This window comes from Tachysurus vachellii, chromosome 19 (assembly GCF_030014155.1).
Source record: "Tachysurus vachellii isolate PV-2020 chromosome 19, HZAU_Pvac_v1, whole genome shotgun sequence".
In the NCBI taxonomy this organism is placed as follows: domain Eukaryota; kingdom Metazoa; phylum Chordata; class Actinopteri; order Siluriformes; family Bagridae; genus Tachysurus; species Tachysurus vachellii.
Window position 1 is genome coordinate 6620748 of NC_083478.1, and position 144179 is coordinate 6764926.

The following is a 144179-nucleotide window of genomic DNA, read 5'->3' on the forward strand; positions in this document are numbered from 1 at the left end:
TTAGATAGATAAATCCTCAGATGTCCCAATCTGAGTTGAGCAACTGACAAAATATTTTAAAATGAAATATGGATGGACGAACTATAACAAATGACAGATGTATGTAATAGAAAACTACAGCACCAGTAAGGCAAACTATTAGAAACTGGGGTGTGGTAGCCTAGTGGTTAAGGTGTTTGATTAATAACCAGAAGGTCATGAGTTTGAATCCGAGGTCCACCAAGCTGCCACTGCTGGGCCCCTGAGAAAGGCCCTTAACCCTCAATTGCTTAGTAGTATACATTGAAATAAAATGTAAGTCACTCTGCCTAAGTGTGTCTGCTGTAAATGTAACTCACTTATAATGTTATATCGCCTCCTAGTGGTGACATAGAGAACAGAAATAATGTGAATTGAACTACAAATTGCTTATTAGTCAATCTGGTGTGCTAAGGAACAGTAAACACTGTGCTTCTCCAGGACTGGGGGTTCTCTTTTGCCTTGACAGCATTGCCCTTAGTTACAAAAGCTTGCTGATCCTCTGAGTTCCAGCTCTCCTGATGAACAATGATCATGTCAGAGAGAACAAGCTCTTGGTCTATACAGTGTCACCTACACTTCTTCCTCATTGAGATGCAAAGTTATGCTTTAAGCCACTCTTTTGAAAACTTGTTTGCAGATTTGGTCCTCACAATAAAGCTCCTGCAAGTGACGAGAGAAGAAAATAGTAATGCATGGTCAATTTTTTTTAAACAACAATCGGTACTGATGGGAAAAATAACAACAAAATGATATTTATACCAGGTGTAGTTTATCATCCTCAATCCAGTGAGCCCAACCTCTGTTTTTCTTCTCACCCTTCTGTATGCACACCATCCTGTTTCCCTTCCATGTCACCAAAGACTGCCAGCAAATAAAGCATACAGTCATTTTTGTGAAAGATTTCTATTTCACTCAAATTCATTGCGATTTAGAATTAACACTCTATTGTCATTATGCATAACTGTAAAGAATAATGAAATACATTTCAGATAAACCAGGTTCAGATGCCAGGTTTAACATTCTTCATATAGACAGCACTGTTACACAATAATTAGTAATAATTTATACTGGAATAATTAAAACAACTACTGTTTGCAAGATACAAAGGTAAATAACATACTAAAATGTGATTATATTAGCATCTTTTTATTAACAGTAAAAGGCAAAAAAAAAATAAAAATGATTTTTTGAGAACACACGACCGAAATCAATTAAAAAAAAAGTGTATTCAAATGTATTATTTAAGAAGTGGATTCATTCTCATACACTAATTTGATTTAGATGTTAATACTGCCACAAACAGAGCAGCTAGACCATCGATATGAAGCTTTCTCAAAGGAGCTTTGGATGGATAATAGTTCTAGTTTTCTAAATGGGTTCTACTTCTAAACTTTTCTGAAGGACAAGTCATTTTTGCGGTACTCCACAGTTTTGTACTTTTTTCCCCCTAAAGATCCCTAAAATGAATACCATGACTTTATGTCCCAGTATCAGAAATTATGTAATTGTTATTCTTAGTCATTAATCCTATAAGTTTAGTCACAAGAGCAACACAAACGTTTTAAATAAATGGTTTACCTTGCAGTTTCTCTCATCCAATCCCTTAGTATACTCGTCAAACTCCTCACCCACTCTGAAGGAGAACACATAGTTCCTGAGGGAGCTGAGACTTTTGATCACATACTTGTCGCTGACCTTCTCGATCACCTTATGCTGCTTGAGCTTCAGAGCTATCTTACGAGTGTACAAGCCGATTCCTACAGGAGAAAAAGAGCAAGATTCATAGGTATAAATACAAACAAAACACCTTCATTGTCAAATTATGCATTTTAAACATTCTATATTGTAATACGCATCAATTTTCTTCAAAGTATTGTGCTGTTTAAGCACAACACATGTTCCATGGTAACATTAGAATTCACATTCATGAAAATAATGTGAAATGAAGTGAAATGAAATGTGTCTATATTGTCTCACATTGTCTTGTACAGTCTGTTTTGTCTTGTCTTGTCTGTTTTTGTCTTGTATAGTCCAAGCTACACGTATAGTGTTACTTATGTCCGTACTTTTGAGTGTCACCAACAGCTGGAACCAAATTCTTTGTGTGTGTCAACACACTTGGCTAATAAACCTGAATTTGATTCTGATTTATGTGTTATTAGTTCTAAGCCCTTTTTTTTAGTTAATTGCCAGTAAAATGAAATCATACCCAGAGCAATCATGTATCCCTCCAGATTGGTGCTGTTTAGAATTTCCCATGTTCCACAAAGGCTGGCAGGCATTTTCTTTTATGATGATCAAGAAGAATCACAGCAGGATAGAGAAACAAGAATGAGCCTAGAAACAGAGTGAGATCCCAGGATTTATAAAGAGAATCAGAGAATGACTGGTGTCAGGAGGTGGGACTTTTGCTGGAAACAGGTGACATTACCTCATTTACACACATCCCATTAACCCAACCCATCATACATACAACACACATATACACACAAAGGCTCCGTGGTTTAAAACGTCACATGAGAACACACCCCTTTACCCAAAAAGTAGTTCAATAAAAAGATTATTATGTTAAAAAAAATAAAAAGTGATGATAATACAGCAGAATATATTCTACTAAAATTGATATTTATAAAATATTAGTTTATATAGTTTTAGATTTCCACCAAAGTAATTATAAAGCTGTTCTTTAAGAGGTCTTGTTTTTTTGTTTTTTGTTTATTTAATTAAAAAAATTTTAATTAAATATATATATTATATATTATATAATATTTGGCACCTAAACCAAAAGTACTTGATTCATCTTTGATACAGTGATTTGTTTCAGAAGATGAATGAATAAAAGATGAATAGCATAAATCAGTGATTCATCATTAGGACGGTGTTGTTATTTGCAGTTGTATCTGATAATGTCAGGGGTTCAGGGTGGGAAGCTTATTGATACGTCACTCAAAACACGTAAGACAGAAATGACTGTGAAAGTAATTGTCTCTCGAGGTGTAAACAGATCTTCAGCGTATATGTAGACCTCTGTCTTTATCACCCAACATCATCATTCTTTTAAATGCCATGTGCTTTGTTGTAAAGTGCGTAAAAACTTCCCTGTTCTATTACAAGGTATTCAGAAACATGAAACTGAGCACATTATCATTCAAAGTGTTTAGAAAGATTATGCAATTGTTTCTTTTATATCTTTCTTGATTTTAAGTTATTAATCCCAATCACAAGTATATATTTTGGTAGTATATTAATCCTCATTCTACACACACACACACGCACACACACACACACACACACACATACACACACACAAGAAAAAGAAAAGAAATGTCAAATTAACATCAAAGATATCTAATAATCATTATAAGGTGTGTCAGATCAGAGACCTTGATTAACCAACATGTGCTTTACCGTCTATTTGCGTAAACATACTTTTAGCCTCAGAGCAAATTCTCTGACGTTGTCTGAAGCCATCATACTGACACCCTGACTCAAGAGTTATATTTTTTCTTTAAAAAAACACAAAACATATCAGTCAGGGCCCAGGTATTCATGTGCTTAAAATAGATTAACAAAGCGTCATTTTCCACCTTCGTGACACTGACATATATTAGTGTAACAGAATTAGCTCCCTGTGTTTTACTTATATTGCACATGAATCTAGTCCAGCATGGAATACAGGTGCTTATACCACAATGAAATCGAATTGATCAGAAGGTATTTTTTATAACTCTGACAGCTCAGCAACAACAGCAGTGACTATTTAAATTGGGTCCAGTTACATTATTTTGATCTTGATTATTTTCCTTTAACAGCATGATACGTTTTATTCCTTATGTTTAATCGCTGTCAGTGGATAAGTCAACCTTATAATATAAATAATAGACATTATTAAGGCTAGAATAGGGGGCACGGTGGCTTAGTGGTTAGCACGTTCGCTTCACACCTCCAGGGTTGGGGGTTTGATTCAAGCCTCCGCCTTGTGTGTGTGGAGTTTGCATGTTCTCCCCGTGCCTCGGGGGTTTCCTCCGGGTACTCCGGTTTCCTCCCCCGGTCCAAAGACATGCATGGTAGGTTGATTGGCATCTCTGGAAAATTGTCCCTAGTGTGTGATTGCGTGAGTGAATGAGAGTGTGTGTGTGTGCCCTGCGATGGGTTGGCACTCCGTCCAGGGTGTATCCTGCCTTGATGCCCGATGACGCCTGAGATAGGCACAGGCTCCCCGTGACCCGAGGTAGTTCGGATAAGCGGTAGAAAATGAATGAATGAAAAGGCTAGAAGGAGCAGTTAGATCCTCACCAGTAGAGACTACTGAATAGTGTGTAGATAAACAGCATTTGATTTTTTTACTTTTTATTTCTTTTGATGTAGATACAGACAGTGCTGTGTCTCTTGTGGTGTGATTTAATCTAAATGCCTTAGAGGAAACCTCCTTTCATCAGCTGTTCATTAGCATGAATGATCAGATTCGTATTTGAAGCTGTGTGAATGAAGCGAGAAGGAGAGGAAGGATCGGTCTTCAAATTCGATCCAAATCATTGCAATGTTATAGTGTATGATTTCAGGAAACTAGAGACAATCACAGTTCGGTTTAAAAAAGAACCAAAAGAGTTGGAACTTAATATTGAGAAGAGCCAAATGATTTGAGTAATTATTATTATGATTGGAATTGAAATGGGAGCGATGACTCCGTATTTAAAGAATGAAAATAATTATTGTACAGAGTTGGCATTCAGTACTCAGTGCACACCATAACCATGCAGTCCTGCTGGTAACACAACTACAAATGAGAAAGAGCTGCAAATGGAAGTATAATCAGCCCAACAGCCCCATTCTCTGATGCTCCTCTTTGTAAAATAGGAAAAGCACAACAGACTTGGTTCTATTACAACCCAGGAATAATAAGGGGAGTGAAATACATCTGAATGGAGGAGTAGATTCATTATTACAGATATTTATGAATGGCCCAATTTACCAACCTGTAAGTACAGATATGTATCTCACAGAGTATAAAATTAAAATTTATTACAGAATGGTATTTACTGCTGAACTAATTATAGAGCTGCTCTAATTATAAAAGTGCACCGAGCAGAGCAAGTTAGACCAGACAGACCAGAGAGCTTTATGCTGAGATTAGCCCCAGTCTTAAAAATCACAATGTCAGCACAGTTAGAAAAGGAAAACTGTGTTAAAATGTTCAAATACATATTTTTTTGTATGCATTAAATGTACGTTGGGGTTTTAGGACATAAGACAGCAGACGCACTTGTATAAAGTTGTAAGCGGTATCTCAGTGGTTAAGATGTTGGCCTATTGATCGTGAAGGTCATGAGTTTGAATACCAAGGCCATTAAACTGCCGCTTGTGGGCCCCTGAGAAAGGCCCTTAAACCTCAATTGATCTAGCCTATAATTGGGATAAATGTAAATTGCTCTGGATGAGGGTGTCTGCCAAATGCCATAAATCTAAAGATAAACAGTTAACAAGGTTAAATTCTTGAAGGAGTCAAAAAAGAGATAATATACTTTATACTTGTTAACTCCTTTGGCAAGGGTTATATTACATATCGGAAAAAAGAGAAGTAAAATAATGTTAAGGAAAAATGGACAGAGAGATGAGGTATTAAAAGTTTTGCTTTGACTTTGCTTTGACAGTATTATGAGATTTTTGATAAGGAAAAAGTGACTGACTTAAGAATTACTTTGGGGGCATTTATACTATAAACTGAAATTTTATAGTATAACTGAAATATTACTTAAATTTAATATTTGTACTCTTACATGGTTACATGTTCAAGAAAAAAGCATTAGACCTTACATTTAGACCTTCAGTGTCTGCTATACACATCAATAGAATTAGCCTCTGTGCATTTTATTCACACTTTAGTTTAAATCAAATTGAAATTTATTTAGTGTAGAAAATAAAATATGAACAATCGCCAATTTGTCATTTGCTCTAACCTTCAAAATTTAATCGCATTTCTTTTGTTACATCATTTTGATACTCAAATGAATTTAAAAAGCAAAATATTTAGTATTTATATAAATACTATTTAGTTGAGTGTAGAAAGTACAATATTGCACACAATATGCTAATTGAGTACACCAAGGGCAGATCACTTAAAGTAGAGGAAACTTTGGGATCAGCAGAAGGATAGTCATATAGGGATTGTTTAGTTTTTTTATTAGACATTTGATTTTGTATCAGCTTCAACAGTTCCCTGCTGTGTTAAAGTTAATGAGGTGATTATTAAACCATCCATGTTGGGAACAAGAAAAACATCCACAGTTTGTTCCACGTTGGTGGATGGGTAGAAATTTGTTCAACCCGTCTCACAATGATCGGATTCATTATCTTCTCAAAACAGTCATGTTCAGTAAGTGACAGCAAGAAGAATAACCATTTACAAATGCTGACAGCTAATCATGCAGCAACAATCATGCAGCAACAAGCATCATGCCGCATATTAGCTATCATAAGGCTATCTATTATATACCGTGTACATACTCCCTAACTGGTGCCTATTGTGTGCTATAGCGAGACCAAACTATAGGATGAAAACTAGCCTGTATCATAAACCAAAGTTTAGAAGAAGTAGAAGAAGAGGAAGGAAAAGAAGACAACACCATGTTTGTGCAAAGCCAATTTATTGAGAAACTAAACCCATGCAATTGTGCATCTATAACAGGAAAACCCTGATGGTGTCTTAGAGAGTCTTTAAGAAAATATTCTTTCGGAAATTTTAGAAGAAGTTGTCAAAAAATATTATAGTATACTGAATTATATTATCTCAAAATATGAAATAATATAACATTATATTAACTATTATATAACATTTGCCCTTAATTCAATATGTATCGATGAATTACCAAAGGCATGATATTGACAAAAACCTGTTTCAACCTCTAAGTATAAAGTGTAGAATGTAAAATTCACTTGTGTTTGTGTGTAATCCAGGAAATCGTGAATAAATTCAAACTATTTACACTCTAAAAAAATATATACTGTTTCAGGGGAGTCCAAAGTCTTATTGCAGCTGGTACACACACACACACACACACACACACACGAGTAACTTATTCAGTAGTGCTGCCGTATTTCTGAAGAGGAGCAAGGATGACATCTGCATTCTTCTGCTCACTCTCAGCACTGTACAGTTGCTGATCTTGGATATAGTTCACGACAGGATCAGGCAGCAGATAGCGCACGCTCTGACCCCTGCGCACAGCTCGCCTCACGTGCGTGGCTGAGATCTCGTTGGTCACCCATTCCCTCACGATGTGGATGTTCTTACGGTGTTTGTGCAGCACATCTGACTGGTAGACAAACTTCTCTGCATCAAAACCGCCCCTGGTGATGCACACAAGCCCGAAGCGGCCCACGATCTCTGTAACGTCTTCCTTCTTCCATAGCTTTGGGATGCTGAAGGACTCCAAAACGTCTGCGCCACACAACAGCTTGAGCTGAAGAGTTTCTGCAGAAATACAAGCAAAAATAATGATGGGTACTTATGTGATTTCAAAACTGCGGACTGCCAGGTCAAGTTACCAGGACCGGATGACAGTCCCAGCCCAATGGTTATTAAATACAGTCTCAAAAACCTGCCCAGTGGCTATTCACACCTGGTACAAACAAAAAATAACAAAACACCCCACTAACACATTCCGGTCCATTTCTTTATTTATTAAATGGCCCAAAAACCAATCCAGTGGTCATTCAAGTCCAAGCCAAAAACCTGCCCAATGGTCATTTAAACAAGCCCAACAGAACATTAAGTAAAGTAAATAAAATAAAGTCTGAGTAACGTGTTGGTCTAACAAAACCCAGCAGAGATTCTCAGCAACTATACTGGAGGAAGAAGCACCATCTTCAAAAATATATGTTGGAGAGTACCGACCTATCACTCCAAAAATCACCCGCAGGTGTTCAACTGGGTTGAGATCTGATGACTGAAGAGAAAAGAACGAATAAAGACTTTGTCTGTAGTTGTGTTAAGTTGGTTCCCAGCCGAAATATTTGAAGACTTCAGTCAGGGACCATGTTATGCAAAGTTTAGCATTCACCTAACATGTGATACAACTCATCAGCTAGTTATCATGGCTTTCATTTAACACTGAATTTGGAGAGTTATCAGAGGAAAAATAAAACAAAAAATACATATTCACATCATAGAGCTGTTTTCCATAACGTCAGTGCATCAGATTATATAAAAGACATGGTTGGTTACCTAACATTATTAGACAGCATGTCAACATGTTGCTCTGTTGATGATAAAATGAAAGTTGGACCTGGTTTTGAAAATATGCACTTACAGGGTGTGACCCCTTTCTAGACAGTAATAAACATACAGACAGTAAGACAGACATTTGTGACACTTATTCGTATGTGGCGGATGACAGGAATCCTGTCAGATCCTGTTTTGCAGTGTAAGCATTCTACTTCAAATAATCTGGAGTTGTTTTCACTTTGTTTTTGACTGCAAGACACATTTGCACAGTTGCACTTCACATTTGCATGTTATGAAAGTTGGCTGTAAATCGCTTTGTATTCATATTCATTTATATATTAAAGATATATCTGGAAAGTGTGTTGGTGCTTTGTAGACAGTACCTGATCTGTTGTGATCTGAGAAACTTTCTACATCCAGTCTTCTCTTCTTTGTGAACTTTACTGTGTCCACCATGTCATGGAGGTCGTCCTCTGATGACATCTCAGCATGATGGTGTCTTTTAAACATAAAACCAAAAAATATAAGTTCAACATAGTCTAAATTTACTGTTATATCTGCACATGCAAAGCCAAAAAAAAAAAAACAGGATGTAGAATTAGATTTGTGTATATGATTTACATAGGCCTCCTTTACAGACCAGTATGAACCTTTCCACTATGACATTATATTTCAGACTATTATATAAAAACAATTGGAGTATTGGTGCTCAGGAAAATCCCAAGAAAAAATAAATCACACCCATATGAATGCAACAAACCACCTCACAAATTTATAAAGGAAAATCTCTGGCTCTTTTAAACTGCTGATTCTTGCTGCACTTTTTCATCTCCACTTGGTCCCTTTGAGTGAGCAGTTACTTCAGATCAATAAGAAGTTCAGCTTCAGCTTCATCACCTTTATTCTGTTATACATTCCTGACTGTTGTGGTCTCTCTCCCATCCACAGGAAATCAAATACTATGGCCTTTATGAATCACTAGATCTCAACCAAAATCAACAACTATGGGAGATTTTGTTTTGAGAGAAGTGAAACACAGGGCTCTTTACCATCATCATCAAACCACCAACTGAGGGAATTTCCTTTCGAAGAATTGTGTTCCTCTTTCCGGTACAGTTCCCAAAGAAGTGTGTATACAATTTTACAAATTTGCTATACATGAATTATGAATAAATAGTGTAATGCTACCTTATAACTTTGACCGTTTCCACCCACTCAGCCTGCTGGCCCTCCCAGTCATCCACACTGATCCAGCTGGAGCTCTCTGTCGCCAATCTGGCCATTTCTATACGATGACATGCCTCAATCAGACCCTTCTTCTGATAACCATCACCAACAGGAGAGATGATACCCTTTACTACTCTGTACCTTCCTGAAAAAAACAAAAAACAAAGTGTTGTGGCCCAAAAGGATCACGAACATGCACAGAGTGGGTCATGGCTGCTTATTCTCTACTTTTATTATTTTAAAATGTTAACAAAAATGGATCTTTAATACGCTAACATGCTAACACTTAACAGTAACATGATATATGGTCCAAAGTGAACTAGCGTTAATAAATTTCATTTTGTCCCAAACATTGCTTTAAAAAAATATGACATTAACTGCATTAAAGGACTGGGTTTTTGTGTAGTTAGGGATTCACAAAATTAACATTGAGTTTACAGTCTTACAAAGTCAACAAGAACAAACATGCATGAGGATATTTTCCATTAGATGAAAACAGAGCACTATATTTTAAAACATTTTTGCAAGACCAGTTGGTGCGTCTTGCCACAAGTAACTAAAAAAAATGTTTGTTATAGAGAATAAGCAAACCCTATAAAACACATGCTGGCTAGACAGTAGACTTGTTAATGTAAAAACCTATTTAGTGTAAAATATTATAATGAAATTTTCAGACATTTCAGTATAAAGAAAAATATCAAATATGCCATTTTGCAATCCCTGAAAGTTATTTAATTAATTATGTCTGTCATTTCGATAGATAGATAACTTGATACATAAGTAAGAAATTATTATTAATTCAGTAGTATCAATCTCCTCATCAATACAACATTTAGACTGTACAGTATATTCATAATCACACCCTCCAGTGTCACCCATATGAGGATGAGGTTCCCCTTTGTGTCTGAGTCACCTCAGACTTCATTAGGGATACAGTGATGCCTCGAGATACGAGTTTAATTCGTTCCGTGAACTTGCTCGTATCTCAAATTGCTCGTATCTCAAAACAATTTTCCCCGTTTAAATGAATTGAAATCTCATTAATCCGTTCCAGCTCGCAAAATTCCACTCCAGTTGTTTTGTTTATGTGTTTTGAATATGAAAAATGTACAGTACCTGTATTTATAAATGACAAATATTGTATAAAAACATACAGTAATAAAAGAGAATGTTAAAAAATAAACTGGTTTTACTTTACGGAAGATGCACACGGAGGTTGAGGGAGGAGTAAACAGGAGGAATTTTGTCTCGTACGTACACTTTCGCTTTCGTTCACTTACTCGCTACTGTACACTCTTAATGCTACTTTATACTTAAATGGAACTTAACTAAACTTCACTAAAATTAACGAACTTATATCAAGCATCATATTATTTCTGGCAGGACACGACGTCAAGCGTGCATCAGCTGTTAATCAGCTGTCCACGACGCGCACCAATCCGGTTACGGCATCCATATTACCCGACCATTTAAATTCCCATTCACAGAGCCGCTCTAGCGCTTCTCTGCTGTCGCGATTTAAACTCCCTCCTCCAACCCCGACTCCACCATGCCGGAACCTGTGTTCGTTGTATCAGTTTACGTCATAAATCTCCACATATATTTTTCTCTCTCTCCCTCTCTCTAATTATTTAATTATTTATTTATCCATTCATTCATTTCTTTCCAAAAACGCGTAAGCGAGTATATCTAATACTATGCATGATTAGTGGTTCTGTTATACGGGGGGGTTTATTCTATTTTCTAGTCGCTGCTCTCGGCGCTCTGACCACGCATGCGCACGGACGGGCACGTGGATTTTTATCCAGAACAGAACCATACCGCCAACACTAACTGTATGCTATCATCTAATAAATTCTCTTTTGACATAGTGGTCCTGACAGAACTGAAATTCTCTTAACTTAACTGAACTTAATTGCTACAATTTCTGTTTTCTTTACATTCATTTTGCTTAATTTTCTTCATCGCTTTTCTCTTCACTTGTTTTTGCCTTTTTTTCCACCCTTTCCTCACTAACATCTGCCGGTCGTTTTAATAAAAACCTGTCCGGTCGGCATATCAGATGCGGTGTAGTCGCACAAGTTCAAATTTTTTAACGGATCCGAAAATTACGGATCCACAGATGGTCGGCACCTCACACAGCCCCTTTGCGACTCTCCATAGGAAATGAATGACTTCCGGTTTTTTCGGCTGTCGTTTGCCGTGTGCAGTGGAAAGGCGGCTTTAACCGAGTGAGGTGTAGGAGGCTGAGGCGGGGGGGAACAGAGCGCACGTGGTTGTTGGGGATCTTTGTTTCGGCGGCGGCGGCTCGGATGCTCGTATCTCAAAAATTTGCTCGTATATCAAGACAAAAATTTGGTCTTTTGAGCTTGTATCTCAAAAAATTCGTATGTCAAAGCACTCGTATCTCGAGGCATCACTGTAAATACAAACTAATTTAAATATCTAATATTAATCTTGAATTTTGTATTATATTAATCTTTATATTATTCTTTGTATTAACCTTTGGTTCTATGTGTATGCTCTGTAAAGCTGCTAGGAGACTTTGTCAACTGTTAAAAGCGAAAAAGAGTGTAAAAGATCCCTGATACTGAAGTAAGATCAGTTAAGAAACTATAATAAGGATCATTTAAAGTTCAAGTGACTGTTGTGACTCTGATGTACCGGTGTCTTCCAGGTGATCTCTTGCCAGCTCAAACATACGAAGGTGCATATTAGTGATGGGGTTGAAGGAGCCACATGCCAGCAGGACCACTCTGATTCTCTCCTGAAGTGCCATTGGGGATGACAAAGATGTTAGATTCCAGACCTGAGAAAGGGAAGACACTTTAATACACATATATAATAATATATACACATATATTATATGTATTATAGGGCAGGATCTGACAAAGTTTCTGTCATTGTTAAAAGAGCTACAGAAAAACTGTGCAAATTTCTCACTTGACAAAAAAGACTTTCACGTTTCACTTTAAACTTGGCTGACTAAATCATTTGATATAAGCCAAAAGTCTATCCTGGATCTCCTGGATAAATCTTTATAATTCCAAGTGAACTGGATTTTATTCTGTTTTTTTTTGTCTCCATATATCACAACAGTCCAGATGTACACATAAATGACTAAATTCTTTGTGTGCCTTTTAAAGGTCTTTGTGGATAACAATCTTCAGAAGGATTACTTATACACCCCAAGAATATCACCCCAAAATATAAATTTAGCATTCCTAAAGAAACTTGTTAAAGTATTCATTTCTTCTTCAAATTCCTCAAAAAGAATTCCCTTAAGGACATTAAACAGTCCCCCTAAAGACACGACATTAAACAGTCCCCGTAAAGACATGACATTAAACAGTCCCCGTAAAGACACGACATTAAACAGTCCCCGTAAAGACACGACATTAAACAGTCCCCGTAAAGACACGACATTAAACAGTCCCCGTAAAGACACGACATTAAACAGTCCCCGTAAAGACACGACATTAAACAGTCCCCATAAGGACACGACATTAAACAGTCCCCATAAAGACACGACATTTAACAGTCCCCATAAGGACACGACATTAAACAGTCCCCATAAAGACACGACATTTAACAGTCCCCATAAGGACACGACATTAAACAGTCCCCATAAAGACACGACATTTAACAGTCCCCATAAGGACACGACATTAAACAGTCCCCATAAAGACACGACATTAAACAGTCCCCATAAAGACACGACATTAAACAGTCCCCATAAAGACACGACATTAAACAGTCCCCATAAGGACACGACATTAAACAGTCCCCATAAAGACACGACATTAAACAGTCCCCATAAGGACACGACATTAAACAGTCCCCATAAAGACACGACATTAAACAGTCCCCATAAGGACACGACATTAAACAGTCCCCATAAGGACATTAAACAGTCCCCATAAGGCAGAGGTGGGAGTAAGTCACACATGTGCAAGTCACAAGTAAGTCTCAAGTCTTAACCTTCAAGTCTCAAGCAAGTCCGAGTCAATTTTTGTGAGAGTCAAGTCAAGTCAAGTCACCGCTTTATGTCAAGCAATTCAAGTCAAGTAAGTCACTGGCAAGTCATACACATGTTTGATGATTTAACAATGTATATATTAAACAAAGTTAAATCTACAGTATAACACACACACACACACATCCCCATAAACGGTCCATACGCTTTTCACTCAAAGCCTAACACTGAAGACCAATTATAAGTGCTATTGCAAAACAGCTGACATTTCCACATAAACAGTGACCAACCATTTACACTAAATTGCACTTGCAAAAAATTAAATTTGATAGAACTTTGTCACTCAATGGTGAGCGATGTGGTCGCATTATCACCCCACCATGGCTGAATACACGTTCAACAGGTGCCCCTGATGCAGGGATGGCTATAAGTCTTACCGCTACCTTGAACAAAGAGGGGAGGGTGTCTGTTCACATCCCAAAACTGCAGGGAGTCCTGTCCATCACAAAATCCCGGTACCCGAACTTAATTATTTTTGGTTAATTATTGCAGCGCCTTCCATGTTTCGTCACGACTGTTAAGGTTTATTAGTTAGTGCGCGCTCTCCCTCTGCTTCAGTGGCGGAACTAGAGTTTTATACATGGGGTGGCCAAGGCAACTTTAGGTATATTATGTATATTATGTATATTATGAGGGGGGCACGGTGGCTTAGTGGTTAGCACGTTCGCCTCACACCTCCAGGGTTGGGGGTTCGATTCCCGCCTCCGCCTTGTGTGTGTGGAGTTTGCATGTTCTCCCCGTGCCTCGGGGGTTTCCTCCGGGTACTCCGGTTTCCTCCCCCGGTCCAAAGACATGCATGGTAGGTTGATTGGCATCTCTGGAAAATTGTCCCTAGTGTGTGATTGCGTGAGTGAATGAGAGTGTGTGTGTGCCCTGCGATGGGTTGGCACTCCGTCCAGGGTGTATCCTGCCTTGATGCCCGATGACGCCTGAGATAGGCACAGGCTCCCCGTGACCCGAGGTAGTTCGGATAAGCGGTAGAAGATGAATGAATGAATGAATGTATATTATGTATATTATGTATATTATGGCTAAACTGGGGAACGAACCGATCTCTCTTGTCTGATTAATCTGTTAATCGCGTCTAACCTCAATTTATATAGCGACGTAACTTTCTAAATATTTTTCTGGAAAACTAAATCCTGATGTTTAATCTCAAAACTTACCGAAATTTGATGTTTTACTATTAGTCTGTTTTACTATTAGTCTGTTTTAGTATTAGTCTGTTTTACTATTAGTCTGTTTTACTATTAGTCTGTTTTAGTATTAGTCTGTTTTAGTATTAGTCTGTTTTAGTATTAGTCTGTTTTACTATTAGTCTGTTTTACTATTAGTCTGTTTTACTATTAGTCTGTTTTACTATTAGTCTGTTTTACTATTAGTCTGTTTTACTATTAGTCTGTTTTACTATTAGTCTGTTTTAGTATTAGTCTGTTTTAGTATTAGTCTGTTTTAGTATTAGTCTGTTTTACTATTAGTCTGTTTTACTATTAGTCTGTTTTACTATTAGTCTGTTTTACTATTAGTCTGTTTTAGTATTAGTCTGTTTTAGTATTAGTCTGTTTTAGTATTAGTCTGTTTTACTATTAGTCTGTTTTACTATTAGTCTGTTTTAGTATTAGTCTGTTTTACTATTAGTCTGTTTTACTATTAGTCTGTTTTACTATTAGTCTGTTTTAGTATTAGTCTGTTTTAGTATTAGTCTGTTTTACTATTAGTCTGTTTTACTATTAGTCTGTTTTACTATTAGTCTGTTTTAGTATTAGTCTGTTTTACTATTAGTCTGTTTTACTATTAGTCTGTTTTACTATTAGTCTGTTTTAGTATTAGTCTGTTTTACTATTAGTCTGTTTTACTATTAGTCTGTTTTACTATTAGTCTGTTTTACTATTAGTCTGTTTTAGTATTAGTCTGTTTTACTATTAGTCTGTTTTAGTATTAGTCTGTTTTACTATTCGTCTGTTTTAGTATTAGTCTGTTTTATTATACTTCTCTACCTCTCAACTCTTTATTGTCATTGATCGATGGATTTGAAATGTTAAGCGGCGCCGCGACCAAACGTCAAACGAAGACTTCTTTTGATAGGTGAAATGAGATGTCGATCAGCCTCAAACTTCCAATACTATCAAATAAAAATTCGGGGTGGCACCTGGTGTGGCCAATCAGATGTCAGGGACACCCCTCTAGCTCCGCCACTGCTCTGCTTGCCTGCTGCGTCACGTGGTTATATTACGCTCTCGCGTGCGTTCAAAAACAGATTAAAAAAAAACAAGAAGTTATTTCGAGTCTTTTAACTCAAGTCACAAGTAAGTCTCAAGTCGAGTCCCCCATCTCTGCCATAAGGACATTAAACAGTCCCCATAAGGACATTAAACAGTCCCCATAAGGACATTAAACAGTCCACATAAGGACATTAAACAGTCCACATAAGGACATTAAACAGTCCCCATAAGGACATTAAACAGTCCACATAAGGACATTAAACAGTCCCCAAAAGGACATTAAACAGTCCACATAAGGACATTAAACACTTCTGAAATGAGAACTATGAAGATTTTTAAATAAAAACAATATTAAAAATCATTAAAATAATTACATCCTAATTTCTTTACCTTCGATAACAGTTTTTTGTCTGTGTGTGTCCTCAATCTGTGTCCACACTTTAATTCGTGTCTCTTTGTCTTTTGTACTTAAATTTTCACCGAATCGAACCGAACTGTTACGGTGGTAGTAAATCGTCCATCTACGTCACTTCCGGTATCCTCTCACTTACTGTTTTCATCTCGTTGGAAGAATAAAAACAATCGGAAATGAAAATTTATTTCGAAACTTTAAAAGGACTCACAAGACGAAAAGCTATCAAAACTATAGACTTTTACAAGGATGTTAATTCCTCTTCTCTGGGTTAATTGTTTTGCTTGATACCCCTAATGTGTAATTTTTTTGTTTTTTATTTATGTTATGTTATTATTCTAAAATTTGAACAAATATGGCATTGCAAAAAAATAAATAAAAATTAAATAAATAATAGATAAATAAATAAGTAAATAAATAAACAAATAAAAACAATAGAACCGACTCCTTAGGTAGTTACACATGTGCCTGGATTTCCTTCCTTTATTAGTTTATTTATATTTAATTATGTAAGAACGTGCTTATAATTTTCGGTCATTTTATAGTATTTTTTTGTCTGAATAAATTCCATGTTTGAATTAAATAATCAATTCACTGTTTTTCAACACGTTGTAACCTAAACTGGCATTTATTTATTTATTTGTTTGTTTATTTATTTATCGATAAATAAACAAACAAACCCAGAGGATTCTACTATATATGTATTTAAGTATAAATATCAGCTCCACCTGACGTTCACTCTGATTTTCACTCAGGCAAATACATGACCTACTAACAGGTCCTTTGTTGTGTACATGTTTCTCATAAGGATGCACCATGAGTTAAAACACCTAGTGTTCACAGACCCACCCTTTCTTTTCTAGTCCATAGGACTTTTTATGTTATGCTGTTAGTCATTAAAGTAGTGAAGCCTCCTTTTATACTTACTATATAAAAGTTAAATATAGACTGATACATCTACATGTTTATATTTGGTTCTGGAGTTAAAAGACTGACCTGTTACTGATTGCTTAATGAACGCTATCTGAACATCTCACGCTGAGTTCAGAGACACATAATGGCTTCTCGGGGGAAATCAGAAACTGGGAAACTGAAGCAGAACATGGAGGAGCAGCTGGACAGATTAATGCAGCAGCTACAAGATCTGGAGGAATGCAGGTAAAAACACACAATGCCTTTAATGCCTCCAATAACTCTTCATATCTGCAACAAGATCCTACATCCTACAGCAGTTATCACGGTAAACACTTGTAAGAAGAGTTCTACACGTTTATAAAAACACGTGAAAATTAAATACGAGTGATAGAAGCGATGTATTTTCTTCATTCCTGGCGAAAGACGTGTTTGTGTTCAGTCGTGACGTCACATGATGACGTTTGTGCGCCGCGGTGACGTCACACACACACACGAGGTGACGTCACACGACGACATTGATGTACACTTTCACTAGCAAAAGCAACAAGTCACATTCACCTCCTCTAGTCTGTCAGTCCAGTATTTTCTTTTATTATTTTTTTTAATAGTCTTTCCATGAGGGGTGACGTAGACCGAACGGAATATGTATATAATGCATCAGAGTCACACAAAATACAGATAGTTAAAAAGTGATCTATTTAGATATAGTGTGATAAATGTACAGCAAAATGGATAAACGCACAACTTCAGGGAGGAACAAGACCAAAATCAATAACAGAAAATCGCTGGTGTTGGGCATTAACTGACCTACACACACTCACACACACACACACAGGCACACACATATACAGATAGTTAAAAAGTGATATATTTAGATATAGTGTGATAAATGTACAGCAAAATGGATAAACGCACAACTTCAGGGAGGACCAAGACCAAAATAAATTGCTGGTGTTCGGCACTAACTGACCTAACGCACATACATGCACACACACACACACACAAACCCACTCCCAACGTAATTGGCAGTCACACACCTTCTACTGCTCAATATATACACATTTACACATACACAAAGTGATTATTTACAAATCTAGACAGCCGAACAAAACCTAGGGCCAGATCAAGCTCATAGTACATTAGACCACTGATGGTTGAAGAAAATAACGTTGGTTATCTTATAACAGTGTACACTTGCTGTCTAATGTATCTCAACCTTTGACAGCTGCCAGTCATTTCTTTTATGTTGATGTGAGGGAAACAGGAAAAAATGGAAATGGTTAACCAAAGTAAAAATAGATTAACATGTTTCTATCAAGCTAAAATATTCACTAGACAATTTCACTACGAAATAAATCTCGATCGCTGTTGAAGATTGCAGGTTAATCATACAGATTGAATATGCAAATGATTACGGGTGGATTTAAATATTAATTTTAGAGAAATTCTCCTTAGTTCTTTCAAGAAATTTACCTCAGTACTTTTAAATGAATGGTCTCTTGGCAATTATTTCTTCATTCCAGAGAAGAACTTGATGACGAAGAGTATGAGGAAACAAAAAAAGAGACGCTGGAGCAGTTGAACGAGTTTAATGAATCTTTGAAGAAGCTCATGTCCGGAAACATGACCCTCGTGGATGAATTGGGAGGGATGCAGCTAGTAAGACTTTTTGATACAGACGTTAATACCGATGTCATGTTTTCTCTTGAATGACCAATAATTGTCAGGGGTCACGGTTAAGGTTGATCAGATCGATACTGTGACCCACACAAAAGATTGTTGTTAGCATTCACAGATAATTCTTTATTGTCCTAAGTAGCAACAATATATTTTTTTCACGCAGATAATTATTTTTTCTGTTCTCCTTCAGGCTATCCAAGCTGCTATCAGCCAAGCATTTAAGACCCCTGAAGTTATAAGACTGTTTGCAAAGAAGCAGCCTGGGCAATTACGTACAAGACTAGCAGAGGTAAGGTAGAAATATTAAAAACTTTAAACATTCAATTCCACCACATAACCTGTTAGAGCCTATTTACAACCTATAAATATTACAGGCACAATGTGTTTCGACATTGTGTTACATCTCTGTGTGAGATCTTGAAATCCAAAGTGCAAAGTGCTCTATAAATAATAATAATAATTATTATTATCATTAACATTCAATTCCATTTTACAGTAGACATTCATAGAGCAGCTTTACAGGAATATAAAAATGATAAAGTTTAACATTTTAAATGTATCCCTAACAAGCAAGCCAGAGGATATACAGTATAGATGAGGAAAAGAAAAACCCCCTCAGACTATATAATGAAGACTCAAAAGGGAACCCATCCTCATCAGATACTGCTTTGTTACACAAATTATTGTAATACGAGCGAGGGAACTAAAATAAAGTAACCCACCAAAATCTTTGGGTAACAGTGCATTAATGTATCATTGTACATAGATGTTTAAGTACTCTTTATGCACAAGAAAAGAAACGTGAAACTAATAAATTGTGTTGAGTAACAAATCAACTGGATGGCAGTCAATCACTAAACAGATTTTTACAGCTAGCTGAGAGTAAACATTAACACCACTGAGAAGGGTGTGAGTGTGAGCATGAGCAGAACACCACATAAATGTATACACACACACACAAACATGAAGATAAAACATTCCCAGGATTAGACTGTGTAAGACCAGGACATTAAGGTGATTATGCTGTTGCTAGGTAGTGTTTTGGTGGTGTTTAACATCGTTGTACTCCTCCTTCAGATGGACCGTGATGTGATGGTAGGGAAACTTCCCAGAGACGTGTACACTCAGCAAAAGCTGGAGATCCTCACAGCCCTGAGAAAACTGGGCGAGAAGGTGAGAGGTTTATTCCTGACCCGTCGATTCACACCGCCTCAGCTTCATGTCTTCGTGTCATTTATGCCACCGCGTTGTTTAAATCTCTGTTCGTCTTATTTAACAGCAGTTGTGAGATTAACTCTGCTCACAAGTTTAGATGAATTCTCTCGGCCTAATATCTCATTCGAATACTTCATCATTTATATTGGAACAACTTTTAACAGCACTCATTTATACAGTGTATATATATATATATATATATATATATATATATATATATATATATATATATATATATATATATATATATATATATATATATATATCTGTACATTTTCCCTACTGTATAGTAAAATCTATTTTTACTATACTTTTATTCTTATTGATTCTATAAACTAGAATTTGCATTCATAAAGCATTTCACTCATACTGTGTATGGATGAAATAAAATTTGAATTGAATTTGAGCTTGAATTTGAGTTGCTGGACACAGAAACGAATTAGTGTGTAATATGAGATGACATTTATTTAGCATTTCTCTTTAGAACAGTTTGCTTCACTGATCATCAGTAAAATACCTTTTTTCTTCTCAGAATCAAATCGAAACACATGGATATGTTCCACAATGATAAAAACAACTATAAGTGCATAAAAAGTACATTGTTCTTTACAGTGGTATAAGAGGAATAAAAAATATTATACTAAAGGAAGTGCTGTTATGGGAAAACAGTTAACTTCCTCATGTGGGTATTTCTTTCAAACATCACACACCAGAGTTTCTGTGGGTCCTTTAAAGCTTTAATCTATTATTAAAAATAATTTTTAATTCATACACTTTAAAGTATTAAATCATCTTATTTAAATGTCTTGGTTAATATTTAACATGGGGGGGCACGGTGGCTTAGTGGTTAGCACGTTCGCCTCACACCTCCAGGGTTGGGGGTTCGATTCCCGCCTCCGCCTTGTGTGTGTGGAGTTTGCATGTTCTCCCTGTGCCTCGGGGGTTTCCTCCGGGTACTCCGGTTTCCTCCCCCGGTCCAAAGACATGCATGGTAGGTTGATTGGCATCTCTGGAAAATTGTCCATAGTGTGTGATTGCGTGAGTGAATGAGAGTGTGTGTGTGCCCTGTGATGGGTTGGCACTCCGTCCAGGGTGTATCCTGCCTTGATGCCCGATGACGCCTGAGATAGGCACAGGCTCCCCGTGACCCGAGGTAGTTCGGATAAGCGGTAGAAGATGAATGAATGAATGAATATTTAACATTTAATTACGCTGTTCTTATTTTGGGTGAATTTGCTTTGAAAACATTTTTTAAACTATTCAACAATTCTGAATAAATATATTATGAATAAATATATTCATAATATTTATTATGTAGTGTAGATTGGGTATTAATTGTCATTAGCAGTAATTAAACACAATTAAAAATATATCGTATGGTATACTGGTGAATTTGGTGTAAAAGAAATTCAATAATGTCTGATAATCATTTTAGGTGTAGGAATGTTTGTGTGATTACATAATGTGTGAGTGAGCGAGAGAGTGTGTGTGAGTGAGCGAGAGAGTGTGAGTGAGCGAGAGAGTGTGAGTGAGCGAGAGAGTGTGAGTGAGCGAGAGAGTGTGAGTGAGCGAGAGAGTGTGAGTGAGCGAGAGTGTGTGAGTGAGCGCGAGAGAGTGTGAGTGAGCGCGAGAGAGTGTGAGTGAGCGCGAGAGAGTGTGAGTGAGCGCGAGAGAGTGTGAGTGAGCGCGAGTGAGCGCGAGAGTGCGAGTGAGCGCGAGTGAGCGCGAGTGCGAGTGAGCGCGAGAGTGCGAGTGAGTGCGAGTGAGCGCGAGAGAGTGCGAGAGAGTGCGAGTGCGAGAGAGTGCGAGTGCGAGAGAGTGCGAGTGCGAGAGAGAGCGAGTGTGAGCGAGAGAGAGAGAGAGAGCGCAAGTGAGTGGGCATGAGCGAGAGAGAGGAAGAGTGAGCGAGAGAGTCTGAGAGTGTGTGAGAGAGAGAGACTGCAGCCTTAACCTACCTTTATTATATATATAATTTTTTAAATTTTTTTTACAGCTTACGGCAGAGGATGAAGCTTTTCTAACAGAAAATGTCAGTGCCACTCTGAGCCAGTTTGAGAAAGTCACAGCGAATATGAGTGAGTATTTAGCAATGACTCAGTTCATCACACCACATGATGGAGTATCATTCAGATGCAGTCATAGGTGCTTTTCTGGAAAGTCTGCACAATTGTTGGAACAAACTGAACAGTGACCAGGGCATGGACATGTGTCATGGCTCCACCAATAGAATTACAGTGTTGTTGTGCCTGGTAGTCTGCAATGTACAAACAACCTATAAACATGTCTCTTTAAATCTGTCTGATTAATTGAGTTGATCTAATCAGAGTTAACTTGAACACAAACTCTAATGCTTAAACAAGGTCGTTAAAGAAGGTTGTGATTTCAAAGCCCATGACCAATGCTGTGCCCCAGCATTAAATCTACCAAATGCCATAAAAATAAATATATACATGTAATAGAAGATGTGATTTGTCATAATAATTGCCTGCATAATATTATAATCATGACAAAAACACATTAGAATAGAACTTCTTGACTAAAAAGTGAGCTAAATAAAATAAAGACTTGCTTGTGCAAGTTAGGAAGTAGTAAAAAATATTATGTAATGAGCCATGCTACACCGGAAAATCATCAGTACTGTACATTTACAGGCAATTGTAGCACGATCTTGCTACACAACAGGAAATAAAGCGCAATGACAACAAACAAGATCTTCAATAACACATTTATGATGTAGGGATTGTGTAACATGTTAAATGTGAAACATTTACATGCCGTTCTACAGAAAACACTGCTCTGTGTGTATGTGTGTGTGTGTGTGTGTGTTTGACTACACATACTGAGTTTTAACCTAATGCATTTTTTCTATTCCTACAGGATCTGAAGATAAGATCATGGCCTTAGCTAGCTCTGGAGTTGAAAAGACCAACACCTAGTTATCTCCTGTAGTGTCCTGTTATTAATCTGTGTGTGTGTGTGTGTGTGTGTGTGTGATTATATTTTTAAACAGTGTTTTAATGTTATATTTAGTCCGACAGATTTTGGCTCACGATTCTCGAGTGCCATTCAGCACAGTTTCATACAGTAATTATGTCATTATTTACATGTTTATCTTAAATCACATTACATTTCAAATACATTTGTGTGTGATTGTACAATTTCAGTACAGTAAAGTGAAATTTAGGAAGTTCATGAAATAAGCAGATCAGATTTCATGTATAATAGATACCTTTGGTACGGTGTGTTAGATGAGTTATATTTCGCAAAGTCCTTCCTGTGGCTTTAGGAAAAATAAATGTCTTGATGTTTGACTGTATTGAAAATTTCAGATAAAAAAATTTCTTACAGGTCATTTTTGAATGTCTTACTTTTATAATTCTTCATAAAATGATCTATTTATGATTCATTTACATCATTTAATTTGTATGTCTTTTGTATGTTTTAGTATTCAGATCCTCATGCATTTTATTCATGAAAATGAGACATTAATAATAATTGTACCTTTTCCTAAGATGATTTTGTCTTATGTTAATACACTCGAAAACCTAAGGAAACAATTCTCATGTATGTATTTTTCAGAAGAAATCATTATATTTATGTCAATTTGTAATCGTGAGGTAGAAGATGGGGAAGTAGCCGATATACAAGGTCCTTTCACATGAATGATACCTGTAACAAATTAAACATCTGAGTCACACAGAGTGTGCAAATACATTTCTAGGATAAATAAAATATTATACGATTGTAACAGAATCATTCATTCATCTTCTACCGCTTATCCGAGCTACCTCGGGTCACAGGGAGCCTGTGCCTATCTCAGGCGTCATCGGGCATCAAGGCAGGATACACCCTGGACGGAGTGCCAACCCATCACAGGGCGCACACACACACACACACTACAGACAATTTTCCAGAGATGCCAATCAACCTACCATGCATGTCTTTGGACCGGGGGAGGAAACCGGAGTACCCAGAGGAAACCCCCGAGGCACGGGGAGAACATGCAAACTCCACACACACAAGGTGGAGGCGGGAATCGAACCCCGACCCTGGAGGTGTGAGGCGAACGTGCTAACCACTAAGCCACCGTGCCCCCGTAACAGAATCAGTGTAGCGGAAATGTTGTTTTATTTATATGTATATATATCAGAGTAGCAGGAGTTTGTTTGTGGTACATGATAAGAGAATTGGACTAATCTCCCTCTGTATAGTCTGTAAATTATGGAAGCTGAAGATAAATGTATTATTATGCCTCATTGTGTCTCACACTGATAGGATTTCAGGTTTACAGAATCAAGCTGTTAACATAATCCTGTTAAATTGTTATCTGTCCATCAACACAAACATCACACTTAACCAATATGAGTTAAGTGATAAATTACACTATAGAGACATTATATATATCCACTGACACTTTACTTCACGTTATAAACACTAGGGGGCACAATTGGTATCAGAATGCAGCCTATCACTGGTATACAGACTTGATTGGAAAGTATAGTATGTTTTTATTTTACAGAGATTACACAAGAACAGACTGTCTGTCTGTCAGGACCTTCTTAAAACTACCGCAGTCTACATAAGTGAACATAATTGTGTGTAATAATCGTGTGTGTTTCTGTTTTTGTGTGTGTGTGTGTGAGAGAGAGAGATATTAAATAATAATAATCATCATCATAATAATGCATCTATTAAGGACCTTTTGACTTGATATTCAAATCAGCATACTAACTGATGTCAAATCACAAAAACATCCCTTGCATAAAATAATTACTTTTACTTTTCACTGACTTCATATAAGGTTTATATGAAAATATAAACGTCAATGACCTGAAATAACAATATGCTAAACCGACATTTAAAGATAAGAGAAAAACGTCCCTGACATACAACAGTGCTGATTTATGAAAACAAAGACTTTTCTATGTAATTCTAATATAGACAGTGATATTTTGACCTAATGATGTAATTGTGTACTCTCATTCAGTGGTGTCAAGTTGTTCAAGTGTATCACTTCTATGTATTTGCAATTGATGTACATTTACAACATTTGGCAGACACCCTTATCCAGAATGACATATTTTATCTAATTATATACAACTGAGCAATTAAGGGTTAAGGGCCTTGCACAGGGGACCAACCTTCTAATCAGTAGTCAAATCTCAAAGGATTCATATAGGGATGAAAGTGTTAAAGTGTTGGACTACTGATCAGAAGGTCATGGGTTTGTACCCCAGGACCAAGCTGCCACTGCTGGGCCCCTGAGCAAGGCCCTTAACCCTCAATTGCTCAGTTGTAAGTCACTCTGGATAAGGGTGTCTGCTGTAGATGTAATTCATCTTAATTCACTCATTTACAATTAAAGTAAATATATTTTTGGTTCAGGAGCAAAATATCAGAGAATTATCAAATCCAAAAGAAAACAGCTAAAGGTCAAAGGAGATGTACTTGCCAGTGTTTGTGTTATTGCACCATTCAAAGTAATCTCTTTGTGTGGAAAAATTCCAGGAGATCAGCAATTATAGAAATACTCAAACCAACAATCATTCCAAGGTCGAAATCATGCCATCACATTTTCCCCTCATTCATTCTGCTGGTTAAAGCGAAGGTTACCCGAAGCTGATGGCCAGTGTCTCTATGAACTGCTGCTACATGATTGACTGATCAGATAACTGCATGAATGTGTAGACGTACAACTTTTCTTAATAAAGTGTATAGCGTGTAAATAATCTACAACAATGCAGTAATCCATGAAGTCTACCAGCTTGTTTTGGAATATTTGTGACTAAGCCAGGGGTTTTTCCAGGTTTTATGAAAACATACTGTCTAATTAGATCTTAAAAACACAAACAAAACCCCTGGAGATTCGGGTGCCATAATAAACGTATAGCGCTAATGGGCTCTCAGAAAAAAAGTAATTAACCTCTCAGCAGAGAATTTGCAAATGTATAGGGTTGTGAATGAGGACTTTATGAAGATCAGCATTTACATGATAGTTTGACTCTCTACCTAAAGTCAGACATAAGGTCAGTACCTGAAGAAATAAATATAAACACAAACATATATATATATATATATATATATATATATATATATATATATATATATATATATAGAGAGAGAGAGAGAGAGAGAGAGAGAGAGATTTGTGCAATATCATCCAATTTATAACACACAAAAAATTGCCAATTCAATTGTGACTTGATATATTTGACTTTTTTTTTTTGCATAAGGAGAAAAAAACAAGGAGCCTGAAACTTAATTCCATCAAATCATCCTTTATTTTGTTCATGAGCAAGCACCAACTTCACCAAAATTTGCCACTGAATGTAGAAAAGTGAATGAGCATGAAGGCAGCATTCAGCAATTCTCAACTTTTGTCACCTTCTGTTTAAAAGAGGAAAAAAAAAGAAATCTAATAGTGGACAATACCATTTGAAAGGTGTGATTCAGTAGTAGGCCTATAGTTTTCATATTACTTTCTGACACTCCAAAAACCATGAGATCAACACTCCTACACTCAAGCTCCTATTTCTGTCTTATAGGCTTGACGTGGACGTAAATGTACATTTATTCATGGGCAGAAAATGACAAACCTGCTCAGAAAAATCAAATCGTCCTGTCCGACTTGTAGATTAAACGTTCTGCTGGAACGACTGCCCCTTACAGTCATTTCCCTTCATTCAAACATGGAATGGTCTGCTTTCATCCAGTGATTAAACAAATAAACAGAGATAAGAAGTTGTATTAAATATAAAATGGCATATGAAAGAAAAAAAAAAAACAATTCTGGCAGATCGTGACACAATTTGTGCAAGAAATCTGTTACAGAGGTTAAAAGGATATTGGACTGGTTCTTGTGATTTTCATGCTGCCCTTTGTCTTGGGTAGGAAATCAGGCAAAACTTCAAAATGAGCTTTCACTATTCATACGTTGTTAATTTCATACGCACATAAACTGCCTAAAGAATTTCAATTATATACATCTCTTTAGAGGTGGATTTCCTCAAACATGATTTAGTACAATATTTATTCATGATACAGTATGGACCTATGTTGGCTACACATCAACATGAACACAGGACATCTATATGCAGGACAATTAAAACAATCATAGCTGATAAAAACTAGCTGTTGACCCCAATTACAACAAAAATCACTTTGCTATAGCTGTACAATCCTAATATAATTACAAAAGATGAACATGGCCACCAGTTAGCATGGTGTGGACGAGGGTCGTGTTAGTGATGTTCATGTGCAGTGAAGGGCGAAAGGCACTCCCGACTCCACTAAATAAATCGTGGACTGCAGCTCAGGAACCAGTTACCAGATTGTGATGCGAAAGACAAAGATTTCCAATTAAATGGGAGATTATCAGACACTCCGAAGCACTCTGAGCGCTCTCTACCTGTCCATACCGGCCAGTCACAAAAACAGAAACTAAACTGGACTCATCTTGACGGCAGTAGTATCAACAGAAGCATAAGAAAACTTTTGGATTTTTGCAGTAAATAAAAAGAAAAAAAAAATCGTCCATGCAAGCAATCGAAAAAACTATAATCTAAAAAAAAAGTAACACTTCACCCAAATCCTTTCTCTCTACCCATTAACGTTCTCCTTAGCTCAAATATTTAACATTCCTTTGCAAAACTTTTTAGCTTTGAGATCCACTGACCTTTGCACAGATGCAGGAAGGCAACAGACCGACTGCCAAAAGAGAAATAAAAGGGACGAATGACCTGCAGACGAGCCTGTAGAGGTCTAAAAAGCATTGTTTGGAGTATAGAGTTTACCAGAACACACCTCCATGTACAAGAATTCTTAACGGTGTACTGTTTTTTTTTTTTAGTTAGTTTTTTTTTTTTTTTTTTTAAGCATCAATGATTACCTCAAAACGTAATTCCTCAAGCATTCGTGTAAACGGATATTTCAATAAAATATTTTCGGAGACTGGAATGACCGAGCAGCAAGTGAACCACGCTAAGCCGAGCAGAATCATATAGCAAAGCATAAATATCCCAAATAAAACATTTCAGCAATTATAGGAGCATCTGAGTATTTTCATCCTATCAGAGCACTGCACGGACGTCATTACGCTCAAACCATCACCTAACTCCAGAGCCTCCGTTTATCCGAGTTACATCAGACTGGCTTGATCAGAAGCGGTTATGACAGAGTAGACAATGTTACAGGAATAAAGTACCACTACTACTCCAAGATGGCTTAAATGTAGAGTGTCTAAACTGTACAACATACAGTACCATTGAAACAAACGTATAATTATCACCTGAAAATGATCATTCACAGGGGTCCGAAGTATAAACCTCTGTCCAATAGAGGACTTCACAGAAATGAAAAAAAAAACAAAAAACAATGCCTCAAGTTTGTTAGCATTTGCACCTGTGCAAGCCGAGATTAGCCAATTTCACACCCGTCCACACTATTAAATAAAAAAAAGACTAATAATAAAAAAAAAAAAAAGGAACACACTTCCCACCTCCAATATAAGAAATAAAGACAAAATAAGCAATACAGAAACCTCAGCCTCTGTCATGGGTTTCTCTCTCTACAGCGCACAAGCACGATGGAAGAGCTTTGCCAAAAGTTTCTGATACATGCCAGAGCCTCTGCAACACAAAATACGTACTCTACAGCAGGTACTGCGACGCTTTACATACTGGACACCATGGTTTTCGTCATATTTACAAAATATCAAAAAGCAAGATTCTTCTACACGCATGACTTAAATTTTCATGCACTATAAAGAAGAGAAACAAACATGGACCAAGAAGAGCAAGAAGCATTATCGAAAGCAAAGAGGCAAAACTTCTCTTTTACAATTCAGGAGCAAACTAATTCCAAAGTTTTTGTGCAATAACCATAAAGCCATTCTCGGTTTTAAATGACGTAACATGTAAAACAAGGGAAATGGTGCAAGGCTATATTGTTACAGAGCTAAGAGGAAAACTCAAATCTAGGCCAGGTATCCCAGAAATAAAAAAATAGAGAGAATTAAAGAAATAAATTAAAAACGTAACTAGCATTCAGCTATTATGTGATCATTTTACTACACTGAACATCACCACTAATCTGACACCAGGGAAGCCTTGGCCAGTGGAAATTAAGCTGATTCCGCAACATCCGTCACCACAGACACTAGATAAATATGTATTTATAGGTGTGTGTATATATACATATGTGGATTTTGCTTCAAGGACCTTTCTGTTTTTTTTTTTTATTCATGGCTCTGTAGGTGGGGAATCTGGCAAGGAAAATTATGACTCCCCACTGGTGGAGAGGTGAGACAGTGAGTGAGTGGGTTTGTAGGTGGAGTGTGTGTGTGTGTGTTTATGTATGTGTGTATGTTATCTGAGCGGTGTGTGTGCTCGGCAGCGTTAGTAGGTCAGGGTGGAGTCATCCCACTCCAGCTGCTGCTGTCGGCTGGTGCCCTGCTGGTCCTCTGGCTCCGCTCCTTCCTCGTCCTCGCTGCTCTCCGACTCTGCGCTGGTGATGTCGTCTTCCTCCTCGCCATCCTCGCTCTCTTCTTCCTCATCCTCCTCCTCTTCGCTGCTGTGCTGATCCTCGTAAGTCTTCTCGGGACAGGAAGAGAAGGAACAGAACAATAAGGAGGGATATTATTTCTTTTTTTTGCATGATGCATAATGCATGAGCGATTTTCAGTGGGTTCATTTACGAACCTTCGCTGCTGTGTGCACAAGAATCGTGCTGAATGCTGCAGTAGCAGTCGACAGTAACTAGTACAAAATCTGCTGGTTGTATTCAATACCATTTATCCAGCCTGTCATTTGAGTGATACTTTTGTTTTTGTAAGTGTTGCCACAAACTGTTGCTGCTGCAAGAATACTGAGTGTTTCCATAACAACAGCCTGGCATGAGAGAGAAACACGTTCAGGCTTCATGCTGTTCTGGCTAATTAGCTGGAAATGTAAAAGTAGTGACAGCCGATGCTTCAGCTCTCACAGCCAGAAACGTCCGTAAAAGGAGTTCATTAGTATTAATCAGTTTTGTTTTCTAAGTTTAAACATTTGCAGTATTCATTAAAGCATACGTTTTTGTATGGCTATTAGCTGGCAGTGATTGTCATCTATAAATAATAATCTACTGCAGGTACGCAGGATAAATCGGATGTATCTACTTTCCCGTATACCTCCATAGGATTGACTGTGATGGTGAGGGCAGAGTCATCCCAGTCCATCTCGTTCTCTTTGCCGTTCTCCTGGTCTCTCATGGTGCGCTGGTGAGCGGCACGGATCCTGAACACTCCCAGAATAATCATAAACACCAGGAAGCTTACACACACCACGATGACGATTGTGGCAGCACTGGGGACAACTGTGAGCCAAGAGAGAGCACAAAGGAAGACACGTTGTGACACACTGTACTTCACGGCTTTCAGAGATCTGTGCCTACTGACCATAAAGAATTTTCATTCTAGAGTCTATCTGATATGCATGATCTCTCGAACCGCAGCATGAAAAATAGGCAAAGACGATCCTTTCCACATCCTATCCAACTGCCTTTAATATGTATACAAGCTCACATAAAAAAAAATTAAACGATTAAAACAATAAAACAAGAATATTATTTGTTTGAGTTTTGGATTAGCTGTAAAAAGAAATGAGTAAAAACATATAAACAATGTGAGTAACAGAGAAGCCTGTTAGCATTCTGAATGCCTGCTTGAAAGAGAAATATTGAACAGATGGAGGATTGGAGGAGTGCAGGATGCAGGGATGATAAAGCCATACCTGAAGCTTGATGTGTGTTGGCCAGGTTGTGTCCAGACAGGTCCACTGAGGCGTGTTTGACTTGGTTGATGAACTGAGGCTGATACATGGCATTATTAGCATGCTCAACTGGGTTAGCTGTGTGAATCACATTGACCTGCGCACACAGAACACACAAAGATAATATTATAGAGAACATTTTAGTCCAATCCAGATGTTTCCAGACATTGTAGGACATTCTGTTAAAAACATAGCAAAATGTTTATTTTTTCATAATCCAAACAGCCTGAAAAAGCAATACTGTGAATAAGAGTGTGTTTGGTTAATCGTACCTCGACCTTGAATTCATTGCTGATGTACCGGCCATTGAGCTCTGAGCAGACCAGCTTGAACTTCCTATCAAACAGAGCCTCAGGGTGCCAGTTCCTGTAACGGATAAGGTGTAGGACCTGCTCGTAGTTGGCCATGGTGTTTACACCTGAACCCAGACAAGAACAAATCAGTAGCTAGAAAACTAGAAATTAAAACCAGGCAGAAAAAAAAAGCTAAAGAATAATTCATATTGTAACCATTATTACAATCAGATATGATCAATTCAACAGGTTTTTTTTTTTTGTTTGTTTTTTTTAAACACGGAATAAACATTTTTTCTTTGAGAGAAACACACCAGTGATGACCATGCCCATGTTGGAGGAGCTAATCTCCAGGCCTCGCTGCTGAACCTGCGCCAAATCCACCTCCAGACTCTCATGATTTCCATCCAGATCTTCTCCAACTACGCTCACTTCACACGTGTCCAGGTTGTGCATGATCTCCTCAGAAACCACTGACTCTTGTACTGCCAAAGACGATTACATGTTAATATGATGACACGAGTTCACAATGTTAAGTGTAAATGTTTTTAAAAAAAGCAACCTTTTCCTATTGGATATTAACTAAGATAATTAGAAATATTTTGCAAGAAATAATAGATCATTACCACTGAAAATAATTAAGAAAAAAAAAATCAGAAACTTTAAGTCTCACAGAGAGGCATCAGTTATTTCCAGAACGTTGCTGTCTTTTTAATTCAGTGGTTATTACTCTTAGAATTAATTAGAAATCTCTTGAAATTGTTGCTTTAATTTGGCGTGTCCTCTAACACATATTACTTAATGTACATTCACTTCCTCTCAGCACTGATCTGGCAGATGGCACGGCTTTAATTCTGCCATAACTCTCTCCTAAAAAAAGCCCTAAAGCCTTTCAACCACTCTGCCACATTCAATCTTTGTTTCACTCTCTCTCTCTTTATTTTGTAACGATGGTAACGTACCCGTAGGCTCATCTTCTCCCTCAACCTCAGCTTCCACCTCACGTGTGATGGTGCTGACAACACGAAGTTCGGGGAACAGCGTCACACCCTCTGTGCTCTCGAACTCAGCAGCTCCGCGTGCAAAGTGGTCGATTCCGCTCAGGCTGATCTTTGGTTCCTCTGGCTGAAGGACCATCACATAGCCCTCTGCGTCAGGCACGGAGATGCACGTCTCCTCGTTAAAGCACCTGAACAGAACAGAACAGAACACCGTCACAATGGAAAAGATTAACCTGACCTGGCACTTCATACTGACATGATGTCCTTTATACACAGAAAAGGTCAAAGCATGAAAAGCACAAGAAAAAAAAAAGACTAATGAAGGAAATCAAGCTGTAAAAAGGTGTTTTGGAAATAACCGTTTTGTTTGTGATTTATATAAAACAAAATAACCGAGTTAAAAGAGGAAAGGCTGCAGAATACTGACTTGACGGTGGTGGTGACACGCAGGTGGCGTATTCCTGGTGTGGGGAACTGCCTGGAGTTCAGGTAGGAGATGTGCTGCATGACCTTCTCAAAGCTTTCAATATCATCTCCCTCCAGAGTGAGAGAAGACTGATTGGGGTTAAAGTCCACCTGCAGATAAGTAATGAGTCAGACTCACTGAATCACCACAGCCAATTCTTTAAAATAAATCTAATTTCACAGACATTTATTCATTCATCTCATAACTATTCACCTGAGAGAAAAAAACATCTCTGGCATTTAAGCTTGTGATGTTAAACGAAACCAGAATCTTATTTTCGTCAGATCCTATTTTTAGCTCTGTACTACATGGATACAGTAACAGTCACGTATAAATGTTCGCACCTTCACCGCAGAAGCTACCTCCTCTGGGAGCTGCACATCCAGACCTTCTTTACACGTGTACAGGCAGTCGATCACCTTCTTATTCTCCAGCTTCCCAGAGCGGATCATGAGGCCGGCCAAATTACCCCGGAAGTACTGGCTCATGTGTGCACTGCCACCTGGATAAACCAAGGAGATGGAGTGAAGGAATAAATTAATGAGAGGTAAAAAAAAAAAATGCATGCGTTCTTTTCATTTTAATCTCCAGGGGCTCAAGCATGCTCTGCCTTTTCATATACACAACAAAAATGATTCATGCAGGTTAGTACGGCCACATTGCTCTGCTGGACCACAGAGAGAGACGAATACAGGCCTGTAGCCTCATGCAGCTCTGCCCTTACATGTTCAGCATAATTACTGTTAACCATGAAGATAAGGCTATGAAAAATGAATGAAAATGAGCATGAAAATGGGTGAAATAAAACATAAAAAAGCTTTGCTACGCTAAATCACGTTTGTCCGTTATCTTTCGCTCATGCTCTTGCATCCATTACAGGTGCGTTTAAAGGAGACTGTGAGCTGAGCGCTCTGTAACATTAGGATCACTCAGCAAGACAGCAGAGTTAAGACCTGCCCATGTGCTGTTGGCACAAACGACACTGCAACACACAGCAGGTGATGCTGCACAACACTGTGTCTAGGAGAAATACAAAACACTCTACATGCAAACTGTCTATAATTTCAACGCGTCTTCTGAGCTGCGGGAAAATGAAAATGCTTGGCTGGTAGATAAAAGGAAATAAAGAAAGAAAATGAATAGTAGATAAGAGCAGGCAGGATGTGTACCACAACATCTGGTCTGGATCGCTTCATGCTGGAAATGTTATGCAAATAGAAGCTGTGTGCATCCAATTCTCACACAGCTCAAGTCAAAGATTTTAAGCTGTGCAAGGATTGCATGTATGAGGTGTTAATTCATGAACAAACTCTGATATATGTGTGATTAGGGAAAGATTTAGGCAACCTGTCAAAGGCTCTGAGCCTGTCTCTGTGTCATTGTCATGTCCTGAGAGGTCTGTGGAGGTAAGACAAGAAGAGTGGGGAAAGACGATGCCTTGCTTTAGTCAGGAAAGGATCAATAGGGATTTTTTACAAGAGCATGCATTTTAACCACATTTAACTACATTAGTCCATGACTGCTAACATTTTATTTTGTTGTATTTTATTTTAGAAATTGCATCAATTTGGCAATAAGAAGCATATTAGTGAGATATGCTCTGAAGAACCTGTATGACATCTATGCTTTGTGGACATTTACTCCACTTTTATTTATACGCAGCAGCACAACAAAGGATATGAAAAGGTTTGACCTGTGAAAAACAGGATGAGTTATTTTGACAGTAGGAAAAAAAACGTCATAATGCCAGTGACTGTACCTTGCCAGCAGGCGCCAATAGTGAGCTGAGTTTCAATCTTGGAGGCGTGGAGAGGGTAATCCTCTGTGACCAGGAAGGGCTCGAAGGACGCTCCATCCACAAACAGAGTCACTGCAGGGAACTCGATGTTCAGCACATAGTGATGCCATTCTTTATCACAGACCTGCAGGCAAACAGCAGACCAAGTACATAAAAAAACACATCCATCCATCCATCCATCCATTTTTTGTTCCACTTATTCCACACACTGTCACCCAGGACCCCATCACAATAGGCTTGGGGCACAAAGCAGGGGACACGCACTCATTCACACATTACGGACAATTTCAGTGCCAATACAGTGCATTACTTTGGACTGGGGAAGATAACCCAAGTACCGGGAGAAACCCCCCACCCCCAACATTGAGAAAATCATGCAACAAAAATACACACACACACACAGGGTACAGGCAGAAATGAAACCCTGGTGATGCGAAGCAAACATACTAGTCACTAAGTAATATAACACATGAGCACAAATTTTATTTTTGCTCTACCGCCATGTCAGAACATTTTGAACCAAATCTAATCAAATTTACAAACTGCTCTGATGCTCTAGACTTCATGATCCATCTTATTCTGAAAATTGCTCACATTCCTCAGATGAGAATCCTTTCTAGGTAAAATATTCACTTCTAAAAAGGTTTCTGCGTTGATTTAAAAACTGCTAAGCTTAACTTTATGTAAATTCATAAGATTCTGCCTGGCAAATAATATTTAGATTTTCTGAACAGCTCATTCATCTTAAAATACCTTGTGGAAAAGCTGATAAATTTCACATTCTTTTATTATTATTATTATTATTATTTTTTTTTTTCAACATTTTCTCTCATATTTTTTACTCCTCTAGTATCAGCTGTATAAATCTGCATCCGTTTAAATACGTTTCCCTCGTACATGAAAGCTGACAGCGTGTGTGTATCGCATGCTAAACCTTCACCATTTGAATTAGTACACATTAACATGCTGAACAAAGAACCCCATTCATTATTAACTTGTAAAACTACAAATATGTATGTACATAAACACACAGGCATGTAGCAAAAATTAGCAGTTACTGAAAGCGCTTTTGTTTACTTACTTGATCGAGTTTCCAGTGGAACTCTGCTGGTTTGTAGTTCTCTGCTCCGCTCGGGTCCTGACGCAGGAGCAGCACCAGACGGCAGTTGTGCACATACAGAGAGTAGTGATGTCTGTTCATTTCTGAGGAAACACAGCAGCACATTCTCATGTTCTTAGAGCATTTATTTACATTTGTGAATACACTTTTTACACTGTTCCCACTTTTTTTTTATCTTTAGCCAATCATGATATTAACACCACCTTTTAACCCCTGTGTCGGTTGGTACTGAATGAACCTTTTTTGGATTATTTGTGAGCTTCTGTCTTGTGACAACAGGATGGAAGACATTCACAATGTCCTGTTTTCTCTCAGGTCATGGCACATCTGCTTCCAGTATACAAGGACATCTATTTGATGTAATCTCTGATACATAATCCCAATGCCAGCTGATAACATGGTCTAGCTTTACTCAGACATGGCACAAGGCCTTAAACCTATAGTGAATCTTCTGCTGCCAAACCTTCTGTTGCCAAATTGTGGGTTAGAGCTGTTAGTGACTTTGTGTATCACATTATGTACTTGTGTAAATTAAAGGGGTGAAGTCTAAGAACATCATACAATTCATCTAATCGCTAAAGTATACACCAGTCTCATAACAGTACATTATGCTGTTGTTACCCGTCTTATCAGAGTTGCACAAGATGGTTTCTTTCTCCCGGCCACCGGGTCCGTGTCTCATCCACACTGAGATGGTGAAAGGGTCCTTCAGACTTGTGCTCACCACACCGTCAGGAACCTTCACTGCCTGAGTGCCATTGAATTCAAAGACCTGGTCGCTGTCATGGCCGTTGTCAGTGGGCAGGCCTGCGGTCCAGTTGGCGGCGCTGGTGGGAGACGGCAGCAGCTCCACAGTGCCGGAACTGGCACCTGAGTGCAGCCGGAACATAGAGATTACCCACAGAGCACAACAGCATAGCTCAAATGTGCATGAAAAAGACAAGTATAAACATCATAAATATATTTCTAGACCTACAAAAACTGTAGACCAATATATATTGACTTCAAGCACTCACTCTCTCACTCATTTTCTACCGCTTATCCGAACTACCACGGGTCACGGGGAGCCTGTGCCTATCTCAGGCGTCATCGGGCATCAAGGCAGGATACACCCTGGACGGAGTGCCAACCCATCGCAGGGCACACACACACACTCTCATTCACTCACGCAATCACACACTACGGACAACTTTCCAGAGATGACAATCAACCTACCATGCATGTCTTTGGACCAGGGGAGGAAACCGGAGTACCCGGAGGAAACCCCAGAGGCACGGGGAGAACATGCAAACTCCACACACACAAGGCAGAGGTGGGAATCGAACCCCCAACCATGGAGGTGTGAGGTGAACGTGCTAACCACTAAGCCACCATGCCCCCTGACTTCAAGCATAATATCATAATTTCTGACATCTAGACTATTTTCTTAAGAAACAAGCTAATTGTTAATAATCTCACTGCGTTTAAATTAGCATTGACATCATGTTAGTTTTAGTAAAGTGACCTAGTGACGCCACTCTGTGCTTCGAAAACAAATTCTGTTTTATTATTTCATTTTATTGATTCGTTCTCTCAGCACTAGATCAAACAAACGCAATAATGTAGAGAGTTAGTATTTGTGGTTGTATTTATGTTGGCTTGAAAGAGTCAACATTCTGTTTTGTTTGAATCGGTGTTGTATTTGTGGGTGAGGGTACGTTAAGCTATGAAATATAATCTCATATATTACTGAATAACTCTTCATGTGTGTTTCAGATATGCTCATGTTTCTAAAAATAAAATATGTTGGCAAATAATCTTTTTCCGCTGACTTGATTTAAATAGCATCTGTTGATTAGTTGAAAGGTCACTTCTTAGATTCAGAAACATACAATACTAAATTGCACTATAGGCATATCCTAATTTCAAAGGAACGTGTTATTTAATGCCCTTTATATGTATATCTTTCCCCTTTTGGAAACTGGTGCACTGAAGTGTGTGTAGTGAGTCAGTTAGATCGCAGTCTTCAGGATCGTGAAATTATTATCAGGAAAGATTCAGAGTTGACTGACGGTGACAGCGATGTGAAAGCATAAGTGTTTCTTAAGTGTACACCATGTACAACTATTTTTATTTTATCAATCTAAACACAGAATAAATAAAATAGTGTGACTCAGACAGCATTAAGGAATTGCTGTGACTCACCACACAGGCGGTGCAGGGATTTCTCAGAGTATGTGTCTCGGTCGCAGCCTTTGCCGATGTGGTTGGTCTCCAGCTCAATGCTGGCCTGGATGGAGGTGATTGGCTCCTCGCAGGTTTCCAAACGAATGCTGGGGAACAGGGCCACACTTCCTGTGCCAGGCTCATACTCAATTCTCTTATTAAAGCCTTAGAAATAAGACACATATGTTAGGTTCCTTGAAAAAATAAAGCCTTTCTTATTTTTATGAGTAGGGAAGAGTTCAGGCTCAGACATAGACTACTTTTATACCTTGCCAGCTTGGTTTGCAGGTTGGTTTGACGTTGATTTTGACGAGGACGTCCTCTGATGCACGGTTCTTCCCGCAGTCGAAGGCGGTCACAGTCAACTTGTAGGCACGCTCCTTACTGTAGTTCAGCTTTTCAGTGTTCTTGATGTTGCCTGTTTTAACATTGAAAACTTAACAATGTGCCCTGAAAATGGTCTAAAAGCTGTTGATGCAAATTAGTCCAGGTTCACCTTCATCCAAAAAATTTAATAAAAAATAAAAATAATGCATTTCTGCTAAGGGCGATTCTGTGCTCTAAAAATAAGCTGGGTTTTTCTGGCCACACACATCCCGCACCTCCCTCATCTTACCGTCCTTGTCAATAGTAAAGGGTATATCAGGGGTGACGATCTCATAGCTGCAAATCTGACTGAACTGGAAGGAGCAGTCAGCATCCACTGCCTCAACCTTCAGGATGCTGTCGTATGCTTTGCCCTCGATGACCGTAGCCTTATATGACTTCTCCTTGAACACGGGTGAGTACTCATTCATGTCGTTCACTTGGATATGGACAGTTGCCCTGCAGGAGAACAAAGTGTCAATGCCAACTGGACTGCTGCCAGGATGAAGCAGGGCCACCAATGACGCAGATTTTACTGATAGATAATTGATAACCGATTGAGGCTGAGTAAAGAGGCAATGCTGAGTCACCATGTGCATCAGAGACAGACAGAGAGAGAGAGAGAGAGAGAGAGAGATCAGTGGTGGTTGAATCGGTTAATCGGGGTGGGTTCAAGCCCCAGCACAACCAAGCCCTTATCCCTTGCTGCTCCAGGGTGCTGTGTCAATGCTGACCCTGCTTTCTGACACCGACCTCCAAAGTTGGGATATGCGAAGAAAGAATTTTCCTGTGCTGTAATGTACATGTGGCAAAATAAAGGCTTCTATTCTATATATTTACAGTTTTTTTCTTAAACTTTTCTACTCACTTGTGAGATTTCTTCATGTTGGCTCCATCGGGTCCCTCTCCGCAGTCATAGGCCTGGATGGTGAACGTGTGCTCTTTCTGAAGTTCACAGTCCAGCTTGTCCTTGGCTCGGATCACTCCTTCGCCTGTGGACTTGTCCAACATCACCGCCTCGAACGGAACGTTCTGGCCATGTATACGGAAGCCGCAAATCTCCCCTGGACACATGGAGAAAAGGGCAAAACACAATGGCTCAGTCGAGACCTCCACTGAGACAAACAGCAAGTTCTGTACACCGTATAAAAAAATAAAAAATAAATGAATAAACTCATGGCAAAAACAAATCGCACACCACACTTAAATAATAAGAACAGCCAAAGTTGTTTTGGCAGCCAAAGGGATTGGTACTTTGGGGTCTGTGGAGGAAGCCAGAAGCACTGTAGAATGGGTGAGTATCTAGGAGGGGAAGGGAGGGTTGGGGGAGTTAAAAGGGTGAGGCTGAGTGTCTCGTCCAAGCCACTTGGTCACATTGCATCCAGTCATGCAGAAAGAAACCCAGAATGTCGACAGGCATTCCACAGGAACACTTGTTATAAAAGAAAAAAGGACAGAAAGAAAATGCAACAAAACAGTAAATCATTATTCGTTGGCCATTTTATCCCTACCGCATTCATATGTATAACAATAACCCTGCTTGCTGGTTTTACTAAAAACAAACGGAAAAGAAAACAAAGTTAAACAGTAACAAACAATAAACAATAACAGTTGATATCCTGATGACAAAGTATAACAAAAGTCCAGGTCCGTTTCAGAGATACCAGTCCAAGACCTTAAAATAAAAAAAAAGCACACAAAGAACTAAAGTAAAACAAAAGAAAAAACCCAGATTTCAAAAAAAAAAAAAGATTTCTTAGAGATAATTAAAAAAAACTCCTTTAATAATCACTAATAATGTAAAAGAAGTCTTCCTGTGCAATGTTGTCTCTCTCACAGCTTTTAAAAACTAAAAACGGAAAACATGATAAAAGTGAAAAGAATTGGTGAAACTAAAACCACTGGATGAGAGCAGGGTTTAGAAATATTGACTTGCGTGACATCCACATCAAACAGCACCGAATAACGTTTCAGATAAATTTGAAACAATAATTGTGTATGTCTAGGGCTGGGTGTCGTTTTAAAGTTTTCAAGTCTGATACTTCGGATTTGATACTGATTCCAAAACGAGATATATTTTTGGCTCCTTTGCTCTAATTATGTAGACATAATTTCATATAATTTAGCAGTCGCAACTTACATTTTATACAACTGACGGTCAAGGGCCTTGCTCAGGGGCCCAGCAGTAGCAACTTGGTGAACCTAGGATTGAGCTCACAATCTTCTGACTGGGAGACTTACACCTTAACCACTAGGCTACCACATCACCTACAAGCACACAGCTAGTTAGCCTAAAACTTCAACAGTTGACATACCTCCCTCATCTCAACTGACCTGCATGGCTTTTCTGCCCTTTTCCTATGGAGGACCAGATTATATTAAGAAGAACCGGCCCTAGCACATCATACACTTAAGTTTCTTTCGTTTCGTTTTTTTTTTTTTTTTTTATATCCATGGGATGTTTCCATTGCACAAATATATGTAGTGGAACGAGATTCTTTAGACTATAAAATTGTTCTTTATGGGGTTCTTTTAAGAACCATTTAATGACAGATACGTCAAGGAACCAGAAATATTTCTTCTACGGCATCTTTACTTTTAATAGTGTAGCAATCACCTTGTTTTTCAAACCCTTGGAAAATAAAGCACTATGAATACATAGGGTTCATGGTCGTGGTGAATGATAGCTAATCTAGATAGCTAATCCATGCTAATTTAAGTGCGAACCACTGAATCCCAACATCACTGCACACTGAAAATCCTTATAGAAGCTACGTTTCTCTTCCTAAAGTTAGCAAAGCCGATCAATTAAACTCTATTCAATTTCCTCACTGAAAACTTCAGTGGTCTTTTAGTTTTGTATATTCGGTAGCCAGCCCTTAGTACATCACACAAAATACCTTCAGAAATACATCTAACAATCCAGAAATGAATCGGAGATGTTCTGTCGAATTGTGTATTTCTTTCCTTAATTTTAACACCATCAAGTGCTGCTAGGATCTGTAAGCTACAGTGGATGTCTCATGCATTTATATTTCTACAGTCAGGGAACCCCAAAGAAAGTTTTCATCCAGTTGATATATTTGTCTTACCAAATAATTTGAAGGTGAGGGGAAAAAAAAGTAAACCAAACTATTAAAGAGAAGTGGCATTATAGAGCATGGCAGGCGTTTCTGTGTGAAGCGCAGATGCTTTTTTTGTGTTAGTGGGTTAATAAAACAATAGAATACAAAATGAAACAAAATGGTAGAAAGGCAGGAGAAAGAGCCTCTCATCACCTTCTTTGGTGAAGGTCACTTCAAAACTTTCTACAAGAAGGAAGAGAAGATAAAGCTGAGTCAGTCAGAGAAAGGAAGAGATTCCAAAGATTACACAGAAAGAAGGGCAGGAAGGGCACAGAGCATCACATTTGTATATACAAAGCTTTTGAAACATTTTTTTATTTTATCGACTCTAAGCTTTTAGTTCTTGCAAGATGCAGATTTCATGCCCTGATATGACATGTACGTGTACAAATTTACAGAGAAAGAAAAAAAAATTTTTTAAAGACAGTGTAAAATAAAAGTATATTTTAAGACGAATTTTCTATCCAAAGTTGCAGTGCAGAGCAAAGGACACAGGAGCAGCTTTGCACTTCTTTAGCCATACCAATTCAGGTAAAAGACCGATATGATATAAAAAAAATAAATTAATTAGACTACCAAGAGCCACCTTGCTATGGACCACTGTGGTTTATTTGACTTTCTGCTCTGGAGTGACACAGGGAACAACTCTGATGCCTTTATAGTTCATAAGAACTTGCTGTCGATGATTCACAAGCAATATTGGAAACTGACAGAGCTTTGGCTGTGATATTGTTCAATATTGCACCCTATTGACAGCAGGCTAAAAGCCTAGCCTGGTCCTGTGACTGCGGTGCACATCAATACTCGATCCTCGTTGATTTCACCCCAGCTCAGCACTTGTCATTGTGACATCTACCTGACTAGTATGTAAACACAGACTGACGAAAGATAAATCTCTAAAGGGTGTTTTTATTTCCTCACTTACGAAGGAATGCCATGGCAAATTTTAATATTCTGACCGATCACCATTATCCTGTGGTGAACCGTGTATTGATGGGCGTGGTCTCTTCCAGGATGACTCCACCCCCATTCACAGAGGTTTGAGATCGTAAAATCGTTTTTACAGTCAAGGTGTCTCAAGGTTTAGAAGTGACCTTCAAGATCTCCATCACCATCGTTAAAACACTTACCGAGGGAACATCTATTGGAGGAACAGTGATCATCTCTCCAGTATAATTCCAGGTACTGTGTTATGTTAGAATGGATCATAAGGAGACAGTGGATGTGCAAGGGGACATGTGCATTTAAAATTATTGTTTTTTTTTAATGCCATTTAAGTGTCAAAGGCTATTTTTATGGCAAGATCAAGATTGTTAAGACCTGACATTCTATAAATTCTTACCAATAAAAATAATCACATATCTTTTTAACATTACCAGCTATTTAAAGATCCTTCACTTTAATATTCACTAAGCATTCTAGGATGTTCCCTGGTGGGACATGAGGAACATTTTAAACAAAACCAAACCCAGTTCTTAAATGGAGCATTGATTAGTTTAGAATAAATGAAATGGGTGTTGAATTGTTGACATTATTTATGTGACATTCATGCATTATAATGACTGAATTATAGATTATTTGCTCCTGTACTGTAAAGCAGGTAAATATGCACACACAGGAAACCTGCACTAGACAAACACATCAGCTAGTGAAGCCTACACCAGACTTCCATGCATTTTCCTACCTTTTTTTTTTTTAGATTACAGCTCAGATGGACTGTCCATCTGTAAAAACCCATCGAGGCTTACAGCAGAACACAACACTTGAGAGAATGTGCACATTCTCGTGGCACAGTACTTAAAGACGACTACAGCTGCTAGACTGTTAGAAGCCTGAGATAACTCAAAAGCCTGGCATTTGGAGAGCTTGGAGGGAAAACAGAGCATTCTGTGCTTAAAGAGCTCTGAAATGAGGCCAAAGTAAATCTCACAGTGATTAGAAGAGGCGTAAGCTAAAGCTAGCGCTGTCCATCGTTTTTCTCTATACCTCAGAAGCAAACAGCAACGATCATTAAGGTAGAAAAAAGCTACCGGTCACTGACAAAAACATAACTCAATACATAAAGCAAAGATTATTCATCAGAGATTTAAAAAGGCTGGTATTGTATTGCAGCTGCTTCTATTGTTTTGAGTAAAATAATCTCGTTAACCTGTGAGCAAAATGCTATTGAACGCGTGTGGAAAACGAATAACCGGCAAGTTACAGCTGCTCTTGATGATTAGGGTTTAATATTGCAGGTCTGATGCAATAACAACAAAATTAAAATCTAGTTTCATCTTGTAGGCATTTTACAAGGCCGCACAAACACACAGAAAACGCTCTCTAAGTAAAGATCCAATAATGCGATAAAAGCCTTATACATTTTTCCAGAGGTTTAAAAAACACTCCAAACAATCTCCTCAAACATTTAACCTTCAAATTTGTTTCCTGTCGACTGACTGAAACTCACTAGATTATCACACAACAAATATTCATGTGATTTATAAACATTTATGTGCATTTATTAAGATATCTTTTGTTTTAATGTGAAGCCTTGAGCCGCTACAGACAGAGAGAATAACATCTATGCATCACTATCAAGCCAGCTGAAAGATCAGAGATGTTATGACTAGACGGAGAATGTGCAGACATGACAACGATGCGAGAAGTCTCCCGTTACCTGCATAACGCAATGGGGCGTCTTTATCCAGAGCTATCAGTGGAGGATCCAGCAGAACTTTGTCGTCGTTTTCGGTCACGATGCCGTGATACGTCGTCTCAATCCATGGCTTATGTTTGTTGACTGTAAAGAAAAAAAGAAGAGTCGTAAGAGATAGACACATGGACACATAAGACATGAACTGATTATTGATCTACCTTATGATACTGACAGATTTTAAGGTATTTAATGTGTTTAATGCAGCCAAAAGTGTAAATTTTATAAAAATATAAAAAAGCAAGTAAGAGCAAAAAAAAAAATTTCTAATATTTTTACCTTTTTTTTACCACACTATCATTTACAATGTGTTTGGTATTTAGCTATGTGCTATAAATAAATAAATAAATAAATAAATAAAAGTATTTATATTACTTTATTTCGTATTTTAAAGTAAAAACATTTTTTCTAAGAATAAATGAAAATAATTTTTTAAATCTTGTTTATATGTTATTTTTATACTATTTTCGTAGGTTTACCTTATGTTCATGAACCTGTTAGTTATTGAAAGAATGACAGGTGTGAGGTGGGACAGAAATTGTCCAAAAAAGCCTGATCAAAAGTCATTTCCTGATCAAAAAACATAAAAAAATTAAAGCATCATCATTATTATTATTATTATTATTATTATTATTATTATTATTATTATTATTAACAATATAGCCTATAGCTTGTCTTTTTTCCTTTTTATATATGAATACTTGTAATTACTAGATAAAAAACTCAAATTCTATTTCCATTTCTTCATTATAGTAAAAGTAATGTAAAAAAGATTTATGAATATTAGCTTATATTACAATCTGTTTAAAGTTCTGCCTCATGAGTTTTGTATCCGTGTTCCTTCCTAAATCGAGTGATTGCCATCTATAAAGGATTAGTAATGAGTGAATGTAATTGACTGCCCAGACTTTGTCTCATTACATTAAAAAAGTTCCCTCGTAACCATGTCTTTGATACAGTAACCCAGAAAATATTTTTAAGAAGTATTCACAGCAGCAAGAACAGATTAATTAGGTCTTGTGCAAAATGAGGCAAGAAAATCTATGGCTCCTGACCTGGCTTTTATTCTGTTCAGATCTAGTTGGTTGTTGCAAATTCATGTGCTTTTATGTTATCGTGAGAGTGTGCTGGATATAGAGAGATATAATATAAAGCATATCCAACCAACTCATTAATGTTGCCAGAAACCAGACAGCCAGGCAGGGACGTGTTTTGGCTGTACTTGTTGCCGAAAGTGCTGTCACGACAGAGACGGGACACACAGAGCCGAGAGGGAGGTGATGGGCACGTCGCTCGCTTCTACAGATAATGGCCGTTCATGCCTGAATGTGAATGCCTCAGCAGCTCCTGAGAAAAATGCAAAGCCTTCAGAATGCTGAGCCAAATGCACACAGGCAATACTAACAGCAGGAGAGTGGCAGGAAACAGGAGGATGCTGAGAAACAGGGGGATCTCTACACACAACTGGCCAGCATGGTGTTAAATACAACTCAATGTGGAGTTACAGCCAAAGCTAAATGGATGTACAACTTGATAGCAGCAACTGCACCAAAAAGATCATGTTGATTCTCCTGAAACCAGAATATTTCCAATGCACTCATAATTAAGTACAAAATAGTTTGTTCCACCATTTCCATATTTTGTACTTCATAATCTGATACATTTTTCCCTTTAAATTTAGCATAGCATAACATAACATAACTTAGGCCGTTTTTGCTGCTGCACCGTTTCATCTTACCCCTTATCAGTGTAAAATGTGTCATGAATAATTAGACCAGACCAAATCTCAAGCCTAAAAAAAGACCCCAAAAGTTCACACAGTGTAAAATCTCCTTGACTAATCATGGTCAAATCTATCCAACACATCCTTGGGATATATAGCTATATCTATTAAGTCTACATATGGAATGGTGACATGGCCAGCAGGGGATAGAATTTGTGCAGCTGCTATCACCAGCATGCATGAGCAGATTCTGGTGATTTATGAGCCAAACTAATCCTTTGAGCTTTATAGGTAACGTTGAGGACACAACAGACACAGTGGTCTCTGCGACATTAATGAGAGGAAATAACCTAAAATGCAAAAATAAATTATAATATAGAAAGTAATAAATCAGACAAACTTTGTTCACAGCAAAGACCTCTAATGTACGTACAGGTTCAACCACAATAAATCATATATTAATACCAGCATAAAAAGATTTAAAGATCCATAGGAATAAAGTACAAGTCCAACATAGTTCTGACTGCGGAGATTAAGAGCTTTTTTGTCAGTTGTGATCAGTCACATAAATCGTCTTAACTGCAAAGCTCTCTCTCTGAGGAGTCTCACGCTGCAGTCGGTTGTGATTGGACAAGTGGACAGATCAGTCGGATAACCTATTATCCAAATTGTCTTAAATGACAATAGGTACAGTTTTGTGACTGGCTCGGTTTAATGCATCTCTGAAGACCTCACAAATAAAGAAGTAAAGTTCTAAGCTAAGGTATGCTAAGGTAAATGCTAAGGCAAAACGTAAACATCTAAAACTGTTTAGATTTTTTTATAAAATATTTTACAAAAAAAAAAAAAAATGAGTTTGTCTTAAAGTCAAGAAGATTCAAGTGTTACTGAGGGATGGACTAAGTTCATTCCCAGGCTTTTAAGATATATTTCTGTGCTGGTCTATCTGACCCAAACATGCTCATGAAGAAAGCTCACAGAAATTAGGCCTCCTAAATGTACAGCAGCAAGAGATTTACTAGAAGGTGGAGAAGTCTTGTTTCTGCCAGGATGAAACAACTTGCTCCACACCTTCTACACCTTGTCATAGTTTCTGAACTCCTTAAAACTGCTTTTTTGTTGATTTTATGTTTCACGTTAGTTACATAGTTTGTTTTTTGTTTTGCTTACATCTTGTTTGCTTTATTTTCTTACCACGATTAGGAAAAATATATGGATAGTTATCATAATAAGAGCATGTGTTACCGTTGTATATAATCGAATCAAGTTTATTAGGTTGATGAAACAAGCCGTGTTCCACGTGCTGGGTTTATTAAAGGTTAATAATGTTTCAATGAGCTTTTCATTTCACTAGTGCAGAGCAACATTGCCTCGATTTTAAACACATGCATCCAGAAGAACGAACAAGATTAAGTTTCTAAAAAAACTGCTAAATAAATGTCTGTCATTAAGTTTCATCATAAGCACAAAAACATTTTTAAAGCAAAGAATGCAAGAATTTGGTCAATGAAACTAAATAAAAAAATAATTTCGCTTTATTAAATATTAAATGATATGGAGCTTTTATGTATTGAGATTTTCTTTATTCAGGTTCAGACCTGAATTTTTACCTTGTAGTTTTTGATGATTTACATCAATCGAAGTTAAGTAAAGCTATTCTCAGTAGGAGCTGATAAGGTGGCACAAGACCAATTGTCAGAAACCAACAATCTGCCAATCTGTCCTCTATCAGGGCAGCTATTAACCACAGTTTACCCCAGAGGTCAGTGTAAATGAGCTACTTTAAGCTGCTCTATGAAACGTCCATTTACGTAAGCGTGAATACGTGGGTGCCTGAAGGCGCTCTGATGTGGTGGAAAATATTTTCAAGATCGCTGCTGTTGTTGCCCATACAGCGATGTGGTATGGCACTGTGCCAACATCACCCACTTGTTCACTCTACATAGAGAAATATCTGAGCATGTGCTATTACCATCGCTATAAAGCCCACTGACCTACAGCCACACGAGACAAGCCCCCACAGGAGCATAAACACACTGAGCACTTGACAACTCATAAACAGACCACAATAGAAGACATGATGAAATACTCAAATGGCATTCTTCTCTGCTCTTCTCGATAGACGAGTAGACCGCATTAAGAACATCTGACTGTCATGAAATTCGAACTACAAGGCTGTATAAATAATGGAGCAGTAAAAAAACACAGCTGTGTGTCCCACTGTGCAAGCAGAAGAAAGAAAGATTACAGCAAATCTTTCATTAAATTCGCTCTGATTGCTCACACATCCATAGAAGATGTGAAGCTTGATTAAGCAGTTGAGATTCACACTCTAATGTTTTCATCTTGACCTTCGCAGTCAAGCACAATTAGAGTGCTCAACACCCTGATGGTTTTATTTAGTAGAACACACGGTCTGACATGCTTCCTGTTCAGTTTGCTTAACTTAGTAAAAGTCTAATACACTACGCTACGCTAAGTGCTATATTATATTATCACTTCTGATCGTACATCACAGCCAAAAGGGTTAATGTATTTAAAGAAAGTGTTTTGCATAAAATATTACTTCCATCATCCATGAATACGTTTATTATTTTACATTTTTACCCATTATAATTTTATTTTGTATGCCTAAAATAGCCATAAAATAAACATGAAAGACTCTATAGAGGAAAAAGTATTTCAGACGCATGGCCTTGCTGTGACCTTGGTCCAGATTCTATGGATTCCTAAATCAAATTCATTCATCTGATAGATCCTGACAGATAGACCCTGAGTCAGTGGCAGATGCAAAAGCATCTATTTAACATTTATTATAAAAAAGAATAAAAAAATAAAATAAACCTGTAACAGGGACTGAAAATAGAGTTAGAAATGTATTGACATTCGACAGTACACAATTCCCAAATATCAGGAACTGTACTTTCACTTTCTTTCTAAATTTAATTCCAATGCTGCTTTATCATCCAACCTTAAAAAACAACAAATAAAACAGTAATAGTTACATATACTGTTTGTTTCAAAGACATAAATGATTCCTTTTGATTCAAATGAGTCATAATCATTTCCTTTCCAAGACATCATCAGTGTTTTCGCCCCCTCTGTAGTTTAATTTCCAGATTGCCTTCAATGCATGTTAAATATACAAAATCACCCCACTTATTCCTCATCAAATCTTCATGGAGCCTGCAGACAGAAATTAACAGTTAATGATGGGGTACGGAGACACGCATGGCTGGGAGCGGTCTTTGGCTGTGCAACAATATTGAGCACAAAGTCATAGACTGAAAGTAGAGGGCTTCTGTGTATCCAGGGCAAGGCAGCATGCGTGCTTGTGTGTCGGCGTCTGGGTGTGTGTGTGTGTGTATGTTTGAGGTAAATAAACCTTGACCAGAGGAAAGTGGGGAGGCTTCCGGAATGAGCCTGCACTGCACTTCAGCCACCCGCTGACGGCTAACCTCAGCATTCCGACGTTCAGATAAGAGCTAGTAGTCAGAAACATGTCCGACACGCATTCTTTTCTGCACGTTATCCAGCTCAGCCACACACTCAGCCCACTGCATTCTGTCAGACCGGAGCGTTAGCAACTACTGCAGTGTTATACAATCAATGAGGAGATGCATTCAAGGCTTGTAGCAGAGAAACAGAAAGAGAAAGAGAAGGGGGGTGTTGTGTTAGGAAGTTAGGGATGGGGGAATCTAGCTTATGGAACAGCATGCGATCCATGGTATGTCAGCCCAAAGACATTTAATCCTATAATAGGATGCTCCCGTTTCATTCACTGGCAAGGTCATGAACTAGCACTATTTGGACTAACTGCAATAGTGTATCACATGTGCTATACAAAAAGCCTCAGGCATGAGGATCCAACAGTGCTGTACAAACAAATCTCAGCCCATTAATCACAAGTGCATCGGCTCGGCTGGGCCAGAAATAATTTTTCAATCCTGCTGGTCTGGATTTACTTTCATTCCATTAAAAAGTAGGTTGATTTGCAGGAAGGGAATAGAGGTGAATGTTTAAAAAAAAAATACAATACATGTTTCGTTACTGACAGTCAGCAGTTTGTGGACCTAGCATCACGTTGGTGACCTGGGAAGACTCACAGCTCCAAGGTCACCAGTTCCTTCTTTAGCTCGGTTTACAGTCTGCGTGGACTTTAAATATTGTGTTCAACGTACCTTGTGGTAAAACCCTTTTAATGCTTCCATGATAGCCTTAGCCTTTTGCTTGCAACAAGCTAGTCTCAGTTAACCATTATTACATTTACAGCATTTAGCAGACACTCTTGTCCAGAGTGATTTACATTTTTATATCGGTTTATACACCTGAGCAATTGAGGGTTAGGGGCCTTGCTCAAGGGCCTTGCATTGGCAACTTGGTGGACCTGGGATTCGAACCAATGACCTTCCGATAAGTAGTTGAACACCTTAACCACTGAGCTACCACATCCCTACATCCCAGTCATGAATACTGTTTTCCTTTTCAAAAACAGCAATCTGTATAGTTTTAGTTTTGATATAGATTTAAAAATTGAATGCGGCTGTAGGCCGACTGATCTAAAGCAAATAATAATATATACAGCTGAACTCTGAAAAAGATCAGAAGAGCTCATGTGTTTACTGATGATGCTGCATAGAGCCATGTCGATCTGACGTCCCGTGGTGAACTCAAGCCCATGAGCTAGGAATTCTGAGTTGAGAGGCACTTAATTTCTGTTTAGAAATCAAGAATTAAAGGTTACAACCTGTAGTCGAATACAGTACAACATGCATCCTTCCATCTCTCATATACAGAGCAGTAAGTCAGCTGGTTATACCAGAGTGCCCCTGGGTGTGAATGTGGGAATATCTGTGTGTATGTGCGTGTTGCCCCGAGTCTGCCCCATGCCCAGGCTCCTGATTAAGGATAAAGCAATTACTGAATAAATGTAAATGAATTATGTGGATAACGGTATGTTTACTGCAAGGACCATATAACCCATTCTGAGTTGTCTACAATCATTCACAATAGGAAACGGACACAATTATTGAAACCCAAGAGACATTTTAATTGCTGCTACCAAGTAGGGCAATTTAACCTGCACCTTAGTTGAACCAGACCACAACCGGTAGCCACACAGTGAAACCGCCTTTCAATCTAACTGTGTGTGTGTGTGTGTGTGTGTGTGTGTTAACAATGATGAATTAGGAGGCGGAGGTTATAAAGTCAGGCCTCTGGTCTTTTCATGAAAAGAATCGCAGCACAGCTGCATTACAGACACAATGACTTAGGGATACTAATAAAATGAACATATACGTTTAAAGCTTCTAAAGATATTTGGGTAAAAAATTATACTCTCTGAATACTAATTGGATTTAAGCATCCGTAAAATGTTTGTCTTTGTAAATCCACATTTTAAACTCCAGGTTTTATGTTTAGACACCAAACTCTGCTGAAGCACGTTTTAAACATTTAAGCCAAATATGAAACATGTTTATATCTGAAAAATGTTATATATTCATTTATAAAAATGATTCTCAATAATCGAACGCGACTCTTCTTTAATTTCAGGATGCCCTGAAATCTCATCATCTTACATTTTTTCCTCACTTTTTTAACAAGCCATATTATCACTTCACTCATCAAAGAAAGAGCGTTAAAAAAATCATGTGAAAACTCGTGAGAAAATCAGTGATGGGTTGTCATTAAATTATTCACAACCCTGCTGCTGCATATACTTGACTATAACTGAACTCTAGCACATTTGCACTTATCCTACTATATATGTTGTAAATATAATGTAAAATATTTGTCCTTAAGAAATTAAATGTTCTTCCTTAATACTTTGCATCACCCATTCGACCTTACTGTCAATTTTATTTTAATTCCATTCCACGTGTAAACGTCCTTGTAGGAGGTCAACGTATCATAAAGTCGATCAGCTCCACTTCCATTTTGTGCAGAAACTCTGCATTATTAATGAAGGACTTTGGGTCACATTGAGAAGAAGTGTCCAGTGTCTGGAAGTTTTAAATGGCTTGGTTATGGTTATTTCTGACCAGAACAGTGCAGGCAGTGTGTTGTGTGTTGTGACACTCATCATACTCATAGCATGAGCTACAGCAACCACAGCCAATTAGCACCAACAACGCCTTCCCGTTCACACCTTCAGTGCAAAGAGCTGAGAGATCTCACTAAGTGCATTCTGCAATCACAACTCAAACTCTGTCTGCAGCAGCACAAAAAAAGTACCAGGTGATCTACACATACTGAGGAAACAGACGAAATTTGTACCTTGGTGGCAGTGTAGTTAAAGGGTTTGAAAGAAACTCTATTCGAGACAAATTTGTAACTGTGGTTTGACGTCTCTCTCGGGTTCCCATGAGAATATGTGAGGCACAATAGGACATTCAAATCTAGCTTTACAAAGAGCTACTTGCACACAAAGCAGTCAGGGCAGCTCAATGATGGCCCGTCTTCAGGAGCAGATCTTTAAGACTCTATATACACATGAGTCAGCCAAGCAGCCAATCTTTACTACTACAGAATCTCGACATTTCTTCGGTATGCTGGAAAGTAATAAATAAATAAAACCACTCTTCCTACGCTGATCATGCCTCCAGAAGGTTACATGACTATGTGATGAGCAAGTTGTGCTACACAGTTCAACGCCCACGATGAGATTTTTCTTTTCAAATAAGAAGTTTGTTCAAGGCCCACACAAAGAATTGATAATTAGTCTGATCATAAAACATCTCTCAAGTTTCCACTCTGAAGGAAAGCACAGCACCGAGACAAGTTAGAATATAAGCAGGTAACTGATCAACAAACAGCCACGATTGAGTGTTCAGAGACTACCTTGGAAATTGGGTGACCAGCCAAAACTCCTTCACATAGACAGAGCTGTTGGCCCCAGAAAGCAAGGCAGGGGGTTCCTATGTGCTCAAAGAACAGTCTGTTTGTCCACTGCAGCAATCACAACACAGACAACAAGGCTAAGGCATTTATTTTTGAGGGTTGGGGGCAGGGCGGTCATGAATGGGGCTCAATCTGGGCTCAGAGAGAGCCACACAAAGAGCCAGTGAGAGTGAAGTGCGAGAGAGAAGGCCACACAGCACAGAGATCGCTTTGAGCCCACCTGTGGCTGAAACACACACACACACACACAGCTCTTAGATGTAGCTAATAGCTCTCTAGTTACCTGTTCCCATAGAGTCGGCACTTCTGACGCACTAGGGCACAAACTGGCAAAGGGATGTGTTTCCCTAAACAAAAACATCTCTCTCGAGATATACAGGTCAGACAGGCTCAAAACACGCAGTGATTTCATCCGAAAGTGCATATTAGTTACAGTTCCATCATTTAACGTTTCATAAACAAGGTTTCATTATTAGCCTAATGAGAAATTCTCTGCATTTCCTACTCAGACTCGGTGAATAAAAACACACTAGAATCCGAGTCATTATGCAAAGCACACGCCATTAGCGCTGATACATTTAGCAAACCAGCTTCAAGCCTCCTTTCAGCAAACTCCACAACACAAAACTATCATTCTGTTAACAAGTCGTGATGTCTGTAGTGTTAATAATGATCATACACTTCATACACTTAATATATCAGCCATAAATGACCACGTCATAACAAGTATTGACGCAGTCATAAACAGTATTGATTCAGTCATAACCCATTGGTCACAGTGAAATTTGACCAAAGTAGTTTTCATAGAAATTCTAAGCAAAAGCATTCGCCAACAATAACCAGCTGATGGATATTATGACGCCTGCACCGCTCGCCTCATCTCTGGGATTCAGGATTTAGATCACAATGCATGCAGAACGTCTGAGTTAATATGCTACCAGCAGTGGGCCCACAGTGACGTGTTCGTTCCAGACTTGAACTCCAGGTCAAGAAGTCTTTTGTTCTGTCTTTTCAATCTGGAGATAAACAGAGCAGAAAAACTGGTGCACTGTGTTTAACATATACAGGTCTAATATTCACTAGTTTCCCAGGAGGAAGGAAAAAACACCAATTAGTCCTATTATTAAAGTTTATTTATTCTCATAAAGGTGACTGTCAAATTAATAGATTAATATCTCACTTTATCTGGAGTATATGAAAGTATTTTCACTTAAACTGGATGACTGGTTTCTCTACCCTTTAAGTGCTGTATGTAGCAGATATTTTTTTAAGGAAAACAACTTTCCAGAGAGAAAAAAGCTTCGTTCGCCTCCACATTTCCCACAACTGCCAATGAATTCTTAGAGTTTTAGTGCATTGTGATTGCCTTAGGAAGGTGTAATGCCTCACATATTAAAATATTTAGCTATTTTCATGTAGTATCGAGGCACATTTCATTCCCCCGGTGAGTTCTAACAGCCTTTAGCAGCCTTTAGCTTTTATATTTAGCACAAACAGCAAGGTGTTACTGGGGGGACATTCAGTGAAGCAGAACTGCATCATGAATACTTGATTGGCATTTGGGCTGTTGATATCTGCAGCTGGGATGCTTTGACATTACACATCATGCCGCATCGTGCGTCGCGTCCTCACTGAGTGCGAGCTGCTGAGACAGGCAAAGAGTCAGCCTGGAGGGTACAAGTGCTGACTATAAAGCTGTTTATAGCAAAGTTGGAAAAAAGTTCTGCACTACTTAAAAGAGCTGGGTGAATAATCTGGAAAAGATACTGATATACTATAAGTGTGGGAAAAAATGTTCTGAAAAACGCATTAGCTCATACCTCAGGCTAACATGTGGGTTTCTGAAACACTGCAGATTGTGGGATATTTCTTATTGACTGGGATTAGAATACCTAAAATAATCTCCTGATTGTTCCTTCCTGATGGAAATATGCGCTAAATCTAGCATCTTTATACTTAATCGTTTAAATTTAGACTACAGCGATTTACTAATAAAAAAATCCAGAAGGAATCATTTCTATTTATTTATGTCATGTTTTATGTTAAATGCCAAGTCTGTCATGACATATTGCTGTTATAAAAACGCAACCCTGTCAAACATTTGCACAAAACATCCAGCACCAATAATCTTGCAACAGGATACATGGTGTCATATTATGCACTGTTCAATCTGAAATGTTCATTTTAGATCCATTATCATGATATAAACAAAAGGGAGGAGTTTTAAAAATGTGGTTTTTGCTAAAAGTATTTTAATAGTATTTAATCTTCAGACATATCAGGTATCACAAAAATGTCCTCAAATGTGATATTTTTGCCTAATGGGATGAAATTACAATCCAGAATCACCATGTTATCACAGCACACTGCAGTAAAAACAACACATTTGTGTAACCACCAATCAGAATGATTTTTGATTACTCCAAAATGATCCATGACGACCGGTATAACTGAGCTAGTAGGGTTAAGCCTTCATTTTTGGCTCCTCCCAACAACTTACCTGCAACAAATGGCTTAATGTAAATTATTTATATCTACATATCAAATACAATTGTAGAATTTAGTACAGGAGCACCAAGAGTGTAACAATCATCACATCATGTACCATAAATATTTACACAGCATGGTCTGAAATATAGGCTGGGGCTGATTTTTTCCAGCACAGACTGTAGACTAACACAAATTATTGTTAGTAGCTGCATCCGGTGATTACACAGCATGAAACTCCCCAGATCTGTGTGGTTAATTTATCCACGTCTGCCTTGCTGACACATTGAGGTTATGTCAAGGCAGACATGAAATACAACAGGTTGTTGAACCTTTGGAGACGAAACTAGAAATAAAATGACATTAAGTGTCCTGTGGTTAGAAATAAAGGGCTGACTAACAGGAAATGCGTTTTTTTTTTAGCTTACCGTGTTCGCTATTCAGACCTGAAACCCATACGTACACGTAATATGTAATAGTTTTGTGCCTACATCGAGACGCCAAGCAATAACCACAATGTGTTCTTAATAGTAACATCAAGTTCCTGACAGGGAAAAGCTCTCTAATTAAATATCGTGACCGGCCGCCACTGAACATGATTAAGAAATTAGTCATGCAACTGATTAATTCAACAAACACCCATATGTATCCGCTGGCAGCTAATACTCTGTACAGTAATGCTGTTAGAAATAAAATTATAATCATAAGTATGCCAGGGCTGGTGGAAAAAAAAATTCTGTTCGTCTACATGCTGTAATCTCTTGTTGATCTTCAGTACCTCGGGTACTGCCTGTACTCTCACCAGGCTGGCGGAGCAACAATGCTCTTTTCAAAGCTATTTAAAAAACAGCATGAAAATGTATACCACCACAAAAAGCATGAGCTTCTTGCATTAACAAAAAAAGGGCCTGAATAATACACTACACACACAGTCTTTTGTGGCTGGTAAAGATTATTTTTCAGCGTCTACACAGAACGAACAAACAGCAAGGGTGGGACATGGAAGAAGAAAACAGCTACACGAGACCAGAGAGTAACCTGGTGGCCGGCCTGGATCTGGCTTCACGTGCTCCTTGAGTGATAACAGTTGGGAAGGGAGCAGGTGTGCTGCAATAAACAGCTTTAGTTAAAGACTTTCTGTGAAAGACATTAAGGGTAGTAGATCCTTTCAGAAAGCACAACAGATCTAGTAGAGGATTCTGATGTCTGAGCCGAGACTAGGAATTGGTATAAAACCAAAATCAGGATAATTAATAAATGATGACAAGTGTACAAGTGTGACTTCTTTAACTCTTTGAGATGTTTTTGATAGCTAGGATTAATAGTCAGTGAAAGTGAATTATTTTGCAGCACAAATCCTTTTAAATGAACAAAATACATTTTTGCTTAATGGACCAATCTATGATGAAAAAAAACATGAAAGATAAGAGCTCAGTCTTTATAGCATTTTAGTATAGTTGCTAATATTTATTTTCTGCATTGAAAATTGAATTGCAAATAAATAATAAGTTCTGTTTTATAATTTAAAAAATAAAAAAATATTTTCTTTGTTTTTTTAAGGCTACAAATGGATTTGCAATCATTATTGACTGCAGTCATGCTGACATGTCATGACAACATACATTTGAGCTACAATAAAAGAATGAAGCAATTTCCTGCCTGTTTTTAAACCGTTCTCTCACTCGACCTTACAAAGCCTATGCAAAGCCTACATCATGACCTTCATCTTTCTTTTATGCAGGAAGAATAAACCTGACATTTAATAACATCCTGTATGAAAATATCCCAGGAACATCATGCAATGCTGTAAGCTTATTTATCACCAGTGCCATGACAGGACCGCACCACAATTCAGCTTTTATCCACTTCCTTGACTGCTGGCCTCTGGTTGTGCATTCCCAGCTGCTGCACATGGCAACTACATAATGCTTGACAATTATTGTCACCCTTCAACCCATTCCTCTGCATGTTGTGTCAATGGGTCTGGCTTAAAACCTTGTTCTCTGTTCTCTAATTGGCTTGGGCATGTGAAGCGTCATGTGTCCAGACCATACATTATATTAATTTGACATGTAGAACCCATATGTCACCTTTCTATGAGACGTGCTGCATATTTTGTGAGGAAAAAAGGACAAACCATGATTTTCAATATTTAAAAATGCAACATATTTTCATTTGCTTTAAAGCAGTAGAGTGTGTAATGTTCCAGTATTAGACTGATATATGAGGACGTCCTGACTGCCAGGGTAAAATATAATATATAGGCCAATGTGCAGATGTGTCATATCAGGAAAACTGCTAGGCAGCAGCCTTTTGACTTTGAAAAGGTAACCAAACACACACACACACACACACACACACACACACACACACACACTCACATCTAATATATATAAGATTGAAAATGGATGGATGGGATGGATGTATACTGTAGGTCATACTTTTACATTTGTAACTTTTCTTTTACCTGGAATAGTAATTATTTAAAAAAAAAAAAAGTACATTATTTGACCTTTATCACCTTGTATTATATCATATAGCTACAAGATGCACATTGAAGATACAAAACAGTTTTTGCATCCTTTTATCGCAGAGTATATAATCCCATTTTAATTGTAGGATAAAAGCAGTAAACATGTAATGCAATGTTACAGCACTAGATAGATTAATGATTATGATGATGATGATGATGATGATGATGAAGTCCTGACTACTGTTGATGCCTGTGCACCTGCAACCAAGGCCTCCAAAATAAATAAATCAATAAATAAATAAATAAAATAAAATAAATGAAACTTCTTCAATCATCATCATGACAAAGTAACTTTTATAAATCCTTTAAAATAGGATCCTGTTCACAGGCTCTGCAATGCGTAGAGGATTTTTCCTTAAAGTATGCGCAATGTTATTTGTGTTTTATTCATTACAACTGCTCCACAGTTGTGCAGGACACGAGTCACGGCACAACACAAGGATAGCAAACAGACAGACAGACACTGAAAATGAAGGACATATTACAAAAGATGTTGTTTTCTGCGACAGTGTGGTTTGTGCGTGTACAAAGAGGGAGCAGCTGGAGCGCAGGGTGTTGGCGGCGCACGTCGGTGTCCCACTGAACAGGGCGGACAGATAAATAACCTGCCCATTAAAACAGAATATGACGAACTGAATGTATTTACAAACTGAAAGACGGAGACTGGATCCTGTACATAGTCTTAAATCTAAGTACAGATTTAAAAGCTGTAATGCACCATCCATCCATCCATCCATCTCTCACTGTCCGGGTGCGCACCGCTTCACCAGCTACAAACGCGGACGACAGTCATTTCCCTTTAATAAGGCAGCGTTTAGACCATTTAGTGTTGATTTTATAAAAGATCTGGATCTCGTGTCTACAAACAGGGGAATAAATAAATCTCTGCGGATTAAAGCTCACCTTTGGCTGCCTGCGCCGCGCATAACAGCCCGAGCAGCAGCAGCAGCAGCAGGAGTCCGTGCGCCGCGCACAGAGGCTTGTACCTGCTGTTCCTCATCCCGTAGTTTTGCTTCAAATGACCAAAAAGAAGCTTAAAAACAGGCGCTTCCTCCTCTTCCTCCTCGTACACCTCGCCGTTGTTAAAGAAATATCCAGGAGATGTAGATCGGTGGACGGTGAAAGCTGTAAGATGGCTGCCGCGCAGCTCTGTCTATTCAGGCACTGCTCTCTCTCTCTCTCTCTCTCTCTCTCTCTCTCTCTCACACACACACACACACACTCACACACACACACACACACGCGCGCACACACGTGAGTGACGTCACGCCTGTTATTGTCAGTGCAAGTGCTCATATCCAACAATTGACTAAAACCAGAGTCGCAGCAAATATTTAATAATCAGCCTTTTGTTTTTTTCCTGCAACAACACGGTCACAGTGGCCTGTTTATCAAGCTGCGATATTATTATATTGTCCCTGGACTTTATCTGCTATATACATTTAGATGTGTTCTAGAGACATCTATCTGGTTTAAGGGGCGTGGTCACAGGGAGGGTACAGCCTGGGATGCTGCCCTAATTGCTAGAACAATTAATACCCAGATGATCCAAAATCATTTTGTATTACATTCTAGTAAATTCTAAGCCCACCAAAAAGCCCATTTAAGTCCTTTACGATGAAATAATCTACGAAAGCTGCATTATTTTCTGTCATTCATATAGACAATGATTTCATTCATAAATTTAATTCATGACTATGACAAAATATGACATTTTGCATCAAGTACCAAATCTTTTTTTATCTGGCCTATTATGTGGCATGGTGGTGAAGCAGGGAGTGCTGCTGACTCACAGTTACAGGGTCCACAGTCCAATCCTGAGCTTGGATTAACAAGGTTCTTTCTTCCTCCCATCAACATGCCTTTAGTTGCATTGGCAAATTTAAACGATCCATTGGTATAAATGTGTGTGTGAATACTGACTAACTGTACATTTTAAACGAGAATAGCAACAACCTTTGGTGCTTTGCTTTCTGTAGCTGGGCTCACATGGCCTGTTGTAATTTTAACATTTGTTAGTCAGGACTATTATTGTCGCTGGCCTTTTATACAACAATATAATCACTGAATAAACAGTGGTGCGCTACAGATATGCCAGCACAGTCCTGTAATGAGAAATAACACAGGTTTGCTTTAATGTTACCAGGAAGTAATAAAAATAACAAGATAACTAGTAACCTGGAGAATCGACTGCTATTATAGATCAAATTCATTCATGCATTTATGAGTTTTTATTGGGGATAGAGAGAAGAATAACAGAAAGGCACTAGGTTTCATTACCAAGAAGTTAATATTAGTAACCATTACCCAATGTGATTTGGACTAGATTAGTTCCTGTGATGGTTCTCAGTGTTAATGTAACCACTAGCCCACAATCAATTCATCCAGGAGACACAAACATTTTGGATTTTTTAGAATCTCTGGCTTTTATTTCTCAGATGATGCTGTGTTCATTGATGTATGAGTTAATGGAATATGTTTTATGAAAAAACTGCTGTGTCATTGAATAATTATAGTAGCATAGGCAAATATCCATTCACTGATATAAAACAAGCCAAGGACAAAGAATACAGGATATATTTACATAGGGCATAAGAATAAAATGAACTGTATATACAGATACACTTCTGGGTTGTTTGCTTCTTTAAGTAGTTTTACTTGGAACCATCTCTCAAAGGGAAACCCACTGTTGTAGATTTTTACATTAAAAACACCTTTAAATGACTTCCCAAGAGGGATGATAGAGTAAACCCTTAAGGCTTTTAGACATATCCTTTCTTTCTAAGACTGTATAATGAGTACTGCAGATGCCTTGTAAGTGTAAGCACAATCAGAACAGTTTAAATATAGCACGGAACACATTGTTTAAAAGAAAATAGGTAGAAATTAAGTCGTACCTCAATATTAGAGCAGAAAAACAACAGTGACTTTTATAAACAAAATGATTAAAGACACAAAAAAACAGTGGATAGGATCTGATTTGGTTGTAACATTTGGCTGAAATAAAGTGGTTTAAACAATATTATTTAAATCATGGCATTATCTATGCAATAAATTCAAGTCCTATTATAGTATCTTTCCTTTATTAACTACACAGGGCAGACTGATGCACAATAAATGGACAGTTCTGGGCCTGTATTTGGTAAGAACTCAGCACAAAGGGTATTTTTTCCCTTCTGGCAATACATGAACTGGCTCAGAAAGTGAGTAAGCCTTCCTCAGATTCTTACAGAATAGTGAGCTCATTGTGGCTACTCTATAGAAAAGCAAAGGATAATGATAAACAGAAAAGGAATACTTTGACAGAAAGGGTGTATATATAAAGCGAGTCATGTTTCTACATGAAGATTCAGACAGAAGGATCTTCTCACAGGTCAGAGTGGAGGAAGTTGTCACTTTATTTTGTTTTACAAAATAAGCTCTCCCTGTGTATGGTGAAAAACCTAAAGATAACAGCTCACACATATACAAACAACTCTACCTAGCATCTTAAAACGGCTGACTTCAAAGAGGCGTTTCTGGTGTTCAGAATCACTCACCTCATTGTCTGTGTGATGGAGGGAGAACTTGAAAGCTCAAGTTTCTCCTGTTCAGAGCGCATTCAGTCAGTAGAGTCAATGGGATTTAAGGATTGGGTAAATGATGTTATTAAAGGAAATACAAGCCTAGCTAATGCTTCTGTGCTGTTCTAATAATTCCTCTCTGCCACCTTCTTGCTGCCATGCAGGAATTATATTTTTCTCTCTGTCTCTTTGCATGCACTGCACAACGTCTTCAAAATAGCTGGGTTATTTTGGTCCTTGTGCGTGTGTTTGTCTGTGAGGTTGACACAGAGTGAGAAAGGAGAGAAGATCGGAAAGGGAGGGAGAAAGTGTTCATACTGCTGAATGTAAATGTGGTATTAATATCATTTTATTTTTGGTTACAAGAAGGCAGAATGGACTTAAGCTCTTTAAGTTGATTCAGAGCTTTAGCAAGAAGACTAAAAAGCATTACTACAGTTTTGAAGTATAGCATGTCCCTTAGCAAATATGACCTAACACAAACAAAGATTGTCCTTGTATATCAGTTTAAATGAATCTACATTATTATCAGTAATATCAGTAATGATGATATGCTATGATTTGCTAGAGTTATGTTTATTCTTACACTTACTCAATCCAACACTGACATGCAAGAACATGCAAAAAATACTTCACAGAGATAGTCGCACTAGTATAGGATTGAACCAGGGGCCTTGTAACTGTGAGGAAGCAACTCTCCCCTCCGCACCCATGCAACCTTCATTTTTTTTTTTTTTTTTTTGTTTACATATTTGCAAGATTAAATTTTTGGCCAAGCTATTATCTATTTGCACAATTCTCTAATATTCACTTTAATTTTATTTTTTCAATTTTATTTGTACATTGCACATCAGCTTAATTAATGTATATAAATTCAGGATACAAAATTCTACATTTTTAAAAGAAATGGATCTTTAATGAGGAAGTCGGGGCAACATTGGCAAGGAAAATCTCCCCTGAATTTCAGAATTTTCCTTAATCTCATAGCTGTGTTATACAAATTAAATCTCACCTGCCTCTATAATAGTTTACATTCCTATGCTTGAATGATCTTTATTGCTTATCTTATCTTTAGAAAGCTTTGCTGATGTTGGTGGTGGGTAGCTGTTTTTTAAAAAAAATAAAACCGTCACAAGGACAAACTGGCTGAGAAATGAGGCCTGAATCCTAGCAATTATCGTGCTGCTTATTTGTGTGGTGCTTTTACTTTGCTGTAGAGAACATCTTACTGCTGTTTGCTAGCAGAGTCAGGTTCAAATGAGTTCAGGAGTGAAAACTCATTTCATGCAGACCTCACCAGGTCTTTGGGTGGAATACTTATATGAGGCACTATAATGAATGTTGAAATTGTTCTCTTATGGATAGATCTTTGATCATTAACAAGCATAATTTTATTTGTGAAAGAATTTAACAGGTTCATAATGAACCTCTTCTATGTGTTCTTCTAAAGTATTTTCTTACCAAAAGTAATCAGATCCAGCTTATTCTTTTCTGAACTACAGACTGATAACTTCTCCATATGGACTGCATGTGTGTTCGATTAGAGCTGTGCATGGATTGAGAGGCTTTGATGCTTGGATTTTAAAACCATTGATCCCTGACCTCCATAAAAGCCCACTTCTGTCATTTCAATTGACGCCTCTGCATTGGCGCTTCCTTTCACGTCTTTTTTCTCCACCAGAGCACACAGCAGTCAGGGGCAAGCCCTCTGTTATCAAGTATACACAAGTTCACACAAATCCAAGCAAGCCACTACTAGCAATCCCTGGAGAGTTTCCTCCCCCAGCCCCCCCCCCTGGGCCACTTAGGGTGAGAGACCTTCGTGATCTGTATAGGCAAGCTCTGTTGCAGGGGTCAGTGCTATTTTGGCATGTGACCAAAACAATATGCACACAATGAGAACATGGTGCACAGCCTCAGCCTGTAATTTACTATTGTATGTTCGTAAATTCATCATATTGATATATAAATATATAGATATAGTATGGAACAAAGTATATATGATTCCAGAACCTGATTTGTTATAGAAAAGCTACTAGTAACTAGCTACTAATATCCAGCTATTCGGCTGCATTCTGTCATTTTTTTCTCATCACACATGTAAGAGCATGAAACAGCTTACAGTAAATGAAATACATCTTCTAATATTACTTTATTAGATGTGGTGGCTCCATTCTTCTACCAAAATGATTAAAAGGGAGGTAGGCTAACTGCAGCTTAGTGGTATGAGCTAGATAACAGCAGCTTGTAAGTGACTGTTAGTTTAGCTTAGTTTCTCAAACAAGAAAAAATAGTAAAACAGCATCTTTTTGGATTGAAAACAAAAACTATTCCAAATTTGTTGTAATCTGTAATTACAAAAAATTACAACAAAGCATGTAGCCTTTTAGTCTCCGCAGTAGATTTAGGGGAGGAGTTAAGGGTTGTTGTTATTTATACTTTAAACTTAGCATTGCTTTTACATTTTAGCCTCCGAAACTCACTAGATCTTTTCATAAATGTAGAGAGGGAGATAGAGATTTACGAAACAATATGATGCTACTGTGTTGTGTTTAAAAGTAAGAATATTTAGTATATTAAATTACCAAGCTACTTTAGTTTTTACTCATAATATTATTAATAATAGAGCATCACCGCACCACAGTACAGCGGGCGCTAATTTGCATGATTGCGTGGTTTTAAATTATTTTTTTTAATGTAATACTTTTAATGTTGTTCTGCTAGATTAAGTGTGATAGGTTAACACAGGAATTGTTGTGTAACAATCAAACCTTTTTGTATTCGGTTACAGTACTTAAAACTGATGAGGAACTGAGCAGTGTTTCATCAAATATGAAATGCAACCAGTGCCACTAAATGAGGAGAAAAGCTACTAGCCAAGCGCAAGCATCCGTAACCTTATTATCTAATATCCGGTCATGTGATGAGTGGGTGAACTTAACAACAGAGAAAGATGGATGTCTCCTAGCCACCTACTTCTGTGTAAAACTGAGAGATATGTGCACTAAAGCTCTTGTAGAGTCTCTCCTGGCCCAGGCAGTCTCATTAAAACAAACTCTGCCTCTGGACACATCAGCTTTGTCCATACTATGCTGACAGAAAGATCTGCCTCCTCCACTTGGAACTGGAAATACAGATTTCAGAAAGACAGCTGTGATTTCTGTCAGAGCCTCCCACAAAATGGGCTGTTGTAGACACACGTCGGTCCAGAATTATGCTTGAGAGCTGAAAGCAGTGTGTGCTGCTGAGAGTATAGATTCTGCCACCAGGAAAAGAAAGTGGACAAGATGCTGAGCCAGTATAAAGAGGAAGGAAAGTTAATAAAAAAAAGTTCAGTGTGGTAGTTATAATAATGGCATCCTATTATATTTATTCTGCTATATTTATTCTGGTAAAGATTCAAGCTACACTGTACGTTGTGTTTCCTGTTAGCATCTTGGCAGCCTGTGTAAAAGCAGAACTCTTCACCGAACTCCCAAACAGCAGTTCAGCTACTTCAAAAGACCTTTTTTCCTTATTGATCCAGCAGCAACTCTTCTCTTCTCTGCCACTTATAGCAGATATTAATTCCTAGCTGCATGGTACGGGTGGTGTCAGAGCCGAGTCGGTAAATTATACGAGGCTTTCAGTACAGCACAAGGTGAATGAATTTTTCCCAGCCTGTTCATTTACAGAGAAATATTAGCTTACACAGATCTGAAAGAGGAATATTCTCATACATCATCGTTCATCTTTACTCTCTTAACGTTTCTAATCTCTAAATCCTGTAGGGCATAATAAGTGAATAGACTTGAGGCTATTACACAGAAATGCATTAAGCCTTTCATGCTTTTTAATCATTATGTAATGCCCTTGTGTTGACAAAGTCGTTTTCATTCTGTTGTTGATCTGATGTCATTTCCACACCCACTGGAAACTGTGAACACATCCGCCACCCCGGCTGGAGTAACACACGCCACTCTTTAAATAGTCTGCTTGTCCAAAGATGTCATCCTTGTCTCTACGCACTTCCATATTTCCATTTCAGTGGAATCTCACCCACAGGAGATGCTGGAGTCACTTCTCTGCTAGCACTGGGTATTTTAAGGGTGGCTCAGGATTAGATAGGGCAGCTGCCCTCTAAATTTAAGTTTAGGGTTTAAGGATATGGGCACTATAAAAAAAACTGCCCAAGAGACAGAGGAGTTATGTAGCATTGTGTAATATGAAATCTATCAAATTACATAGTCATAATGATTATTTTTCCTGAAAAAGAGACAACATTCAGTTATTCATGTTCTTTTGTAATTGCATTTCCTGTCTGATTACATTTTCTGTATTCTAATTTATTTGACAATTGACAACAATAACATTTACATATCAATAACAGGTGGTGAGATATATCTATATCTAACCATTTACTGTAGAATCCCAGTCAGTCCCCTGCCTTGTGTACATTGTTTTCAGATGTGGCTCCTTATCCATTCTGCTCATGATAAAATAATTGAGGAAGATGAATGAACAAATGAATAAATCCATTTAAGTTTCTGCCTGAAGTTAAATCTGGTTGCAAATTTTTTTTGTGTGTGGACTGTTTTCCTTCTTTGCCAGTGCTCACAACAAAAGAATATTAAAGTCATATTTTTGGTAGTAAAGCTTTAAAAATTGAAAAAAAAAAAAAAAAAGAATACACTAGTAAAGAATTGCTAGTTTACATTTCCAAACGTATCCCTCCTCAAATTTAAACCCTAAATATCACTTAAGCTCAATGATATTAAGGACTTTATTAAAGTGCATTAAATGATGTAGTATGGAAAAAATGCCTAATTTAAACATAGTCACTTATATGAAAAAAAAAACTCAGATAATGCATTACATGGAAGGGCGTCATTGCTCTTTGAAGTGCCATGGTCCTGGGTTTGTTCCTGAGGTGTGGTTTCTGTCTGTGTGGAATTTCACATGTTCTTCCTAAAAACATGACTGGAAGTTGATTGGCTATGCTAAATTGCTCCTAGGTGTGAACAAGTGTGCAAGTATATGTGTTTGATGCCCTATAGGTATCAATGGCTATAGATGCTTTTGCACCTTGTGTTCCCAGGATAGACTCTGGGACCCAATGACTTGATTTAAATTAAATCAGCTGCTCTTTGCCTTTGCACAGTGAGAGACAATAAGCCAGGAGTCAAATAGACAGCAGGATGCTGTGAACTGTCTGGCAGTAGTGTGACGGATGCTCTGAATTTGCTGAATCACAGAACCTCTGCCCTGCTTTCACAGGAAATATAACAGTACAGGGTTTTAATCAGTCTGCTGCCAGTGAAAAATGAATAAGTGTCCTTAACTGTCTAACTGTGGCTTGATATTATTCAAATAAGTTTCAGCGTTTAAACATCAAGTGAATGCAGTACCATTTGTGGACTGACAGCATTTACAATAGATGGATGATGTGCCTTCAATAATCACAAAAAAAATCAGAGCCAAGGTTCTTTCTTCTCACGAGCACAGAAAGTACACTGAAATTTGTTCTTGCATGTCCTTTATTAAAACTTCAAATAACAATGGAATGCACAAAGAAAAGCTGTCCAACATCGAAACCACACAGACTCTATTACATTCATCCATGCTGCAGGTACAGAAGGTTGGTAAGGGGCTAATAGAATCACGTGTCTATGAGTGCAGTACAGTAAGATGTATTAGTGTTTAAATCTTCCTAATGAGGTCACTGGGTCTCCTGATGGCTTGAGGGTAGAACATGTCCCTGAATCTCATGGTCCGAGTGCTGGAAGTTCTGTACTTTCTTCCTGAAGAGATGGGGTCGACGTTTGCTAAAACAAATGACTTTGCTCTATAAAAAGGTTTAGTTGTTCTTCTCCTAATCATTTAATCAGATACTGTACTGTTAATCAGATACTATACTGTACATTCATATTTTCATGTGAAGGCAATAAAATTTAATTCACCGAAAGATGACATTTAGTAGGTTATGTTTCACAGTTGTTTACTAATAAAAGAAATCTTGTATTTTTCTATTATAAATGTTTAATATAAATGGATCAGAGGAGTCAAAAGGACAGAAATGAGTTGAATCTAACATAAATAAGAAATCTCTCCCCAAACACACACCAGACACAATATGGTTTAAACATATTAAACACAAAGAAATATTTGATATCCTTCATGACAGGTTCATCGTCCAACCCACCAACTATATCAATTCAAACCAATTATCTTTCTGACAATAGTATTTTTTGCTCACGTGCCGATTCCCCACTTATCAGCCGGCTCTTCGCTATCATACAACCTCAGGAGAGTGGGGAATGTGAAGGTTAGCCCATGCTTCCACTGAGACTTGTGAAAACAACCAACTGAATCTACTGCTCATGCTGCTTAACATATTTGGAGGAAACAACTATCTGCCCTGCTCCACATACAGTACATTAACTCCCAGATGTCCCATTAACCTACAATGTTTTAATGTCACTGTGAGGGGAAAAAAAGAGAAAAGATGCCAAATTTGCTCCTTTGGTTCCTAGTCACAAATAACTGTGGAATTGTATTATTTTTTATCATTTCTATGTCTTGTGTTATTATATATTTCATTTTTTAAAAGTATTTTTTAAAAGTGATATTTTTTACTACATTTTAACTACTTTGAACTTTTTTTGGCAGAATTTGTGAAATCGAGGTACACTTTCATTGTTCTTTTGCTAACTTTGCACTTGACTGTAATTGGTTGAATGTAATAGATTTGATATAATACAAATATAACGGTTTTCCCCAATATTAGCTAGCAAATTGGAATATTGGTCATGTACACTCTTCAGAAATGTTTAAAACTACTAAACAGCACCCCTTCATCACACTTCATGATCTCTGCTTCACCATGGCCTACAAACATGGCCGCCGTGGATTCTCACTCCCAGCAACTATCTGCACTCCCATAATCATGGTCACCATCATTCTAATTGTGTTCACTTGTGTTTTTTATGTGTTTGCTTTAGCACTGTTTAGCAGCTTTCAGTCTGAGAAATATACGTTCGGTTCCCTCCAGTCTGTGCTTGGTTATTGGATTTAGTTTTCTCGGTTCTCGACCATGTTTTTTGTCTAACCTGAGTGGATCCTCTTAATATCCTGACTGACCTGTGTCAAGTTTGTCCCTGTTCTCTTCCTGGATTGTTCATTAAGTCTTGTTTCTCTTAATGTTCCTGATTTTTGGAACATTTTTTCCCCTAATTTATGACTTAATAAACAAACCTGAATTTACATCTTAGCTCAAAGTGTTTGCTTCTCTGGAACAGGTTCTACTTTTATCTTCTAAAAGAGAAACATACTAAAGAACCCTTTAAAATTGCTTGCGGTCAACTTTTTTCAAAGAGTATATTTATTGAAGATATTGTTACATGTCTGAAAAGAAATCTGAGCTCAGGTTTAGTCTTAAAGCCCCTATTGATTTTGCTTTTCGCTTCTCTGGGTTGTATCATTTATGGACAGAAAGTATTTTGTTGTCCTTGAGGTAACTTATTATTATTATTATTATTATTATTATTATTATTATTATTATTATTATTGTTGTTGTTGTTGTTGTTGTTGTTTTTATTATTATTATTTTTATTCTTAGTTTTTTTTTCAGCCTTCATGTAGCCTTTAAATGTAGCGCTCCCTTTATATCCCAGTGTAAAAATATTTCCACTCTGGAGTTTTTCCTGAGGAGAACATGAGCTTCCACCTTCTTCAAGAGATGTTTACTGGATGTGAAGTTAATGTAATGTTAAAAATTTAATTCATGCTTCATCTGCAAAGTATGTTATGATGTTATGAAAAAAGAATCAATGAGAGATATTAGAAATGCTCTTGTGATAATGTAAGAACCTTTGTGAGTTTGTTCATCTCCATTTCAATTAGCGACAGCTGGAAAAATTCGAGGGATTTTTGCCTGTCATCTTGATAGACGGCACAGATAAACATATACTGCTAAGCTAAAGAGTTCAAGGCTGTAAAAGATCTTCTTCATGCACACATGTGAACCTTAACTATAGCCATAAATGTATTTATATTCTGTGTCCTGCTCTTGTCATATTATTTCAGGAGACATTGTATGGATTAATAAAGCTACAGAGTGCATCTGCTGAATTCCTTGGTCTGAGAACCAGGATAATAATTGCATACGCTGGCCTACAGCTCCAGACTAACTCGCACAATTACAGTCTGTGTGGCTATGGTTACAAGGCTGACAAGAGTAAGAACTTAAATAGGATGATATTGTTCAGACTAATGTGGAAACCAATTATTTTAAATTAGTGTTCATATGACAGTAAAGTCAAGAGATATGTGCAAATAGACCGTTTTTGTAAAGAAGACTTTTCAGTGAGGCGTTAGGGAGGGAGGGAGGCAGGGAGGGAGGGAGGCGGTGTGTGCGAAAGCTTTATTCATTTAACTTCAGGTGAGAGAGAATAGCAAATGTTATGATGGATCTTATGGATTTTCCACCAAGAGGACATGTGAGATCTCTTTTTTCCCCCGCATAGTAGCACCAGAGGAAGTCAGACCTCATTCCAATAGCAAAAGCAGGAGACAGGAAGTGCACACAGGTCATGTGTAGGCCTTTTATTAGGGCAGTTGTGTGCAAAACACATGTGCTTCATTTTATTCCCAGCTATGTGTTTATGATGTTCACTTTTTAAGTTTTTCTTGGAAAAACATTTATTAGTTTGTCAATTAGACAAAGTGCTGCAAAGTGACTAAATAATATAAAAACCATAAATAAAAAACATTTTAAAAATAAATTGTTTTTTGTTTTTTGTTTTTAAATTTCACATATTACTGTCTGTGTCAGTCCTATTACTACTTTTCAGTACTATTACTGCTGTAAATATACTATTTACAATACTGTTACTACTGTAAATATACTATTTACAATACTATTACTACTGTAAATCAATAATAGATCCATTAAACAATACATGATACTTGTATCTTTACAATAACAGCTTATTTATAACCATTTACTATTTGTTTCTGTCTTTTTTAGTCTAGTTACAGTCTACAGTGTATATGTGTGTGTGTGTGTGTGTGTGTGTGTGTGTGTGTGTGTGTGTGTGTGTGTGTGTGTGTGTGTTAAAGGATAAAAAGGATCTGAATACTTTTTTCTTTTGAATCAATTTACAGAATTTTCTTTTCACTTTATTATGGGGAACTGAGTGTGGATTAACATAATTAATATGTATACTGTATTAATATGATTCATATGTAGTATCAGGCTGCAACATAACGAAATGGACAAAAGTGAAGAAGTGAAGGGGGTCTGAAAACTTCAGGAACTGCTAGAACGTCATCTCACTCCAGCACCAACAGGCTGAAAACCTGCTTGACTTACAGGCTGAAAAACATTTAATCAGCTCTAAAGAGTAAGTAAGCATAGAAATGTGTTGCCTATTGCTAGGAGCAAAACAGCATCTGTGCAGGGAGAAATAACAGCACTCTGTTAATCACTTATAGTGTTATAGTACTACACCCTAATGAGTTAGATCAGGTTCAGACTTGAAGCCATAGCTGCTTTTTCCTCAATTGCTCTGTATTTCATCAAAGCATCTAATCAGCACATATCGTTTTCTGTTTTATTCTTCACAATGGACACAATTAGACACAAAAATACCGAATACTATTAAATTGACAAATATTTGAAACGCACAGCATATTATCGTGAACACAGCATGAACTGGAGTAAAGAAAAATGGTGAGTATTGGCTTGTTTGGGTAGAAAGAGCTGTGAAATCGGATGACAGTGAGTAAGGAAACAGTGCTTCTCTACCCACACATGAGTCATCGATATCAGCCATAAGCTATATACCTGCCTCTGAAAGGACGTGCAGGACAGGACACGTTTACCAAAGAGAACAAATCACAAATCTGCACAGCTCGTTAGATTAAAAACCTCGCTTTGATATTCAGAATTGGCCAAAATCTGGCAATATTTACATCATTCATTTTTGATTATGCTGAGTATGTTTTTTTTTTTTCCTCATATTTTCTTTATTAATATTAGATGTTGTATTGTTGCATTATGACAATTAGAGTACACATGAAGGCGGTGAAACATCATGTTGTGTTTTTACTCAAAGCTCCAAGGTTGAGATCTTGGTTTGAGATTAGGTTACTGTGTGTATGTTGTATCTCCATCTTTGAGCATTTGAAGGCTTCGGCACAGACGTTTAATCTATAACAAACTCAGATGAGCTCATCAAATTGACTGTATATGACTGTAGAAAGGACATAGTTTATAACCACACTCTCTGGTGTATATAATAATTTATAATCACACTCTTTGGTGTCACCCAAATAAGGATGGGTTCCATTTTAAGTATTGGTTCCTCTTAAGGGATCTTCCTTGCCACTGACACCTCACGCTTACTCATTAAGGGTAAATAGAGATGAATGCAAAAAAAATGTGATCTGTAAAGCTGCTTTGAAACACTGTTCATCGTTAAAAGCTCTATACAAATAAAATTGAATTGAATTGAATTGCATGTCTGGTTTCTCAGGATCTCCAGTTTCCTCCTAACTCGTAAACACATGCTCTTCCTTCACTATCTTCCGGTAGCTGCATACATCAGATTCAAATCACTGATGCTTGCCTACAAAGCCAAAAATGGACCAGCTCCTTCTTACCTCAAAGCTCTTATCACTCCTCACACTGTGCCTCGCACCCTCAGACCTACCAACACTGCTTCTGGTCCCACCATCTCTCAGGGTAAGAGGTAGGTATACAACAAGACTCTTCTCTGTTCTGGCACTGAGGTTGTGGAGTGAACTTCTCCTAGACGATTATCTTCAAACAACAGGTGAAGATCTACCGCTTCCTGAAATACTTGGACTAGCGCTTTTCCCTGTTTGTTGTATGTGTATATTTTAAAAGAATCCCTGAACAGAGTTTTAGGTGGATGGTATCCTAAGTCTGAAAAGTAGTGAACCAGTGTTAATGTATTCATCCCTAGAGACAAAAGCACTGTTGTACGTCACTCTGGATAAGGGCGTCTGCCAAATGCCATAAACTTAAATGTAATATAAATGGTAAGCGATTGGCTATGAGAATGTGGGGTAACATTCAAAGTGTATTCCTGCCTCAAATCCCAGAATATTTTTGCAGAAGACTAATGAAATCTTTAGCCTCTAAAGCTCTAAATCTGTAAAATTTATCCTATTAGAGATGGGATTGCATTATGTAGTTATGGTTATGATTTTGTTTTGCCAGTGTATTTATGTTGGTCTGGAGAATTTCTGGAGAACAAGAAATCCTAAAATGCGATTAAAAAGTTGGATAATACAACAGAACAGATTTATTCCTGTTATGTCTGTTTTACCTGAATATCTTTACTGTTTTTATGCTGTGTAGTTCCATATTATTAACATTTATTACATATTATTAAATCCAATTTATACTCTAAGTGCATTTCTGAATCAGAAGGTGTTTTAATACAAGACAAAAAGTCAACATTATTGTCTGTCGGATTCACTACATCATAGAACTGTGATGAAAAAAGATTATGCTAAAAACACTGGAGTATTTTTAACTGATTTTATTTATTTATTTATCTATTTATTTATTTACCTCCAGCTGCTTCATTGCACCTTTTATCATTGATAATTAGATGCATACTGTCACATTAATATGCAATTCAAATAGAAACATGGAAATAAAATACAGAAAATCAATTGAAACTCTGATGATCTGTTTAAAATGTTTTAATCATGAAAGAACATTGCTGCTTTAGTTAGAATAATCAGTGGTGGAAGGTCAGAGAACTGCTGATACAACACGTGTATTTAACACTGGGTTCCTCGAGGTTCTGCTAAACATGTGAGCACATCACTTCAGTGATTACTGTATTCTCCTGATTCGTCTGGTGTTTTATTTCTTGATTACACCTGGACTGTCACCGCTTATGAAAGAAAACATCACAATGAAATAAGCTTGTGAAATAATAAAACCTATACAATATTAAAGTAATAATGCTATACTGAGGGCTTGGTGGCGTAGTGCATGTTCTTTGTATGTTAGCCTTGTACTTCTGGGCTTGGGGTTTTGTTACCTGCCTTCATCCTGTGTGTTTGCGTGTACTCTCTGTGCTTTAGGGATTTCCTCCACCACTGTAATGACATGTGGTGTCTGTAGAGTGTGACTGTGTGCACACTTGTGCGCTGTGATTCGATGGCACCCTGTAGCATTTGTGAAATGAATGAGATTGGGGTATAGAAGCCTTTATTATAACCACTATTATAACAACTGAGGAGGTTGGGGTCAGAGCGCATAGACAGTGATGATACAGCACCCTGGAGCAGAGAGGGTTAAGGGCCTTGCTCAAATGCCCAACAGTGGCAGCTTGGCAGTGCTGGGGCTTGAACCCCAACCTTCCAATCAACAACCCAGAGTCTTAAACACTTGAACCACTGCCCCTGCCTTGTATATAGACTCCAGGCTCCTTGCAACCCTGTGTAGGATAAGTGCTAGAGAAAATGTATAGTTATAATACACTACTAATAATTTTGTATTCTAAAATGCATTTCATGTTAATTTGTATGCAAGTCTTTGTTGTTTTTTTTTTTATTTATTTTTTTTTTTATAGATACTGTTTGCGATACATGTCCTCTGTTAAAAGAGAGCTTTTATAACACATCTGTCTGCTTTTGTGGTCTTGTTTAGGAAAGAGAAAGAATCATGGAACTTTGTAATCATGAGTCTGGGTGAATGTAATCGTATTGATCTGCGCTGGGTGTCATCTTTGTTTTAGAACTTCAGCTCATTTTTTTCTCACCCCATCTCACCCTGTAAAACATACCTTAATGAGCCACGACGTGTTAACACTCGCTCAGTGTCATCTGCCAACTTGTGCTGTTCTTATGCTCTTCAATGTGAAGTGCTCTGGGATAACTTTCATCTGCCATGAAGAGATTCAGACAGCAAAAGTACAGAACAGAAGGACGCTCCGAGATGAAAGCCTGCGAACTGAAGAACTAGAGATACTGGCCACTCGTTTGTGTTTAAAAATTCATGCTAAATTATCATCTACGGTTTATTAAACATATCACGATGCTGTTCTTTAACAGCAGCTCTGACTGTAGATCTTGCTAAAATTCAACGCACAGGTTTGTATTAAAGCCCTCGTTCGTATACAGGTGAAAAGTTTTCCATTTCTCAAGTGTTTTTTCTTCTTCCCTAATTTATGATGCATGTTTAAACTATTCATTTGACTCACCTTCATATATAGTGTTACACACTGCAACAGTTCATTTTAATCTGTGTTGTCAGCTAGCAAAGACAAACGTACGATTGTTGATATGGTGAAGCTCGAAGCTGCCTTTGAGGAGACATTTATTTAATGTTTGTTTATGGACACAGGTTTTTCACCACAGAAAAGGACGGAAGACTTAAGCGATTATGGTTTATTAGTAACGTATGCTTTGTAACAGATAACATGACGATCTGCTTTTAGGCTTATTAACTTTATGAGAAAGAAAAAGAGATGCGCAAATGAGTGGACAGAACAGCTCATATACTCTTAAATGATGAGGAAGAACAATAAAAATATACTGTAGATAGATGGACGGGTGGATAGATATTCATTCATTCATTCATCTTCTACCGCTTATCCGAACTACCTCGGGTCACGGGGAGCCTGTGCCTATCTCAGGTGTCATTGGGCATCAAGGCAGGATACACCCTGGACGGAGTGCCAACCCATCGCAGGGCACACACACACTCTCATTCACTCACGCAATCACACACTAGGGACAATTTTCCAGAGATGCCAATCAACCTACCATGCATGTCTTTGGACCAGGGGAGGAAACCGGAGTACCCGGAGGAAACCCCGAGGCACGGGGAGAACATGCAAACTCCCCACACACAAGGTGGAGGCGGGAATCGAACCCCGACCCTGGAGGTGTGAGGCGAACGTGCTAACCACCAAGGGTGGATAGATATGTTCCATAAAATTAAGTATGTTGTGTCCTCTATTCAAACATTAATATAGTAACAAATTGCTGTACTATAAGATCATCAACATACAGTACATTGGAAATCACGCTAGTCTATCAGTGGTTAATTTTCTAGAACAAAGTTTATTTCTTACGCAACATAAGTATTTCAGTGGTCTTCAGAAAGCTATAACACGGTCAAAGGTCAGGACAGTGTCATTGTCTGGAGCTGCAGTCTCTCTCTGAATGAAACGAATCCTATTAAATTTAAAAACAGATAGGATTCATTCCCACAGTCTCTGTTCTGTAAATCCCAGGATCACATGTATCGGTGGAGAAGGCTAGGATAGATAAGCAGCTGTTACACTGAAATAGACCTTGCTATGCAATTAAAAACAGCTTTTGTTTTGTGAGATGGTGCAAGATATTGTCAATAATAAAGTAGCTTTTCCAAGCAGGCCTCATTACAGTGGATTAGTTAAAAAAAAGAAATTAACATAATATCCAAGAGAGATTTGCATGTAACGATTTGCCATGGTTTGTGTCCGGTTGTCTCTGTAGAGGAAAGCAGTGCTTCAAAATCAATAATCATCTGATTTCATTACCTTAATTTAACATACAAGTGCATCTCAAGGGGGGCACGGTGGTTTAGTGGTTAGCACGTTTGCCTCACACCTCCAGGGTTGGGGGTTCGATTCCCGTTCGATTGTGTGTGGGGAGTTTGCATGTTCTCCCCGTGCCTCGGGGGTTTCCTCCGGGTACTCCGGTTTCCTCCCCCGGTCCAAAGACATGCATGGTAGGTTGATTGGCATCTCTGGGAAATTGTCCGTAGTGTGTGATTGCGTGAGTGAATGAGAGTGTGTGTGTGTGTGCCCTGCGATGGGTTGGCACTCCGTCCAGGGTGTATCCTGCCTTGATGCCCAATGACGCCTGAGATAGGCAGAGGCTCCCCGTGACCCGAGGTAGTTCGGATAAGCGGTAGAAAATGAGTGAGTGAGTGAGTGCATCTCAAAACATTTGTGTTGTGTGAATGTTGTGGAAAAGTTCATTTATTTTTAGTAATTCAACTCAAATAGTGAAGCTTGTGTATTATACAATTCAGTACACACAGACCGAAGTACTTTAAGTCTTTGGTACTTTTAATTGTAGTGATTTTGGCTCACATTTAACAAAAACCCACCATTTCATTATCTCAATAAATTAGAATATGGTGACATGCCAATCAGCTACACAATCATGGGGAAGACTGCTGATCTGACAGTTGCCCAGAAGACAATCATTGACACCCTTCACAAGGAGGGTAAGCCACAAACATTCATTGCCAAAGAAGCTGGCTGTTTACTGTAGTGCTGTATCCAAGCATGTTAACAAGAAGTTAAGTGGAAGGAAAAAGTGTGGAAGAAAAAGATGCACAACCAACTGAGACAACCGTAGCCTTCAGAGGCTTGTCAAGCAAAATCCATTCAAGAATTTGGGTGAACTTCACAAGGAATAGACTGAGGCTGGGGTCAAAGCATCAAGAGCCACCACACACAGACGTGTCAAGGAATTTGGCTACAGTTGTACAGTGTATTTTCAGATGAGAGGAGTTTTTCTGCTTCATTTGGAAACCAAGGTCCTAGAGTCTGGAGGAAGGGTGGAGAAGCTCATAGTCCAAGTTGCTCGAAGTCCAGTGTTAAGTTTCCTCAGTCTGTGATGATTTGGGGTGCAATGTCATCTGCTGGTGTTGGTCCACTGTGTTTTTTAAAAACCAAAGTCACTGCACCCGTTTACCAAGACGTTTTAGAGCACTTCATGCTTCCTTCTGCTGACCAGCTAAATGACCATGGTGTTGGTGTGCTTGACTGGCCAGCAAACTCACCAGACCTGAACCCCATAGATTCTCTATTGTCAAGAGGAAAATGAAAAACAAGAGACCAAAAAATGCAGATGAGCTGAAGGCCACTGTAAAAGAAACCTGGGATTCCATGCCACCTCAGCAGTGCCACAGACTGATTACCTCCATGCCATGCCGAATTGAGGCAGTAATTAAAGCAAAAGGAGCAACTACCAAGTATTGAGTGCATATAGCAGGGGTGGCCAACCAGTCAGAGACCAAGAGCCACATTTTTTACTGTGTTACCGCAAAGAGCCACATCATACACATGGGCACACATGATCGTCACCTTTTTTCCCTGCCATTTTGAGAGCGAACTTGACACAAATTGTTTACTCAAATGATTTTGCTGGGAAGATCATCCCTACTGGGAAACTTTGAGATATTTTCATCCCACTCACATGTGTGTTTGACGAAAATACCGTATTGAACTCAAGTGAAGCGAACACGCAGAATAAATAGACACAAATACAAACTTTGATATGAACGTAAGAGCCGCATGAAACCGGGCAAAGAGCTGCATGCGGCTCGGGAGCCGCGGGTTGGCCACCCCTGGCATATAGAGTAAATGAACATACTTCCCAGAAGGCCAACAATTCACTAAAAAAAATTTTTTATTGGTCTTATGAAGTATTCTAATTTATTGAGATGATGAATTGGTGGGTTTTTGTTAAATGTGAGCCAGAATCATCACATTTTAAAGTACCAAGGACTTCAGTCTATGTGTACTGAATTTATAGAATACACAAGTTTCATTAATTGAGTTGAATAAATGAACTTTTCACAACATTCTAATTTATTTCCTGTATATTCTATCCTGGTGGGAGTGAACGAATCCCTTTAATTTTTTTCTACATTGTATATACTAAATTTTTTTTCCATGTCCTTTAATTTGTCTTATGAAATATAGAACAAAAGTTGCACCTAACACCTCTCATCTTCTCTTTGGTTTCGTTTACCAAGTATGTCCTGCATCTATCCAGCTACCTACTTACAGTGAAGTGCAAATGTTTGTACATCCCTACGTTTTCATTATTTTTACCTTCATTAACATTTTACCTTCATGGTAAAATGTTTTCATTTTCTGGATATAATATAAATGTTCTTTGACAAGATTTTCCCTTATCCTTTGCCTATATAACCCTTATATACCCTTTGCCTTGAACATTGATTGTATTGTCTGTGCAGCTTCTGAATCCTCTAACTAGGTCAAAAGACCAGTATAGAACTTGGTTAAGATTTGGTTGGTTGTTTTTTTTTTTGGTTGGTTTGTTGATCAAGTTGTAAATATAGTGAAGGTTTCTATAAGCAGATGTTTGTTGAACAATTATGGAAGGAGTCTTCAGTGTTAGCATTTTCTAACACATTAGAGCTCGGATGTAAGTAATAAGAACTAACTCCTGGTGCAGATGTTTAACTTCAAAGAATCCATAAAACATGACATGTTGTAGATTAATAAATTTAAATCGGTCATTATTTGCAGAAAACCTGCTTCTGCATCCCACAACATTGTTGACTCTTTTCTGATAACAGCACGTCTTTGTTTCTGCCACATCCTTTAGTCCATGACTCTGCGAGAGAGCCATATGAGTTTGTAACAGACCTGATGATGTGTGTGATGAAGTGCTGCCAGTTTTCCCCACTTTAAATTTCTCACTAGAATGAAACACTACACACAACCGTTAGCCTTAACTCCTTTAATGGATCAGCTTTTGGAAGCATTAAAGTCAAAGGACATGGAAGCAGCCATATAGGGAAAAAAATTCAAACTCAAACGGCAATAATGTAACCATCACAAAATCAACCAGCACAATTGACTTTAACGTAAAACAAAGAAAAATGTAGACATGAAGGCGAATCTGGTCTGACATGATGGTGGAAAAACTAAGAAAATAAGAGAAAAAAAATAGAAAAATTTTAAATTTTAACCCAAGAGAGATCTCTATAAGGGGCTTTAACTTAACCAAGAGAACCAAGGTTCTTCATTAGATATGTGCGTTCTACATGCACATCAAAAGCTTTTATCCTTTAAGAACAAAAATGCATAGAAAACAGTAAACACAATTACAAAGACATCCTCATTACTGGTGATGAAGTTGCCAAAAAAAAAAAAAGTGAGTGAGCCTTGTTAGATGTAAACTCGGAGATTCGGCTAACGACTTATTGCCAACAGGATATTGAACAAGACGCGTTTCAAAGAAAATGACTAGCTTCCACAAATATCAAAAATATCCATCAAATGTTTGTTGTGGCAAGACTTAGGAGTTCTACGTGAATGTACACCGTAAAAATCGCAAGTTCAGCATGCGTCGTTTCAATACACCACGTTACAGTCACGCAAGTTAACAAAGTTTTTTTTTTTTTAATGTATGCACATTAAAATACTGATGAAGTCATAAATCTTATTTAAAAGGTCAGAAAAAGGGGTGGGGGGGGGGGTTTCAAGCCGAAGTAATTTCAGTGTAGAGGTAAAAAAAAAAAAATGCTTGGAAACTTTGAAAGTGTGTTAAAAAGATTCCCTTTTTATGACGAGACATTATAACCTGACAAGAACTAACTGGTTATGAATGTACACTCCTAGATAAATAGCAGAAATCTACAGGATGTCCCATAAGCAAAAAAAAAAAAAAAAAAAAAAAAAAAGGTTGGAGTTTATGAGCAAGATTTATATGGGACACTCTGTGATTTCTTCAGGATTGTCAGTTATCCTTAAGGAGGAATCATAAAGGTTTTACAACAGAGTTTCCCCTTTCACAAAATTTCCACATATATCCCTTTTATAAGAAGTGAAAAACCCCTGAAATAAGCGATGATGTGAAAAGAGATCACTGGTCTAATAGTGTTATTGCAAATTGCTGAATAAACCTTAAGGGGTTACTGATCATGTTCAGTTTTAACATTAATATCAGAAAAAATAAATAAGGACCGGAGACATTCATTAGATACGTTACAAAAAATTCATTCTACAATAAAAGACAGTTGGCACAATTTGTTCACTAGTATTTTTTGTGTCGTCCTTAAAATAAAAACGGTTAGGAAATTTCACATTAATCCAAAGATGATATTACTAAATGAGTCTTAAACAGCTGTATGTGAAAAACGTGGATCTCTCTCTCTCTCTCTCTCTCTCTCACACACACACACACACACTGATGTAGTGCAGTAGCATCCTCAACATCTTGCACAAACACATGATGAGATAATGATGTGAGGATTACACACACACAAACACACACACACACACACACAGTGACTTCTAGAGCACCCACACACACACCTGAAACCAACCCCATTTAAGTCCCTTTATCTCCATTCATCCCAGCTTTGCTCTTGGTTTGACCAGACAAATGAAGCTCTTGGTCCATTCAGCCACACTTACACACACACACACACACACACACATTTTCGCACAAAACACACACACAAAAAAAGTTAAAAATAAAAAGGTCACTCGTTCTGACTCATGTGTCAGCCTGCTGTGCTGAAGGATCTAAGCCGCTGGAGCTTGGCTGCTGGATTGACGCTTAGTGTGAGGAAGAGGAGGGAATGAGGAAGAGCGACAGTTGAAGGACAGACTTACTCCTATCCCATCTGTCTCACTCTCAGTCCGTCTCTCTCTCTCTCTCTCTCTCCGCCACTCAGCAGGCTCAGGGTCAGATGGAGTCAGGAGCTGCTGCAGTGCGAGGTCAGAGGTCACTGCCTCCTATCCTCCGTCTCTGATCTAGAGAAGGCCATCACCACGTCCTCCGCACCTGATGCACACACACACACACGCACGACAGTTAGAGAGGTGACACTTCTGATATAACCAAGAGCAAATACTATCACTCTCTCACACAGACACAGGGAATAAGAAGGTGACACTCCTAAAATAACTGTTCAGGGCAAATCTCACACACACACACACACACACACAGAGAGACTCAGACACACACACAAACACACACAAACACACACACACACACACACACACACACACACAGACTCAGAGACTCAGACACACACACACACACACACAGAGGGAGACTCAGACACACACACAGAGACTCAGAGACTCAGACACACACACACACACACACACAGACACAGACAGACGAGACACACACACACAGCGAGAGAGAGACAGAGAGAAAGAAAAGGAGACAAAGAGTCATGCAGACACTAGTGCACACACACTTGATGTCTCACTCACAAGTTGCAGTTGTTTATTTGTGCCCAGCACTTAGATAAGAGCATGAAGGACACTAAGATTTTCATTATAAAAGTTAAAGCTCAGGGGGAAAAAAAAGCAAAACACAAGCTCCTGCTGTTCTTCAGCATTTTTCTCAGACATTACTTTCACAGAACACCTGTTTCTAACAGACATACACGCCACTGCTGGAGAAGATCCTCACCTAATAAACAGCAATAACAACACAGTTACTGACAGCCATCAAACCTGCCATCCACATAACTGCACCTCAGTAAACCAGAGTGAGATCTGGAACAATGCCATACAAGGACGTGGTACAAGGACAGACAGAGAAATTGCAGCCATAAGACAGTAAAAGTGTGTGTAGTTTATAGATGTCTCGTCATCTTCTCAAACTCTCCTAGCATTGTTGCTTTCTGAATGCTATATAAATATCCTAATAATCTGATCCCCATCCTTTACCTCTCTCAACAGCTTTTACAGACTTTCAGTTAGAATATCGTCCCACATGTAGAACGCTCCCCTGTACATTCCTCCAAACCTACTCGTTCATCCTCTCCGACAGATCTGTTCAACTGCACAATGCCACATGCTTAAAGCTCACGGTGATTTGGATTGTTGTTTTTTCCCACAGCTGGTTAAGAATAGTAATCGTAATTATAGTATATTTGTTGGATAAATGATGTCATACAAGCATATCACCCATTTGTTCTGTATTCTCAATCCCACTCATATCCATCACTGACCGTGATTTGTCTAATATCTAAGAAAAAAAAATCATGTGATCTTATTAAAGGTGGGGTGCACGACATTTGAAATCACCAAAACAAACACGCCCCTCACCCAAATGGGAGTCACCCCTATTTTGATAGCTCCGCCCCACACATACATACGCAACCCAGGCAACTATTATGGCGGAACCTGCTGGGGCAGCCGGCCGAGGGGATATTTTTATCAATAAATTAACTCAATGAGTAATACTATGGTAATACAAATGTGTTTTTGTAGTACTGTGTGTTGTACTGTGAAAGGTTTATCTCTGTTTCACATGTAAGACGTTCAGTTCTCTCCAGAGCTGGAAAGCTGATCCTATATTAACACGAGTCCTGCTTCTTGCCTTATCGTAAGCCTTTTTTCACTTTTTGTTTTTATCCGCCATGTCAATGTTTCAACCGCTTTCGGCTAATGTCAGACATGCGCACTGAACACTCTCTCCGCCGCATATTGACAAGACACGCCCCTTTCTGCTCATTGGCTACACGCTTGTTTTGTTTGTCGGCCCGACTCAGTTTTCTGAAACATTTCTCAAACAACGTGCACCGCACCTTTAACAAGCTGGAATTCTGAGATAAATAGTGAGTGATTTTGTTTCACAGAAGCACACACTCACTTTCAATAAAACTGTACAGGAATGTTTCATTTGCCAAATTGTATCTGAAAAAAAGGGGAGGAGGAAAAAACCCCAAAAAACTTAAAGTATAACATGAACAATTTATCTATTCATCTATCTTTTTTTCATAACTTGAATAATTAGCCATTTCAATAGTGTGCAAAAAAAGTGATTATTATATAAAACCTAACTTCTTTCATAGATTTTTTTACAATACAAAAATGAATGATCAATAAAGACAATCTTTCTGTAGCTTGATATCTGTATATTAAGATCTTTCTAAGATATCCATCATCGATTATTCAATTCAATTCAAGTTTATTTGTATAGCGCTTTTTACAATGGACATTGTCTCAAAGCAGCTTTACAGAACATAAACATAGAACAGAAGGTAAACATAAGGAGAAATATAAAGAATTAATATAATAAAAATTCAAGATATATATATAGTTCACAGTGTGTACACAGTATGTTTGTATGTATGTGTATGTATTTATCCCCAATGAGCAAGTCTGAGGTGACTCAGGCAGCAGTGGTGAGGAAAAACTCCCTTAAATTGGTAAGGAAGAAACCTTGAGAGGAACCAGACTCAAAGGGGAACCCATCCTCATATGGGTGACACTAGAGGGTGTGATTACAAATATACAGTCAAACAAATGCTGTATTGGTGTAAAGATCACATGGAGTTCAGATCTCCTCTTTCCAGCATATGTAGAGGTTAACCAGATCTGACACAGGCATGCTGCAGGACCTTAACAGTACTAGGGTTTTAGTTAAACCACAGTTCCTCTAGACTATTCATTAATGTATATGAGCTACAGTATACGGTGCTGGTCAAAATCAGAGAGAGAGAGAGAGAGAGAGAGAGAGAAAAAGGCAGCATTTAACCGAGACGATATAGACGAGTCCATCCGTCGGCGTGCGCATGAACACACAGACCTTTCAGTCGTGTTGCTTGTGTACTGCTACAACACAGGGGCTTCTACAGTTGCCCTGCACCAATAATGAAACTCCACTGGAAACTAAATACCTCATTTTTGCTTCATTTGGAGCCAGCTGGTTAAAAGATGACAAATCATGAAGCACTTGTGATTTCAGTCAGGTATTAGTCCAGACTTACAGAGGTGAGCGCTAATCAATTCAAATCCCACATCACAGATTCAGTCGATCCTCTGACAACAAACTCAGACTGGCAGCCTGGCAACAGGATCTGTGCTTCCAGCTGTTCAAATAGAAACAATTGTATTAAATAATCAGCACAAATTTGAGCTCCTGAATGTTATTCTAGACAGCATGCATGTCTGAAGGTTAAGAAGCATGTTGGTTATAAGAGAAGCGCTCTCATATACTTTGAGACTTCCACCAAAGCCGTTTGCTGAAGCGAATTCGTCTTTGTCAGCAGCACGATAAAGCGGCTGCGCTTGGTGCCAAGTCTGAAAAAAAACTGACCCAAAACTCTCTCTGTTCCCAAAAGAAAAGTGCTGCTGCCAAAAGAGATTCAATAACCTGAATTTTGGCCAAAGAAATCAACTGCATTTGCATATTACATACTGGGACGTGACAATCCATGAGTGCTTTCTAATTAGGTCAGTGTTCTTCAGTGTGGGTGTACATCTGCACAAAATAAGTACTTTGGGGGAAAAATGTCTACTGGTACTTGGTCCCGTTTTGATACCTTTAATGTGAAGTAGCTGGTCATAAGTAGCTACTCTGATCTGAATCCGTGAGCATGTGCAGGTAGGAGAACGTGAAGTACAAGGTGTGTACATCATACTGTAAATGAAGATAACGTGTTCAAGTTCTGGATAAAGTTATCCAGAAATGGAAAATTTGCATTATTTTTTATTTCTATTTCTCCCCATTTAGGTCCCCTTCCAAATCACACCTACCAGGCAGATCAGCCAATCATGTTACATCCATTAACAGTAAAATGACTTTACTGCAGAGATGCGTAAACAGGTCTGTTCCTGTGTCACAGGCCACCATAACACTCAGCGGAGCAGGTCATCTGCCTGCTTCCAAATACAGAAAGCACAGCTTGTTTAGCTCTCAGGATCTCAGTCATAATTGTGGCACTGTTGGGATTCAATCTTATACCTGTGTGAATGTGAAGCAGACATTCATGACCTTGTAAAAGCTGACTTTAGTCTGATCTTCTGTCTCCTTTTAAACTTCTGATTTAAACTTCACACTTGAAAGAAAGTCCTATTTGCCCACTTTTGCATACATGATCTCACAGACTCTGGATGTCGCTGTGACGAGGAAGACAGTAATGTCATACCTCCAACTTCCCACTCAGAGAGCATGGATGGATGTGACATCAATGAAATTTAAATTCACAACCACTCAGTGATTAGAGCTTATCAGCTTCACCACTCAGGAACTTGCACTATTTTTAAAGGCTTAAGACATGCTGATAAAAAATAAAAAGAAAACACAAAACTGCAAAAGGATGGAAAACATTTCTGAGAAAATTGCATGAACGACGAATCTGATACGAAAAGAAACGAATCACTGCCAGAAGCTAATTCTTATTTTACAAAACTGTGCCATTTCTAGGTTGAAGTTAATTGGCTTTTCAACATAATCTCCAGGTTCTCTCACAGCACCCCACTGCTGCGTTCCCTCCACTGGCTCCCTGCAGCTGGTGACATCAGTTTTCAAACACAGATGCTGGCTTGTTTACAAAGCCAAACACCACCAAATACCGACCTGTAGGAACTTATGAAACTACATAATGTACCTTATTCCCACAAGGAAGACTTTCTACTGGCACCAAGAAATTCTGATTATCTGAACAACTAAGTCACTGGGTGGCTTTAAACGATCACCGAGACATACCTCTTCGCTAAGCACAAGGGGTTGTCAATCAAAAATGTTTAAAATATTAACCCACGTCCAGACAACCCTTAGATCACTCCCAGTAGATATAGCTGGCTGCTGGACAGTGTTTAATCACATCACTTTGTTGTTTTCTCTGTTCCATACTTTAATAATTCACACAATTTAGATGTCACACAAACATTTTATATATTTTACACAGTAGCAAAAAAAGACATTCTGGATGTATTTGGTGATTCGTACATATCCAAAAAACCATAATGGGATTAAATAAAGGTTGTAACATAACCAAGTCAACATCTATGTCTAGGTGTAATTTGTTACTTGACAAGCTCAGAAAGACTTTATTAAAAATCAGGCTTGGAACCGAAGTGGTCTCTAGCCGCTAGACAGATTATAAGCCACCTTTTAAGTGGTTCTTCTGAGAGAAAACGTGCCTTTGTTTCTCTACACTTCTTCTATAAAAAGAGCAACACTGGTAACACTGCCTGGTTTGATGAATCTAATTATATACACAGAAATAAGTAGGGCACACTATCAAACACACAAGTGCCCGCCGGACTGTGGATGGGTGCACACATGTTCGAGGGGGTGGAGGCCTGTTCCTGCGAGGTTAGTGCTTGGCACAGAACGACAGAATTGGCTGTCTGCTCAGCCCAAATCACAGCAATCATTAGAACGTCTCTTTACATGACCCAAGCCTAATAAGCAGGGATGCAGGCAGAGGAAGGTCCTTTTATGTCTGCTCACCCTGTCTTTCATCCCTCCCTTCCATTCAGATCACACAGAGATCGCTTATGAGGTATGACAGTACTCGGTACATACGCCAGAATCTTTGTTTAAGACCCTCATTAAGCTTTGTTGGAATTAACTTCAAAAGAAAATGGCACCCTATAATAGAAGTAAGGGTTAGTTTGTGCCTGTTGTAGCTAATGCGGTACGGTGGCCGGGCTGCATTACTGGGAGATTTAGCATACATCATTTTAACCTTTCTGTTTTCATCTCTTTGTGAGTTTTTTTACGGAGATTTGGTAACTGGTAATTTACGAGTGATTGGCATTCATACACAACATACACATTTTACTACGGAGAAAATGTGTAAAGGACACTTTTCTAAATCTGGAAGAAATTCTTTGGTTTAGTTTGGCCTACTAAAATATTCACACACAACTTTATTAAACGATCTAAATGGCCGAAAGTATCCGGACACTTCTCCATCGCAGTCATGTACACTTTTTGAACATCCCACTCCGAATCCATGCACATCTTCAGCAGTTTCCGTGATTCTGCGAAGGTTTTTAATTAGATTTTGGAGTGTGTGGATTTGGTCCCATTTAGCCTCCAGAACATTAGTGAGGTCAGGCACTGAAGTCAGGTGAGGAGGCTTGTGTTCTAATTCATCCCAAAGGAGTTCATTAGGTACGAGGTCAGGGCTCTCGAGTTCTTTTCGAACTTGGTAAACCTTGTCTTTATGGAGCTCTCTTTGTGTGCATGGGTATCGTCATGCTGGAACATGTTTGGGCCTCTTCGTTCCAGTGATACTACAGCATACAATGGCATCCTTTACAACTTTGTGGAAGGCCCACATGTAGGAGTGGTCAGGTGTGCACATATTTTTGGCCACATATTCAAACACTTGAAAAAATCTTTCAGTTTATTCAAGCATTTATTCATGTAAATGTGACCTATAGCCTTAATTTCTGGAACCAGTTCATCAGTTATCAAACCGCAGCACTGATCTACTGGTGACGTATAAAGCAACGATTCACACACACGTTTAATCTTTCGGTTCGTAGGTCATGCTGTAGCTTCTTGTTCGTATGTGTGAACCCTACATCAAAGTGAATCAGATCGTCTTGGGACCTACAGCAGAAACTCTGGTCTGGTCGGTTCTGTGATTATAAATTCTGTCTGTTTCGTCTTTTTCCTCCTCTAATTTCAAATGCTTAATATAGGGCGTAAAGACTTTACACGGTTCAGATTACTATGCAGCTGAAGAAATCAATATTTACTGCAAGCTGTCGAAAAACACAAAAGGCAGCTGAAATGTTCAGAAAAAAGAAAAGAAAAGGAGAATTCAAGGACACACTGTATCTCTATCCTCATGGGATCTGAACCATGCTGGAAAGCATGAAAGGACGGATTTCTCATATAAGCTCTATTATAACGACAATGTTTCCAGAATATGATTAGATCTGACCTCTGTGTGCATAGTGAGATTTTTTTCTTTTCACTACTGAGCTCAAACATGCACTGTAATTTCCTCCTGGGGGTAAAAAAAAAAAAAAAAAAAAACCTACAGCAGGATAAATGTAATAAAACACATGCATCACCACTGTGCACTTTAAGCTCTTTTTTAATTTGGTTTGTTTACAGGGCCTGAGTCATTGCAACTCAAGGACCTGACATTTTCAACAAGGTAGGTGAAAGAAGGGGTGCATTAATGAATCTATAATGAGACCCACTTTTGTTTTGCATCATCTGGATACATAGAGTTCGCTGAACTTTCATACAACACGCCCTATGAGGAGCTGCACTGTATCGCATCCTACTCACTTCTAACACTTCCTCAGTAGCACCTGAGAGAAAAGAAAACCTGTTTTATACCGATTCAAAAACTAGACTTCAGAAATTGAACAAAATGATCAGTGAGTGTGTGTGTGTGTGTGTGTGTGTGTCCTTGTTGTTCTCTCAGCTGATTAATCAGGAGTAGTTTCAGTCTACCTTAAGGTGTGAATTGGGGGCAGGGCTTACCTATTTAAATTGAAGGTTCTCCGCTACAGACGCTAGCGTCTGTAGCGGTTTGTAAGTATCTCTCTCTCTCTCTCTCATTGTAAACTTTGTGTCTAATACTGTTTTGCTATATTCTACCATACCTTAATTCTCACTCTTGACTGCAAATATGTGCCTTAAACCCATCTCTGTACTCAATTCCTACACTCGCAGACACTCTCGTCCACAGAGCAGAGGTCACAATCCCAGTAACCTCATCTACCCTCCTCTGTTGTGTAAGTCTCAAACAGTGGTGGTAGGTGGGCTCTGGAATTGCCAGTCTGCTGTGAAAAAAGCTGATTTTATCTCTGCTTTAACTTCCCATTACTCCTTTGATTTTCTTGCGCTAACAGAGACCTGGATATCCCCACAGAACACTGCTACACCAGCTGCTTTATCCTCTGCCCATGCTTTCTCTCACTCACCACGAGAAACAGGCAGGGGTGGTGGTACAGGTTTATTGCTGTCAAAGAAATGGTGCTTTACACCTCTCCTCTTGTCTCATTTAACCATCTCCTCTTTTGAATTCCATGCCATTTCAGTTACCTCTCCAATTAACCTTGTTATCATTGTTGTTTACCGCCCTCCTGGTCCCCTAGGTGACTTCTTGGAAGAAATGGACACACTGCTTAGTGCTTTCCCTTCTGATAGCTCCCCCCTGACAGTGCTTGGTGACTTCAACCTCCCCTCTGACAAGCTACATTCTTCTTCCCTCCTGTCTCTTCTTGACTCATTCACACTCACACTCAACAGCTACATCCCCACACACAAAGGAGGCAATGTGCTGGACCTGGTTTTCACCCGTCCTTCTCCAGCTACAGACGTGACTGCTACCCCACTACACGTCTCTGATCATCACCTGGTATCCTTTACCATCACTCTCCCTACCCTACCTAAAACTACCTCTCACCCCCTCGCTCTTACCCGCCGCAACCTTTACTCTGTCTCCCCTTCTTCTGTAGCTTCTGGCACTCTTTCTTCCCTTCCTGATCCTGAGTCTTTCTCCTCACTGCCCTTGGACTCGGCCACAGATACTTTCCTCTCATCTCTTTCCTCAACTATGGACTTCCTCTGCCCTATGTCCACTAAACCCAAGAAAACTTCTTGTTCTGCTCCTTGGCTTTCAGATATGCTGCGCAACAATCGAAGAGAGCTAAGATCATCAGAGAGAAAGTGGAAGAAATCACAACTTGATGCAGATCTTGATTCTTACCGAACACTCATGGCCAAGTTCTCCTCAGATGTGACTTCTGCCAAGACTTCCTTCTACAAGGAAAAGCTTGAAGCTTCCTCACATGACCCTCGGAAATTCCACAACATCATCTCTTCTCTGCTCAACCCCCCGGCTCCACCTTCTTCATCCTCCCTGACTGCAGAAGACTTTGCTTCTTTCTACCAGGAGAAGATTGAGGAAATCTGCCGGACCTTCACTTCAGCCCCGACTGCACCTACATCTCAGAGTATGGACTCCCCTACACCTTTGTTGTCACATTTCTCAACTGTAACAGCAGAAGAGATTCTAAAACTCATCCAGTCTTGCAATCCTACCACCTGCCCATTGGATCCACTCCCTTCCACTTTGCTGCAGACCATCTCGCAAGACCTTCTGCCCTTCATTACAACTATCACCAATAGATCCATAGCATCTGGTCAGGTACCAACTACCTTCAAGAGAGCAAGGGTTATTCCCATCCTGAAGAAACCTGCTCTGGATCCATCAGACATCAGTAACTACAGACCGGTATCACTTCTCTCGTTTCTTTCAAAAATTCTTGAACGCATTGTCTTTAATCAACTGTCTGTCTATCTCTCACAGAACAACCTCCAAGACCCCAACCAGTCTGGCTTTAAAGCAGCTCATTCCACAGAGACAGCCCTTTTAGATGTCTCTGAGAAACTACATGCTGCTAGATCAGCCAATCTCTCATCCGTCCTTATCCTCCTTGACCTTTCAGCAGCGTTTGATACGGTCAACCATAAGACTCTCTTAGCCACCCTCAGAAGTCTTGGGATATCCGGATCAGCTTGGGAATGGTTTGCTTCCTACCTGGAAGGACGCTCATATCAGGTAACATGGAGGGGAGTGACATCTGCTCCACGCAGACTCTCCACTGGCGTCCCACAAGGCTCAGTACTTGGTCCTCTTCTTTTCTCCCTGTATACTCACTCTCTTGGTGAAGTTATTTCCTCACATGGGTTCTCTTACCACTGCTATGCTGATGATACACAACTTATCTTCTCTTTCCCACCCGCAGATGCCACAGCTTCTGACCGGATCTCTGCATGTCTGGCAGAAATTTCATCATGGATGACTGCTCATCAGTTAAAGCTTAATCCTAGCAAAACTGAGCTGCTCTTCATCCCAGGTGATTCATCCCCAGGTCATGATCTTGCTATATCCTTACACAACGATCTGATCTCCCCGTCAGCCACAGCTCGCAACCTTGGGGTAACCATGGACAATCAACTGTCCTTTTCCTCTCATGTTGCTAATGTGACTCGCTCATGTCGGTTTCTTCTCTACAACATTAGAAGGATTCGACCATTTCTGTCCACACAGGCTGCTCAGGTACTTGTTCAGTCTCTTGTCATTTCTAGACTGGATTACTGCAATGCACTGCTGGCAGGTCTACATATGAACGCAATCCGTCCTCTGCAAATGATCCAAAATGCAGCTGCCCGGCTTGTTTTCAACCTGCCAAAGTTCTCTCATACCACCCCGCTGCTGCGATCCCTCCACTGGCTTCCGGTAGCTGCACGCATCAGATTCAAAACACTGATGCTGGCCTACAAAGCCAAAAATGGACCAGCTCCCTCTTACCTCAAAGCCCTCATCACTCCTCGCACTGCACCCCGCACCCTCCGATCTACCAGCACTGCTCGACTGGTTCCACCATCTCTCAGGGTAAGAGGCAAGTATACTACAAGACTCTTCTCTGTACTGGCACCAAGGTGGTGGAACGAACTTCCCCTAGAGGTCCGGACAGCTGAGTCACTGGCTATTTTCAAGCGGCGGTTGAAGACCTACTTATTCAGGAAACACTTCAACTAGCACTTCTTTCATTATCTTTTGCATTTTTTAAAAAAAAAAAAAAAAAAAAACACACCTTTGACACTTTCATTGTAACTTTGAACAAATGTTTTAAACTCATGGTATCTTAAGTATGTAACTTAGTGATCCAGCATTAATGTATTCAATGTTAGAGATTTAAGCACTTATGTACGTCGCTCTGGATAAGGGCGTCTGCCAAATGCTGTAAATGTAAATGTGTGTGTGTGTGTGGGGGGGGGGGGGGGGGGGTTTGCTCAATTGTAAAACATCTGAAGATTTAGATTCAAATGATTTTAGATTGCAGTTTAGTTTAGATTCCTGTCAACGATGACTGCGATTTTATCAGTAAGTGTAACTCCTGCATCATGATGATTGAGTAACATAACTCATGCTTGCACAAGGACGTGAGAGGTCACACGCACACACACACGCGCACACACACGCGCACGCACGCACGCACGCACACGCACGCACGCACGCACGCACGCACGCACGCACGCACGCACACACGCACGCACACACGCACGCACACACGCACGCACACACGCACGCACGCACGCACGCACGCGCACGCGCACGCGCACGCGCACGCACACACGCACGCACACACGCACGCACACACGCACACACACACGCACACACACACGCACACACACACGCACACACACACGCACACACACACGCACACACACACGCACACACACACGCACACACACACGCACACACACACGCACACACACACGCACACACACACGCACACACACACGCACACACACACGCACACGCACACACACGCGCGCACGCACGCACGCACGCACGCACGCACACACACACAAGGTGAAGTGCATGTGAATAAATGTAGTGTATGCATTGGCTGAGCTTCACTTGTCCATGCCTCTTCCTCTAAAACACGTCGAGTCACAGACACAGCAGCGAGCGCTGCACGGACGTCAGGACCCTGCAGGGCTGTTGCCTAGCAACAGCTCCGGATCGGATTGCATCACCACCCGGTAGGTTGCGAGCGCCTATGAACAAACAGCTGCTACCTGCACCATCTATCAGCTCTTTAGCTCTCGATCTGCCACCTCTCTCAATTAAATTATCTCCTTATCTACCTATTATTAGAATTCTTTCCCCTTCATCAGCTTTCATCAACCTTTTTCAACCTCTAGCATACAGTAACTATTAATTTCTAACATATCACAGTCCTCTGAAGGTCTCTTTCATTTCACTAAACCCACGTCGCAATAATTATAACCTAACCTTCAGCTCATTTACACTGGATATATTTTTACATAATCCTTAATTATTTATTTCTGCAGACACACCGGCACAATCTCTTTCCTAAATTCAGGTGTATTAACAATTACAACGCAGCATTGATGACAGGACAGGAATAAGAAACTCTGAGTATTGCTACAGTAGCTGATAGCATCAGAACAGCACAGCCAGGATTAGACAGCCATTTCAGGAAGCATGCCGGAGTGAGGCGAGGAGGGATAAATCATGCTCAGGGAGTGTGCAGAGTCAACAGACAATCTCACACTCTCCCTCAGATTCTCACACACACACACACACACACACACACACACACACACACACACAGAGCACTAATACTTAAACATGGTTAAATCAAACAAACGTGACTCATGACAGAGACCTTAGCAAATCTATTGACTTTCACTGATGGATAGAAACCGTCATCGTCAGTCAAACTCGTGTTTAAAAGAAGCCACAACAGCAAGTCACTCCATCTCAAACAGCTAATCGTTATATTAACATTGTTCTAGGATTAGACCTCATCAAGAGATATTGGGAGTAAGGAAACTTCCAAATAAGGCTTTCCAAATAAAAAAAAAAGGCAAAATAAAAAAGCCGCGGCCGTCCTCCAAATGCAGCGAGACTCTAGAGTCAATAATCAATCATGACCATAGGATTCCTATTGGAAGTCTACATTAATGTGTTTTTGTGTAGTCTGCACACTGGACAGACATGCCTGAGTCATAGGATTTCATTTAGTACAGCTACAGTGACCCAGTATAATCTACAGAAGATTTATTTACATACTGAGATGTTTTCTGGAAAGCATGACTCACGGATTTAGCTGTGAAAAGTCCCAAGGCCTCCTATTGTGTCTCGGTGTTATTAAAAAAGGGGAATTCAGGATTACGCTGTCTGTGAGGCTTATAAAGACTAGCAGTGACGAGTGACAGAGGAGCATTTTGACTCTGGTGGGGTAGAACGTTTAGTCTAGCACAATTATCGTAAGACTTATCTTTTATTTCTCAGAGAGTCCAGTGCTATGAGGCATTGTATTAAAAATCGCTGTCTGATAGAGCAGCATGGTCCATGCCAAAAGAGCAGCCACATTGATTTTACACTCGATAAAGCATTGTATGGTATTACACCCTTTAGATGTGTGTGTGGCGCTGTGCGACGGGTGGGGTGTTTAACGTCTAAAGAGTGAGCGTGACGCGGCTCTCACACCATGTGCCCGTAATTAACACTCCAGCTTGCCTTCAGTCCTAATGAGACCTGCTTCCCTCCTACAGTCACGCGGCTCCATGGAACCCGGTCCGCTGGGAGCTCCACCTCCCAATGCGGTCGTCATGGAAACCCCTGTTCTGCTCTGCTCTCCGTTGTTCTTTCCATGGGCCCTAGCAGCCTCGCTAAGCTAACACGCTCATTCCAGAGCCAGAGCCTTTGTGCTTTTCTTTTGGGAAGTGTAGCAAAGCCCCTCAACCACGGCACCACACCCGCACCTCATTTCAAGCTCTGTCTCTCTCACTCAGAATAATGAGATTCCTGCAGAATAAAATGTAGACTTGAAAATGAATGAATGCATAAAGATATGCATATATTTACTTAATATGCTGACCATCCAACATCCCACAGCTTGTTAATGAGCAGCTTCCAGACCTTCATACATTTTTAACACCTCTATCCTCTACCCATCATGCTCCTGTTCTAAGATTCTGACCAGTTTAATTTAATTTAAAAAAAAAAAAGTCAAGGCTCAAATATCAATTAAAATCACAGTGCATAAATTCAATACTCTCGCTTATGCTAATTAGGCAATTAAATGAGTTTCTATATTGCTAGTAAACAAAGCAATCTGACAGCATTTGAAATGCAGTTTTCTAGTCAACCTGTGGAACCGTTTTCAGAAACTAGTCTGACAGCTTATACGATAAATAGCTCCCTAATTTCACATTTGTCACTTTCTGAAAGGAGAAAATTGTCTAATACAGAAGGCAAAAGCTGGAGAATGTAAAAAAAATCCTAATTTTCAACTTGCACTCAATAAAATCTCTTTCATAACTGTTTGTTCACTTGAGAGAACAATAGCTGAACAGAGCTGAAAGAGGCATCCCAAGTGGCTGGTCTCTGGAGCCCTGGCCTGATCTCACACACACACACACACACACACACACACACACACACACACACACACACACACACACACACACACACACACCCTCTCGCTCACTACCCCCCCACACACTTTCTCTCTCACATGCACACACACTCAAACTCTCTCACACATTCTCTCTCTTCCTCTCTCTCACACACACATACTTTAATTTGATCGACAAAAAAAACTAGAAGTCTGTACGGAGGTCTCATTAACCACAGAGACACTGTAAATCCACATGGTGGCAAATGATCTTTATTCATCATAAAATAAAGCAAAAGCATCCAGGCACTCAAATGCTGCAGAGCTCTAATTTCTCTATATATAGATATGCGGGAACAACACATATCACCACAAACTGACAGAACGTCAATGTTCATTTTCTGCAGTGCCAAAAAAGGACAACTCATCTCGTATACTGAGGCTGTGAACCTCGTTCTTCCTCTGCAGTCACACTGAAAATCAATGCTAAGAGACAGGCAGCGTCCTAAAGGAAGGCTCAGTGAGTCCAGACTCACCTCCGCCATTTTAAGCACTGCTTTTATTTAAAGCCACATGCAGACGGACTTCTTTTAATGCCTGTCCTGTTTGACTAAAAGCATGCAGCCATTACTCCTGACTCTGCAGTGAGCTGGCCTTTCAGCTTCATGCATTTTATGACTAATAAATGCATTAGCAAGGTGTAAACATCAGTAATTACCTTAACTGGACATTAAAGAACACTCAGTTACAAATAAAACCAATAATTTCAATCGAGCACAAAACCATGAACTGAATTATTGCTGTTTTGTAAACATAAGCAACAAAATGACAGATACTTAGGGGCTTTGAGCGCATCAAAATAATTGCGAAAAATTTTACTATATCGTCAGACATTATGTTTAAGATAATGTTTAACTAATCCTCCCTGATTTGTATTTCTGATGAACATTGCTGTTATTGTTTTAGGAATGCAACTGCAAATAATTACAATAGGAATAACAGATCATTTAACACGAATATGCTTTCCATTTAAAATATAAAAAATAGCATATTGCTAGAGCTTGTTTTCTATTTTCAAAAAGAAAAGAAGAAAAAAATCCCTGCAGCAGATGGAGTTTAAACTGTTTATTCTCTTACTCCAGAGCGATATTCACACTCTTATTGCATGATGCCCCCTGGTGTTGAATAAGGAAAATGACCATGCATATAAAAAGAGGCATTACTATTAAATGTTATTATTATTATTCATGTATTTATTTTTAAACTGTTTTTATATATAATAATTTAATTTTTTTTTATTTTTTTTCCCAATGAATGCCAATTCTTCATTAAAAATGTAATTGTAGTTGTACTACATTGCTGTTGAATTCTGTAATCTGATTGGTCGGAAGGTGCTGATTCATTTTCTATAAACCATTGGTCAGAATGTGTGTTTTATTCAAATATCAGAGCACATCCTGAAAATGAGTTCCATCTGTAACATTAACAATATATTAACAATTATTGCTTCTATAGTAACAGATCATAGACAGGGGTTGGTTCGTCGGCGAAGCACATGATCTTAAGACTAGTAACAAACAAATTAACAAATGTGTTGAATAAAGGAACGTGTAATAATTATTTAATAATATGGTTAACGTTGTGACGCTTTTTCGTTAGGAGACATTTATGGTAAGAGTGTCGGTTGCCTCAAACACGTATAATTTTGATACAAATGCACAGCCGGTCTTGTGTTATTCCTCACAAGTGTGACAGTGCTGGCTGCGAGGCAAATCACATGGTTTTAATATGAATACGCTGGGTTCTACAGTAACAGCTCATTCAATGGGATTTGCATGGAGGACGGTCCAGATAAACAGATGTAAATGCATTAACTGTTGATATGTTAGAAAATCTTTGTTCATTATGTTTGTAAGGAGTCTCAAGTGTTAGTGCTATGTAACAGATAGAGGTAAAGATATAAGGTTTCAAACTGAGGAAGGTCTTCAAAAAAGGAGGGCTTTAGCACATCTGGATTCTTAGTGATCTTACAAGCTGCGTTTTTTGGTTTTATTAATCGGAAGAAGGAAAAAAAACGGAGAGAGAGAGTGTGTGTGTGTGTGTGAGAGAGAGAGAGAGACTGTTAAAAGAGTGACTGTTTATAGCTACTATAATGTAAGTGATAACATTAACTAACTCGTAACTTCAGTTTAGTACCATTGTTTTTATTCACCTATATGGTCAATACAGTGTCATAGTAGTAATAACTGGACAAATATGTATTGTTGTGGTAGTAAAAATTGGCCACAATGCCGTCTTTCCTTCAGCTATTATTAATTACAAAGCAAACAAATAACTCTTGAAGAGACTAAATGAATACATCCAAGTGTAATAACCAAGCCGCATCATTAAGCAGCTTTGCTCTACACCCGCGGGCTGTGTGTCTGACAGAGGCTAGCTGGTTTTTGGTGAATGCTTACCCTGGTCTATATTGTGCTGTGGCAGCTGGCTCATCTGACTGTGCACCACGCCTGCATAGTTCCGCAGGAACGCTTCCTCGCTCGGCGTCAGCTGCAAGTGAACAACATGCAACGTAGAGGATTAAGAAGAGATGCCTAGAGTCTTTGTGGTGCAAAGAAAATGTCTGTTTGTTAACTAAAGTAATGAAAAAATGAGTTTGAGCTCATACTTACATTTGAACCCATCTTCTTCAACATGAGGAGCACTCGCACCTTCTGCTGAATGTACATCTCCTCAGGAGACTTGCCAGGGGCCTCCTCCCGGTTCATCCCCCCTGGTCCTGAAGCACCACTGAAATAATAATAATAATAATAATAATAATAATAATATTTAAGGTTAAAGACATAAGGTGTCCATAACCATGGGAGATTATTATCATCAGGAATTCCTATCAGATAAACAGAAAGTTTGTTGCCATGCACAACTTTTCAACTATTCCTGACAAGATGCTATTTGGGTGGTGCAACATTCTCAGAACATCATGCAAGTGTACCATTTCAATTTCCCTTACTCTGATCCACACAGACTTTTCTGGTAGCTAACAGGTCAGGAGATACTGCTGTTTAATAATGAGTGGCTCCTGATGTTACTGAGCAAAAAAGCCCAAGCCCTTACTGCCTAAAAATACAGAGGTTCCTGAATTCACGGGTCACCAAGACAAAGATAACCTGAAAAAAAAAAGTGTGAAGTTGTTCACCTTTGGTCTGACCACTGATTTATCTTGAACTGTAGAAAATAATAGCTCCCTGTGGCACAAAAGAAAAGAGAGAGAGACTCAGAGTTCCAATCCTGACATCGGTTAGTGGGATGTTATACTGTACGTCCTGGTGTAGAAGGTGTCCCTAATAAACTAGCAATTTCAATGTATAACGATATTTATTAGTCTACTAGCATGACAAAGATACCAAATGATCCTTAAAAAAACGCATTGTTATATTCCTTATCGAATGGGTTTGAATAGATGTTAAAGGGAGCGCAGACTGCAAAAAAAAACAGGATCTTCCACCTTTTGACAGACACAAATGCAGGACGGATGTCCATACGGACAAACGTATACACCGTGATGGAAGCCAAAGACACCATAAAGAAATCATGGCGCAGGAGCAAACTTAATGTATATTTAATACAGGTTTCTTTGAGTTCTCGGATTCGCCCGCTCCCACTCTCACTACCTACCTGCCTCACTTGCTCGCTCGCTCGCTCACTAATGGCCTAGTTCTACAGCCAGACTCCCTGCCTAGCGCTTTTAATGACACAAAAGCGAAGAAGCAATGCAAATTACAACAAAAAAGGATTGTGCCTGACAGGTGATATATCCTACCACCAATATCCTTGTCAGCTTTTATTCAAAACCTCTCAAGCTGAAGCCGTGAAACACACTTTTCATTTAATCACATAATGACCAAACAAAGTAGCAGCCTTCAGTCATGAACCTGACGATTCAGACCGTTTCCATGCAAAAGAACTGGTGACAAAAAAAAAAAAGAGTGGCGGAGAGAAAAAACAGACAGCTGCAAATGTATGTATTTGTTGAATAATCCACATCCAATGACCTACAGCCTTTTATCTGTTCAAACACTCGGTAATGCATGTTGAAAGGCTGTGAGATGTTATGTTGGATTGAAACGATGGTGCATCCCCTGTCTCTTCACTACATACCACATGAAGACAATCACGCATCCTGCTTGCTGTAAATGACAGTAACTCGTGTCTCCTAATCAACGACTTTATGCTTCGTCTGTTCCTTGGGGCAAAACATGTTTATTATAAAAGCATTCATTTTCTTGCTTATAAAGATCAGAGAAAAAAATCCCAGGGAAATAATAATAATAATAATAAAAAAAAAAAAAAAAAGTCATCCGCAGGCTCTGTATCCAGAAGTCACCAAAGGGCACAGCGTCAAAGGGACTGCATCACATTAAAAAAAAAAAAAAAAAATCTGCTCTCATCTCTGGCATTTTATAGGCAGGAGTGGGGGATGATGAATGCTGGCACGAAGAGTGAATGCAAGAGAGAGAGAGAGAGAGAGAGAGAGAGAGAGATGAAAGGAAGAGAGGGACCGATGTGTCATCTCTGCACCGCTGAGACACTGGGTACACCTTCAGGGGGAGGCAGCTCTTCAGAGATTTTCAGAGTCTTTCTCTCCCTCCCTCTTTCCCTCCTGCTCATTTGATCATGTCTGGGCCCAGCACAAGAGATGAGCTTGACAGATCGGGAGAGACACCAGAGTCTCCGATACTGTGTGCTGAAAACACAATGAGGAAACAGCGCAGTTTCAGAGCGACGCCTTTTCCTCTGCTCGTCGTCCGCAGGTCTGTCTGTAGAACCGTTCTTTGGGCCAGAAACGAATTCGTAAAGTATACGAGCAGGTAGACGACAAGCAGTCTGACTAAAAGCCGCGAGTGCTTCATCCATTGTCAAAAAATAATACTAAGGTTGGACAAAACATACAAATCATGAATATGAATGCATAATAAAAAAAAACTATTGTAATATATCTTTTTTTGCATGTATGAAATTCTCCAGAGATAAACAATTAGAATTCAACACCAGTGGAATTGACACTATAAGTGCATTCCAAATCGCAAACGTATGCACTATTCTATACCGTTGTTTAGTAGAAACAGTGTGAGTAGTGTAGTCTGTTCACCCTTAAAATTACAAGAAGAGGAAGATGAAGAAGTGGTCACTTCAAGAACCCAAATAATGCGCTAATTCGCGTGTGGCATGTTGGAAACTTCATGCACTCAACGTTCATAGCTTTTCTTAGGAAGAAGGCGGCGGTCGCAGCTCTGATGCTGACACCGGATGAGACACTCTGGGAGACAAGATGTCTTGAAAAATGTCTTTTAAGTAAATCCACGTAGTGTGATTTATTACACATTATAACATTTTAAAAATCCATGTATTCTGCTAAAGCTAGCGGAGTCACGTTCCTTGCGTTTGACTACTTACACTTCCTGTTACTAAAAAAATCTTTAGTGTTCCATTTGAGACTAAACTACCCTTCTAAAATTCATACTCTAAATGGAAGAGCACATAGTACGTCATTTGGGCCACAACCAACATGTCTAATCTGTCCTGTTACTAATTTGTATGCTGCGATTTCCCTTAGAATAAAAACTCTAAAGGCCAAAAGCATGTGGACACCCTGTCGAGTTAAGAGGGTGTTTCAGCCACAACCAAAACGAACAAGTAAAAGCAAGCACATAGCCATGTGATCTCCTCAGACACTTGCAGCAGCCTGAATCGTACTGAAAAGCTCAGCAACCGTAAGTGCTGTTATTGTGAAACAAAAGCATCTAGGAGCAAAAACAGCTCAGCCAAGAAGCGATATATTACACTAACTCATAAAGCCTAATGTTAGGCTAAAGGTCACTTTACAACAACACAATATTCAATAACTAGTCTAAAAGACACTGACAGACTGAGGTAATTATAGCTAGCTAGCAAGGTTCTGGTTGTCTATAAACACACACAGTTATCTTTGCATTGCAAGATTTCGTTCCCTGTTGCTTTATTTATTGCTTTGCAAAGATGGTATCGATGTATAGAGAGCAAACAACTGTTCTGGTCAGTGAAGATGATCTGTGCCCTTCTCCTCTCTCATCATCTCACTTCTGAAGCTCTGGATGTCTCCGACAGGCAAAACAACACCAGACACAGCTAAAGACTGAAGACTAAAGACTGACTCCTGACCTGTGATAAGCAGAGGAAGCAAGAAATTCTGGCTCCTGGAAGAAAAAAGAGATATAAAAAGCTCTACATTATATAAAAACCAAAAGCTTGTTTAAAAAAGATTTATGCTTTTATTGCAGCACTGATATTCTTAGCACTTGACAAGAGCACTGGCAGTATGATGATGTTGTATTCAACACTTTTCTGACATCTGTATGTTTTTTATACTGATTACAAACTGAAACTATTTTGAAATTCATTAAAAGGATCTTTAGGCTTATTGACAAGCTGCTTGCGATATAGAAATCTTCTACCACTTATCCGAGCTACCTCGGGTCACGGGGAGCCTGTGCCTATCTCAGGCGTCATCGGGCATCAAGGCAGGATACACCCTGGACGGCGTGCCAACCCATCGCAGGGCACACACACACACTCTCATTCACTCACGCAATCACACACTAGGGACAATTTTTTATTTTTTAAAGAACAAAAATGTATATAGAGATACATAAAAAAAATTATACTAGTGAAAAAAAAAACACAACCGTTTAAATCTATAAGAATTTTTAGCAATCTACAATTATTAAGATCAAGCTAATTCCAATCAGGTTTATTTATTTATTTATTTTTAAATATTATATTATTATTTTTACAGTACAACTAAATTTTACATTTTGAAATTTTAAAATGGTTTAAATTCTATGCAATTTATGACCAGGTTAAATACATGTAGATTTTAAATAAAATCATTTTTTCGTAGTTTTTAATTGATAATGTTTTAAAGTACTGTTCAGCTAGAGATTTATCTGAAAACCTACAGGATATATATATCGTGTAAAAATATTCCTTATTGTAGAAATGACTTCTACAGATCACCTTATACCCTCCTCCCTATTCCATAGAATAAACCACTATGACGCTATGACATAGACTTGATGTGTATATAATTTTTGACACGGTTCAGTCTGCACCTAAATAAACAATCTAGGGGGAAAAAAGTTAGTTATTTTTACTCGTGCCGAGAAGGTTGATCTCAACAGGAGCAAAAAAATTCACTTCAATACCCAAAAACACCAAATACCCTATGTGAGGATCTGAGTCAATAAATAGGAGTGCAGCTGAGGAAATTCCCTCTGCACAGCACCAGTAGAAAGCTTGCTGTAATCCTCCCCAATCTTAGACTCTGAACCTCAGGAATAAGAAATCCATTATACAACAGATGATGAACTGGATAACTTAAAAGCAGTAAAAATTAGAAATGGGTCGAACTTAATCCCTGCACCGTGGTCATGCTTGGGAGCTGAACTGCAAGCTTTGAGAGGAAGTCTGTGAAAAGTCAGATGGACTCTGTTAATACCTGTTTATTGTGATTCATATCACACACTACGGTTTTCCACCAAAGCCATTTAATCTGGAATGAAGATGAGCTACCGAGCTATAAATACCTAAAATGTACCACTGAAAGAGTGCTTTAGCGTTAAAGACAAATAAAGCCTAAACCTGGAAGCCACAATAGGGTTTATTACTCACATGGCTAATAAAAGACCAAGCTACTGAGATAAATCCCGTCTTAAACCCTATTCGGATTGAATTAGTTTATCACAGGGACGTTCATTTTCACAGAGATAAACATCAGTCATGCAGACAATAATAAAATGCAGGAGTATATTTTTTTAAGTGGGTTGTATTTTCTCTAGGTCACGTGGTCTTATGACAACGCTGCGTTCACAGCACGGCATCCAAGCGGTCGAAGAAGCACTGGAGTAAAGAGGAAATCCTGGCTCTTATCGCACTTGTCAATAGGTTTACAAGAAGCATCCATTTTTTGTTTCATGACTCAGAAAGTTTAATATTTGGGTAATGGTCACTGGTGCGTGTGGTAAAAGATTAAACAAAGCAGATAAATGATCGTTTTTTTTTCAACGTAAGACACGTATTTTTGTACTGTATTAATCTTTATATTATTCTTTATATTAACCTTTTGTCTTATGTAAAGTTGCTTTGAGACAATGTCTGTTGTTAAAAGCGCTATACAAATAAATTTGCATCGAATTGAACTGAATGTATATGAAATGAGGACTTGTACATCTGGACAGAACTAAAACGATCAGATGACCGCTGAGTCTGGTTAAAAAAAAAAAAAAAAACAGGCAATTTGGCCAATAGTATTCTCAGAGGAGGACAGGAAAACAACAGTAACACAGGTGAGGACGTGTAAAATAGGAAATTACACCTAAGACCTCAAGCAAACCAAATCTTATGGATAGGGCTTTACACAAAACTGAAATATCCTAAAATAAACACTGGACATTTTGAAACTCTAAGGAAATCGCCTCGATTTGCCTCGTCAAGCGATTATTAACAGTACATCTGTTACGGAGTAATCCCCGGTAAGCCGAGACCAGTACTCATTAGGTGCACTGTAGCCTTGAGTATTCAGTCAGTGCAATGTGAGAAGGTCTTGCATGTGGGAGGGTCACGAAGGTCACACATTAGTCCTGCAACCCTGTAACTTGCTCACCTGATCGTACTGCCAAATCATTTAGTACCTTCAGCAACACTGCTGACGCTGAGGCCTAAAGGAAAACTCCTTCAAATCTCATAATCGTTATACTTCTTACAATCCGGTTAACTTTAAAAAGGAGAGCTTTCGGTCATGTGACTTTGTGACTGGAAGGTCATGATTTCAAATCCCAGGTCCACCAAGTTGCCACTGGTGGGCCCCTGAACAAGGCCCTTAACCCTCAATGCTCAGTTGTATAAACTGAAATAAAAAAATAATAAAAAATAAAAAAAGTCACTCTGGATAAGGGTGTCTGCTAAGTGCCGTAAATGTAAAACTATTAACCCATCAATAACAACAATGGAGTCACTAAACCACTAAAATATCACGAGTGGTCGCTACAAGGCATGCAGAGGTTCTTGCTGAGATTGGGGCAGGGGTTCTGTCACTAATCCACAAAATTAATCAAATTGGGCATCAGGGCTAAAATACAAAAAAAAAAATAATAATAATCTAAACTATATTTGTAAATGATGACCGGTATGATTTACAAGAATACCTTGTAAAGGTGGAACTACTTTTTCAGAAGGAACCAGAATAACTTGCTCCTCTGTTCAGATAATGAATAAGAAGATTTAGCTACATGCTAAAACACTCTCATGTCTCAAGCTAATGCTTGTATTGTTTCAAGTGTAAAAGTAAGTCTCAATTTGCCTTACAAAGCACTAAACAGTTTACAAATTCTTATAACAGGTTTGTATAAAAATTGACTGTATTATCAGTTACTACGCTCATTTATAAGTAGAGCATCTTAAAAGTGGACAGTTAGCTAGCATTAATCTAATGGTGGTTCATCCATAGCATTGCCTTGTGTTACATGACTCTCTCTAAGCAAAAAGCAATACAAATGGCTGACAGGAGACGCATGTAAACAAAGAATAAACTCCGGTCTGTAACTCATAGACACACAGACACATTTTCAATGGTGTTTGTACAAGAAAGACATCTTTTAAAAATAAACTATTGCATCTTTAAGGGAAAGAAAAAAGAAGAAAATTCCCTTCGATTCGGCTTCGATTTTCCCAAAAAATACGTTTACATTTATAGCATTTTGCTATAAAGACGTCCCTTATACTGCGAGAATTACATTTATTTAATTTTCTTTATGCAACTGAGCAATTGAGGAATAAGGGCCTTGCTTAAGGGCCCAGCACCGGTAGCTCGGTGCAGCTGGGATTCAAACTCACAACCTACCACTTCCTTAAATAAAATCACATATTAAAATAATTATTTGATTATATTAAAATTTACCAGGACATTAAGCAAAACATTCACACACAGTAACATTTAAACTAATGACTTCATCAAGGACAAGCTCATGGAGCAATAACATACGAAGGATTTTTTTTATTATTATTATTATTATCATTTTTTTTATTTATAGCAAAGCCCAGTTTACTCACTGGGAGGTTTAATGCTAAAAAACCTCATCCTGACATAGCATTAAAATAAATAAAAGGAAAGTGTTATAGGATGGAAGCGAAGGTTACACATCCTGAAAAACTAATCATGCGCTTGTAAGTAAATCTGTCAGCAGCTAAAGCGTATCAGCTCTGCTGGAACAGCTGGGAAAGCCGCACACTCCTACACGGCGGCAGCGGAGAAACGCTACCGATCGGTTTGTTTTGAAAGCAGCAAGAAATGCTCATGTAGCAACAAAACAAACATACTACATTTAATATCGGTGTTAAAGAAGCATTAGATTTAAAATGGCCTTAGAATTCATTAAGGACAATGAATCAGGAACAGAGGAACACGTTCACATAATAGTCTGTGAAAATGACACATACGCTTCACAATCAACAGGTAAATTAATATATTTGGCATCTCTACTTAATTAAAATCTAGATCATTTACTTGGTGTCTGCCTGCAAAGATCAGGAACGCAAACAAACACGGTGGTTAAAAACATTTGCTAACTCGTTCAGTGAAAGCCAGAATGGTTTTAAAAGGTTTAAATGACCTGCTAAAACACCACCAACAACAACAAGAAATCCATCCATATGTGTGTGCCCATATTCACACACTTCACTGTACCATATTAAGTTACTACCTTATATTTATATTTTTTTTCTTCTTCTTCTTTAAATTGTACATACTTTGTGTCTTATTTTTATTCCATACATTATTTTATTTTTTATTCCCTACCTTAGTGTAATTGTCTATTTTATATCAAGAACGGTCTGGGAAAATTCTAAAAAAAAAATTCTAAGAAATTTCTAAAAAAAAAAAAAATTAAAAAATTAAAATTTCTAAAATTTCATCAAATAAAAAAAGCCATCACTCATTTTGTTCCAATGTGTACAGAGTTTATATTTGCCTTTACTTTTTTTTTTAAACATATCTAGCGTTCATATACTTATTTTTAGAGGGAATTTCCAAGTTGTGATGCAAAGCAAGCACTGGCTAGTAGAAGCTTCTTCTAAAGTGTTGAATGTTTGAGAAGGATTTCATTGTAATCTACTCTTCATGTGTACATCACAAAAACAAGGGTTGCCGTATATAGCGGCAACGATGATGAAGTATGTAGTGAAAATACGACCGAGCAGTAGGACGTGAGTCGTTAGCAGTGAACGAAGAGCATGCGAAACATGACCCTGGAGAAGGATTTACTAAATGCCAAATAATCATAAACTCCCCTCCAGCACAGTTTCCAAGTTCCTGTCATGGTCTCCTGTTTAAAATAACATATTACAACATTATATGGAATATATGGATTATGTATCGGTTTCTTTACTTTTCTTTACTCTAGAAAAATCTGGACCACTGAGTCACTCTTGAATATCAATCTAATTAATTCAGTGCTCAAAAAAAAAAAAACGTATGTTATAAATAAGCAGAGATTTGATTCATTAACTGTTAATATATGTACCAAGTTATGACTTTCTTCAAGATACGACTCATCAAAATAAAAGCTGTACAGACAAACTAGTGTGTGTTCTGAAAATATATGGGATATTAATCTGCTCCTCGACCAGAAGACATGAAAAAATACGAGGAGTAATTCCTTTACATGATGGTGTGTCTGGCACTCCATGAATTACAGAATTACAACAGAAACACTACTGCACCAAATGGTTTCTGTTGGGATTTCACTGCTGAGAGAGAGAGAGAGAGAGAGAGAGAGAGAGAGAGAGAGAGAGAGAGAGAGAGAGAGAGAGAGAGAGAGAGAGAGGGAATTTGAACAAGAGAGGGAATGTGAGGGGATGTATATATGTATGAATGAGAGAGATGGAGAGACAGACAGAATGAAACGAAACGAGAGAGAGAGAGAGAATGAAACAAGACAGAGAGAGAGAGAGAGAGAGAGTGAGAGAGAATGAAATAGAGAGAGAGACAGACAGACAGAGATTGTCCTGGAAAGAATTAATATCGCTAAAACATCTGGTGTTCATAAAATAAAATAAAAGTACACTGTATTGAACACAAATTAAATGAATAAAATCGAGCAGAATGATGAATGTCAGCTCTTGGTTACTGTGATATATAAATCAATACATTTAAACTCATAATACTAGCGGGTTTTCAAGCCCAAACACACTCCAGTCAGAAATCGAACTCAATTCACAAGTGGGTTTTAGGGTTTATTCAGACACGACTGTACACTCTGATCATACAGAGAATTCACCAATATCTGAGACACTTGTTTGGTTCTAAATAATCAAAGCCTAACAATATCAAAGAAACGCATTTTAAATAACGGAGATACGATTGCGTTGTCTTTATGGAAGGAGTCACCAGTGTCAGCGCTTTGTAACTGCCAGTAACTTTAATGTGTCTTCAGGAAAGAGGTCTTTGTGCTTTTTCTGGTTTTATGCTAAAGGACAAGCCGTGGGATTATAGGAAATAACTTGTCTTGCAGACGTTCCATAATGTTAATTGGTTACAAAGCACAATGTGTTATTAATTCTTTTAAAATTGTAAAATTTATTAGGAATAAAACGCATTGGGAAGTGCGGTTCTAAGATAATAATATATAACAAGTTAGTGTAATGCAGCGTGATGCAACGCAGGGTTATTTGTAACACCCAGAAGTTTATTATTTTCCTATAAGTGAATGCCTTAAAGTGTTTTTCTTCTCACTTTAGATTTAAGGGGAAAAGATCAATCATATGGAGGACGTGTGCAGTAGCTTGTAATCAGAGTGAAGATCAAGGTCCTGTAATCAAGCTCAGGATGGTTTAGTAACTGTGTCTATCTCAGCTTCACTGCAAGAGATTCAAGTCATAGCATATAAAGTATGCTGGGGAAAGGCATGGGGTTTAAGCCTCGCCTAAGCCTGATGCACAATGACAGCCGATCCTCACCCCCAGAGACACGGAGGCTGATCCGTGCCACAGTTCCACCTGCCACAGCTCTGGAGTCCTAAACCGGAGCTACAGCCAAATCCCATGTAGGACTTCTGTAAATAAATATTACATCATAACCATAATGAATAATGTGTCCAGAGAACTATCTGCTACAGCGTGTGACAGAAGGCCAGCGGAGACCAAATCAAATACAGATGATGATAAGAAGGGAATTAAACTCGAAGGTACGGACATACAGAAATTAGCCAAAAAGGAAATTATTGCCACAACAGATTTAATTAAATACGTTTTTTTCACAGGATTTAAATTCATATGTTGTGACCATTAATCTGGGTGGATAGTTGGACGGAATGTAAATGTTTTACTGGAACTGTAAATTTATTTATTATAAATCTAATTGTTTTAACAGTGCACCAACCAAAATGCTTTGTTTAGCTGGTGGAACCTGGGTTAACTGGGAAAGCAAGGGGACACATGGAAACTATGCACAAAAACTCCACAAAGACTGTAACCAGAGGTTCGAACCAAGAATCCTAGAGCTATGAGACATCAATGTGTCAAGACTGACTACATTCACTTAAAATTATTCTCTTATAATGTGCAAAAAAAAAACAACAACAAACAAACCAACAATTCTTCTCCTAGTTATATGCGTAAATACTGAACCATCACAGTAAGCGAGTGTGATTTCAATAGAACAAAACATTATAATTACCATCTCAGCACAGCCTTTGTAGAATGATACGAACATGTTCTCGTTTAAATCCATCCATTTACCACAGCGTTTATCCTACACAGGGTTGCGGTGAGCCTGAAGCCTATCCCAGGAGCACAAGGTGGGGGACACCATGGACATGGTCCAGGTTTATCACAGATCGCGATCTTACACACTACAAACAATTGAGAGACACCCAACGCCTGTCTTTGGATTGGTGGACAGGGGGAAACTTTTTGCATTGTGGTGACATGCGTTATTGAACCCGATCTGATGTATTCATATAATTAATGCCACACTGGTGTAGATTCTGCTTTAAGTTCACACACTTGGTCAACCCCAAAACTATCAGGGATCCCGAACAGGTGATCCCTCAACCAAGATCCTCGTTCTTATCCAAACGTGAGCCGCAACCGTAACGTGACGGTCGTGTTCATGTCCACGACGGGTTCGAGGGTGTGGGGACACCAAAATAGACTCTGATCAGCACTCAGGCATGGTGCTGAGAGACTGGAGTGTTGCATGACAAAACCAGGACATTCCTGATCATTTAGTTCCAGACCAGCCCTATGAGTAATAACTGTATTACTAGAGTCATATTACCAGATCTGAACAAATGAGTGGAGACTGGATAAAAAAAAAAAACAGAAGAGTGTCCAGTGACCAAGGCAAACCAAACCTGTATAAAATAAACCAAGACTGAGATGAATGTAGACTGGATATAAGATTCAACATAAAAACTGCAACTGATTAAAAATAATAAATAAAAATCAAAATGAAGAAAATTAAAACTAAATTGAAGAGTCTCAGTGCTGAAGATTGAGGATGTGGGTAAAGAAACTGCTGCATATCTGTACTACATACATGTATTTCCTCAACACAAGGGTTTGTTTTTGTTTTTTTTTTACTTTAAATAAAACACACAATTCGGTTTTATGGCACTTATCGGACACTGAGTCTGTTTGCAAAGATTTTATTTACTGGTTTAAGCGCGTTAAATGAAACCCATGTTACTGTGCAGTATTTTACTGAACCGAGCTCTGTGGTTTCTAACAAAGCCTTCAATGAAGTTCCCATACACTCACTGCTACCGCTAGCTAAGCTAAGCTAAGCTAAGCTAAGCTAAGCTAAGCTAACAGGATCCTCAATGCTAAGGCAATTTACGCTTGCTAGCTAGCAGTCATTTTAATAATCACATTTAAAACGCGACAACTTTTGTCACTTACCTCTCCTGGTCCAGGATTTTTTTATGTCCTTGTTTGCGTGTTATTTAAATGCTAAGTTGTTTCTAAGGAAGCGTCCTGTTCCGGGGTCACATCCCCGACAATCGATGGGAGCTGCGAGTGAAGCCAAAAGTAAGGAGCGAAGACGGTGTGTTTTCTCGCCCGTATTCCGACAGGCCACGCCCATTGCGCTAGGATCAGCCAAGAGCTCGCGTTCATGATCTGTGCGCTGATTGGACAATTTCCGTCGTGACGACAGATAAGCAGCCAATTCTGGCAGCAATCGTCTCAATACGGGTAGTAAAAAAAGATAAACGTGAAGTGGAACTGAGGACTGAAAGGAAGGTGCTGCATCAGTGGACTATAAAGCGTTCACCACAAGGGGTGATGTCTGTATACATTAATGTCTTGTTCATTTTTTAAAAGTTATTTCCTGCCACTTTAGCCAGCTATCTTGTTTGGTGGATGCAAAAAAAAGCACGTGTCAGTAAGTAATAAAAAAAAAACTCACACTTTTACTTTAGCACATTGTTGTGTTATAAAGGATAAAACACTTTAAAATGTTCTTTTCCAGGAATTTAATTCACTTTGAGTCATGCCATATCACACAAACTCATTGTGGATTATTTTCCTATAACAGCACACCCCAATGATTATTTTTTTTTACAATGTCAATATTATCTATATTTACATGGCACCATGACACCTTTTTTTTTTTCATAAAATGTAAGACAACACAATTTATGGACTGTTGAAAAATAAATATTAAATGAAACAAATACTTTGTAATAGAGTTTATCCAGGAGGATGGATTATTTAAAAAAAAATCGGCTGTGATCTGGCAACCTTGATAATATCAGCAGCCTTTAGTACAGGATTTAGTGTCAAAGTGGTGGAAGAAGCTAATATTTGTTATTATACTTGTGAAAATAAATCTATTAGAAAAATATCAGACTGTTTGGATCATGTAATAAAGCTTAGGAAGGAGCTTGTTTATGTCAATCAGATTTCTGTAAGTTTCCATTAGGAATATTCTGGTATTAAAACACCACAAGGAATCAGCAGAGCAACATAATAGACAAAAAATTTATATAAAAAAACATTTACAGTGAAAATGCATTTATATAATGTATTTATACTGTTTACTACTATATATTTCACATCTGCCTCATTTATATTAGTACCAGTGTCCCAGTTTCTTATCACATTATACCATCATGCTAGTATATACCAATAATAACAAAGCCACAGATTTACAAACAACTGATGTTCTTTTACTGAAGTATACTGGTCATGTAATGGGTCATATCTAAATCTAAACATTTCATCATTGCCTTATCTCCAATTAATTGTAACATTTTTTTATTGATTCTTACAATAAATTTAAATGCCTTCTGAATCATGTTGTATTTTCTATATTGTTTTGTGTCTTGGACTGAATTAAATCTAAAATCACTCTAAATCTAAAAACTCCCACTAGACTCCATTAGACCTCCAATGCAGTGATTAAAACAATATATATATATATATATATATATATATATATATATATATATATATATATATATATATATATATATATATATGTGTGTGTATGAGGAATAATAAACAAAATACCAGACACAGAATCATTAAAGTTTGTCCTTTTATGACTTGTGAAGCATTTCTTTAACAAAATACACATTGCACATTTAGCAAAACCTTGCTTGAAAAAATAACAGGATTGAAAACCAAAAATAGTGCAGACTCCCTTTGCAGACCCTTTCTGGCATGATTTTATTAAAAAGCTTATGAATAAATAAGAGTGCAGTAAGTGCTCCTGGGTTTTTTTGTTTTTTTTTAACATTTACAAATTTGTACCAATTTGATTTGGCCACCATCATTTAAATACAAAGAAAGTAATGCGGTTGATGAGAAGCATGTGACTGCCAGATCAAATGAAGTGACTCTCATCCTGAATTTCAATTCTGCTTTAGCACACCGTTCTTGGTTTTCCACTGAAAGAATCTCGAATACTTCATTATCTCATAAGAAGTTGTTAGAAAGGATGGATTTTCCAAGGAATCTGGTGAAATTTACTACAGTATTCAGGAGCACTGCTTCATTTCATACTGACAACTTGATAGAATCCTACTTATCATTCTTGCTAGCTAGTAAGCTAGTCAGTTAGGGGCTTGTCAGTGAGCTAATATTACTGTACAGTTTTAATCGAAAATGCCACCAAAGAAATTATCATTATCATTCAATGGTTATATTTAGTTACCAAAACAGCTAATCAGTCCATTAGCTTATTAGCAATCCAATACGCCTGTATGCAGGTAAACTAGCAGACTGCCTTGTATACTTTGTTCTTGTTTTGAAAAATGTGTCTTGTTAGAAACCTCTTTACAATAGTGCTTTGACTTTCAAGAAAATATGTCATTGGTGTGTTCAAAACAATACTGAAATGCAAGGAATGTTTGTCACTTTTGGTCCACAGATCAATCAATCCTACCTTTTTTTTCTCAAACAAACAATGACACATTTGACACCATTCAGGTCATAAAAGAATACATCATGTTATTTACTTCTAACATTGTGAAAATAAGGCAGATTTAATCTCAACATCAAAATGAATCACAACGAAATACATAGCTGCACTTAAATATTAAGAATAGGAGTGCGATTTTACACAAACAAAAAATAACTCAAAAGTGTGTGAGTGAAGTTCATCGCAAACGTTGACACCTTGTTTTCAATACTTAACAACTCTAAACTGCCAGGACCAAAAAAAAAAAACATTTCTTGTCTTACCATGTTGTTTACCAAAGAGGTAGATCAATTCAACTGATCTATGTTTGTGGAGAGAACACACAGTGAATAAATTGTGGAACATTCTGGGTCGACACGTGTCTGGAAAACATACACTAAAGTATTCATTCATTTATTTATTTTTCAGTCTTCAGTAACCTCTGTGTCCTGGTCAGGGTCACGGTGGATCCGGAAGCCTATCCCAGTAACAGAACAGGACTCCAGTCCAGTGCAAGGTATCGCACACGCTCATTCACACCGAGGGGCAATTAAACATAACCAATCATCAAGTTAGCTCTCAATAGTTTTTGGGAGGTGGGAGGAAACTAGAAAACCCAGAGGAAACACACACACGGAGAAAATGTGCAGAAACTCTTTAGATCATAATAAATATCTCAAACAAATATCCGAGACGCGAAACATTTCAGGCTCAGTTCTGCTTTTCTCCAGTACAAATGCTGTCTTAAATCCATAATTATAAATGATCTCATGATTTTTCCTTTATGCACATAATTAAAAAAGAATCCAAAATACTGCTCAAAACTTTAAATACCAAAATACAAGTCACAAAATAAAGAATATTTACAACCAAAAACATTCAAGTACAAATAGATAAAGTAAAACTTTAAGCAGGATGGAATGTAAACGCTATGAAACAGTGTGTGTTTCTTTCTCCTGGCCAGTAGTCAATCTCTTATGTACAACTGTTATAAATACTCCTGCTTTTTTAGATCCCATGGTCAAAGTTCAATAACATTTTTCCAGTGCGATACCAAGCATCAGGTCAATAAGGATAAATTAGCGAGGATCAATGATGAGTTGCTTATGTTTCTCAACAACTAATTCATACAGACATTTTGTAGCTGCAGATCTTCACTGAATTGCAGTCAAGACATTAACAAATAAACAATACAAAAAAAAGACAGACAGACAGTCAACAGTGGCATTTCCACTTTACAAGAAACTAGTTCTGGATCTGCTTCAAATCTTTTCTTTAAAAACAGGACTCGAATTGAATGACATGCCTAAGCCTCTGCTTCAACATGCCGGAGTTCATCTGTTATCTTTGGCAAAAGTGTGCATCATCCAGTTCACCTTGGTCTTCCAGCTCTCTCGCAAAGCTTCATTGAACTTCACTTTAAAATTCTTCAGTGCTTCCTCCTCAGTTTTGCAGAGTGCTAAGGAATCCTTCAGGAATGTTTCAGAAACATTACAGCATTAACATTTAGTTCAAGCCCTATTACAGTTATATCCATTTGGTTCAATTCAAAGTATTTGATTTGATTCAATCAATTCATTTCAGTAATTAGTGAATAAGACGGCAAAGGTGTCAAAATGAAACCTTGAGAGAAACCAGGAACAAATCATAGTCTCTTAAATTCAAAGTGAATCCTTTTTAGGTAATATTTGAATCTTCATGTTACTGATAAACAGGGTATTAATTCTAAACGCAATATATATATATATATATATATATATATATATATATATATATATATATATATATATATATAAATATATTGTTAAGGGGAATATACAATATTTATGTGTGTACTTAATTATAAATAAAGGTCTTATTCATAAAAAAAAAAAAACACTTTCTCTACCTTCAGTATACAATCTATTGTTGAACTAAACAACTTTATTAGCTCTCACCTTTAGATACTGAATGTCTTTGGAGGAACTGAGCTCAGGGAGACCTGCAGCTCTCATCAAGGCAAAGAGGTTGACGAATAGAGTTCCATTTCTACACAGGATCTTATAGGCCTGTTCACAACACTCACGAAAACTGTGGAACACACACAGGTGTTGAATTCTCAATTCTGATTGGTCAGAAAGTTTTACTACATTTCTATAACATCAGCGAGTAAGTATATGGATGCTCGACATAATAATATGTTGTTTATCAAAGAAAATGTATAACTGTTGTTGTATTGAAGGTTTCTGAAAGGAGACGTGTATTAAACATTTATAGAAGGAGTTTCCCGCGTCAGTGCTTCTTTTATACCACTGCTGTGGTATAAAAAAATGGGAAAATAATTTTGGTTGATGACTTCACTTTGCATCAGGCCACATCAGACATCGTTGTTAGCGATCATTTCCATACGACAGAACAGTTATATTTAGTACTTTATACTTTTATAGAAGGTTACAGAGTATATTAGCTTCAGTCTGGGTCATTCATTCAGTCCCCACCATTTCTTATAATTTCTAAAATACAGCTTTGGCGAAAGTATGTGTGCAGAAGTGCCACATATTGTGTGATAACTGTAGAGTGAGTAGCGTAGTCATGCTTGCTATGGACTGATCTAGATAATCACACAAAACAGAATTTAAAGTGGATTCCTGCATGAGAGGTTCCAAGATCATTATTCAAATAAATGAGAGAGAATTAAAGCAGCTCACTGCATCACATTTTTACTCTAAAGTCAAATGACTGCCATTTATTAGACTCCATCACAACCAACAGGGCCAATAGAGAGGACTGATGCCAAACCATTTGAAACTTGACCACCTGATATTGCACAAAGTGTGTAATCAGTTTCCTATTAAAAAAGGTAAATGGCAACATTTAAACAGCATTTTCAGGTACTGACCGTTCAAATTTCTCACTGTTGTTAGTCCGGCCCTGCTGAATGACGTGGACAAAGTCGTAAGTCAGAATAAAAGGCACACGTTCTCGGTTGATCCCAAACTTCGCCTTGAAGTTCCCCAAAAAATGCCCGAAGTCTATATGGAATAACTTAAAAGGACACACAGATTCAACACAGATACAGTTGAAACCAGCATCACAAATTGAGCTTTAAATTTAATGGCCATGGTCTAAAACATGACTACAGTCTTTTAATAGAATATACCTTGAAGCCTGTTTACATGTATTTAAACACTATGTTCTTTCCTGTTTATATATTATTGCATTATGGTGCCTCCTTGTGGTGTGCAATGTTACTGCAGAAGTCAATTACACACCTAGTAAATGTCTCAAAGCCATTTAAATACTCCTTTCCTACCTGACCATTCTCCCGGATCATGATGTTGTCACTGTGGCGGTCCCCAATTCCCAAAACATAAGTAGCTACACAGTAGCCTGCACAGGACAGTGTGAACTCCTCAATGGCTTGCTCCAGTTTATCCCTGTTGGCAGAAAGGGCACCATTTTATCATGCATACTTATACATTCTTCATATATTTTAGGATGTATAGTGCAGAATGGGCAAAGTCCAAAGATATCAACTAAGACACCGCCAGGGATAGGAGTCAGTGCTGATACTTGAGTAAATAAGTAATACATTTGTTTTCCATGTCACACACAGATACATACATATTTGCACATGCATACATAAGTGCTGAGTCACAGGAAGTCCTGTTTCACTTCATCAGATAAACTCATTCACCTAGAGTTTTTTTATAGAGTGGAAGCTTAAGAGAACTCATGCTTCGCTACAGGAGAGGCAAAAACAAAACAAAACAAAACCAAAAAAAAAAAAAACCAAGACAACAACTTTAATTTTTAATGAGTCACCCTTTTGATTTCGGTCTCTCACATAACCTGAACAAGGCCTTACCCTGAATTCATTATGTCTGTCTCTGCATACACACGACTGTTTAACCATTTAACACTAGAACAGATTCACCTGCAGCCTGGAAGCATAATTTCAACATCACCTCACCTTCAGATCCCACAGTATTTAAAAACAAGCGTCATGACTTATGCATCGAGGCACAATTTAAATTATTTAACATGCCACATGCGACATATCATTTCCTACGTCCATAACCAAATGCTCAATAAATAATAGATAACGCTTAACAATATTTTTGCATGGAATACACAGAGCTATTACAGCGAGTACGAGCTAGGGGATTGTTCTTCACATCAGCCCTGTCTCTGAGGAGCAGACTGGATACTTCTATAATAGGAATAGGTCTCTTGTTTCATAGGAGCAATCAATGCCCTTCCCGTTCAACATCCACTAACCAACAGGAAAAAAACAACAACGCTACGAGATGTTTCCTTAAGCAAAGTTGCAAAAAAGATATGTTTAATGCGTAATAAAGTGTACTTTACATACAGCATACATGTGCGTGTATATATTTATATGCCAGAATTTCTAACTTAGTTTCATTAAGCTTGCCAGGATAGGTCAAGAAACATTTCCATATTTGACTGCATTATATTTCAAAGGTGCGCATCTGCCAGTTTTAGCGAATTCACTAAAGCTTTATAAGCAAATAAGCAGCTGAAGACTTGAAAAGGAATTGGATATAAACAATAATCAAGGCGATGATTAGAAAATCTGACTTGTCTACAGTTCTACAGTTCATGATCTAGGTCATACTACAGTGAGCCATTTGGATCCTGTATAAAGGTTATTTTTTTAATCTGGGCATTATGCCATGCTTGTTCATTTATTGCATTGGTGAAGAGCTGTAAGTGGTGAGCACAGCCATCATGATGCATAACTACAGTCAGGTTCTCAGGAAATTTGAGCAGAGACCAATAGAATCAGACCGCAGATACAAGCAAGTGAAAAATGTGAGTTCAGTGGGATCACTTTCTTATGATAGAATGAAATGTTTGGCAGCCCATGAGGAGCTCAGAGTTCAGGTTCAGGCAAGTGATAAGGATGAGGATACACCCTGGGAGCCTATTGCTGGCTGTGTACTAGGCCTATCAAGACCAATCAGTTCACCCAAGCACAGAAGCATCCAAACAACAGAATGTAGAGAAGGAAGCTGGGGACAGACGCGCCTGGGCTTCGCTGCTCTCAGTGTTGTCACTGTGACTCGCAATATGACTATGTGTTTGGCAAAAATGATGAGGCTTTAATCAGAAAATCTTTAATCAGATCAGCCAAGTGGCAGTGCGGTTAAAGGGTTTCATTTTAACCCAGTGTTTGGCCACATTCGCGTACTGATGAGAATAATTAAGATGCATATGTCAGTTTTGCAATCAGATGAATCTATTCATCATACTCATCATCAACAATGTTTTTAACTACACAGTGGTTTTTAATGATCGTAAACAAACAGTTTTTTTTAAACTGCAGAGTATTTTGTGATAAAGAAATTCGGTTTAACTACCTACTGTATCGTAAACATTCGTGTTAACTACAATAATTCTGAAGCAGTCATCTACAGATTCTTGTTAACCAGAATGACTATAGACCATCTCTTAACTACGTAGTCAATTAATGACCATAAATAATCATTACTACAAAGTGTTTTAATGCTCATAGTGATTACAAACAAAAAGTATTTTTAACTACCGACAATATAACTGATCATAAACAAATGGTTACTCTTACATGTATAGTGATCATAAATAATATTTTTCACTTTTTAGTGAACATAGTAACCATAAACAAATAATATTTGTAACTACTTAGTCTTTTAATTGCAGTGACCATAAACAAATAGCCTCTTTATCTATATAATTGCTTAGTAAACACAACAATCATAAACAATCTCTTAAACTACTTAGTGTTTTCATGACCGTAGTAACCGTAAACAAATGGTTGTTTTTAATTACATGTTGTCTTATTAATCAAAAGGTTTCAATCTTTTAACTAAAGTGTTTTATCTTTTTAACTACAAAGAGTTTTAGTAAACATAGTAACCGTAAACAAATAATATTTTTAACTACATATTGTTTTTGCGTTCATAGGGACTGCAATCGATTATTTTAACTACAAAGGGTTTTAGAGATTGTGGTAATCATAAACAAATGGCCTCTATATCTACAGTATATAAAGCTTTACTAAACAGAATAATAATCCTAAAGAAAGGTGTTTTTTATGTGTTTTAGTGAACATAGTGAACTGCGGATTATTTCAGTAAACACACAGATCGCAACCAAACTCGCTGGTGAGTCAAACTATGAGTTGCTTTCAGCAGCAACACTCACAAACAGTGCATGCCGTAGTGGTGGGTGGTTAGCAGTGTTAAATGCTCACGTCTCACTAATATATTCTTAGCAAGCAGCTAGAGCATCTATTGAAATGGTTGGGTGTGATGCACTCACCCTGGGTTTTTGGATTTGAGCCAGTCTAGAAGAGCATCTTTGTTGAAGGCTGCAGTGGCAGCGCTGTTGCTCTTGTTTCTCTGGATGTTTGCTATGGTGTCAGAGTTTTTCACTACCTCTATAAGCCCCGTCTTATCGCCGGTGGACAAGCAGCCGTAGGGGATCATTCTAGTTCACATGAAGCACAAAGAGAGAAAAAGATAAGAATAGTGTTATGCTTGACAGCTTTAGAACTGTAACTACAGCACATTTATTTATATTTCAGTTTCAATCTTAGTCGTAATCGTAATCCTAAATTAGCTTCAACTCAATCCAGTAAAACATTAAACCGTACGGTGAATTCAGGCGATTCAAGAGAGCGTAGATATCTCACTAACAACTACAAACCTAAGGTCCAGCCCTTCAGACTTCCACAGAATGTCCATTAGCTGGATCATTTGAAGAGTTAGCATATCCTGTCTCAGATCTGGAAGCAGCACATTAAGTCATTAAGAACGCATGTCAATTAAAAACTCCAGGATTGGTGTTTACAAAAAAAAAAAAAAAAAAAAAAAGTTTCTTCCTGCATACCGTCTCCATTCTTGAAGATAATGCCTGACGTGTCTGACTGGACGCACTTGTTCTTGTACATCAGCCAGAGAGGCTTCATCTTAGAATCCATAAATTTACACCTGTCCGTGCTGAGAAAAATGTAAACACACACACACACAAACTGATTTACTTTACATAAAATAAAGTACATACTCAACCTACTTTACTTAGTATAATACATAACTCATGCTTTCTAAACAAATCCCCTGCTAAAAGTGTTGTCCAAGTAAAGAATATATCATGACCGGCGGTCCAGTTACAGGAAAATAATCAGAGACGTGGTGTGACAAAGCTCTAATCACCCGGATCATATCATTACAGACAGCAACCTTCTTATATCACAGCAGTTTGCCAACTATATATAGTTATTGATGAATGATGTATAAATAAAACATTATATTTTTTATCTGTTTACAGTTACATTTTGTATTGTGAAACAAGTTAGCTTTGTTATCACCTATGTATTAACACCTATAAAGTGATTTCTCAAGTGATTCTTTTTAAAAATACAGAAATAAGACAAAAATTGTTGCGATCTAGGCATAATGAACGTTGCATATTGTTAAGTGTGAACTGTACCAGATTTCAGAGAGGATGATGCTCGGGTTGAGTGGGGACAAGACGCCAGACAGCGCCTCCAAGTACGTGTCCTGTTTAATGCACAGTTTCATGTCCTCCGTAATCTGCGATCTGGATGCTGACTTCTGGAAGGCTGACTTCACAAAGTCATTCAGAGCTTTCATTTTACTCAGAGCCTCATTCTGTAATGATGGAAAACAAGACAATGCCTCAGCCGTATGAACTATGTGATGTTTTAGTGATCAGAAGCACTTGTATAAAAAAAATCTTAATTATTTGAATTATTTTAATAGAAATAAGCAAATTTAAATTTGACTTGACTAAGAATAAAAAAGGTAAGATTAATAAAGTGAGTAATTTAAGAATGAATAAAGTGCTATAGGAGCAGAGCAATTGCTTTGCTAATTTTTGAAGCACAGATGCAGTCAAAGTCTACTGTATATGTCAAATGGGCTGTAAGAGGCATCATCTGGGACCAGCTGAGAGGAGAATAGTAGCTGAAATGGTGTTTTGTGCTAATTCTGGACACTACTAGCTTATCAGACAGTTCTGATTGTGTACACCTTATATGACAGCAAAGACAATTAGTGATTTATAAACTGGAAGTAAAAGTAACAGTCCTGGAGCTGACTGTGTAACTCTCTGTGCCATCAGACTGTAGCAGGAAGCAAGAAAGTTAAGAGGCTATTACAGTAATCCAGTCAGCTTGAGATAAACACATGCCTATTTTTTCCTTATCCAGATAAAAATCTTGTTGTCACTAATGATGAAACCCATATCTGAGATATGGGGGATGAGAGTTTTTCTTCAGTCTCAGTGAGAAACAGCACATGTTGTATCGTCTCTATAAATTCGGTACGACATTGCATTCCAACACATAGGCAATTAATGTGGTAGATGTGGGCGTGTCCAGCGACGCAACAGAGTTAAGAAAAGTTTAATTTTATGCAAATTTCGAGCAACTTGGTGCAACGACTACCAAACGGAGTGAAGACAATAGAGCGCATGTGATTCACGGCAAAGAGTTTCTATTCTGATGGGAGTGGTCTCTACCAGGATGACTCCGCCCCTTTCCTCAAGTTCACATAACAGTTTGATGATGATAAAAAAAAAAAAAGAGCTCAATAAGCTTTAAATTCACCAGATCCTAACCCAACTGGGAGATTTTTGAGAGATCGCGCAACACTATCATCAAAACACCAGCTGAGAGAATATCTTAAGAATCGTAAGAATGTTCATTACAGTTCCAGATACTTGGAGAATCTGTGTCGCAGTATACTGAAACCGCCCTATTTTCTTGCTAAAAGACTTTCGGCTATAATTTGTCACGCATCTGTAAAAAAAATGTAAAAAGGTGTTGCTATTGCAGTAGCCGTTACATCGAGGACACCCATCGGTATGATTACACCTCTAGCATGCATTCAAAATCTTATTTACTATTCACACATCATTTGTATAGCTTCAGTTATTTATATTGAACTAATATATTCTTTAAAAAAAAGTTATGCTTCATTTTAGGCAAAATTCTTTTCCAACTGCAACAGGAAGTACTCTGTACACATGATGCGGCTTTTAACATCGAACAGAATAACACATAACAGCCTTTATCGCAGGCTTTATCTTTATCAGCAATGCAGTTACCTAGACAGCTAACATAAACATGGGACTGGATATATCACTTCTGACCTGCTTCATGAGAGTCTTCATGTGGTAGATGCTTCCTCTGCAGTAAGCCTCCAGAATAAGGCCAAATTTCAGACTGGCAGAGGGCACATGCAGTTCAGACCTTCAGGAGAAAAAGAACCATTTACTCACAAGAGAAAAAAAATCCTGTGTAAGAAACACAATTCTGGAGGCGATAAAGCTTACTTGAGATGCCAAAATAGGAAGTGGCCTATCCTTTTATTAGATAAAGCTCGCTCTAGGAGGAAGGTGGTCAAGTCACAGTCCAGGTATGGCTCATACTTCAGAACCTGGACCAGCTGAAGGAGGTACTGGAAGAGTTCGTCATCACTGATGACGATGAAGACAAAAAAACGTCAGATTTCACCTTGACCTGTCGACTGCTGGCACCGGCAAGTAATTTCATTTACAAGCTACGCATGCGAAACTTTATAGTGCTGCCATAAAAGTCTGCAGTGTAGACTACAGTATCTACTGTATGTACTGGTTTAATGCTAGTGTAAAGTATCCTGATGCATGGGTTTATTTCTAAGCCTGGTCGTTATAAATATGTACACTGTGAATTCTATAGGGTTTATTCACTGTCATAAAAATGAGGGCAAGACGTTTGGATGTAATCAAGATGTTAGTGTTAGAGAGACAGAAAATTTTTTTTTGTTGTTTGTTTGTTTGTTTCAGAACTGCTGAATAAATTCATCATAATTTATTGTTACATTTTGGTTAATAAAACAATTTGTGAATCAAAAGTTGCAAAAGTTTTCACCCCTTTGGTTGTGAATAAAACTGCAAAATGTTGTTTAAAAAAAAACAAACAAAAATAAGACAATATATAAAATATCTAATTAGTAGATTTCTAAGTAGTAGATTTGTTACAACGAAGCTGTAAATGTAAACACGTAAATGTATTTAGTGTCTTCAGATTTTAGAGGTCCGAACTCCACTAGCCCGTACAAAGCTAACAGATAAACAATTTAAAGAATTTGCCCACAATACCAAATACAAAAAAATAATTTCTGTGGTATTTCTCTGGAAATCTTCACACTATACCACTTCTGAGACTTGGGTAACAAGCAAGCAAACACGGGGCTGCTAGACGAATCTCTAGTTATGTTGGTTGCATATCACTTACCGCAGCTTCCTGAGGCAGCGTATGGTGAACGAGCGGACATGGGGGTCTGGGAAAGTATAGTCCAGCAACTCCAGAGCATGCAGAGCTGGCAGGTCTGGCCATTTCCGTAACAGAGCCACGATCTGAAACAAACACAAGACCCTTCACTTGAAATACAAGAAAAAAAATCCAGACGTTTCACTTAGCCACTTCTGACTCTCAGTTGGTTCAGTCAGACAGGAGAATGAATGGATTTGTTTATAATCTCTTGTGAACCTGCGAAGAACAGTCTTGTCTGAGCTGTTACAGTATGAGTCGAGTTTTGAGCCTGAATGCATTTATTTGAATCTTAGATGATTCACTGGGTGTGGAAGCACCATCTGTGGAACTGCAGAAACGTGATCTCACACCAGGAGATGATAATGAATGGTAGTATTTATTTAGAATCCTGCTCAATCTCTACTATGCACTTACTTTAGTGCTTTAATTGCTGATGACAAAAATCAGCTCCTGAAGTTCTGAGGCACTTGTGTCACAGTTCAGTGTATAAAAAAATCCAGTCGAGTTTACAAAGTCTAATTAAGTAAATTAAGTCCAACTTAAGTTCTCTAAGCATCTCTGATCTACAAGAACGTACAGATAAACATTTTGTAGCTATCGATTCATAATGTACACAGCTAATAACGTCACGTTTTTGCTTTTATATATAACGGGGGTCCAAAAACCTGAGACCACCAATGAAAATGCTTCTCTCATAAATCTTTGTCTAATTGATTTTTTTTTTTAATATCTTAACAAATTATGACATTTGTAACAGCTTGAGTGAAAAGTAGAATCTTTATGTGAATTTATGTGATCTTTATGCGAGTATTTCCCCTTTAATGTCAAGTCTGTGAATGTTGTGAGTGTCATCTGAATGTGTGTTTCGACAGTAGGGATATGACTCAAGGAAAGTCTGCACTTTTGAGTCAGCATGGTCAGCGTCACAAATTTGCATACATTTAAATTGACAAATAATTCAAAATTTATTCAGATCTTCAATTCAAGACCCTGAAGATTTCCTGTCTTTGCTTTTAGTTGTTTAAAATTCTAAACACTAAATTCAGTGCCTGTATCTGACAGAACGGCAGCTCGCACTGTGGCACGGCTGTAGTACCTGGGCGACGTCCTCGTGTTTATTCCACTTGGTGATGAGTAGCAGTTTGGAGAGGCTCTCTGGGTAATTCGCTCTGACCTCCCCACGCAACTTCCACAGCAGCTCTTTCTCGTCCTCAAAGAACTCGGTGTGGTTTTTATTGTCCACTATCTCTTTGAGTTTCAGATGCTGTGCAAGTTGCAGAGTAACACATACATGAAATGGAATTATGAAGAATGCAGCAACATTTAAAATGAAAATGAAAGACCTTCTGCTTCATACCTCCTCCTTCGTGACAACTGCCTTCTCTCCGTTTACTTCATGCAACTAGACAAAACAAGAAATAAGATAAAACGCTCTGAAAGAACAAACTCTTGTGTATGTGAGTAGAAATGTCAGGCTACTGTAATCAGTGAGAGGTTGTTTAAAAAAAAAAAAAAAAAAGGCTCAGTTTACTTTTTCCAAAGGAGGGAAGTAAAGAGGATGTGGCTTGAAACTGGGGAAGTGAATGAGGAGCCCTGCAGAGCTGTCCATGTTGGGGTTTTTCTCCACCGTGCCCATAGGATTCAGCAGGTCACCTTTGTCATCTTCAATAAAGTAATAACAGTAATAAACAAATCAGAAAAGTTGTCAGAAATTCTGTTTATACACAGGATAGAAATAATTTGGTGCATTAATAAAGAAAATCTTACCTGGAGCTGAAGGCCAAGTGGACAAGAAGATCTCGCCTGTCTTCAGCTGGTCCTTATAGTCAAACAGCATGGTGTTGACCCAGGCCAAAGGACAGTCCTGTAAGACGTGGATTTATACAAAACCGTCCCACTTTCCTTTTCTACTCAGATTTCTTCAAATAAAAAACTAAATAGTCTCTAACTATTATACAAGAGACTAATTTCCAAAGTGTAAAGTGTTAATGAGGATTAATAATATTGTAATAAGATATCTAGATCTTGGACAGTCCAGCCCAGTGCCCTGAATCGATGAACAATGATCTTAATCATTTATATTTATTAGTAGCATGTGTCCTAAACATCAGCAGTGTTTCATCAGCATGCACAAGCAAAAAATCTAATCCAATCACAGTTTATGTTTGAAATGCACGTAATTATGATTTTTTTTTCTGCAGATACGATGTTCCTCAAGAGACTTACTTAAAAAGTGAGATTGTAACATCATATTTTTACAAATATATAATTGCCAAAAGATAAATCAAAAACAAATGACTGTTAAAAACTTTTCATTCTGTCTTTTTATCCCCAAATATGGGATATAAAATAAAATATGATTCTTTCCATCTAGGGACTGGGGACAGTGTAAAGAAAACAATGTATGTTACAAAATAGTACCAGCAAAAAAATTATAATAATAAAAAAATAAATAAAAAATATTTGGGTTCTTTGAGTTTAGTCCAAAAATATATTTTATTCTTAGTATTACTCACTCACTCATTTTCTACCGCTTATCCGAAGTACCTCGGGTCACGGGGAGCCTGTGCCTATCTCAGGCGTCATCGGGGATCAAGGCAGGATACACCCTGGACGGAGTGTCAACCCATCACAGGGCACACACACACACACTCTCATTCACTCACGCAATCACACACTACGGATAATTTTCCAGAGATGCCAATCAACCTACCATGCATGTCTTTGGACCGGGGGAGGAAACCGGAGTACCCGGAGGAAACCCCCGAGGCACGGGGAGAACATGCAAACTCCACTCACACAAGGCAGAGGCAGGAATCGAACCCCCAACCCTGGAGGTATGAGGCGAACGTGCTAACCACTAAGCCACCGTGCCCCCTTCTTAGTATTAATCAATAATAGTCAGTGTTATAAAAAAGTACTGCAACATCTTGATATTCATATCAAGTGTATAACGGGGTAACTGATCATGATACTTATATTGTTTTGTATTATCATCCGTCATGCAAGACATACTTGCAAGTGTATTTGTGGTGCTAATGATAAACGAAGAACCTTACAGCATGTTAAATGACCTTCGTGTTTTATAAAATCTATACTGTGTTAATTACAGTTACTAGGTTAGGAAAAAAAATACAATCAGCTAGGTAGGCTAATAAAAATTCTAAAGCCACAGCTGGCTATATTTTTGGAGGTTACATCCATTGATTCTTTTTTGGAAACTGGTAAGTACCTTTACACTGTATTTCACCTTAAACCTAGTGAAACGTGGCTTTGTGGTGTTTAAAATAAACACACTGAGGCATAGAGACAGACAGAGAGGCAATTCTCGTTTCCTCGCCTCAGCCTTTGCAGACTTCTCTACCCGTACTTTGAAAGGGAAGTGGCCAAGAAAGCAGAAGTAGAGGTGGCTGATAAAAATCCTCATAAACAAATACACACACATGCACGCAAGCGCACACACGCACACAGCCACCTGTAGACTTGCTGTGGCATCCCCTACTGACCTTCTGCCTCTATTAAAATGACTGTGTCTGCTGGGTTAGTGATTCTGATTTGTCTGTCACACTCTGACAGTAACTCATCACGTTTTCTCGGCCCGACCATGTAGTTGTGGACTTTATTTTCTGCTGCCGTTCCCCAGCAACTTCAGGCATAAACGAGTTTACTGTAGGTTGAGCAAGGTTTTACCAAGACTTACAGCCTTTTTGTTCTTCTTTTTGGTTGACCGCTGCTTCCTGGGCTTGTCGAGAACTCCATAGAGGGCTAAACAGAGGCGTGTCATGCGAGGAAGGTCACACAGGTGGATGTCGAACGAAAGCTTCTGGTCCCACACCGGGTCGGAGCACACGGTGACCTCGCTGCTGGTTACTACTTTACAGAGAAGCTCGCTGCCATGGAAAAGGCCTGCCTGCACCACCAGCTGAGTGGAAAAACAAAACAACAGAGACCAAAATATCACTGAGGGATCAGACAAGTATTTAGGAAAAATAGAAAGAAAAAAAAAACGGAAACCCGGGTTGCAGAAATATCTGACACGGTTAAAAATGAATGAATGAACGACTGAATGACACACGGCCTCATGACTAGCACGGAGCTGGCCACTTTCCCAGTTTTATCATTAACCAGAATAGAAAGCTCTCCGTGATAGCAAGGAGGAAATATAGACGTGTGCGTTTCCCCTACGGCTATCATGGAGAACCTCTGGTGGCAGTAGCAAACAGGACTGTTAATTGTATGACATGACAAATCTATCTGGAGTCATGGGGTGACGTCCGGAAGTGAACAGGCACTGCAGGCTTAATAAAGCATATGTTAACACAATCATCCGAGGGCAACTCTCATCCCATTTCATGCTGTATAACTACAATAATATTTACTTCTTTTACACCACGCACTTTCAGATTTCTCAGTACTTTATGACGAGACAATTACAAATACTGTTTTGCATTTCATTACATTGAATCAGAACAAGTTTAGACTTTCTATACAAGAGTTTCTCTCACAGAGTAAAGTGACCTTGCACGACGTTTCACTTCACTGTCAAGTTTTTAAAAGAAACGGAGATGCAAGTGGCGAGTGTGAGCAACACTGCTGTCCTTTTTCTTAGAATCTATGCCTAAGAGAGCGTTGAAAGCCCGATAGTCACTCCCCACTTCCTGTTTTGATGTTTTACCCAACCGCTTCTGATGAATTATGGGAAATATGTGGTCAGGGTCACATGACCACATTTCATGATTTCAACCCCGGTCTGCATGCTACAGTTAGAAGCCTTGTAAACAACCACAACAGAATCATGCTAACAATAAACATAAATAAACTGGAGGCCTGACCTTCATGCTCTCATCAGCATTTACACGAGTGGCATGCAGCAGGTGGATGAAGAAGGGCTCGTGTATGGACCACAGCGATAAAGTGTTTTGCTGTTGAAAGAAATTCAGAAGTTTCAAAAGCAAACTTCAGATTGGAGAATGAAAATAACTGATATTTTATACTTTATTTCTTGCTTTGTAAGGCTTTGAACTCTGGCAACCGTTAAGAGATAAATAAACTAGGTGATAGAAGTCTTTCGATTACCGGGAAAACAAAACTTGAGAAAGGCACAAAGAGGAACTAAAACGGTATGAAACCAACTCTTAAAGCTGAGCTTACAGTCAGTTTTACTACTGTTTTACAGCCTTTTCCCACCATTAGCAGTGTGGGGAAGAATCACAATGAAGTGTAAGCAGATTTCAATATGTATAAATCTTTTAATATCCAGGCAATTACCCACAATGCTGTGCTTCCTTACAATGCATTTATTATTTTTAAACTTTTAATAATGATGATGTATGTTGGCTCTGTAAATTGGGCTTTGCAGCAATACATTTAATTCAAAATGAATTCGATTCATATTCGATTACAAACGTAACCCACCTATAAAGTATGTACATGAATGCTTTTGCTATTTATTTAACAAAAACACATTATTAATAGACCTACTCAAAAATAAAAATAAACACAAACTGCCAGGCAAAAGTAATCCTATATACCTATACATTTTATAATAACACTTTGCTGTCTATATCAATTTCTATTTAAACATAGGCTTGAAACTATTCTATAAAAGGACTTCAATAAATAAAATTCTGGGTATTCACAAGGAACTAAGTTCCAAGAAGTCAATGTCTCTGACAGTGATATGAGGAAGAAGGTGAAGAAAGTAGTTCCCTTGTTAATGACAGTTGTTTTTTTTACCCTGATGCAATAGCCTTCTTTTACCTTTTTCAGAGGCAGAGGTGGAGGTTTAGACTGAGAGCGGCTCTTGGACATGTGGTTGCTCAAGCCTCCCTGCTCCTCCTGGTATTTTGAGATAGTAGAGTGATGCACCATGGTCAGATGGGGAGTCTGGCCTCCGTACAAGCACGAGAAAATGTACTGCGCAAACAAGAAACACAAGCAAGCCATGTGATTAAGTATTTCCTTTAGTTCAGAGCTCAGAGTAGGCTGCGTGACGTAAAAGACGGGATCTGTTGGAGCATGAGAGAGGGGTCTGTTTCACTGCCATCACAGACTCAGACCAGAGCAAGACCAGGGACAAGAGTCATCAACATCAACATCAAATCTTGCTGCCTGTTCATTAAGTTAGTGTAATGCAGCTCAAATCACATTACTCTCACTGTGGTTGACTTTTAAAAGCCTACTAAAGGTGGATGACTCATCTATGCAGGTACAGGCAGTTTCAATATCAACAACTGCCTCAGCAGTGGCAGACAAGCCAAAACACAAGTAAGCTTGAAAGCTTGTCGTTACTGCATCAGTTTAAATGGAATACGTTCTTATGACAGAGCAGGAAACACACAGAAGAAGCAAGATTGATAAACTCGGAAATGCCTAGTCTTTATGTTTAGGCCAAAAACACCCATATTAAGAGATTTTTTTCAATTTTCAAATTAAATACAATTTTCTTATTTCAGCTTGTCTACTAAACAAAAAAAATGACCTTTTAATGAATTCTATTAAACTAAAAGATCCCCATCCACCTCTTATACACTATCATACATATGCACACACCCACACCCACAGAGACAGACACAGACACCCACAGAGACACACACCCACAGACACAGACAGAGACACAGAGACACGCACAGACACAGAGACACACACACACACACCCACAGACACAGACAGACACACACAAACAGACACAGACAGAGACACAGAAACACACACACCCACAGAGACTCACAGAGACACACACACACACAGACACAGCAGACACAGAGACAGACACAGAGACTCACACACCCACAGACACAGACAGAGACACAGAGACAGACACATGCCCACAGACACAGACACATGCCCACAGACACAGAGACGCAGTGACACACACACAGACAAATACACACAAACACACACACACAGACACGCATGCACCAGCCTGCCATATGCAATCAAACAGGTCCTGTGTTTTTAATTCCATCAAAAATTGTTTTTTTTTATATATTGACAATAAATTAAGGCTGAGCTCACCCCTGTTTGATTTTATGTAAGCTGGAAGTACAAAACTGGACAGAAATATAAACCATAATGAACTTAAAATAGTGTTGCTGCTTTATAACCTTTCATTTAAAAATTGCACAACTTAAAATATCATTTATCTTCGCCAGAAATGTATCACACTGATATGACTTTGAGGCTAAATTGACTAACTGCAAATGCAATAACTTGCTGAATTATTTTTTTTTAGAGTTAGGAAGGGTGTGGGTGTGATTATAATGGAAATGCAATAAAAATGTTAAATTCTAGATTAACAACCACTGAGGACTCAAACGAAGATAAAATATGGAGATATTGGACATTACATAATGAATAGGAAAAAAGGAAACTATAACAGTAAAAATTATTTAATATATATATATATATATATATATATATATATATATATATATATATATATATATATATATATATATATAGATATATATAATCAGTTCAAAAATCATTTCTCAGTGGAACCCTGTGAGCTGAGGGTTCAATGTAACCCTTGTTGATATCTAAGATTTTAAATCAACATTAAATTTCCTGCTATAATATCTAAAGAAACTGTACCATGTGAGTAGTACAGCTACTGAACTTGGGTGAAACCTCAACATGCTTTTAAAAGAATTTTCACAGCTACAAACCCATCCTGTTTATTTTTTCACTCGCTGCTATCTGTGCACAACTTTGAACTTCCCTCAGTTTATCTGAGCAAACCTCAGAATTCAAAGCACCATGATACAACCAGAGCACTCACTTTGAACCTGCACAGCGGGTATTTCCCGTAGATGAACTCCCATCTCCCGGTGACCTGTAGGGTGTAATCCTCGAGCTTGTCCTGCTTGACTGGCCGGAATACCGTGGCTTTTTTCCGGAGCGCACTCTTCATCAAAACCAGAGGCAGATCCTGTGGATCCAACTGCAGCATGAAGCTCTCCTGTCAGAGCAACAGTAAACCACATGTTTAGTGAGGACTGTTTAAGATTGACCGCTTTGTCGTCCTTGCTGTAATTCAGGCCACATGGTTATATTAATACATTCTAATATGCCATTGTGTTTATATTAAACAACTGCTTGTTGTCCAGGGAGTCGAATATTTCGATGCACCGCATTATTCAAGTTTGTTTTTATTGAACAAATATATAATCGCATATGAGGACATTTTATCCAAGATTTTATCTTTTATTATTATTATTATTATTATATTTAGTATATTTAGAGTCTCCAGTGTTTCCACCACTGGAGCATGTTCAGGACTGAGGACATTGTGTTTTTCTGTTTTCCAAGTATCGTGACAAGCCGCTATTTTTGTATTTTTTGTCTTATTAACTTCAAGAAAGAAAATAGAGGCTGTTGAAGGTACAGCAAATGATTTCCATAATATTAAATGGAACCATAACATTTCTGAATTAACTGTTGGGTGAATTGAGGAATTAAAACACTTCAGGAAGTAAAGAATCAAGTTTAGGCTTAAAACTGTAACTCTGCATTGCATCACTACTCTGCCATTGATTCAACACGCGCTTGCGTTTTATTTCTTACTCAAAGCACATATCAGGGTCAATGAGAGAAACAGCGTTGTTGCCGTGTACTTGTTAATTACCGGAACCCTTTTTTACAGGGCTGTTGTTCGTACACAAAAGAGTTAGGATTTTGATATGCTTCTAGTGATATTAGTTGGCATTTAAAATGGCAACACGTGTGTTGGACTTTTTTCCTTTGACAAACACACTCACTCTCTCTCTCAGTTTTATTGTACAGAAGGATTGCAAAGTTGAAGGTACAGGTAGTGTGGGTGGGGGATTCACGCTCAACATGTTGTTGTATAAATATACTACTTTACCCAGTTCTTCATTCAGGAAATCTGGGTCATCAGGCCTTGTATGTAAGCGCACATGCTGCTGGGTGACATTGTTTTAAAAAAATGTCTTTTAAGTGTTTAAAATACGAGGTTCTATAATTAGCAGTGAGCATACAAAGTGACAAGCATGATACACACTACAAGCTGGAAAAATGGCTCATGATCTAATATGTATGCACACTGAAGGTTACAAAGCCTGGCTAATTAATCCACTGTGGCATGGATGTGAAAAAAAAAGTCGATGGGTCCGAAATAATAAACCACACTGACTCACCTCGCTGGCCTCAAACTTGATATTGATAAAAATCTTTTTGGCGCTTGTGTGTGCCTTCCCACATTGAGCCACTGGGGAGAACGGCTCCAAGTCACAGGGAAAGTTGTACTCCATCCATTGGTGCCATGGCAACAGATGCCGATCCTGAGCTTTCTCCTCACAGAAGGAGCGCATTTTCGCACGGAACTCGTTTACCTCGTGGTTCTTTTGGGTGTCAAACTCGTGCAGGCCTACAAATGCAAGATGCAAATACAAACAGATGCTTAGAAAGCAATAAGGCCAGCATGCCACAAGTCAATCTGTACATAGTTGAAGACAAATTTGCTGCAGCACCTTCAGTGGAACAGAAATTGTCTGTAGCACATATATGCAAACATTTACTGCAACTGTAGGTTTTCTTTTACACTGAGTTTGTATTACACTTCCTGTATCAGTTCTTTCATGTTGCACTATGGCCCTGGATGCATTGTATGTCTTCCCACTGCACAATGCCAGGCCAATGAATTTGAATAATACATATCAGTTAATCAAGGAACTGGATCAATTTCAAAACACTAATAATAATAATAATAATAATAATAATAATAATAACAAAAAAAATACAAAAATAATAATATTTATTAAGCAATATGTGTAAGCAAATTTTATAACTATGTTCGAAGTTAATGGAAGTCATTTCTAATCACTTCAGTACCTGAAAGCATCCAATTCATAGGTTCTTAAATATTTAGATTAAGTTCTTTCCTGCAGCACTTTTAAGATATATTCTTAAATAATTTCCAATTTTTTTGGTTGTGGCTACGATAGCGATTAAGCCATAATATTTACAGCGCTTGGCATTTGGTAATACAGCATGAGTATTCAAATATTGTATCGATGTGTCGATGTAAATGTATGACAATAAAATTTTGAACTGACTAGACTTAAGTTCCACAAAATATGTGACCACAGACAGGCTGCTCTCACTGTCCCAAATTACCACAAGTGCTACATGCTGGAAGAGAGAAGAAGGTCTCAGGTACATCGAAGAGCAGACCTTTCCCCAGGAGCAGGCTGATCTGGGTGTTGATGAGCTTCTCCACTCGGTCTCCTTCGCGTGCAACCAGCCTGAAGACAGGCAGGAAGGGCCGTACTTCACACAGTCGCCGCTGCTCATCCTCCAGATCCTCCCGCTCTGCCGTCCGGTTGATGCAGGTAAACACATAGGCATCGGGACTGCTCAGGATGCTGAAGAGCGGCTCACTCCGGGCATTCCTCCACAATATCTGACAGACAGTTAAAATGTATTTTTTAGAAATGTTGACGCTATAGGAGTGTTCTAAGTCAGAAATTATTATACAGCATTTTTAACTACTGATATTATCACAAGCAGATTTATACTAATCCAGATGTACATATAGATCTCTAACAAGCAATATATGACACGATAAACACGATGACCGACGATAAATATGACAAGAGATGAAATGTTGAAGTAAGATGAATCTCTTCTGGGTAACAGAAGAGGGAGAGAAGGATTTAATAACGCTACTCTTTTAAAGCGTACATGGGAAAGTCAAACTGTACAGGGATGAGCACAGAACAGTGTTTACGATTTACAGCAGCAGTTCCGGGATTCAAGTCTACAGTATCTGCGTGAGGTTATCCGCTATATCAAGTGTGGGATTAAGCAATCTGAACAGCGTTTCCCACAATTTCCTTATAACAATCATTGTTATTTTTGGGTTGAAAGTCGTTATTAAGAAATAAAATGTAGAGAATTCGACCACATGTAAGCAATTTTGCTTTAGTTTGCTTTAACTTTTTACACACAATTCAAATTTTTTTTACTACTGAACAACAAATAAGGAGTTGGTTTGAAATGAAGGCCTACTAAACACACAAATACACATTTTACTACAACAATGGCAAATGCATTCATCACCTATAGCCTTTCACCTCCCTTATATATTAAGAAACAGGCTTTAAATGCCGTGTACATCTATTTTACCTTTTTGATTGTGGCGATGGTATCACTGCATGCTACGGGAAAACTGAGGTAGATGCCCGTCGGCAGGAGGAACTCCATAGTGACCTGTTCCCGACCCTCCTTCTCCCAGACATCCTGCAGGTCGCAGAAAACCCCCGGCGGCATGATGCGGGTCGTTCATCTACGGGCAACTGCACTGCTCAGAGCACATGGACACACACACGTTATTGTGCAAACGTAACACAACATGTAAAAGAAACGAAGCGCAAAGCTAGTGAATCAAAAATCCCAGCTTGATAATACATTATTACTTTTACTTTTTCAATGATGTATGTAAGCAATGAAAAGTACTTTAAAAATTGATAATAAATTGATATAAAGATACTACTCACTATTTGTTTATAGCCTACAGATTTAAAAGTAAATGATGATACAAATGCAAAACATGGATATTTGTGGTGTGAACAAGTGCATATGTGCACATCCAGTTTTAGGAATTAAGTCAAACTCAGTAATGTTGATAGCAGACATTAGTATAATTAAGTGATGGTGCATTAACACACACACACAGACGCGCGGACACACACTCACTCTGTCTGTCTCTCTCACACACACAAACACACTTATTCTCTCTCTCTCTGTCTCACACACACACTCTCCCTCTATGTCTCTCACACACACACTCACTCAATTTCTCTGTCTGTCTCTCTCTCTCACAGACACACACACTCATTCTCTCTCTGTCACACACACACACACACACTCACTCTCTCTGTTACACACACACATTCTCTCTCTCTCTGTCTCTCTCACACACACACACACACACACACACACTCTCTCTCTCACACACACACACACTCACTCTCTCTCTCTCACACACATACTCTCTTTCTCTCTCACACATACTCTTACACAGACACACACATCTCTCACACACACCTCTCTCTCTATCTCTCTCACTCTCCTCTCTCTCTCACACACACACACACACTCACACACATTTACTCTGTCTCTCTCTCTCTCACACACACACTCTCTCTCTCACACACACACACACACACACACACATTCTCTCTCTCATACACACACTCTCTCTCTCTCATACACACACTCTCTCTCACACACACACACACACACACACACACTCATCTCTCTCTCTCTCTCTCTCTCTCTCACACACACACACTCTCTCTCTCTCACACACACACACACACATTCTCTCTCATACACACTCTCTCTCTCACACACACACACACACACATCTCTCTCTCTCTCTCACACACACACACACACACACACACTCTCTCTCCTCTCTCTCACACACACACACCTCTCTCTCTCTCTCACACACACACACACACACACCTCTCTCTCTCTCTCTCTCTCACACACACACACACACACCTTATGTGACACAGTGCCAGGACTTTCTCTGGCTGTTTGTATCTAAGGTTTCAACCATCACAGCCGTTCAGAGAAAACCGAGAACTTGTAATGTGTCGCATTTTTAGACATCACTCTAGTAGAGCGACAGAAAAGCGCCTCATGATCATTAAACAACAAGAACATTTCACTGTCGAATGTGAGCATGACACAAGCAGATAAACAGGCAGATAAACAGAATGTTTATAACGACTGGGACTTCTCCATACAGTACCACTTACATTATTCCTGATTCATTCACGCGTCAGAGACGAGGACAAAACCCCGGTCTGAATGACTTTAACTCACAAACAGGAAAAATAGGACAGAAGGAAATGAAAATGTGACCGTGTTACTCGCCTGTATGAAGCCTCACCGGCTGCTTATTAATCCATTTTGAACACAAGCATACGTCAGAAAAACAACGTCCCTTCCAGCGTACCTGTCGGACTGACCTAGACCTGTAAAAACATTTAATTTTACACACTGCGTCTTAAATGGACTCCGTCGTGTCGTTGATGTGTCTCGAGCACCTGTGTTATCCTTAGTGATTTTAGAGTGGGGAAGTGACAAGCAAACGCACTGCGCGAGGACTCCGGTGCACGCGTTCGGGCAAGATAGGGATCGTCTCTAAAAAAAAAAAAAGCTGTCCCTTAACATTGAGCCATCAATTCATCGTATCACATCTTCCCTTAAGGACGTTTTTTTTTATATTTCTATTAAAAATTTGGTTAATTTCCGCGGTGAGTATTGGACTGAATTGTGGTGGATTGAACAACTTTTTAGAGTACTGTTTACGTTTTTCACTACAGTCGTGCACAACGATGATGATCCCTAAAATCGTATCGAACGACTGAATGGTGAAAGCCAACGGCTCCTTTTCTCTAAGTTGTAGTAGGTGAATTTTACCCAGCTCACCTGTCTTCATTTACATACTGTCTTTAATATGCTGCAACTATGATATTAGGACATTATTTATTTTATTAAATTGATTTGTAAGTTGTGTATGTTATTTAATTATAGCTGCTTCATATTAGGCTGGATCACGTTACACTGTTGTTGTTGTTGTTGTTGTTGTTGCTAGTAGTTTTAGTAATATTATTGCCTTTAGATTGGGCATAACTGTCTTTTTTCTGTCCCTGAGTGCAGGTTATTACAGTTTAATATATGCAGTGCTTTTGCTTAGTAACTAACTCATCAGTTTCATGTATCTTACATATTTCCTCTGTTTATGTGACAAATTAGACAGAAGTGTGTTCCTGTGGGAGAATAGAGGAAGCTCTATTTCTGGTTACCTCTGCTTGCATTTTTATAATTATGAGCCCATAGGGAGGTCAGTCTAGTTCAACTTGTCATTGAAAAAAAATTATATTGTTTTTTTTATTATTATTTAATTAAAATACCAGGTGACCAGTGGCGACTTGTAAAATAAGTAAATATCCAATTGTTAATGCGAGGCGTGATTTACTGAGTTTGCAGAAGTATGCAAAGCAGGAGTTGGTACAGACAACACACACACACTTTCTAGCTAGAACTTGTCCTTTTTTCAACCATCTAGAGCTCAATCTTTCCACCACATGTAACTCACAAGAACAGAAAGTGCAAAGATAACGTGAGATCAGATTGAGTCTACATTTGATTTGAGAAGAGCTTCAAAATGAAAGTGCATCCTTGCAGGCTAAAAAGAATCCTGCATATGCATTTGTTAACTGAAACATCTTTATCAAAATTTATATGAGGTTTGGTTATCACGTGTGTCTACATGAAGATATAAAGTACGTTTTTAGAAATAAAGTTACCAAACTACTTTTCCTTGTCATTGAGGCGACTGTATATATCAATTGTATATCTCATGTAGTCACTTTTAACTGAGAAGGTGAATGCAGAGTACGTTTAATTACCTTTAAGTGTAAATGCACACAAGTAGTCTATTATTACGTAAAATTATTTAATGATTTAAAGGTGTTCATATTTCAAGTAAAAGCTAAATTAAAGCTATAAACGATAAGCCCTTGGAGGTGCAACTACAGCAACAAGGAAAAGTAACCTATCACTTGAAAATTCCACAATATCAATTTACACATGATCCATGAACAATATAAAACACCACAAATAAAAAATAATAAATCATTTGAACAAATTTGGTTTGTATCTTGCAACAATGCACGCTTCATTTCCAGTATTTGCTGCAGCCAGAAGCATCTTTAGTTTAGCTCTTGGTTGCTTGTGCAATGGCAAGTTAAATCATTCAAACACATAGATTTTTGGTTTGTGTTTTAAACCATGTACCAATACACTGATGCAGTACAAATAAAGACTCTGGCTTGATAAAAAAAAACAACCACTGTTGAGCGAGCAATCACTCACAGCTGGTAAAAACAGGAAGTGTGTGTGCAGAACAGAAACTCCTAGTCAAATAAAGCTCCCTCACTCCTACCTCCTCCACCAACCCCCTCGCCATCAGCGACGTCCCCCACCCACTCACCTGCTACTGGAGGGACTGACAGATGTACATCTAATCCAGCAGCACAAAACATATTACAGATAAGCACAGGAAGGACAGACATACGCTTCCCTTCGCAACATCATGCACATTGTTTATGCTAATTCACCTAAAGTGCAGAAAATACTGGGAAAGTCTATAGGAAAATATAAGTGCTAAACCATCCGTAAGTGTTGGCTCAGGCTTACAAAGATTTGAACCCTGCACAAGCGTTTTACTATTGATGTCTTTCAGGATGGTTATGCAGCAGTTATCCTTCTCACCACTTAAATGACTTGTACGTAATCTACCTCCAGACTTATTGTGAAAATCCGCTATCAAAACCATGGCCTCTCCTCACCATGGCAACAATTCAAACTCCTTGTCTGTCCTTGAGTCTACGGAACACTTCGTCTCTTTATAAATGCTCTTAACAATATATTAAGTTGTCTGTTACGGTACATTTATATATTTGTTTATTTATCCTTGAGAATGACCTGAATCTGGTCACTGTCCTGAAAGTAGACTGAATCATTGAGTGCTGAAAAAGACCAAGGGATCAACAGTTTAAATGTACAATGCACTTACATTACAGTGTAAAAGTACCTATTACAAGTAAGCACTGCACTGTAGGGTAAAACCTTAAATTTACAAGCACTTTAATTAAATGTAATAAGTGGATTGTGATTTCCACCAATGTTTTGAAAAACATTAGACTATACAATAGAATAATAAAAAGGCACACGACATACCAATGTGATCTTAAAAACAATTCATATTTAAGACACATGACACATGTGTGCTCTTGCACCAGCTCTATAAATGCACATAGTAGGCTTCAATAATGTTTACTAATTCTAAGTTCACACATTTTTGGTGCGACTTTGTACCCAGAAATCGTTTGACAGTAACAGTGACACATCTGTGCAAAATAGTGTTGTTTGCTGTGGCCTTTCTCACAAATTACCTTATCTGCTAGATTCTGTCTGAATGTTTCATGCATTTATAGCTATTCATGCCTGTTTATATTCAACAGATTATACATATATAATTTAAAATATGACTAAAGCATGTAACGCTAAACATCTGATGTCAGTCTGGGTCATACCTAATAAGAAGAATACTGGTCATTAAAAGTCTTAACCTATAAAGATTTAAACATCTTTTTAACCCTAATCAGTCTTTAGTGGAAATATAGATAGCAATCCACTTACAAGGGAAGCTACCTCATTTTCCCTGAACTGTTGGCATAAATTGCTAACATTTTTAATAATCATGTTGCATTATTGCATTAAAAACTAGACAATGTAAGCACCTAGGATGGCTTTGGATTACAGATAAAATACATAAGTAATGCATCCGACATCCACTAGAGGTACAGAGTAGACACAGGTAAAGAAATGTGGTTGCTTCTTTTGAACCTGATATTTTGACGTGAGCACTTCATCTATTTCACCAGACGGTGACGCCACATCCCTTATTCTAATATAAGATTTAATTACCTGGTTTTGTGAGGTTAAAGCTTTAGAAAACTTAATTTCCCATCCTTTATGTAAAGAGACCCCCCCCCCCCACACACACATCCCCATGAACAGGATAAACACTGATACACCACGGTTTAGTTTATTAAAAACCTCATTTCTAACCAAATTTCTTACAAAGGTCATATAAAAAAAACTGAACCAAAAACACGCATGGATAAAATTATAACTCAAATGAAATAAATAACAATAGAAAAATAGAGCAAAATAGACGCAATCTTAACATGTTATGGTGAAAGGCGCCTATACAAACAACAACAGCTTGTAACCTCTGAACTTCTAGAAGATTTTCACAATCAGTATTTTAAAAAATCCATCTCTTTCTGAAACGGACTTTTTCGGTGTACGGTTTAGACTTTGTGGTAAACATGTTACAAATCGAACAATTAACAAATCACTAAGATTTGGTGTGTATGCAATGTAAAAACAAAGCGGTGCGAGAACTGAGAGCACTTTTAGAAAAGTATGGATCCACATTACCAGCTTTGTCCTGCATGTAAATATCCACATTTCTGAACAGTTTTAATCCGAACACTTATTTCTTTTTAATCGTACTGCAGGTCGGCCTGGCTGTACGGATGATGCGGTGTGTAGTTGGCGATTGGAATAGCGCTTCCTCCGGGACTCTCCGGAGCAGACACGCCGCATAAAGTGCGCCCGCTGTGCGGCGCAAAAGCGTGGTATGGGTGCTGGTACGGTCCGTAGGACGGGTGGACATTTGCAGTGTGGTAATAACTCACGGGGGAACTGGCATAGCTGTTGGGAGATGAAGGACGCGCGTTTCCGCTGCTGTGGAAGCTGTAGGGTGAAACCGTGGTGTGCGCGCCGGGCTGTGGTACGACGCTCCATGCGCCTCCGACTAACGGGCTCTGCCAGTACACAGGCTCCTGGTGGAAGTACAGCTGCTCGGGGAAGTTAACAGATGGTATGTAGGATAAAGCAGGCGCTCTGTAAGGTCTCCTGACGCGCCTCCTGCGCCGGTAGTTGCCTTTCTCGAACATGTTATCGAAAGCAGGATCAAGCGTCCAGAAGTTGCCCTTCTTCTCTCCAGCGCTGCTTCCTCCTCCTCCTCCTCCTCCTCCTCCACCGCTGTCCCGGGGCACTTTAACGAAACATTCGTTGAGGCTGAGGTTGTGACGGATGCTGTTCTGCCACCCCTTTTTGTTCTTTTCGTAGTAAGGGAACTTGGAGATGATGAACTGGTAGATCCCGTTCAGCGTCAGTTTCTTCTCCGTGCTTTCTCGGATGGCCATGGCGATGAGAGCCACATACGAGTACGGCGGCTTCTCCAAAGATTTCAGCTCTGTGCGTGCGGCGTGCGCGCTGGCCTGCTCGTCCTCCCCGGTGGTGGATACCGTGTCCAGGGAAATTTCCAGATACTCCAGATGCTGACGGGATAGTTCTTCAGATCCATTCTCCATATTCACGGGTTTCAAGACAGATGATGATGTAGACTAGATTATGTGATGTAGACTAACAGGTTAGAAGTGCTTCAGTCTCTACAGGGCAACGCGCACAGGTGTGTGAAGCCACGCCCACAAATAAACAGTAACATTCCCACGATCGGGTCTGTAAACGCGGAGCTTCAGAAGCTCTCAGGTGTTTGAGGTGACATGAAGGTCGGAGACATGTTTTGACTGAAAGTTACATTCAGTCTGCAAAGTTCCTTTGAAATTGTTGTTTTGATACATGAAAAAAAAAAGTAACACACCAGCCCTTTGCTATGTTTACATTATGTATCCCTGTACAAAAGCTTTAAGTAAAGCAGTGCACTCTGTCATATAACTGTACCATGAGGTAACCCACTTTTTTAACCCACAACTACTTTAGCATGTTTTTTTTTACATGGAAAATTGTATGTGCAGTACCTTTAATTAGCTTTTAATCGAAATGTATCTCAGTGGTCTTTAAGGCCTAAATGTGTACCTTCAATTGTTTTTAAAGAAAGCTACATCACATAATGATACCACTATCTAGAAGCCTTTATTATCACCACACATACATTACAGCAGAGCAGAAAACCCTGGAGCAGAGACGCTTAACCTCCCTGGTCAGTTGCCCAACAGTGGTAGCTTGGAGGTGCTGGGGCTTGAACCCAAAGCTTCCAATCAAAAACCCAGACCTTTAAACACTTGAGACATCACTGCTCACAAAACATTGAGTGTTTTTAGTCAGAGAGCAAAATCAATTCCAGGAAAATAAATGACCATAAAATAAATCACCAAACATAAAAATCTTAAAAATCATAAAAATATTCTTCTATGAATGGCACGCAAATTTGAAACCTGAAATTTTAGCCTATAAATAAAAATGTATCCAATTTATCTAAATTTAATTTGTTAGGGACAAAAAAAAATCTCTCACAACTTGATTTACAGATGATAATATAACAGAACCTACATTACTTACATACATACATACATACATACATACATACATACACAGAGCATGCAAAAGTAGGCAAATTTCATTGATGTAGCAAAGATAAACTGTAACCAGGGTTTGTTGGACTACTTTATTAACATACAGTGTATTTATTTTTCAACACACCCATGGCTATCAATTTAAAATTCACTATTCACATTCACACTGTATAAATCCATACCCACCAAACAACTTCAAGTCCTTGCCATGAATTGTGTGCAGTGAAAAAAATGAAATGATAAATTGAAAGAAAAAGAAACAGCTGTATTTCCATAGAACAATGTACAGCACATTTATCTTCATTTTGAATCTAAACACAAAGTAACTTCTTTTTAGATCAAGTCCTTCATGAAGACACCTAATAAACTTAATCTATTCATCTCAAATCGGAGTTTTACCGAAACCCAATACGTACATGTTGAAATTAGGTGTAATTGTAGTGTAGTTTAATGCAAGTACAAAATATCGACACATATAGCTATGCACACACTTGCTGGTGTAGGAGTGCTCACTGGTATAGAAAAAGTTACCCAATGTTTAGAACTGTTCAGTGCATTGAACTTATGGTTTTACCATAATGTTTCATACTTACAACAGGTTTTTACCGAAAATATATGTATGAGCACGATCATACAGCATTCCACTTAAAGATTATTATACAGCACAACGGTACCTCATGTACCCTGCTGTATTCACAGGTAAGATAAACCACAAAGGCTGATTCTCTTCGATTAATTGCAACGTGCTGCTTTATTTCAGACATCTATATGAAAGCATTTTGTAAGAGCAAATGTTTAGAAAAGCTCTTATGGTTTTGGGCATGAAGGGATGCTCTCTTCCATTTGTGAGCAGAACTTAACTGGTACATGATATCAGTTAGTTTATTTAGGTGTTTCAAAATCTGACCCAGCATAAAATGTGCTTCCTGTTGGATCACAGAATATGCAGACAATGCAGCAAAAACAGCTTCCAGTAGCATAAATACTTTGTAGGTCTTTCCAGCCTAAAAATGGGTGAAAGCACCTAAACCCAGTGTACATCACATTTGGAGACATTTGTGAGCTTGATATTTGAACACCACTCATCTCCAGTTGTAGTAAAGATAAAATGATATAAAGGTTAAGTTGGCAGTTAAGCTGGTGACCAAAAGACCCGGCCATATGGACTTTCCAAAACAACCTGCAAAAAAAAAAAAAAAAAAAAAGATAAATTAGTCAATAAATCTGGGTGGAACATGCATTTGACTTAATTATCAGTAAAAAAGTACTGGACTGGTTATTATGGCAATACTGCTAGGATTAAGCTGCAGGATGTGGTTCTCACCTTGCCATTTGGATTTGCTGTCATTTTCATTCCCTGTGGTTGTGTCCACACGGCAGTTGGATGACCCTGAAGAGCTGCTCATTTTGTTTTTCCCATGTTCAAAGACACTGCCATCTTCAAACAGTGAACCCAAGTCTGAAATGACATAATGTCACAACTTTAACATGTAAACAAAAATTCAGCAAGCCACATATAACAGTTTTCTCTATTATACACAGAGGGTAAAATAAAAGCTAGCAAGGCACTTCCTCTGAGACATGTGAAGCCAAGCATCTGCATCTTTTCAAACAGATGCCCACAACAACTGGCAAATGTCACTGTGATTGACAGAAGAGAAAGGATACGTAATCTAATTTTGCTCCCTTGGCTGCCAGCCACATACGGCTGTAGCATTCTTAAGGTTTTTTTTGGACATTTTTAATGTTTTAATGGATTTAACTCAAATCCATTGTGCAGTACATTCTTTTGGATCTGATCAGAGGCTATAACTGTGTAGCAAACCGTACTAAATAAGGTGCCATCTATTGTGACTTAATTAAAACATTTGGTTGTGTCACTATTTCAATCACATCTTAAATTAAACTTCAGATGAAATACATTACTGCCATATGACAGGGAAATGCATACTTTTTAAATGATTTTTTTTTTTTTATATTGTGCTGAAAAAAATGTGTATAAGGGTAAAGAGTTTTAAACATATAGCAAAATACAAAAAAATGATTTATATACTAATTACTTCAAGAAGTAAGTAAATTCACTGGCTGTACTACAGATCTTAGCTCTTAAAAATATGCCTCTAATAACTTAACAACTATAATGTATATGTACCATGATTGTTTGAGGGGAAATGAGGAACATCAGGCATAACAGCTCTACTATTGAAGTAGTTCGGTTCTGACAAGCATGGCGGTGGAGGTGAAAGACTCCTGGATTCCAGAGGAGAGGAGAAAAGCTGAAGCTTCTGCCCGCTGATGTTGAGTCTTGCTGGACTGATAAGCGGCCTCCGCTGCCTGGCTGAGCTGGAGGAGGATGTGACTGAACTTGCCACAGACGGTGTGGGGGAGGGAGCAGGGGACGATGGCCGACTTCCTGACTTCAGAGAGAAATAATCTAAACAAATGCAAATATAAAAATTATTTAAAAATTTTTTACAGTACAAATGTTGCAGAGAACAAAAATGTTAGTAATATTATTGCAACACTCATAACTAGTCACGTGTAGCTACCTGAAGGTGGGGAGTCTTTGCATTGTGATGATGGCCTACTCCCGCTGAACAGGAAACCAGAATCTACAGCCAAAGTATACAAAACATATCAAATAAAATCAACATATTTTTTCATAGATATCGATCATGATATGCTTCAGTTGGGTTAGAGAAAGAGCAGCATGACTGCACCACTGAACATTTTTTTTTTTCTAGACTGACATGCGTGCTTGATATTGTTTTATTAGAGCCTGTAAAGACCTGGAACAAGATACTCAAAACAAACACAGTCCAAGTGCAAGCTGGTGTGTTAATGGAGAA

At 38.4% G+C, this 144179-nt stretch overlaps 8 protein-coding genes across 9 annotated transcripts in view; 1 reads left to right on the forward strand and 7 right to left on the reverse strand.

The window, feature by feature from the left end:
* Positions 1–2362, reverse strand: part of rbp7a (retinol binding protein 7a, cellular) — a 2427-nt gene extending 65 nt beyond the window's left edge. The window contains exons 1-4 of the mRNA XM_060894544.1: positions 2231–2362; positions 1600–1778; positions 781–882; positions 1–681 (exon numbers count right to left, since the gene is read on the reverse strand). The exon at positions 1–681 is cut by the window's left edge and continues 65 nt beyond it. Of these exons, the coding sequence (XP_060750527.1) occupies positions 628–681; positions 781–882; positions 1600–1778; positions 2231–2303 (408 nt within the window). The 5' untranslated portion in view covers positions 2304–2362 and the 3' untranslated portion in view covers positions 1–627. The remainder of the gene's footprint in view (positions 682–780; positions 883–1599; positions 1779–2230) is intronic.
* Positions 2363–6648: 4286 nt separating this feature from the next.
* nmnat1 (nicotinamide nucleotide adenylyltransferase 1) lies at positions 6649–16260 on the reverse strand. Its single transcript, XM_060894543.1, has 5 exons — positions 16121–16260; positions 12137–12281; positions 9434–9617; positions 8629–8744; positions 6649–7492 (listed from the first exon to the last, which is right to left on the reverse strand). Exons 2-5 carry the CDS (start codon positions 12249–12251, stop codon positions 7095–7097), a joined length of 813 nt encoding a protein of 270 aa, XP_060750526.1. The 5' UTR covers positions 12252–12281; positions 16121–16260; the 3' UTR covers positions 6649–7094.
* Positions 16261–16930: 670 nt separating this feature from the next.
* On the forward strand, positions 16931–23649 carry lzic (leucine zipper and CTNNBIP1 domain containing). The gene is made up of 6 exons (XM_060893884.1): positions 16931–17300; positions 18581–18716; positions 18928–19026; positions 19815–19910; positions 21946–22027; positions 22830–23649. Exons 1-6 carry the CDS (start codon positions 17200–17202, stop codon positions 22886–22888), a joined length of 573 nt encoding a protein of 190 aa, XP_060749867.1. The 5' UTR covers positions 16931–17199; the 3' UTR covers positions 22889–23649.
* A 2561-nt stretch (positions 23650–26210) lies between these two features.
* clstn1 (calsyntenin 1) lies at positions 26211–58669 on the reverse strand. 2 transcript variants are annotated; one of them, XM_060893575.1, is made up of 18 exons: positions 58376–58669; positions 43794–43916; positions 38878–39073; positions 38260–38468; positions 37912–38061; positions 37623–37808; positions 36060–36308; positions 35400–35521; positions 34280–34442; positions 33868–33918; positions 32865–33022; positions 32482–32630; positions 32016–32242; positions 31368–31538; positions 31033–31178; positions 30722–30857; positions 30121–30305; positions 26211–29542 (listed from the first exon to the last, which is right to left on the reverse strand). In XM_060893575.1, exons 1-18 carry the CDS (start codon positions 58470–58472, stop codon positions 29348–29350), a joined length of 2913 nt encoding a protein of 970 aa, XP_060749558.1. In that variant the 5' UTR covers positions 58473–58669; the 3' UTR covers positions 26211–29347. The 2 variants fall into 2 exon arrangements, with proteins under 2 accessions (XP_060749558.1, XP_060749560.1); XM_060893577.1 differs by lacking the exon at positions 33868–33918 and having other exon boundaries at positions 58376–58668.
* A 19874-nt stretch (positions 58670–78543) lies between these two features.
* ctnnbip1 (catenin, beta interacting protein 1) lies at positions 78544–109654 on the reverse strand. Its single transcript, XM_060894815.1, has 4 exons — positions 109497–109654; positions 97178–97295; positions 96965–97055; positions 78544–80613 (listed from the first exon to the last, which is right to left on the reverse strand). Exons 2-4 carry the CDS (start codon positions 97271–97273, stop codon positions 80555–80557), a joined length of 246 nt encoding a protein of 81 aa, XP_060750798.1. The 5' UTR covers positions 97274–97295; positions 109497–109654; the 3' UTR covers positions 78544–80554.
* A 1470-nt stretch (positions 109655–111124) lies between these two features.
* On the reverse strand, positions 111125–135467 carry pik3cd (phosphatidylinositol-4,5-bisphosphate 3-kinase, catalytic subunit delta). The gene is made up of 23 exons (XM_060893506.1): positions 135245–135467; positions 133481–133655; positions 132527–132755; positions 131491–131720; positions 130113–130292; positions 128090–128245; positions 127162–127251; positions 126030–126251; positions 124097–124193; positions 123861–123991; positions 123687–123731; positions 123426–123593; positions 122291–122412; positions 121348–121491; positions 121165–121264; positions 119479–119660; positions 118879–118988; positions 118696–118774; positions 118309–118476; positions 115295–115418; positions 114881–115026; positions 113940–114072; positions 111125–113471 (listed from the first exon to the last, which is right to left on the reverse strand). The coding sequence occupies exons 2-23, from the start codon at positions 133622–133624 to the stop codon at positions 113337–113339; spliced, it is 3135 nt and encodes a 1044-aa protein (XP_060749489.1). The 5' UTR covers positions 133625–133655; positions 135245–135467; the 3' UTR covers positions 111125–113336.
* Positions 135468–138973: 3506 nt separating this feature from the next.
* Positions 138974–140546, reverse strand: foxl2l (forkhead box L2-like). The gene has a single exon (XM_060893594.1). The coding sequence runs from the start codon at positions 140326–140328 to the stop codon at positions 139453–139455; it is 876 nt and encodes a 291-aa protein (XP_060749577.1). The 5' UTR covers positions 140329–140546; the 3' UTR covers positions 138974–139452.
* A 325-nt stretch (positions 140547–140871) lies between these two features.
* The window catches only part of tmem201 (transmembrane protein 201), a 16133-nt gene continuing 12825 nt past the window's right edge, over positions 140872–144179 (reverse strand). The window contains exons 8-11 of the mRNA XM_060893593.1: positions 143880–143942; positions 143483–143764; positions 142655–142789; positions 140872–142510 (exon numbers count right to left, since the gene is read on the reverse strand). Coding sequence (XP_060749576.1) covers positions 142413–142510; positions 142655–142789; positions 143483–143764; positions 143880–143942 — 578 coding nt within the window. The 3' untranslated portion in view covers positions 140872–142412. The remainder of the gene's footprint in view (positions 142511–142654; positions 142790–143482; positions 143765–143879; positions 143943–144179) is intronic.

What these genes read in the sequence shown, in the direction of transcription:
- nmnat1 (XM_060894543.1), bottom strand. Translation starts at nt 12,251, where the DNA reads ATGGCACTTCAGGAGAGAATCAGAGTGGTCCTGCTGGCATGTGGCTCC. An exon ending in AGATCACCTGGAAGACACCG is followed by an intron (nt 9,618 to 12,136) that starts GTACATCAGAGT and finishes TGTTTTTTTCAG; the next exon opens with GAAGGTACAGAGTAGTAAAG. An exon ending in CTCAGATCACAACAGATCAG is followed by an intron (nt 7,493 to 8,628) that starts GTACTGTCTACA and finishes GTATTTCTGCAG; the next exon opens with AAACTCTTCAGCTCAAGCTG.
- pik3cd (XM_060893506.1), bottom strand. Translation starts at nt 133,624, where the DNA reads ATGCCGCCGGGGGTTTTCTGCGACCTGCAGGATGTCTGGGAGAAGGAG. An exon ending in CAGCCTGCTCCTGGGGAAAG is followed by an intron (nt 131,721 to 132,526) that starts GTCTGCTCTTCG and finishes TTGCATTTGTAG; the next exon opens with GCCTGCACGAGTTTGACACC. An exon ending in CACCTCTGCCTCTGAAAAAG is followed by an intron (nt 127,252 to 128,089) that starts GTAAAAGAAGGC and finishes TTCTTTCAACAG; the next exon opens with CAAAACACTTTATCGCTGTG.
- lzic (XM_060893884.1), top strand. Translation starts at nt 17,200, where the DNA reads ATGGCTTCTCGGGGGAAATCAGAAACTGGGAAACTGAAGCAGAACATG. An exon ending in CAAGATCTGGAGGAATGCAG is followed by an intron (nt 17,301 to 18,580) that starts GTAAAAACACAC and finishes TCTTCATTCCAG; the next exon opens with AGAAGAACTTGATGACGAAG. An exon ending in TACGTACAAGACTAGCAGAG is followed by an intron (nt 19,027 to 19,814) that starts GTAAGGTAGAAA and finishes CTCCTCCTTCAG; the next exon opens with ATGGACCGTGATGTGATGGT.
- ctnnbip1 (XM_060894815.1), bottom strand. Translation starts at nt 97,273, where the DNA reads ATGAACCGGGAGGAGGCCCCTGGCAAGTCTCCTGAGGAGATGTACATT. An exon ending in TGAAGAAGATGGGTTCAAAT is followed by an intron (nt 97,056 to 97,177) that starts GTAAGTATGAGC and finishes GTTCACTTGCAG; the next exon opens with CTGACGCCGAGCGAGGAAGC. An exon ending in ACAGCACAATATAGACCAGG is followed by an intron (nt 80,614 to 96,964) that starts GTAAGCATTCAC and finishes TGTGTGCATCAG; the next exon opens with GTGCGGAGGACGTGGTGATG.
- foxl2l (XM_060893594.1), bottom strand. Translation starts at nt 140,328, where the DNA reads ATGGAGAATGGATCTGAAGAACTATCCCGTCAGCATCTGGAGTATCTG.
- clstn1 (XM_060893575.1), bottom strand. Translation starts at nt 58,472, where the DNA reads ATGAGGAACAGCAGGTACAAGCCTCTGTGCGCGGCGCACGGACTCCTG. An exon ending in AACATGAAGAAATCTCACAA is followed by an intron (nt 38,469 to 38,877) that starts GTGAGTAGAAAA and finishes GTTCTCCTGCAG; the next exon opens with GGCAACTGTCCATATCCAAG. An exon ending in CTTTACTATTGACAAGGACG is followed by an intron (nt 38,062 to 38,259) that starts GTAAGATGAGGG and finishes ATGTTAAAACAG; the next exon opens with GCAACATCAAGAACACTGAA.